The sequence below is a fragment of the Musca autumnalis genome, unplaced genomic scaffold (assembly GCF_047663935.1).
Source record: "Musca autumnalis isolate F117 unplaced genomic scaffold, ASM4766393v1 scaffold_2, whole genome shotgun sequence".
NCBI classification, from domain to species: domain Eukaryota; kingdom Metazoa; phylum Arthropoda; class Insecta; order Diptera; family Muscidae; genus Musca; species Musca autumnalis.
In genome coordinates, this window is record NW_027411755.1 from 65,602,290 (window position 1) to 65,746,468 (window position 144,179).

General features: G+C 36.8%; 6 protein-coding genes across 16 annotated transcripts in view; 3 read left to right on the forward strand and 3 right to left on the reverse strand.

Annotated features, from left to right (window-relative positions):
• Positions 1 to 1,789, reverse strand: part of LOC141394029 (cytosolic 10-formyltetrahydrofolate dehydrogenase) — a 13,854-nt gene extending 12,065 nt beyond the window's left edge. The window contains exon 1 of the mRNA XM_073967780.1: positions 1,597 to 1,789. Within this exon, the coding sequence (XP_073823881.1) occupies positions 1,597 to 1,602 (6 nt within the window). The 5' untranslated portion in view covers positions 1,603 to 1,789. The remainder of the gene's footprint in view (positions 1 to 1,596) is intronic.
• Positions 1,790 to 10,546: 8,757 nt separating this feature from the next.
• On the forward strand, positions 10,547 to 19,476 carry Gr39b (Gustatory receptor 39b). The gene is made up of 3 exons (XM_073967781.1): positions 10,547 to 11,966; positions 18,800 to 18,976; positions 19,034 to 19,476. The coding sequence occupies exons 1-3, from the start codon at positions 10,932 to 10,934 to the stop codon at positions 19,187 to 19,189; spliced, it is 1,368 nt and encodes a 455-aa protein (XP_073823882.1). The 5' UTR covers positions 10,547 to 10,931; the 3' UTR covers positions 19,190 to 19,476.
• A 12,058-nt stretch (positions 19,477 to 31,534) lies between these two features.
• On the reverse strand, positions 31,535 to 48,685 carry dtr (defective transmitter release). Of its 3 annotated transcripts, none has more exons than XM_073967783.1 (7): positions 48,348 to 48,685; positions 47,691 to 48,061; positions 47,528 to 47,626; positions 47,402 to 47,466; positions 40,028 to 40,113; positions 32,069 to 39,954; positions 31,780 to 31,995 (listed from the first exon to the last, which is right to left on the reverse strand). In XM_073967783.1, the coding sequence occupies exons 1-7, from the start codon at positions 48,487 to 48,489 to the stop codon at positions 31,924 to 31,926; spliced, it is 8,721 nt and encodes a 2,906-aa protein (XP_073823884.1). In that variant the 5' UTR covers positions 48,490 to 48,685; the 3' UTR covers positions 31,780 to 31,923. The 3 variants fall into 3 exon arrangements, with proteins under 3 accessions (XP_073823883.1, XP_073823884.1, XP_073823885.1); XM_073967784.1 differs by lacking the exon at positions 31,780 to 31,995 and having other exon boundaries at positions 33,219 to 33,566; positions 33,736 to 39,954; XM_073967782.1 differs by having other exon boundaries at positions 31,535 to 39,954.
• A 5,930-nt stretch (positions 48,686 to 54,615) lies between these two features.
• Positions 54,616 to 86,004, forward strand: LOC141394032 (uncharacterized). Of its 8 annotated transcripts, XM_073967786.1 has the most exons (12): positions 54,616 to 54,691; positions 54,801 to 54,975; positions 55,086 to 55,524; positions 61,851 to 63,677; positions 75,670 to 75,790; positions 75,860 to 75,995; positions 76,057 to 76,186; positions 76,260 to 76,454; positions 76,631 to 76,696; positions 77,060 to 77,737; positions 84,473 to 85,021; positions 85,097 to 86,004. In XM_073967786.1, exons 3-12 carry the CDS (start codon positions 55,434 to 55,436, stop codon positions 85,561 to 85,563), a joined length of 4,260 nt encoding a protein of 1,419 aa, XP_073823887.1. In that variant the 5' UTR covers positions 54,616 to 54,691; positions 54,801 to 54,975; positions 55,086 to 55,433; the 3' UTR covers positions 85,564 to 86,004. The 8 variants fall into 8 exon arrangements, with proteins under 8 accessions (XP_073823887.1, XP_073823891.1, XP_073823890.1 ...); XM_073967790.1 differs by lacking the exon at positions 76,631 to 76,696 and having other exon boundaries at positions 54,648 to 54,691; XM_073967785.1 differs by having other exon boundaries at positions 54,663 to 54,975.
• Positions 86,005 to 86,010: 6 nt separating this feature from the next.
• LOC141394034 (transmembrane protein 138) lies at positions 86,011 to 106,095 on the reverse strand. Its single transcript, XM_073967794.1, has 4 exons — positions 105,848 to 106,095; positions 105,709 to 105,781; positions 105,469 to 105,640; positions 86,011 to 86,289 (listed from the first exon to the last, which is right to left on the reverse strand). The coding sequence occupies exons 1-4, from the start codon at positions 105,979 to 105,981 to the stop codon at positions 86,180 to 86,182; spliced, it is 489 nt and encodes a 162-aa protein (XP_073823895.1). The 5' UTR covers positions 105,982 to 106,095; the 3' UTR covers positions 86,011 to 86,179.
• Positions 106,096 to 119,489: 13,394 nt separating this feature from the next.
• LOC141394035 (transmembrane protein 53) lies at positions 119,490 to 136,487 on the forward strand. Of its 2 annotated transcripts, none has more exons than XM_073967795.1 (5): positions 119,490 to 119,789; positions 128,699 to 129,172; positions 129,819 to 130,182; positions 135,877 to 136,017; positions 136,158 to 136,487. In XM_073967795.1, the coding sequence occupies exons 2-5, from the start codon at positions 128,715 to 128,717 to the stop codon at positions 136,383 to 136,385; spliced, it is 1,191 nt and encodes a 396-aa protein (XP_073823896.1). In that variant the 5' UTR covers positions 119,490 to 119,789; positions 128,699 to 128,714; the 3' UTR covers positions 136,386 to 136,487. The 2 variants fall into 2 exon arrangements, with proteins under 2 accessions (XP_073823896.1, XP_073823897.1); XM_073967796.1 differs by lacking the exon at positions 119,490 to 119,789 and adding an exon at positions 119,855 to 120,400.
• The last annotated feature ends 7,692 nt before the right edge of the window (positions 136,488 to 144,179 follow it).

The following is a 144,179-nucleotide window of genomic DNA, read 5'->3' on the forward strand; positions in this document are numbered from 1 at the left end:
ATAAACCCATCCTTATCTCACCCCTACCAACCAACAGCAACCCACAGTCAAAATTTCAACTTTCTAGCTCCAGCGGTTTTGTTTGGGCGATGATATGCCAGTCAGTCACTCACTCACTTATCACTAGGCTCTTTTGTATATTAACACTAGCTGACCCGGTCCGCGTTGCTGGCCCGTTGTTTGGGTTCTCCGTGTAAACTTTAGTTATCTATCCAGTATTGATACAGCCATAATTATAATATAAATCAATGTTTTGACATAAATTCCATGTAATGGTATCCCCCAAATTTGCAGAGAATTTTCAGTATAGGTCCACGTTTTGATATAGCTCCCATAGAACGGTACCGGCTGATTTTCGCTATTTTTGAGGATTTAACATCATTATCACACCGAAATGGCTGAAATCTGGTTTTAATATATTTTAAAGAGGAGAGCATAGATATTCGGATCGACCAAAAGACACGCCTTTTTATTTGCGCTCGGTATGTAACAGTTATAGGTTCACGTTTGATATAGCTCCCATAAAACAGTACCTCCCGATTTTCGATAGTTCAGAGATATAGCCACTGTTGGGGGTCGTAAACAGTCTTGCAGAGAATTTTCAGTATACGTCCTCGTTTTGATATAGCTCCCATAGAACGGTGGCGCCTGATTTTCGCTATTTTTGGTGGATTTAACCTCATTCAGCCTGATCGAACGTAACGCCTTTTTTCTTCGCGCTCTATATGCAATAGTGGTAAAATACCCCTCAGCGAAATGTATGTTCCTTCGGGATGTATGTCAACATTTATATAATTACAAAAAATTACTTCTATAAATTGTAGTTGTTATTATCGAGATTTTGCTGTATTTAAAAAATGTATCTTTATCAGCGTTCAAAAATATCAAAGATTTCAGATTTTCTTAAAACATTGTGGGGGAGGACCACCGGTCACTACTCTTAGTCGTATAAAAACAGCTTACGACAGTTCTAATTAATTAAAATAATACATTTTTGAAAATTTTGGGATGACCGCGATATTTCACTTCCGCGACGATCATTCAGGTTCAAGACTGTAATTACCATAGCATTGCAAACAATTTGTAAACAATATATTAAAAAGTATCTTGAATTTCGCGGTTTTCTTAAAAAAATTGTGGGGAGGACCACCGGTCACTGCATTTAGCGGGATAAAAAAATAGATTACTACCTATTCTCAGACCTAAAAACTCCACATACAAAATTTCATAGTGACATCTCATGTTATCGGGATTTTACTGTATTCCAAACTATGGCGTTGACCGCGTTATCCAACACATTGCCATAGCGGTTTTGTAGTCACGCTTACTAAAATTAGGTATATTATCTGAAATAATACATTTTTGAATAATTTGGGATGACCGCGATATTTCACTTCCGCGACGACCATTCAAAAAAATATATAGCCTATTTTCACCACCGGTGTTCCCAGTACATTATCTGAAATTTTCAAGAAAATCTATTCAGCCGTTTTTGAGTCTATTCGGAACATACAAACATACTAACATACACACATTGCCTTTTATATATTAGATATGTATTTAAAGTTGAAAATGTATTGCTTTGCATCAACTCACTTTCATTTTAAATTATTTGTTAAAATGCACTTAATAAAAGATTCACTTCACGTAAACTTGAGTCTGTCTTATTCTAATTTCATTAATATTATTTCTTTATTAAATTTTTCACTTTATAAAATTTTTTTTTCCTCTTTGTTCTGTAATCCTAGATTTCATTTGATGTTCACTTAATAAAATTCAAAACGAAATTGAAATAAATCCTAACTATTCTTTAGTATTTATAGATTACGATTCCGGCGTTCAGCTGTGTCCACCTTTCGTTTTTGCATCTTATGCCGTTTCGACAGACAGAACATCAGTCATATTACTATATATGCATCTTGTATAATTATATGTATGTTCATATGTACGTGTTTCTAAAGATTATCAATTTTTTAATCACTTAAGGGAAATCTAATAAAATTAAAACAGAAAGAATATAATGTCAATAGAGAGACATAATGTTGATCAAGGTTGGAAATTGTTTGCAAATTGTTTTAATGATCTTCAGCAAAATTATGGAGAATATGTTAGAGGGGTAAACCGTAATGACATAATAAAACTAATTTGTAGTACTTATGTGATTTGTTCCAAAAACAGAACTAACTAATAACACTGAAACCAGACACAGCCACTCACTTGGTTGAGTAACTACCCGTTAAAATCGGTGCACATTTAGGAATTTTTAATACTAACTTCGTTACCCAGCCATAGTAATATTATTTTGAGCCTTAAATTTGGTTCATGACAATACAGATTAAAAACACCCGATATAGAAACACTGCCAAGAAATACCCCCGAATTATTATTACATTTAGCACCAAAACGTTCGTCCTGGGCATCATGTGTTTCTTGGTTTTTTAATCGAAAGTGAGATTCCTAATAAAACAATGTATAAAAATCCACACGTGATTACCAACTTAGAAGGTACTTATGTAAGAAAGGAGGATCATTGTGTGTTCTAGACTTTGGTTTTTCTGGATTTTTTTATGTGTCAAGGGTATCTAAAGTTTTCTTTAGTTTTTAAAACTTGTTTGCCATTCACGGTGCTCTTGAAGCAACTTTAAATGGATATGACTTGAGGTTTCCAAGCAAAATTGTGAAAACCACTTTTTTCCCTGTAATAAATTAAAGTTGTTTTAATAAAATATTAAAGCAACGACTATGGGATAAAGCCTGACTATTTTGAAAAACAAAACAGAAGAACCTAAAAAACCCCCTAAAAATGTCAACATGAATCGCGATTTATTTAAAAAGCGCTCAAGCAATTTTTATACCCTCAGTATTTATGCTAACGAGGGTATATACACTTTCATACAGGCAAAATGTTTTAGACCCCAAGTATGTTTGGGCAAAATGTGTTTGAGACAATTTGGAGTCGATTTAGCTATGTCCGTCCGTCTGTCTTTCTGGCTATCGGTCCATTCCTTAAAGTACATCCTCCGCAACACTTTTGAGCTTCAAAGCAAATATATTTTTTGTCGCAAATTTCAAAAAATGCTATAAAATCCGTAATCCCTATATTCGATATTGTTTCAATTCACACAGGCTAAGGGTATATATCTGTCGGCAAAGCCGACTGATACTTTTTTACTCGTTTTGGTTTTTTTAATTTTTCTCATCTATGAAAATTTTAGTTTCAGAATCCGCAAAAACTTCCCAGGTGTAAGCACCTTCCATTTAAAGATGCTTTAAGAGCACCGTTCATGGTTTGTTTGGGACTCTTATTTTGTAGTTCCCCAAACGTTGGGGAGCAGATTTCCTATTTTGTCCTCATCTGGGATTTTCCTCTAATATCACTGTGCAACATTTTTAAGGTGATCTTGTGCAAACAATTCGAACTGAGGATTTTTTGAAAGTACAGACCCAAACAACAAGAAACCCTAGTTGGGTTTTGTTGTGTCAGGTCCAGCTCGGATTTTATGGCCCCTTCTAAACATGGTTAAATATTGAGTTTTTAAAGAAATTCGGGGTTGTATCTCTGAAACCAATGCGAATCTTCTTCTGACCTCTGAAGCAAATTTATAGGTAAGGGCAAGAATAAAATATTTGGAGAAATAGTGAACTCGAAAAACTACATTTATTGCCTCAAATTTCAAAATATATGCAAAAATGCCACAATTTTTATACATTTCACACCGTATCTCAAAAACCTTTAATTTTTTCTGAATATTTTCTTTTGGAATGTAATACCCCAGCAAACCAATAGTACCGACATCGTAACGAAATCGGAACAAAATTCGGACGATACGTCCGACATCGGATCCGAAATCGTAACGATATCTTAACGAAAGTTGTATGAAGTGGTTGACATAATTTCGGAACGAAATGCCGGAGCGACATCGTATCGATTTCGATCCGATTTCGTAACGAAATCTGAAGAAAATCCTCGGCAAATTCGGAAAGGAAATTTCTTTCCGACATTCGTTCCGAAATCGGAACGAATTCGGTACAAAATCTGAACTAATTCCGCTCCGAAAAATCGTTTAGAAATCGGATCGAAATCTGAACGACGTTGCTTCCGAAATTGTTCAGACATGTCGGATATCCGACATTTGGTTTGCTGGGACACTACTCTTCAGAACATGTCATTGTTGTAAAATGCCTCTATCCTGTTGTTTTCAGTACATTTTTCTACGACGATTTAATAAAAATATCAATAATGTAGTGAAATCCGAAATGCGAGAATAAACCGTTGGTGTGAACTGTGTTTGAAATACGTGTTGTAAAAGATTTGATGCAAAATACCGCTGAAACAACATGAAGTAAGCATTCTACAGTTTCAGAATGTTCTAAAGAATTGTTGAGAACTTTATTTGGAAGACTTTTGCAAAAGGTTACTTGGTTCAACTCCCAATAGTTTAGCCGATACTGACCAGAATTTCGGCAATTATGTAAAATTTTCTATATCTTATAGATTTTGATGCCCTAGATCGAGTTTTTGTTATGTGGTTTTTCAAAAGATAAGTTCTACTAGTTTAGGGCTGCAATATTGCTAAAGACAGCAAGGCCAAATTCCTATTCGTTTCTGAGATAAAGGCGTGATAAATTCAAAAATGTGTAGATTTAGCCCGGTTTAGATGAAAAGATCTCCAATTCTCTCTGTTTAGTGCTTCGCTTTCTGGAATACCGCGTCTTGTCCACTCTTCATCCCCTTGTTGGCGCCATCTATTCTTGGTAAGTTCCAATTCTACGTGCACCGCCATGTGGAACGTATTTATACTTTTTTTAGCGGGTTCATCATCGCTCACTTTTATGATAGGGCCTAGCCAACGCAATCGTTGCATCTCGATACGTTTATCTATACTGATGTCGTTGTACAGCAGATACAGCTCATGGTTTATTCGCAAATTGGTCCATAGATCTTTCGAAGAATTTTTCTCTCAAACACACAGCACTATCTTGTCTGCTTGCCCAAGTACCCAGGCTTCGGAACCATACATCAGCACGGGTAGTATCAGTGTTTTGTAAAGCGTTATTTTTGTTTGACGAGATGTGGTTTTGTTCTTAAACTGCTCACTTAAGCCAAAGTAGCATCTTTTGGCCTATATAATTCTTCTTCTTATTTCACAACTGATGTTGTTTGTTGTGTTTACGGCGGTGCCGAGGTAAACGAAGCCTTTTACTACCTCAAAATTATAGGAACCAACGTCAACAGTTGGTGCGATCTCTATGGACGCATTGCGCGTCGACACCATCAACTTGGTCCTCTCGCAGTTTACCGCCAGACCCACTTTAGCAGATTCCCTTTCGATTTTGGTATCAGTTACTTCCTTTACCGATCGATCCATGATTGTCAATGTCATTGGCATAAGCAAGTAACATATGGCTGTTTGTATATATTGTTCCACTCCTTTGACCTTCGCATCTCGTATAATCTTTTCCAGCAGAATGTTGAATAAGTCACACGAGAGGCCGACTCCTTGTCTGAAACCTCTTTTGGTACTAAACTCTTCGGAGAGGTTATTTTTCTTATTTTAACTTAGGACCGAGTATGAGTTAATGTCATTCTACAAAGCCGAATGAGCTTTGCAGGGATGCCAAATTCAGATATGGCTTGGAATACCTTTGAACGTAGGGGGCTGTCGAAGGCTACCTTATAATCGACAAAAAGTGGTAGGTATCGATCTGCACCTCTTGGGTCTCCTCTATGATTTGAGGCAGAGTAAATATCCGGTCAATGGTGGATTTGCCAATTATTTCATTGACAATTAGCTTTAGTCGTGTCAAGGATTGACACTATCTTGTAGGCAATAGAGCTAGGGCATACAGTCCTATCTCCTTTCTAGTGGACGGGGCACAGGATGCTCAGGTTTCAATCGTCGGGTACTCGTTCTTCCTGCCAGATGTTGCTAACTAGCTGATGAAAACACCTTATCAGCGTGGCGCCTCCGGGTTTGTACAGCTCCGCTGGCAAGCCATCGGCTCCTGCTGCCTTATTATTTATTTTTGCAGCCGGTTTATTGCTGTCTTTACCTTATCTTGGCTGGGCGGTATAAATTCAATACCATCTTCTGGGATTGGATCTGTGGCATATTCGCCGTCTTCGCTACTATGGGATACCAACAGTTTGGAAAAATGTTCTTTCCATATCCTGAGTACACTATCTGTATCAGTTACCAAATTACCTTGCTGGTCTCTACAGGAGGAAGTGCCTGTACCAAAGCCATCAGTTTGATGTTTCACTCTTTGGTAGAACTTTCGGACTTCATTCATTCTCACACTCCCGCTTTTCCATTTCCCTCTTCTTCCTGTGGAAAAGACGTTTCTCTTCTCTCCTTTTCTCCCGATAACTCTTTCGTGCGCTACGCGTTGCTACACATTTTGCCCGTATAAAAGAAATAGCATAAATGCTGAGGGTATACAAATGGGGAATTCAAGCCCCACCAACACTGTTTTTTCGCGCGGCTTGTTTAGGTAGATTGCGTGCAGCTCTGTTCTAATGCCGTGCCGCTTACACAACCCATACTGATGATCGGCAACTCGTTAGCTATTTCTGACTATGGGGAGGAGTAAAGCTTCAAAAATCGTTGCTACGAGCGACAAAAGTAAAATCGGTTTGGAAAACGTAGATCTGTCAATCTGTCTATCTGATCAAATTCCACAACTCATAATGGCCATTAAAGTCACCTAAGACCAGTGACCTTCTAAAAGCGGACTAATGTTGGGCCCACAACCTGAAGTACAGCTATTTATCGTCGGAATATATATGTACGTTAGGCAACTCTACTTCGGCAGTTCCACACCTGACTGCTACCCCAATACATTCCATGTTCGGGTCATAAGAGCCAGGCTCGAGCGTGATAGGTCTATATTAAACAGACTGGTGCAACAGGAAGCCTAGGCCCCCACCTCTACTTCTGGTACGTTGTAACCATCACAAATCTGTAAGCTGCAGTTGTTGTTGAGCTTGGTTTCCTGCACCGCCACGACCATGACATTATTTCGACTTATAAAGTGCACAATTTCTTCGATCTTAACATTTCCAGGAATTGGAACAGTTTCAAGCTATAGGTGATGTATAACCCCTGTATAACGGCCCCTCCCAATTTTCGCTATCTTGAAGGTTTCTTTCGATTGAGTTCAACATTTTCAAGAAGAGAATTATCAATGTATGTCCACGCCTTCATATAACACCAGAGGAACTTTACCTCCCGATTGTCGTTATTTCGAAGGTTGTGGCCTCAATATCACACCGAAATGCCTGAAATTTCGTATTTAGTCATCGATGGGGGTATAAAACATTCCGAAATAGAATTGTTGGTATAGGTCAAAGTCTTCATATAGCCCTAATAGAAGGGTACCTTCCGATTTTCGGTAGTTTTAATGTTATGGCCTCAATATCCCAAGAAAATCGCTGAAATTTGGCATTTAGTCTTCGTCGGGAGTATAAAACTTTCCCCAAGAAAGTTGTCGGTAAATGTCCACGTCTTTAAATAGACTCCATTGAACGGCCCCTTACAATTTTCGGTATTTTGAAGGTCGTGGCCTCAATACTCCGGAGGTTAAAACATCTGGTCTCCAGCTTCACCCCAGTGAATGAAAGATTCGCTACAATTCGATTACAAGACAAGGACGAAGAGAACGAAGATATATTTTACGAGCGCTTAGAAGAAACTTATGACCGTTGCCCTGCCCATGACATTAAAATTTTTCTAGGCGAATTTAATGCCAAAGTTGGAAAGGAGAATATCTTTGGCCCAACAGTCGGGAAATTCAGTCTCCAAAGTGAAACATCGAACAATGGAATGAGGCTGATAGACTCCGCAGCGGCAAAAAATTCATAAGGGCATCTGGTTGTCTCCAGATCAAAGAACAAGAAATCAAATTGATCATGTTGTAATAGATGGAAGACATTCATCGAGCGTGTTGGATGTGCGATCGTTCCGAGGAGCCAACATACGCCATCATGTTGCAGCAAAGGCACGTACCCGTCTAAACGTTGCAAATAAAGCACGAACAGACACAACACGGAAGTTGGACATCGGTAGGCTGCAATTACAACAGATAGCCGCAGCATATTCCACTCAACTAGCCCAATTGCTTAATGAAAGCACTCCTCGTCCCGATAACATATCAGCACAAAATATTGCCCACTCCATGCAAACAGCCGCAAAATCCATACTTGGATACTAGAGAACTCCACCAAGGAACTCATGGCATCGTGCTGCAGGGGTGCCAAGTTGGTGGTTTTCCCGCTACTTGTGGTGATTTTTGACGTACAAAAACCACTGTTTAAGCAGGAATGTCAGCTGTTTTTACGTAAAAATCGCTACCGACCTATGGTGCGTATGTGGCTGCAGCGATTTTTACCTCGGAACAGTTGGCATCCCTGTCGTGCTGCTACCGAAGAGAAAAATGCGCCATATAAGGCTACTATACAATCAATAGCAACGCGAAGCGCACGAGAGAGGTATCGGGAGAAAAGGAGAGAGGAGAAACGTCTTTTCCGCAGGAAAAAGAGAGAAATGGAAAAGCGGGAGTGTAAAAAAATCGATCGAAAGATGTACAGGAGCCAGAATGAAGTCCGAAAATTCTACCAAAGAGTGAAGCATTAAACTGATAGCTTTGATACAGGCACATCCTCCTGTAGAGACAAGCAAGGAAATTTGGTAACTGATACAGATAGTGTGTTCCGGATATGGAAAGAACATTTTTTCCAAACTGCTGGTATCCAATACTAACAAAGACAACGAAGATACCACAGATCCAATCCCAGAAGATGGTATTGAATGTATACCGCCCTGCCAAGATGAGGTAAAGACATCAATAAACCGGCTGAAGAATAATAAGGCAGCAGCAGCCGATGGCCTACCAGCCGAGCTGTTCAAATCCGGAGGCGACACGCTGATAAGGTGTATTCATCAGCTAGTTAGCACCATCTGGCAGGATGAACGAGTACCCGACGATTGGAACCTGAGCATCCTGTGCCCTGTCCACAAGAAGGGGGATAAGACTTTATGCTCCAACTATAGGGGCATAGGTCTTCTGACTATCGCCTACAGGATAGTGTCAGGGATATTGTGCGAACGACTAAAGCCCATGGTCAACGAAATAATTGAACCTTACCAATGCTGCTTTAGACCTGGCGAGTCCACCATCGACTAGATATTTACCCTGCGGCAAATCCTGGAAAAGACCCGAGAAATGCATATCGACACCTTCCATCTTTTTGTCGATTATAAAGCAGCCTTCGACAGCCCTATACGTTCAAAGGTGTTCCAAGCCGTGTCTGATTTTGGTATTCCTGCAAAGTTTATTCGGCTTTGTAAGATGACATTAACTGATACTCGATCCTCAGTTCAAATAGGAAAGAACCTCTCCGAAGAGTTTAGTATCAAAAGAGGTTTCAGGCAAGGAGTCGGCCTGTCGTGTGATCTCTTCCATATCCTGCTGGAAACGGTCATACAAGACACGAAGGTCAAAAGAAGTGGAACAATATACACAAACAGCCATATGTTACTTGCTTATGCCGATGACATTGATCGATGGGCAAAGGCAGTAACTGACACCTTTGCAAAAGAAGAAAGGGAATCTGCTAAAGTCGGTCTGGCTAAAGTGGGCGATAAAACCAAGGTGATGGTAACGACGCGTAATACGTTCACAGATCTCCCACCATCTGTGAATGTCGGTACCTACAATTTTGAGGTAGTTGTAGTCTACCTCGGCAGCGCCATAAATACAACACACAACATCCGTTGTGAAATAAGAAGAAGAATTATATAGGCCTACAGATGCTACTTTGGCTTAAGTAAGCAGTTTAAGAACAAAGCCACATTTCGTCAAACAAAAACAACTCTTTACAAAACACGGATACTACCCGTGCTGACGTATGGTTCCGAAGTCTGGGTACTTGGGCAAGAAGACAAGGCAGCGCTTGGTGTGTTCGAGAGAAAAATTCTTCGAAAGATCTATGGGCCAATCTGCGTTGACGTTGATTATCGACGTCGCATGAACCACGAGCTCTATCTGCTATACAACAACATCAGTGTAGATAAACGTATCGAGATGCAATGATTGCGTTGGCTAGCCCACATCATAAGAATGAGCGATGATGAACCCGCTAAAAAGGCGTATACATACGTGCCACATGGCGGTGAACGCAGAATTGGAAGGCCTAAGCTTAGATGGAGCAAACAAGTGGATGAAGAGAAGAAAGGCGCATTCCAGAAAGCGAAGCAGCAAACAGAGAGAATCTTTCTTTCGGCTTTTGGAACAAATGTTCTGTAATGGGCTGGCTAAGTAAGTAAGTAATGGCCTCAATTCCCCACCGAAATGGCTGAAAATTGGTATTTAGTCTTCGCGGGAGTATAACACTCTCCACCTGAAATATAGCCCCCATAGAACGGTGCCTTCCGATTTTCGGTAATATGAAGTTTGTGGCCTCAATATTCCACCGAAATGGCTATAATTTTTGGAACTTAGTCTTCGTCGGGAGTATAAAACTTTCCACCAGAAAGTTGTCGGTATAGGTCCACGTCTTCATATCGACCCCATAGAACGGTTACTCCCGATTTTCGGTATTTTGAAGGATTTAACGTAATTATTGATCCGAAATGGCTAAAATTTGGTATTTAGCCTGAGAATCGAAACGGGACATACAATGTGTAAGACGGGTGTAATTACCAATGCACCACACCACGGTGGCACTCGCCTAGCACCCTTACAAATATCTCTGAGTGTATTCGCAAAATATATTACAACAATAAATCAAGGTTGACATGTAAATAATTCACATAAATTACTCATCCAATATCGCAAAGTAAATCAACAAAGTATATTGCAACAAAAAATAAAACCAATCTATTTTTCCTCCAGTATCTAACCTCCAAACGCTTATAAAGGACGTAAACATGGTTAACGAATTACATTTGAAATTTTTAAAATTCTTTGCAATTTTTGGCCTAGCGCCATATACTAGAAAAGCGGACCTACATCATCAACAACGACGACGAGTACGTCAACGTCCACACCAACAACCACCTTACACCTATCATCCGCATCCATATGAGAATGCCAATTATCATAACCATTATGAACATTATGAAGATGTACGTGGCCCCAATCAACTTTTACATTGGCAACAAATTTACACAGCCGCGTTAATTATTCTCAATTTGCTGCTAACCTTGTACGGTGTGGTCTTTATGCCCTTTGAAGATACGACAGTAATATCGGATTTAGTTAGCATTATTGTTTTTGTAATACAAATGGCAGTAATATTCGTTGTCCTTGCCGAAACAGCTTTGTCGTATCCACAGCATTATAAATTCATTGAAGGCATTCAAAGGGTTCAATGGTTAATGCAACAACACCTACAAACACAACTCTGCTTGCATACGCTGCGACAACGTCAAAGACGTAAATATGGCCTCTTCATAGGCATTGTCTATGGCAGTCTGGTTGTTGTAATGTTGGTAATATCGCTCATTCACTATTATGGATATTTTTGGCATGCCATCCTTCCGGTTCTAATTATACGAACCCGTTGCCTACAAATGTTAATTGGTTTGGATTATATTTGTTATTATTTGGAACTGCTAAATCGCAAGTTGAATGCCCTGATTTCATGTAAAATTGCGAAAAATTATTATTGTCTTGATATAGACTATGGCCATTTGGAATCTTATGAATATTTGTCGAATTTCAAATTGGTCTATGATCAGATTTATTTGTTACATTCAATCTACAATCGAATATTTGGTATATCTTTGGTGGCGATATTAACCGTTGTGGTTTTGGATATAATCATACATGTCTATTGGTCCCTCTTGAGCATTATGCATTATTATGGGAGGCAGTATTTAATGATAACCGGAGGTACTCTTCTGCCACTGTGTACAATGTTTGTTGGACTCTGTTATATGGGAGATCAGTGTGAGAAGCAGGTAAATATTTTTTTACAATAATTACTAAGGTTTCCGTTTTAAATTGAATTTTAACTTCTCAGTCGAACTACAGCCAAACCTCCTTCTAACGTAGCTGTTGGGGGCAACAAATTAATACGTTACACAGAAACTTCGTTATAATGAGACTAATTTGAATGAAAATGCATATTTTGGTCTATAAGACAATTAGGTTAGTTTACGTTGAAAAGAGGGGTGATGCAGGATCACCACATGTCCGTGTGGACATACACTTAAGCCATAAAGTAGGCCTGTTGTGCGCTCTAATTTGCGATCAGGATGAGGTTGTAAACTTTGTGTATGAATTAGTTAAAATTCCTGATTATTCTATTGACGTTAGTCTAAGATTTCTGTCATGTTGACATAGTCTCCTTATGTTTTGAGCTCGATTGTCCTGATGTGATCGAGTCCTTGTATTATGTCGCTCCCTAGTAGCTGTTTTCTCGGGTTTGTGAAGACCTGGTAGTGACAGAGGTAGAGTTCCAACGTTTCGTCGTCCTCTCTGCATGCTCTGCCTTCACTGCTTCCTGCACAACCTATTTTGTGCAGGTGCGCTTGTAGACCCAGGTGTCCTGTAAGGATACCCGTCAGTCTACTAATGTCTTTTTTGCTTAGCAAAAGTAGTCCCTTTGTTTTGTCCTCGTCTGGGTTCCCCCATAAGATTTTTGTGTTTTTTTTTTCCTTGTCTTCTCTATTCCAGAGGGATATATGTGCATCTTTTGCCCATGCCTTTAGCTCTATGCGCGTCGCCTTTAAGGGCTTGGCGTTATCTATGCTGACTGTAGGTTGCACCCTTGCCTGTTTTGCTAAGGAGTTTGCTATTTCGTTACCCCTAATCCCAATGTGCCCTGGTACCCATATAATGTTTATCGTACCATGTTGGGAGTAGTTGTTAATAGACTGTAAGCATTCCAAGACAGTTCTAGATTTTACTGTCTTGGCCGTTATAGCCGTGATGGCTGCTTTGCTGTCCGTAAGGATGTTCGCAGTGGTAGGCTTTGTGTGAGTGTCAAACCAGTTCAGACACTCTGTTATCGCTCGGACTTCCGCTTGAAGAATCGTATTATGATCCGACAGTCGGAGGGAGATTTTCGTTTCCGGTTCCATTATATATAGACCCAGTCCGGTTCTTCCCTCTAGCACAGCCCCATCCGTAAACCCGCAGCTTCCAGCGGGAATCTGTGCTAGAGTTCCATCGATCCACATGTCTCTGTCTGGTATTGAAACTTCACACAGAGCTACTTCACTAGTTTCAGGTATGCGGTCTGATACTATTTGGTTTATAGATTCACCCGTTGTGACCTTTAGTACGTTTTGGTGGTATGTGTGGTGGTCTCTACTGATCCACTCGCTCATCGACTTTAGCCTTGTAGCTGCGATGGCTGCCTCATACCTTACCTGAATTTCTATTGGGTGTATTAACAAAATTGTTTCTAGAGCCCTCGTCGGTGTAGTCCTCATTGCCCCGCTAATGCTTAGGCAACATGTTCTTTGGCCTTTTTGCAGTATCTTCACGTTGCATTTTTTGGTCCATAGCTGTCCACCATACAATAGGCGCGTATGTTAAGATTGGTCTAATTACGCCGCTGTATAGCCAGTGTGTCATCCTAGGATTGAAATCCCATTTTGAGCCTATTGCCCTTCTACATGTTGACCAACATCTTTGTGCCTTGTCGACCCTTTTTTGAATATGGTCTTTCCAATTAAGTTTCCTATCCACAATTACTCCTAGGTATTTAACTGTGCGGGAAATTTTATTGTCCTATTTAGGAAAACTGGTTCCTCAGGTTACCCACTTTCGGTGAAAAGCTCGTGATGGCTTGTTTGACCATCGAGCTGTCGATTTTTGGTGTATCTCCTGATGAGTAAACCGACTCAATCGATGCCTCGGTGCTGGCCGTGGTATTCGATGGAAAGTGAGTTTTCATCAGAAGGCCTAGAGTTTCTTCTGTTGTTTCCGTCCTTTTCCCATTTCCATCGACCATTTGCTCGGTCTGTGTATGGGTTTTGGACATAAACTTCTTAATTTTCGAAACGTCGTTAACGCTATCCACCTGTTCGCAGAATAGCTTCCAGGTGTTACGTTTGGCGATCCTTGTAGTTTTGTTGTATTCCTTAAATTTTGCGTGGTAGTTGTTCCAGACAAGACAATTAGTTATAGATAATTATTACCAAGGTGTCGGGTTTCTCGGCACTGAATTGACCCAAAACAACACAACATCCGTGTTCCGGCCAGTTGCTGACGTTTCTCTCTATTGGGAGCAGTATATCCCAAAATATGGAACGGAGGAAAGCCCAGGATCAATATGTACTCAAACTTCGCTTGGATGCATTAGATGTCAGGAGTAGTACATCTCAGGGATTGCTTTGGACTCGTCTATGTGAGGCACTACGATAGGAACTATGTATGTTGCTACATGCTGCGTGAACACAGCACCCAGTGAGTAGAGCTTGCAAACTATCGATAGTCCGAATATCGTTTTGATACTTTATGAGTTGGAAGAATATAATATTCGCAACGGTGCAGAAAACCAAGTACCACAACAATAGCGGATTACAGTGTTGTGATGATTATAACTACTGAGGCAGGATCGCACCAGATGTGGAAGTGGGGACCATCTTTCCCACTGTACCAGTCTGTTTAATACAGACCTATCTCGCTCGAGCTGTCTCCAATGACCCGTACATTAAAAGTACGGCGTTAGCAATCAGGTGTAAACTGCCGAGGTATAGGTTCTTAACGTATACATCCCACCGATAACTAGCTGTATTCCAAGTTATAGGCACAACATTAGCCCTCTTTTGGAAGCTCATAACCGACTGGTCTTGGGAGACATTAATGTTTATCCTGAGTTGAGGTATTCGGTCCTAGGTAATGACCAGAAGAGTTTGTCACTGGCTAAGCTATACGTTCCCCCGGAGAGTGTCGCAGTTCACCAGACATAATTATTGTGTCACCTTTCTTGAGTCAGACTTGATCAGCTCTAAACGGCGCACTTTAATCAATTATGACCGAAACTAATTCGTCTAATTTCATAGAGTCAGTCAACAACCGCTTCAAAGAACTACCCCACCACGGGGTAGCCATTCGCTCCCTATATCCCTTCTGGTTGAATACCCGAAGTGAGATCAAATTTCCCAGCAGAGGCGTAACCCCAAAAAGCTGATACTAGAATTAAACAGGTTGGTCGGTGAGCATAAGCAGCAGTTCACCTGAAAAAATAATAAAAAAATAATAATAAAATGGATGCGTAATAAGTGAATTGTCGGTTAACGAATGCTGGGAAGAAGGAAAATATAACGGCAGTCACATTTGGTGACGTTACGCCGATTGATTCGAACATATGCGCAAGTTATTTTAATCGACAATTTATGGAGCACCCCAGTAGTAACGGGGCAAAGAAAAAAGTACTACGTCACATTAGATATCTTCCTGACAAGGAGGAACCATCACAATTTACAATGGACGCCATTTAGAACGCTAAATGAACGCGGATTCTCCATGGTTATATTAAAACAACCTGGATTTCAGTACCTTATCAAAGTTCTCAACCTGACGCTAGTCACCAACATCGTGCCCGAAGTCTGGAAACTGATCAGTGTAGTCCTCCTACTAAATCCAGTCAACTGACTAGTTTCAGAGAGTTTATCTATCACCACTACAAAAAATTGGCCAACCCTTCTGATGTTCGGGTAGCAGATAAAATCGCTGCTACAGCCGCCCTTTTTATATCTGATGGTCAAATTTCCAAAGTGAGACTCAATTTCCCAACAGAGGCAGCGGGACTAGCGAGTTAGAGTGATGAGTTTCGTGGGTCCAACCCCAGTGACCCCAGAATCAGGGGACTAACACTAGATATGCCACAAAGGACTGAGAATCGACATCGGACCGGGCGATAAAAAAGTCTCACTCACCAAGCAAAACGCCATTGTCAGGTTAATGAAGGAAAGAAATAGGAACTCTCTTCTCCTCCCCCAATTGAGTAAATCCCTCTCTCTATGCCGGCAACCAACTTATCGGAAAGCAAAGTTGACATGAGTCACTGGTTTGAATGACTCAAGCAATCAGCAACAGCAACAGGAAGCTGTTAGGATGGTGGGGCTGCAAAACCAAAAATGGTGAATACATCGATCAAGCCGAAACATCTCGTAGTAGCGGCCCGCACGAGGCAAGATATCCGCAACATCAACAATAAACTGTTAGGATGCTGGGGTCTACAAAGCCAAATATAGTGAATACGTCGACGAAATTACCCTAAAGCTGTCGGGGGAGAAATGGTGTCGTCATGTCCCATGGTAACGACAGCATAGAGGCCTGCAAATAAGACATCACCGATGTTAAGACCTAGGGTCCAAGCAGACATCATTGCGTGTAATACCATCTTTAAAAACCAAAAATTATGTCATAATGCAAAGAACCGGCTATTGACACATCTTCATCTGTGGGAAAGGGATCAACCCAAGAATCTAAACTTCGCAGCAAGTGTGAAGCGGAACAGGTGACTATATCATTGGAAAAGTTTCAACAATGGAGCCGGAATAAATGAATTCTGGGCAACGTTTAAGTCATTTTCTAGCTCTGCGAAGTGTTGCGCAAGTTTTTTTTCGACATTTTGTAAAGAAGATAGGGCGATGAGAAACTTTCTTCGTCGTATCAGATCTCTATTTACCTAGAGGCTATCACCGTAATTTACAATGGTCACCATTTGGAACGCTAAATAATCCCAAGCGTTTGGTCCTGACAAAATCACCATGGATACACTCAACCCGTCGCCAGACACCCACATCGTGCCCGAAGTCTAGAAAATTATAAGTGTGATCCCGCTACTGAATCCAGGCAAGGTTGCCAATAATGCTGACGTATCTTGGCAACCCGTTATTTCACTTGGATCAGACCATCTCCCTATAATTGACTGAATCAGCAGACCGCCAAACTTCATCAGCTATGAACGGCATACTTTCCCCAGTAATGAGTTAGCTAATTGGCCCAGTTTCAGAAAATTCAGAATGGACATTCCAAGACATCATAACAGCTGCAGTCGCTCGTTATATACTTGCTGGTGGAAATTTGAAAGTCAGACCAAAATTTAGGTTTTCACGATTTTGCTTAGAAACCGCAAGTCCTATCAAAATAAGACTGAAGAAAATGTTGTAGCTATGAAAATTCTCTACAAGACCGACCTTTACGGTATTTTAGTAGGTTTTACCATTTTTAGATATTGAAGTTCACATTGGGACAATGCACTGACTGTATCGCCCAAAAACAATGTCATGAAGGGTGCGCCTTAACTAACTTTTAATGAAAACCGCTTACACAGGGGAAGTTTTTGTGAATTCTGAAACAGCAATGTTCATAGCTGAGAAAAATCCAAAAACAAGAAAAAATCGCTGTAGGTATTTTTAAATAAATCGCGGTCAATTCAATTCACATTTTTAGGTGTTTTTTAGGTTTTCACGATTTTGCTTGGAAACCGCAAGTCCAATCGAAATGGAGCTAAAGAAAATGTTGTAGCTGTGAAAATTCTCTGCAGGATTGACGTTTATGATTTGTTCTCAGGCTGTAAAAGTTTTGAGATAAAGAAGTTCAGTTTACATTTTTATTTTTATTTTTTTTCTTTTTTTTTGTTAGGTTTTCGCGATTTTGCTTGAATACGACAAGTCATATCGGCATGGGACCTGAGAAAATCTTATAGCTGTGAAAATTCTCTACAAGACTGGCTTATGTAATTTTTCATAGGTTGCACCATTTTTTAGATATATAAGTTTAAGTTGGGAAATTGCAGTCATGACATTGTTTTATAACGAGACGATACAGAATTGAATTGTATTTCAATTGTCCCAATTTCAACTTCTATATCTCAAAAGTTGCAAAACCTACGAAAATATCATTAAGGTCAATCTTGTAGAGGATTTTGATAGCCACAACATTTTCTTTATTCCCATTTTGATAGGGCTTGCGGTTTCCAAGCAAAATCGCAAAAACCTAAACCACCCCTAAAAATGTCAACTTGAATCGCGTTTTATTTAAAAAGCGTTCTGGCGATTTTTTTGATTTTTTTCATCTGTGAACATTGTAGTTTCAGAATCCGCAAAAACTTCCCAGGTGTAAGCACCTTCCATTTAAATTTGATTCAAGAGCACCGTGTTATGGCACTCTCGAACCCTGGGACAGACAGGTGTTCATGCAATATCGAATATATGCTGGTGGAAGGAATGTCCAAGGATGCCTCTATCTCGCAGTATGTCACATTACGATCTTACATTATCAGTTGTTTTCTGGAACAACGGCCGTTTTTGGACGACCTTCACGACCTGCGTCTCTAGGCGAGCATCGGCCACGATTAAATTCATTAAACCAGTTTTTCACAGTGCTATAAGATGGTCCTTCATCGACATACAATTATTTATTTTTATCGATGCACTCTTGCCGTGAAAGTTGTGAAAAACGATCGGACAAAAATGTTCAGAAGAAAATTCCATTTTTTGCAAAATGTTGTTTTTTTTTTCAAGTCGTTTAAACAACAAACCAGTACTGAATATTTTTAAGCTAAAACATGTCATGTAATGAGGCCTGGTAATAAGTGGTTTTGCCTAGACCAGAGACTTATCTACTAGCCCTCGTCTAACTCAAGGCTACCCCGGCCACATATGTAATATCGTTTCGATTTTTATTTGAATTTGGTTTAGGTTTCCTAAAAAAAAGTCTCCTCTTAAATGACCAACCTAGATTTGTTCGTTTGTTCTTTCATTTGAACCATTTCGCTTTTACTGAACGGCCTTTTATCCTGTAAATATTTTGCTCTTTTTTATTTCAGTGCAATTTAATTTTGATTTCACTAAAAAGTCTCCTAAGGACATCTTCGAACCGCTTCAATTCCCACACGATGGACTACAATTCCCTATTGCAATCATTTATTATGCAAATCTTACACAACCCCATACGGATAAGTGCTAATGCATATTTCACACTCAATTTGAAATTTGTTATGGCGGTAAGTTGTCAGTTTTAATAGAAAAAAAACTAATTAGTTGTTCTTCTTCCCTTACAGATAGCGGCGAACGTTGTTACATACATTGTCATTTTGCTACAATTTCGTCAAAATTCACCTAATCTATTGCGAGAAGATTTAAATATGACCTCAAACTGTACCAATGAGCTATTATCATCAAATTCAAGCACACGCAACAAATCATATATTTATTAAATAATTAGCTTAGAAAATTTGTACAGCATTATCTCTCTGCTGGTGGTCCCCCGAGCTCATTGTTTTTGCTGCAAATCGTATGTTGTGATCATGTGAGAAGTGTGAGCATTTATTTTAAGCGATAGCAATGGTTATTCGAACTAAGATGTTTCTAATTGTGTAGCGATTTTGGCACTTGGATACAATGAAAATTAAATATAACAGGCATGTTTTTATTTAAGAAAAAAAAAAAAAATACCAAATAAAGAAATATTTGAGTTGCATATACAGTAGGTGTCATATGTAAATCTAGTGTTTATAAGACTACATTCAGAGGCAATATTCTAGTTTTCATTACACAATATTTTATTTATTTAAAAATGTTGACTATTAGGGCGAAGATCATTTTTAATTAACATTAATTAATTTCTCGTTGGAATCGAGAAAAAGGAATGCCGAAGATTCGAACCCACACAACCACCACTGTGACATACACGCAGAGAAAAAATATTTTTCGCTTTTTTTGGAACAAAAATATTTGTTTTGGTTCCAAAAATGTATTTGTTTTGTTCAAACATTGTAATCCAAATCCAAAAATACCATCTTTTGTTCCAAACATAGAAAACAAAAACAACTTTCGAATTTCCGCAATATTGTAAAAATCGTTAACAATACCGATTGTATGAACTATCATAATCTAATTTTGTTTACAAAAAGTATTGTTAACCCAGAAAACCAGCCCAGAAATTTTTGATTTGAGTGTATATACTTCTCATATACACTTTTCACATAACTTGGATATAAATGTCGTGTATAATATTGCAATCATTGATGAACACAATACATGGTTTGCTGCATTGGCTGACAACAAAGACAAACAAAAAGCCACAAGCACCCACCACAACATAAGGAATAATTAAACACCATAACAAACTCCGGTATAACACCAAACCTCAAAGCACAATGAAGATAGAAGAATGAAACAAAACAGAAACAAATAAAAACAAGAGTCTCTTTGACAAAACTCACCATAATTGTTTTTTTAACACGGCATCGAATAGGAGAGAAGAGAAAAAATTTTCGAAGAAAAGAGAGAACTATTGTCCATTTGACAAAAACTATTTTTGGATTTAACAAAACCCAATTGTTGGAATCACAATACTACATTTGGAATTTAACAATATCTTTACAATACATATTTTGCTCTTCGAATATTGTTGGATCAATCATATTTTTTCTCTGCGTGTACATGTTTCGTCGTTGGTAGAGCGGCTCATCAGACATAACGGCTTTGGAGTGGTTTCTCTGTCATCGGACTTTTCTTCTTTCAAATGCAATTTCTGCTTTTTTCTTTTTTTTTCACTTGCAAAAATAATTGGCCATTAAGCTCGATTCCTACGATAAATTAATTAAAAAATTAATATTAAAAATTATCTTCGTCCTAATAGGCAACATTTTCAAATAAATTATAATTATATAATTAAAAAAATTAAGTAACAGTGTTTTATTTATAAATGCACTTAAAAGTAGAAAATAATTTTTCATGATGGAATCTCTCAAATAAAACGCTTGCATTTGAATTAAAAATTGTGACAATAATGAACGGCAAGGGTTTTATTTGAGAGATTCCATCATGAAAAATTATTTTCTACTTTTAAGTGCATTTATAAATAAAACACTATTACTTATTATTTTTTTTTTTTAATTATATACTTATTTTCTAGTTTTTAGTGCATTTAAAAATAGAACACTGAAACTTATTAATTTTATAATTATTTTTAATTTTTTTGTAAATACATTTTTAAGATTTTAAATTTTATTTGTATAAACTTGAGATTATAAATGATACATATATAATGATGAGCTTACATTTATTAATTAAATGTATAATGTTAGTAAAAATTTATTTAGATTGGTAGTTTCTCATCCTATTGATTTCAGTTAACGCTTCGTTATTGCATGGATTCTTTTCTGTTAGTTTCGAGCAATCCAGTTCTTCTATTCTTAATCCATCCAGCGATCTTACACGACTCAATGCCACATATGCTTGCCCTTCTTCGAAAAGGTTGGATCCTAGATGCACCACTGCGTAGTCCACAGTTGACCCTTGTAATTTATGAACAGTTGAGGCCCATGATATTATCAGTGAAAGCATTCTTCTCCCAGCAGTTCCGTAACTGAACTTAGCAGAAAATTGTATTGTTTTTGGCTGAATCACATGTATACCAATTCCATCAAAGTGAACCCTTACTGACGGTATATCTGTTTCGTACATTTGTTCTCTGCGGTAGTGAGGCCAAATTATGTTCCATAAACTAATCCCTTTGTTTGATCAATGTTAGATCATAACATCACTTTAGCTCCAAAGTTTTTGGTAATCCGGTGGTCTTATTGATGTCACTAGAGATGACTTCATTCAAATCTCTGTTTCCCAATTGGCGTGTTGCGTCCACTAACTGATCTTGTGCTTTGATAGAATATATTTTAACATTTCGATTTTTGAACCATTGCAGCACAGCTGTGTTGTGATCTTCTACTTGCTTGTTCGTTGGATATACTCTTAACGTCTTTTCAATCGAAAATTCTTCCGTTGCTTCTTTTAAAATTTTTTCTGACAGTATTTCAAAATGTTCCGCTTTCATTTCTATAATGCATAGTGCATTTAGCAGCTCTGCAAAGGTATTATCACCTAGTTGCCTCATGTTTTCTGTGAGTTCACAGAGCGTAAAGAAGTGCCACAAATTTGTTGCTGGCTCTAGATGTTGAGGTTGTTTATACACCAGATTTCCTGATCTCTTGATAGGCGGTAACTACATCAAATCTCCACAAAAAACTCATCATCCTTATTTTTCAGCTGTCTTAATCGAAAATCTATCATACAAAGCATTTGATAAGATACCATTGATATTTCGTCTATTATGATAAACTCAATATCTCTCCATTGCTGTCGCATGATTCTTAGATAGTTTCCAGTTAGCGGTGACATTGCTGTAATTCTACCATTTTTTGACTGGCAGCTTTAGCGTGGAGAGGATCGTTGAGCCATTAATTAAGCGAACTGCAACTCCTGTTAGTGCGCATACTTTCACTACATGTTTTAGCATCTATTAATTTGATTACGCAACAAGTTTAATAGAAATGTTTTGCCTACACTATTTTTTGACCGTTTGTGTGCTTGTGTGTGTGGATGTGTGTAGTAGTGAACAGGTTAGACTGAATGTGGAAAAGGCAAGTTGAGAAGGGGAAGTTCGGAGAAGGTTGTTTGGAAGTTCGGAGGGGGGTGGAAGTTCCTAACATCCACTTTTATAACACCATACCTTCGAACAACCTCCACCGATCTTCCGAACAGCCTCATCCAAACTTCCGAAAAATCTCCTCCGGACAACCTCATCCGAACTTTCGAACAACATTCACTTTAACTCCGAACAACTTCCACCCAACCTCCGAAAAACCACCGCCGAACATCCTCCTCCGAACTTTCCCTTCTCAACATGCTCTTTCCATTTTCAACTGAACCCCATAATCAATTTAGGCCGAAAATGTAGATACAAACTTTAAAATGCCTGAAATTGGGTGCTACCATTTATAGGGGCTATATCAAAACCTGGACCTTTGTCCACAATTTTTGGTGGAGAAGTTGGGAACTCGAAATCAAAGTTACAGTCATTTCGGCCCAAACATTAAGACAAAAAACCCTTGAAATCGGGTGGAGCCGTAATATGGGGGCTATACCAACACCTGGACCTATGTCACAATTTTTGGGGGAGAAATTTCTGTACCACTGGGATCTCCAAATGCCAAGTTACACGCAATTCGGCATAAAAATAAAGATAAAATCCTTAAAACACTTGAAATCGGGCGGTACCGCTATATGGGGGCTATACCAAAACCAGGTCCTATGTCCATAATTTTTAATGGGTACGTTTCTGTACCATTGGAAATCCTAGCTGTCAAAAAACAGCCAATACGGGCTTAAAATGACGATAAAATACTTTAAATCGAGTGGTACCGCTGGATGGGAGCTACAGGAAAAATGGACCCATATTGGTTTTGGTTTCATATTCATGTATTGTCATCCAAATCTGAAAAGTGTACAAAGTTTTAGTTAGCATGTAAAATTGAACACTGTACAACACTGTAAAAATGGACCAATATTGGTTTTGATTTCATATTCATGTATTGTCATCCAAATCTGAAAAGTCAACTGCAACCGTGTTAAAAATGAGTTACCAGATTTGAACTAAACACACACCAAAGCAAGTTAAACCAGTAAGGAAAGGATCAAAGTCGGGCGGGGCCGACTATATGATACCCTACACCACTGTGAATATGTATATCCAGATCTTAACCGATTTTGATATAATTTGGCACATTTATTTCCAGACCGAATTCAGTCACACATTCCAAATATCATTGAAATCGGACTTATATAGCTTGTTTGGAGCAGCAAATACGCGAAATCGGCCGTAAATATATATGGGTGCTATATCCAAATCTGAACCGGTTTCGATATAATTTTTCACATTTATTTCTAGACTGAATTCAGTCACACATTTCAAATTTCATCGAAATCGGAAATATATAGCGTGTTTGGCCGAAAATATATATGGGAGCTATATCCAAATCAGAACCAATTTCTATATAATTTGGTACACTTATTTCTAGAGCGAATTCAGTCAAACAATCCAAATTTCATCAAAATCTGACGTATATAGCGTGTTTGTTGCACCAAATTCGTGAAATCGGGCGAACATATATATGGGAGCTATATCCAAATCTGAACCGATTTCGATATAATTTGGCACATTTATTTCTAGACCGAAGTCAGTCACACATTCCAATTTTCATTGAAATCGGACATATATAGCGTGTGTGGTACAGAAAATACGTGAAATCAGCCGACAAAATATATGGGAGCTATATCCAAATCTGAACCAATTTCTAAATAATTTGGCACACTTATTTCTGGACCGAATTCAGTCAAATATTCCAAATTTCATCAAAATCGGACGTATATAGCGTGTTTGGTGCAGCAAATTCGTGAAATCGGGCGAACATATATATTGGAGCTATATCCAAATCTGAACCGATTTCGATATAATTTGGCACATTTATTTCTAGACTGAATTCAGTCACACATTCCAAATTTCATCGAAATCGGAAATATATAGCGTGTTTGGTACAGAAAATACGTGAAATCGGCCGAAAATATATATGGGATCTATATCCAAATCTGAACCGATTTCTATATAAATTGGCACACTTATTTCTAGACGGAATTCAGTCACACATTCCAAATTTCATCGAAATCGGAAATATATAGCGTGTTTGGTGCAGCAAATACGTGAAATCGGGCGAAAATATATATGGGAGCTATATCCAAATCTGAACCGATTTTCACCAAAAGCAATAGCGTTCTTCCTATGGCTAAAAAAGTTGTAGTCCCCAATTTTCAGCTGAATCGGACAAAAAATGCGACCTGTACGTTGCGAACAAAAATACATGGACAGACGGACAGACAGACAGACAGACAGACGGACGGACATGCATAAATCGACTCAGAAAGTGATTATATGTATATCCCCAAAAGGAACTATGGGTCTATTTCGTTTCCTTTTGTATGTTACATACAAATGCACAAAGACATAATACCCCTTACCACATAGTGGTGTAGGGTATAAGAAAACACTGTAAAAATCAGCTGAGCCAGGCTGGGGTTTGAACCCACGTTCTTGAAAAGCACAGGAAAAATGTGTTGTCACGGCGTGTTAGCGTTCAGAGCCAAACTCATTACTTTCGAAGGCAGCGCTAAGCGTCTGTCATGAAAGCACAATTGAATGGGCAAATGCCCATGGTTGTTGTAAAAAAAAGAAATTGCATTTGAAGGATGAAAAGTCCGATGACAAAGAAGCCACAGCCGGTATGTCTGATGAGCCGCTCTACCAACAGCGAAACATGCATGTCACATAGTGGTGGTTCTGTGGGTTCGAATCTTCGGCTTTCCTTCCAACGAGAAATAAATTAAAAAAAAAAAACAATATTTTATTTGTTCACATTATTTATGTTATAATTATTATCATATAAATATAATTATTATGTTATAAAAAAATAACAATTTACATCTGTTAAACTTTCTAAAAACAAAAACTCGGTCATAATTTCTTCAAAAACCCCCTTATCGCTCATTTCATGTACAAAAGTTCAATTATAACAAAATTCCACTTTATTTATTGTTTTAAATCCGGTTCGAAGTAGTTACACGGGGGCATAGAAAACAACACTATATAAATATGTACATATATTCCACCGACATATGTGTGTCTGGGATCCAGAGAATCATCATCATGACATGACAACGCCTTTGTCTTCAAATAAACAAAGTAAAATCGTAATATTGACTGAAATTGAAAAAAATTACAAGCTTATCAGTAGTCGGTTTCTTAGATAATTGTTTTGTTATAACAATCCACAAATAATTGCGTTGAGAACCTTTCGGGTCAAAATAAAGTGGTACAACCAACATCCAGTTGTTACTGGTTACATATTTAAAAAAAAAGTGTTTTGTTTTCAACCTCCCTGCTTAGAAAGATCACTCAGTACAGTCGTGTGTCTATGTTTTGTTGAAAAACCACAGTGGGTACATAGAAACGGTCACAACAAATATTGAAAAAAGTATTGCACGGAGAGAATACAATTTTTGTGAAATCAAACAGAATGAAACAACAGTTTGACCAAATAAAATGGACGTATAAGTACGTACATAACTAATACGTTATAGTGTCCATCCATTTGTTGGAGCAGATAAAGTTAGATATTGCGTATAAGTAATATATGATGCATACGTACAAATTATTATGTGGAAGACTGAAAAAACTGGGTGGTGCAGACCCTCCTCGCACACTGACAATGTTTCACATTTTTCAACCGAGGCTAAAATAAAGTGTTATATTTATTTTAATGATATCTAGTAGAACATTAATAATATATTAATAATATATATAATATAATATGGAACAATTTACCTTACTTTTTAAATCAACCTCGTATATCATTTTACAGTACATCCGTTTAAAGTACAAAAACGCATCTGCTGTTTTATTTTGTAATTATAGCGATACTGTTCGCATTGGTTTCGCATCCTTATCACCATGTCAAGCATGAAAGTTCAATTTTACCAGTTTTCCATGGATTCAGTTAACCGGTTTCAAGTGGATTCACTAGATCTACAATCTACACATGTATGTCTGGCATGTAAATTCATCTTCATCATTCATTTTGACGTTACGTTATATACAATTAGATTATATTTTCATAAGTAATTCATAATGGCTTAATAAAAAAATTTGTTGCAGGCTAACAAAAAATATGCAGAGAAATATTTTAAAGAGGAACAAGTAAGAACGGCGTTAAGTTCCTTTAGTGTATGAAGAAGACTTAATACTAAATTTCAGCAACTTCGGTAAAACAATGTGAGGCACCGTTCTATGGGGGTTATTTCAAAACTTCGATCTATACCGAGAAATATCTGAAGTAATGTTTTTAGACTCAAAGAACACTAAATACCAAATGTGGCTATAACTTAAAAAATACCGAAAATCAAGAAGTACGGTTCTATAGGGATATAGGAAGACGTATACCTATACTGATAATAATCTTCTGGAATATTTTATAGCTCTTGGAAGACTAAATAACGAATTTCAACCATTTTGGTGGGATATTGACGTCACAATCTTCAGTATTACGAAAATCGGGAGGTACCATTCTAAGGGGGCTATATCGAGACGTGGAATTTTAGTCGGAAATGGGGCAATATGAAAGCTTGGACCTGTACAGACAAATTTCTGGCGAACTGTTTTATATCACATTGAAGACTATATACCAAATTTAACCATTTTGGTGGAATATTGAAGCTACAACCTTCAAAATACGAAAAATCTGGAGGTACCTTTCCATGGGGGCCATATAAAGGCATGGACCTATACCGAAAAATTTAAAGGGGAAATTTGAGTACCCCAAACGAAGTCTAAATACCAAATTTCAGCCATTTCCGTGGAATATTGAGGCCACAAGGTTCAAAATACCGAAAATCAGGAGGTACCGTTCTATGGGGGCTATATGGAGGCGTGGACCGATACCGAAAAAATTCTGGGGGAAAGTTTTATACCCCTAAATTTCAGGCACTTTGGTAGGATAATGAAGCTAAAACCTTAAAAATACCGAAAATCGGGAGTTACCGTTCTATGGGGGCTATATCAAAACGTTGACCGATATATCCCATTTTCAATACCAACCATCCTTCAAGTAATAAAAACTTCTGTACCAAGTTTTGACTCTCTATCTTTAAAATTGCGAGCTGTGTCTTGATTTCAACAGACAGACGTACGGACGAACAGACGGACATGGTTAAATCGACATAGAATTTTATGCTTATCAATAATATATATACTTTATAGGGTCTCCGACGAATATTTCGATGTGTTACAAACGGAATGACAAATTTAATTATACCCTCCATATGGTGGAGGGTATAAAAAGCGCTAATATTCTGCAGTCATGGGGAACCACCATAACATTCGCTGTTATGATCGAGCTTTGAATTGAGGAATGCTCTGAATAGTGGAAAGTCCAGTGGATATAAACCTGATCTAGAGGGAGAGTGCTTAGTAAGGTCCGAATTTCAATGATGTCTGCATAGACAAAGCGAGTCAAGGATTTTGGTTTCGGATTAGTAACCCACCTCAAGAAACTTACTTACTTACTTAGCTGGCCCATTACAGAACATTTGTTCCATAGACCGAACTAAGAAAAGATCTACAATTCTCTCAGTTTAGTGCTTCGCTTTCTGGAATACCGTACCTTGTCATCCCTTCATCCACTTGTTTGCGCCATCTATTCTTTGGCCTGTCAATTCTGCGTGCACCGCCATGTGGCTCGTATTTATACGCTTTTTTAGCGGGTTCATCATAGCTCATTCTTTATATATGGCCTAGCCAACGCAATCGCTGCATCTCGATACGTTTAACTATATTGATGTCGTTGTATAGCAGATATGTTCATACGACGTCGATATTCACCGTCAACGTAGATTGGTCCGTAGATCTTTCGAAGAATTTTTCTCTCAAACACGCCAAGCATTGGCTTATCTGCTTGCGGAACCATACATCAGCACGGATAGTACATATCAGTGTTTTGTAAAGCGTTATTTTTGCTTGACGAGTTGTGGCTTTGTTTTTGAAGTGCTTATTTAAGCCAAAGTAGCATCTGTTGGCCAATACAATTCTGTTTTTTTTTTCACAACTGATGTCGTTTGTTGTGTTTACGAGGTATACGAAGTCTTTAACTTCCTCAAAAGTATAGGAACCAACTTCAACAGTTGGTCCGATCTCAATGGACGCATTGCGCGTCGACACCATTATCTTGGTTTTCTCGCGGTTTACCGCCAGACCCACTTTAGCAGATTCTCCTTCGACCTTTATAAAGGTATCGGTTACTTCCTACTGATCGTCCGATTATGTCTATATCATCAGCATAAGCAAGTAACATGTGGCTATTGGTGTAGATTGTGCCACTTCTTTCGACGTTTGCCTCTCGTATAACCTTTTCTAGCAGGATGTTGAAAAGATCACACGAAAGGCTGTATCCTTGCCTAAAACCTCTTTTGGTACAAAACTCTTTGGAGAGTTTCTTTCATATTTTAACTGAAGATCTTGTGTCAGTTAGAGTCAAATGAGCTTTGCGGAGATACCAAATTCAGACATGGCTTGGAATACCTTTGAACGTAGCGGGCTGTCGAAGGCTGCTTTATAATCGACAAAAAGGTGGTAGGTGTCGATCTGCATCTCTTGGGTCTTCTCCAGGATTTGCCACAGGGTCAATCTGATCAATGATGGACTTGCCAGGTCTAAAGCTGCATTGGTATGGTCCAATTATTTCGTTGACCGTGGGCTTTAGTCGTTCGCATAATATCCCTTACACTATCTTGTAGGCGATAGGGAGAAGACTTATGCCCCTATAGTTGGAGCATAAAGTCTTATCTCCTTTCTTATGGACGGGACACAGGATGCTCAGGTTCCAATCGTCGGGTACGCGTTCTTCCTGCCAGATGGTGCTAACTAGCTGATGCATACAACTTATCAGCGTGTCGCCTCCGGTTTTAAACAGCTCGGCTGGTAGGCCATCACATCCTGCTGCCTTATTATTCTTCAGCCGTGTCGCCTCCGGTTTTAAACAGCTCGGCTGGTAGGCCATCAGCTCCTGCTGTCTTATTATTCTTCAGCCGGTTTATTGCTGTCTTTACCTCATCTTGGCCGGATGGTATACATTCAATACCATCTTCTGGTATTGGATCTGTGGTATCTTCGTCGAATTCGCTACTATTGGATACCAGCAGATTGGAGAAATGTTCCTTCCATATCCTGAGCACGCTATCTGTATCAGTTACCAGTTTACCTTGCTGGTCTCTACAGGAGGATGTGCCAGTTCCAAAGCCATCAGTTTGATGTTTCACTCTTTGGTAGAATTTTCGGACTTCATTCTGTCTCCTGTACATCTCGATTTGTTCACACTCCCGCTTATCCATCTCCCTCTTTTTCCTGCAGAAAAGACGTTTCTCCTCTCTCCCTTTCTCCCGATACCTCTCTCGAGCGCTACGCGTTGCTACTGATTGTAAAGTAGCCCTATATGCCGCATTTTTCTCTTCGGTAGCAGCACGACACTCCTGGTCATACCATGCATTCCTTGGTGGAGGTCTCTGGTATCCAAGTACTGATTTTGCGGCTGTTTTCATGGAGTGAGCAATGTTTTGCCATTGTCCTGATATGTTATCGGGACGAGGAGTGCTTTGATTAAGCAGTTGGGCCAGTTGAGTGGAATATGCTGTGGCTATCTGTTGTGATTGCAGCTTACCGATGTCCATCTTCCGTGTTTTGTCTGTTCGCACTTTGTTTGCTACGTTTAATCTGGTACGTACCTATGCTGCAACAAGGTAGTGGTCCGAGTCTATGTTTGCACTTTGGAACTATCCAACACGCTTGAATCATGTCTTCCATCTATCACAACGTGATCAATTTGATTTCTTGTTCTTTGATCTGGCGACAGCCAGGTGCAAAAACTTTATTTGGAGAAAAAGTCAACATTTTATTCCAAAGCAAATATCTCAGCGTCTGTAAGGGGTCTACAAAAAGCTAAACCTGGCAATGAAAGTATAAAATATCACCTTTACAACAATGTAACGTAGGTTGTCGTAGGTGGTCTAACAACGAAGATATCGCAATAGTCGCTAATAAAACCCAACTCCTCATTTTTGCGATTTTAATAATAATGACGGATATCGGATCATCACGAAATTTTCTCACAGAGATAGAGATGTTGGTGATGTCGACAGTAGTCAAATATAACATTAAATATTAGTTATTTTGGTTCAGTTCGCCTTAAGTCATTTGGTATAAAAGCCAGATAGGTGAAAACTTTCGTATCTCCATAAAAGAAATGTTTTCGAGTGAAAAGATTATTCACAAAGGTAGTGGTGTAGGGTATAACATAGTCAGCCCCGTACCGACTATAGCCTTTTCTCACTTGTTTTTTTTTTTTTTTTTGATAAAACTTGTCAGATTTTGAGGACAAACCATAGGAAATATAATGGAAACAATGGCTGGCAAGTCCTACAGAAAATGAGGACATCATATTAGCTGTGTCTTTTTACGTGATAATTATTACTATGCTGCAGATTTTGACAGTTGTATAAAGGAAAAGTTTCCGATCTAAGGAGGCTTTAAATATTTTTAGAAATTAACGTGTACGGCCAGCCAAGGAGGCTTAAAAAATTCTTTAAAAATACACCCCTAATTTCTCTCACTAATTCATTATCTCCATCGGAAGCACTATTTTCACTTTCTTTCTTTAATTTATCTTCCATTATCTCTTCCTTATTCCAGAGAGTTGCATGACCCATCTTTTCAAATTCGTTGACATTTTCTTCACTTTCATCTTCCAATATTTAATCTTCAAATTTAATCTCTCCGCAAATAGCACTACCTTCTTCTTCCTTCTCTCCTCCAAATTTGAATTTTGTTCTTCAGTTTGCCTCTTCTGAGCAGATAAAACATTAGCACATTCTTTTTTCGTTTGTTTCCCGATCTCTTTTTCTCCAGCATCACTCTCAATTACAGTACAGTTCCCATTTAATTCGACATTTATTCTCTCTTGTTTGTTACCACATACATTTTCATGGTCCTTCTTCTCAAATTCATGTGCAAAATTCTTCCGTTCACTTTCATTTTCTAAATTTAGAATTTCCACGCCTACGCCTACGGCCAACCAAGGAGGCTTAAAACTTTTTACTGAAATTTCCATTAAATAAAAATTACCTTTTTGATTTTGAATTAAAAATGTATTTTTATTAAACATGAAAAACTATAACTAAAAGCTATGATATAATATTATGTAACAGCGCAGAAAGTGCAATTTATATTTCTAATATTCATAATGAATTTCAGCATTAACCGTTATATTGTCAATAACATCATCATTACAATCTAATATTTCCAAATTACATTCCAATATTTCTAAATCCGAATTATCTAAATTTTCATGAGACGTAGGAGTAGTTGAAGATGATATATTTAAGTCATTATAGATAATTGTTGGAGCCGCTATATTTTCATTTTCTTGTGCTTCTAAAAATTCATTTTCTTCTTCCAAGTATGCATATGTCTTAGTACCGATATCTGTATCCCCTTGCTGAGCAATATTTTCACTTACAACTTCGCAAAGAATTTCTTGATTTTTTGTTTGATTTTGCAAATTATCACTTTCATTGTTCTCTTGCGCTGAGAAATTATCGTTATCATCAATTGGGACAAATTCATATGTTTTCTCATTCAAATTATCAGAATCTTTTACCTCTTTTCGTTTATTAAAACTTTGCTTCTCTTGATTGTCAGTATCACCGCATGCTCCTTCATTCGGAACATTCATTTCAAGACCCTCAATTTCATCTAATTCATCAGTCCTATCTTGCTCTCTTTCATCATCACAGGACGACATATGTTTTACTTCCGTTCTCTTAGTATTATCTCTCCCACTTTGATCAGGCTCATCCCATTTATATTCATATAATTTTACCCCTTCTTTAGACGTTTTCATTTCTATTACAAAATCCATTTGTTTATTGAGTGTATTTTCGGGTTTAGCGATTTCTTGTTTCTTGGTTCTCTGTACCATTTTATTTAACAGATACTCTTCTTGGATCTTCTCATCACTTTCAATAGCAGTTGCACCACTTTCTTGTAAATGTTCTTCTTCTTCTTGAGATTCATGCTCATTTTCAATTTTTATATTCTTCAATATATCAAGCTCTTCTTTAGTTAATGCCCGCTCTATAGTTTCGTTAGCACGATTAAAGAGAGTTTTTAGTTCAGTATAACTGCGTGAGCACTGTACAATATGATCTTCATCTTGCCGAGAAAGCTTCAAATGATCAAATGAAAGCTTATCAAAAAACTCACTATGGATATTTTTTAAAATATTCGATTGAGATGGGGGGTCCAGAGAATAAAAATTATCATTATCATCATTCTCCGAATCACTTTCCACAGAGTTCCAAGATTGTTTGTGACTTAAAACGCCATGTAGGGAGGAAGAGTTTTTACTTCTAAAATTCAACATTCTGGTATCTCCGTGGCTAGATTCATCATCTTCCGAATCACTTTCAATGGATTTCCATGAAGTTTCTTGGCCCACACTGGCTTTAGGAGTGTGTGTCTTCTCTTTTAAATTAGTTCTCTTTCTCGGCTTACTACAACATGCTCCCTCATTACCCGACTCGGCGGTGTCATAATCATTATTATCACTATCTGAATAATGGATACCCTTGGGCTTTGTTAACTCCTTCAATTCGCCAGTATCCTTGTGGACAATCATCAACTTTCCATCAACCAATTCGATGGTGTCTTCATAACGTTCCCGTTGAGCATAAACTCTGTTGATCATTTCTTGAATATCCCGATTTTCCTGTTCCTTATATTCAGCTAGTAGCTTATCTAAACTTTCGTGGGTGTCTTGATTGAAAAGTTTCAGATTGGGTTCTTGAGCCAACTTCTTTAAACTTGCTATCTTTTCAGATTCGGTGGAAACAAATTTTCGTGTCTTGGAAGATTCTTTGAAAACATCTGTCAGAGATTCTAAACCATTGTGAATGGTTCGGGTGAGGGGTATATTTGTAAAATCGGAATTTGTTGGATTTGAATTTTTAAGATCTCCATTATCACCATTGTCACTGAAGTTTGATAAACTATCACCGGGAGAACAGGTTTTAACATCATTGGTAGGAATTTGGGAACAACTCTCTGGCATTGTCTCATCAATATTCTCACATTCATTTTCCAATTGTTTCTTGGTCCTAGTAAGGGGTAAGTTTATAAAATCCGAATTTGAGGGATTAGAGTTTTTAAGATCTTCATTATAATTGACACTGTAGTTCGATAAACTATCATCGGGAGAGTAGGATTTAACTTCATTGGTGAAGTTTTGAGAACAACTCTCTGGCATTGTCTCATCATTATACTTACGATCACTTTCCAAGTGTTCCTTAGCCAAACTCATTTGAAGCGGAACTTCACTCTCATTTGAATATATCATCTCAATACCAACGTTTCCAGCAATAATTTCTTGTCCATTCACAGAAATACTGTCTTCTTCATCAATAGAAGATTCTAATTCACAATTGCTCACGAAAATGCTGCTCTCAGCTAAAGTTTCAGCCGTTCTTTCTCCAACTTCAAAATGGCTTTCCGAAATACACTCATTAGTAATTTGAGGATTAGTATGTTCTCGTATTTTACAATCATTCTCCAAAAGGTTCTCAGAAACTACTTTGATTTTAGACAATTTATGCTCATCTTCTTCAAGGTGACTTCCTGTACCAATATGTTTCTCATCTGAGTTCTTGTCTTCCTCTTTTTCATTGGGATTTATCTCACTATTTTCTCCCTTTACACTCTTTGTAGCATTATCTCTCTTTGTATCATTCAGCGATGTAATATTTTTTTCAACTGTGTTATCTCCACTTTTTTCCAGTTCTCTTCCCTCCGAAGTATTCTTTTCCTTATGACAAGATTCAATTTTTGAAAATTTATTGTCATCTTCATCAATAAGACTTCTTGTTTCATTAGGATTCTCAGTTGAGTTATTAGGATTCTCTTTTTCTTCTTTCTTCTCAGAACTCTCTTCCTTAACTCTCTTTGCAGCATTATCGCTCTTTGGATCATTTAGCGATGTGATAGATTTCTCAATTGTATTATCTCCACTTGTTTCCCTTTCTCTTTTCTTCTTACATTTTTCTCTCCCTATAACATATGGTTTATTATAATCGATACTTATTTCTTCTTCATTCGCAAGTTCTTTATACGGTTCAAATTCGTTATATGATACTGGCTCTTGGTATTTTTCACTGTCATTAGGTGTTGCTCCGCTTGTGTCACAATTTCTCTCTTCATTGTCTATCACTGTTCCCGTTTGCATTGTTGCTTTTAAATTGTCTTCAAATATCTCTTGCTCAATCTCCACTTCACTTTTATTTACATTTCCCAAAATTGTATTTATTATTTGTGTGATATTCTCTTCAGTCTGGCATTCTCTCAGATTCGTTGACTTCTCTCCTTCAAATCTCTCTTGCTCACGTTCCAGTTCATTTTGATTAACATTTTTCAAAAATGTATGTATTTTTTCTGTGCTATTCTCTTCTGGCTGAGATTCTTTAACGTTATTTGACTTCTCTTCTTCAAATCTCTCTTGCTCAACTTTAATTTCATTTTCATTCACATTTTTCAAAATTGTGTTAATTATTTGTTTGATATTATCATCTGTCTTCCATTCTCTTACATTAGTTGACTTCTCTTCCATCCTCTCTTCCAATTTTGTTACAACGAATTCTTTATCAGCTTGTTCTTCAACTATAGCACAGTGTATTTCTTCTATGAATGCATTACCAGCATAACTCCCTTCCTTACTTTCTCCAGCGATTTTTGTGCCCTCAGAATATATAAAATCTTCACATTTTTCTCGCACATATTCACTTATCGTTTCATGTCCACTGTCTCTCAAAATTTTCTGATTCTTTTCCTCCGACTGATGTTTAGTATTCTTATTGAACTGTTCTTGCCCAACAATTACCAATATATTCTCTTCCAATTTAATATCTTCTTGTAAAATATCGCTGTTCGCTTTCCTTAAAGTTTCTCCAAAGTTTGCTTTGATTTTCTCTTCAAATTCAATATCTTCTGGTAGAACATCGTTTTTCTCTTTCCTCAAAGCATTCACCAAGTTTACATTCTCTTTTTTAATTTCTCTCACGAATTCATTGTCTCCATCGGAAACAGTATTTTCACTTTCTTCCTTTAATTTATCTTCCATTATCTCTTCTTCCTTATTCCAGAGAGTTGCCTGACCCATCTTTTCAAATTCTTTGACATTTTCGTCACTTTCATCCTCCAATATTTTATATTCAAATTTAATCTCTCCGCACATAGCATTACATTCTTCTTCCTTCTCTCCTCTCTCCTCCAAATTTGAATTTACTTCTTCATTTTGCCTCTTCTGAGCAGATAAAACATTAGCACATTCTTTTTTCGTTTGTTTCTCAATCTCTTTTTCTCCAGCATCACTTTCAATTACAGTACAGTTCCCATTTAATTCGACATTTATTCTCTCTTGTTTGTTACCACATACATTTCCATGGTCCTTCTTCTCAATTTCATGTGCAACATTCTTCCGTTCACTTTCATTTTCTAAATTTAGATTTTCTTCTTGATTTCGCCTCTTCCGAGAAGATGAAACATCATTACATTCTTCATTCATTTGTTTATCTATCTCTTGTTCTCCAGCATCACCCTCAACTACATTAGTTTTCTCTTCTAATGTTTCCTTTAACTTCTCTTCTACAATTTCAATATCCTTCCTTTGTTTAACACTCTTATTGAACTGTTCTCTGCATTCACTCTCTGTTATTTGCTTAAGTTTATCCTCTCTGGAAATAATATTATCAATCTCTTCATCCAGTGCTTCTTTGAAATTAACTTCATTATTATCTCTCCCAGCAGTACCTCCATCGGGAGTGACATCAACAAATTCATGCTTCCTGTTTTCGTTTTCTTCTCCACTATCTCTCACAATATCGATGATCTTCTCTCTAAATGATGTCTCCATTTGTTCTTCTCCATTTCTCTTCTTTTCTAATAGTTGGGCAGTGTTTACATTGAAAAGTTCCTCTTTTTCATTTGTGAATGTTTCAAATTTAATCTCAACTGATGATATTACATCGCCTTTCTCATTCTTCAGTGTATCATCCTTTTCTGGATATTCACTCATGATTTCATTATTCTCAGCAAACTGCTCTTCTTCATTGTCTCTGACAATATCACTTCTGTTCTCTTCTAAAGTGGTTTCACTCTTTTCTTGTCCTTCTGTTTCATTCCTCAATGATGTAATCGCTCCGGATATTGCATTACCGTTCCCACTCCACCGAGCACCATCCTCTGAATATGGATAATCTTCTAGATATTCACTCATAATTCCATCAATATCAGCAAACTCCTCTTTTCTATTATCTTTGACAATATCCCTGCTTTTCTCTTTTAATTTGTTTTCTCTCCTTTTTTCAGCGTTTTCTCTCATAATCAATTCAAAACTCTTCTCTTCCGATTGAGAAATAAAATCTTCTTCCATTTCCAATGTTTTCTCTTCACATTTAATTTTTCGCGGTGTAAAATCTCCGTCCTCCTCTTTTAAGGATTCAACTATTGTTTCCAAATAGTTTTCTCTAAATTTGTCATCATGTCCTTCCATGATTTCAAAATTTTCACTGGACAGATACGATTCGTCTACAGCTTCGTCTTCTTCGTCAAATGTATTTTCTTTGGCATGTCCTTCGCATTCATTCTCCATAATTTCTTCTTCAAGTTTTTTCTCTCCATTTACAACTCGGCCAATATCTTCTCTCAAACATAAGTACTCTGCATAATGTTCTTCCTTGTTTTCTCTCTCAATCATTTTATTCTCATTGGACTCTAAATTCTCAGTTTTTTCTTTCACGATGTCTCCCATCTCCCCTGCCGCTTTATTATCTTTGTCGCCACAGCATTCTTTCTTCAACAGATTCTCGTTTTGCTCTTCTTGGTTTTCACGTTCATTGCCATCAGTCTCCGAATTTGCTGCTTCAAATGCATTATTTTCGTCTATAACTTGACCAATATCTGCTCTTAATGTCTTTTCTACCTCTTTGAAAGATGAGTACTCTCCATAAAATTTTTCCTTATTTTCTCTCTTAATCTTATTATCAGTGAACTCGAAATTATCAATTTCTTTCTTCATGGTGTCTCCTATCTCTTTCGCTTTACAGTCTTCGGCATCACAACTTTCCTTCCCCACTAGATTCTTGTTTTCTCCCTCTTGTATTACATTTTCATCACCTTCAGTCTCCATTATTGCTTCTTCAAATTTATTCTCTCCACTTTCAACTCTGTCAATGCCTTTTCTCAGTGTTTCTCCTACCTCTTCGAAAGTTAAGTACTCTCCATAAAATTCTCCCTTGTTTTCTCTCTTCATCGTATTATTCTCACTGGACTCCAAATTCTCATCTACTTTCTTCATAGTATCTTCTATCTCCTCCGCTGCTTTATTATCTTTGCCATAACAGCTTTCTTTCTCCAATAGATTCTCCGTTTGCTCTACTTTGTTCTCATAGTCGTCGGCTGCATTATCCATAATTGCTTCTTCACATTTATTTTCTCCACTTACAACTCCCCCAATATCTTCTCTCACTGTTTCATCTACCTCTTCAATGCCTAAGTGCTCGCTACAATGTTCTCCCTCATTTTCTATCACCATTTTTTTATTCTCAGTGGACTCCAAATTCCCAATTTCTTTCTTCGTGATGTCTCCTATCTTTGTAGCTTCATTTTCTTTGGCATCAGAACTTTCTTTTTCCAATAGATTCTCTTTTAGCTCTCCATTAGCCTTCTCTTCAGTTTGACGTTCACTCTCTTTGTATAACTCCTCATTTTCATCCTCCAATTTTTGTAAGAGAGCATTAAGCTTTTCAATTTCTCTCTCCAACGAGTCCATAGCTTTGTTTGAATGCCTCGTTAGCAATGCAACATCCAACGGCTGATACTGGAACTCATTTCGAGAAGACATTTGATTTACAGCTTCTTCCATTTTTAAGATATTTTCGGTAGTTTTCATATCGCTAGGATTCAAAGTTTGTTTGTCGGTATTCTCCATAATATCACCACTCTCTTGTATAATGGTATTACTAGAAGTTGTCATTACAATACTACTCTTATCTTTATTTATCTCTTCCATGTGGCTATCTTGAGCATAATCTCTCAAAGCATTTTCATCCTGCTCATGATCTCTCACGGAATTTCCTTGTTCTCCCACTGAATTTTCATTTGTGTAATCACACAATATTGACTCCCCCAATTCATTTTCATAATCTTGCTCTCCTCTCTCATTGCTAATTGAATTACATAATCTCTCTTGGTTTATCTCTTCCATGTGATATTTCGGCTCACAAACTCTCACGGAGATTTCTTGCTTAGACATACCATTATCTCTTCTATCTCTCGCTGAAATCAAATATTCAGTGCACTTCCATCTGCAGCTTCCCTCTCTTAAGCTTCTCTCATTATTATCGTCATTGTTTATTTCATTCTCTCTCAATTTAGTGTCTTTATCCCATTGATCTAGCATTTTATGAAGAGTAAGGTTCTCTTCTTTACCCGGCAGCTCATTCTCACTGCTACTACCACCACTACTTGTTTCGTGTGCAGCCTGGTCTTGGGTAAATAAAGCTTCTAAAATATCACGCCTCTCTTCTTGCTCTCTTTGCAATTGAGCCATTTGCATATCCATGTTGGTGGAGATTTTTTCAAAATCCTGTTTTAATTGAGTGTTGAGAGGAGAAAATTCATCATCCTCTTGTACACTCTTCGGAGAATTATTTGGTTGTAAAAGCTGCAATTTTTTCTCGTAACCTTCCCTAGGGGTTTTACCTCCCTGTTCCATTGTCTGCATGGCCTTGTCCATTTCATCTAAGACATCATATTTATTATTTGTATCCATAGTTTCAATTTGCAAATGAACTCTTCGTGGGCCACATTGTGGCGGATATTTTTCGCTCAAATCGTTCAAAGTAACGTTCAGTATGTCATCAAGGGTTTCATTGCAAATTTCCCTTGGAGAACCACTGTCTTCTGGATCCGATTGTAAATCCTTTTGTGGACTTTCCTTATTAGAAATACCATCTGAGACAACTGTCGTCTCTGGATTGTTTTCACAATCCTCCTTCAATTGTGTATCCTTTTCAATGCTCAGCACATCCCCTTCCTCCATTTCTTTGACCTCTTCAATCTCTCCCTGCTTCCGCTTCTCCACATACCTTAAAATCTCACCCATATTTTGTCGCTCTGCCAGGCAAATAACATTTTCGTTCGATTCATTTGAAGATTTATCTTCACTTGCATTCGAGTCTGTACTACTTATAACCGATGTTGAAGAACTAGTGGCAGACGAAGAAGAAGTGGAAGACACTTCCTGTTTTTGTTTAACACCATCATCATCCCCGGCCACCTCATCCCATATACCCAATTCCATATCAACACCAGCATCTAAAACATCTTGTTGACGTCGACGTTTCTGCTGTGTTGCTTCATCTTCCGAATCGGAGGATACTAGAAGTGTCATGTGATCTTCAGGTTTGCGATATTTATTACGCAAACGTATAGTGGCTACAAACAAACATGAAATAACACAAAAGCATGTAATTAAGAATTGGTTTTCCAATTAAGTTGATTGGCTTACCATTGACGCTATCTCTCATCTTCCGACGTTCCGCGCGATTCCAACGTTCATTTTCTTTACGTTCCTCCTCATAGCCACCACGTTTCCTGAGAAAAAGAGAAAATTGTTCTTAGTAGCATACCAATGGAACTTTCCAAAGAAGTCTCGTAAAAAATCTGATTTTTTGCCGTCTTTTGATCCGAATTCTCTCCTAATTTTAAACGATATTCATTTAGGGGAGTACAAAGCCCTCTGTGCGATTTTGTTTTTGGCTTTTTACTAATATTTTTTTGTAATTTATAACGTCGGATCTTGGGTGGCGTATAATTTATATGTAATAAAAATCATACGCCACCCATGATCCGTTGAGAAAATAAGTAAAAACGAGGTTTCGAGAGAGTTCGGCAGTGTACCCACAGTGTACACCGGCTTGAATTTGTATCGTGTTTCTGTTTTGGGAGCAGCATATCTCCGGGACGAAGGAAACCTCTGGACCAATTTGGATGTGCTCAGTTTGTCACATCCGCATCCATCACACTCAAGCTTCGGTGGGATGCAATAGATGCCGGGATTAGGTGCATCTCAGGCGTTGTCCTGGGCTCGTCCATGCGAGGGACTACGACAGGGACAATGTTACTGCGTGAACACAGCCCCCAGTGAGTCGTTATCGCCATCTAAATACGCGACTCCCACGCAGTCCCCCAAACCGCAGCATTTAACACCAGCCGTTGCTGTTCCAATCCCCAAAAATTGCCATGAACTACGAGATAAGATCGAGGAAATAGGGAATTTCATATGTGGGAAGAATACCAGGTCGCGGCGGTGCAGGAAACAAAGCTCAATAACAACTGAGCTTACAACTTTGAGATGGTTACAAGGCACTGGGGAAGGATTACACCAGTCTGTTCAATACAGCCCTATCTCCATGCCCTAAGCTGACTGGAAGTTAACAGTGGTCGGTGAGCATAAGCGGAACACGTACTTAAATCATCTGAAGAGTTGCAACATTGGATCGGGAATAAGTGAGTTGTGGGCAACGGTTAAGTCACTCTCGAAGAAGGGAGATAGGACCTCAGTCATGTTTGGCGATGTTACGTTGACTGATTCGAAGAGGTGCACAAGTTATTTCAGTCGACAGTTTGTCGGGGCGAAGAGAAGAATACTACTTCACATTATATCTCTTCCTGCCGAGGACGAATGCCATCAGAAACTCTATATTGTCCAACGCCTTAGGCCCTGATGGAATCTCCATGGTAATGCTGAAACAGCTGAATACGCCGGGAGTCGAGTACCTCTCTAAAGTTCTCAACCTGTCGCTAGCCACCCACATCGTTCCCGAAGTCTGGAAAATGGACATGGTGTTCCCGTTTCTGAAGCCAACCAAGGATGCCAGCAAAGGTGAAAGGTATAGAACGATTTCACTTTTGTCGCTGTAGCAAAGACCCTTGAGGCCTTAGTCTTCCCCAGCGCCAGAAACGGCTACGCAGTTACCGATTATCAGCATGGATTCCGTAACCTACACAGCATGACAACAGCGCTGCACACCATCTCTACAAATATTAGTCGAGGACTCAACCAAAGCAAGCCCTGTGATAGAACAATGATGGTGGCGCTTTGAGGACATTGAGCAGATAACCCTCCTCTTGGCGTCAGGTACCTTTCCTGATGCCATTTCTGAAAGGCTGAACTCCTATTTGACTGGTCTTAGCACTTTTTTATACCTTCAGTCTTTAGACTAAGGAAATAATGGGTTTAGACCCCAAGTATTTTTGGACGAAATCCATTTCAGACAATTTGGAGTCGATTTAGCAATGTCAACACGATAACTCTCGAATGGATGAACCGATTTGGTCCAAAATTTGGCCTTTGTAATAACTTGTTCAAACTTAGGTTAAGTTCGAAGATGAACCATATCGGTCCATTCCCTCAGGTACCGTCCCCCCAAAAGTTCGAAAATGTTGGGAAAACTTGGTCAATACTTGGTCATCGTGAAATTTCTACCAGACATAGATGAGGTTCTAATATGGACTCTATCGGTCCACTCCTTCGGGTATCTCCCACACAAAACATCGGAAAAGTTCAGCTTAAGATCTGCTATCGAATCGTTTTGATGTTTGTAATAACTTGTATTTGCGGCCCCCATTACGACCATACAAGCTTTATCAAGGGCAAATCTATACTTCCTGAGTAAATAGTCCGAAAGGTGTTAAAACCCCTTTGTCACCATTTGTAGTGGTTGGAGCGCACGATAACTATCGAAACGGATCAACCGACTGGTCCAAAATTTAGCCTTCGTTATTGTTTTTTTAAACATAGTTTAAGTTTGATCCATCGCAGCAGAAGAACGCAAGCTGCCGAGGCAAACACGTGTGGTTTTAGACCGCCTCAATTCGAATTGGGCCTGAATTGATGCCATGATGAATGGATACAGAGGAACCAGAACCTGATAACTGACATAATACACGATCGAACATATTTGCCTTGCTACAACAACAGCGACAACCAATGCTAGTTGGAGTGACCCTATAGTAGCTCGACATAATTCTGAACCACCAATTAAAGAAATGTCGAGGAACGTGCCAGGAGTGGTCTAATAGCTCTGTATTCCTACAAGAACTTCATTGGTAAAAGCTGGGAACTGAGATTACAGGTAATCCATTGGATTTTCACGACCATCCTATGCCCAATTCTTGTCTATCGATCTTTAGCGTGGTGAAATGCTTTGAACATCGCATCTTTGTAAATTAAACAACGCCCAAAGTACGGCATCAAACCTCATCACCGATGCCACGAAGAACACTGCACATGCGTCCCTCAATGATCTCCATCCACTGCAGGAACTGACAGTCACGACCCGTAAATCACTCAGGTTGCACTCAATTAAGTTTGGGGCAATATTGGACTACAAAAATGTCTTGGAGACCCTAAAATCCATCGTAACATAGGATTGGGTGTTGTTTTGGGAAAGGTCAAAGGAAATCAAATAGCGGATGAACTGGCGACAACTCAATCAAGCCTCTCATGCGGCAGTAAGAACAAAGATTTCGGTATAAGGCTAGTCAAGGCAATCTGGCCAAGCCTGTCCAAACAAAGAACCTCACATCCCTACTTTCCCGGCAGAAGTCCGACCTGAAACTGACAGTGGGTCACTGCAGAATAAGATCAATGTGTTGCAAAAAGGGAAAGAGATGAAAGATGAAGAAGAAAACAAGTAAGAACGGCGTTAAGTTCGGCCGGGCTGAACTTTTTATACCCTCCACCACGAGTTGCATTGAAGTAAAATGGACCAATTAGTTTCATTTTTTTATGAAGAAGACTAAATACCAAATTTCAGCAATTTCGGTAAAACAATTTGGCTAACCTTCAAAATACCGAAATTCGGGAGGCTATATCAAAACATCGATCTATACCGACAAATTTCTGACGGAAACTGTGTAGACTCGAAGAAGACTTAATACCAAATTTTCGATAATTCGGTAAGATAATGTGGCTAAAGCCTTCAAAATGCCGAAAATCAAGAGGTACGCTTCTATGGCGGATATAGGAAGATGTAGACCTATACTGATAATTCCCTTATGTAATATTTTATAACCCCATGGAAGACTAAATAACAAATTTCAGTCATTTCGGTGGGATATTGACGTCACAACCTTCAGAATTACGAAAATCGTAAGGTACCGTTCTATGGGAGCTATATGAAGACGGGGGCCTGTACCGACAAATTGCTGGAGGAGAGTTGTATACCACCAACGAAGACTAAATACCAAATTTCAGTAATTTCGGTGGAATATTGAAGCCACAACCTTGGAGGCTTTAGTATTAAAAACGAATTGAATAAATAAATTTAGGGGGGAAAGTTGAATATCGCCACTTCGCTGGGTTATTGTGACCGCAACCTCCAAAATACCGAAAATCTGGAGGTACCGTTCTATGGGGGCTATATAAAGGTGTGGACCTATACCAACAAATTAAAAGGGGAAAGTTGAATACCCCCAACGAAGACTAAATACCAAATTTCAGCCATTTCGGTGAATTATTGTGGCCACAACCTTCAAAATACCGAAAATCGGGAGGTACCGCTCTATGGGGGCTATATGAAGGCGTGGACCTATAACGAAAAATTTCATATGTAAAGTTTTATACCCCAAATGAAGACCAAATACCAAATTTCGCCACTTCGGTGGGTTATTGTGACCGCAACCCTCAAAATACCGAAAATCGGGAGGTACCGTTCCATGGGGGCTATATGAAGGCGTGGACCTATACCGACAAATTTCGAATGGAAAGTTTTCTACCCCCAACGAAGACTAAGTACCAAATTCCAGCCATTTCGGTGTGGTAATGAGGCTACAACCTTCAAAATAACGAAAATCGGGCGGTACCCTTATATAGGGGCTATATCAAAACGTGGACCGATATAGCCAATTTGCAATACCAAACATCCTAGAAGTAATAGAAACTTTTATACCAAATTACAAAGCTCTATCATAAAAATAGCGAGCTGTATCTTGACTTCAACAGACGGACATGGTTATTATACCATCAGCATTTATGCTTACGAGGGTATATACACTTTCATACGGATAAAATGTGCCCCATCGAAATAATGGTTTTAGATCCCAAGTATGTTTGGACGAAATGTGTTTCAGACAATTTGGAGTCGATTGAGCAATGTCCGTCCGTCCGTCTGTCTGTCTGGCTGGAGCGCACGATAACTCTCGAACGGATCAACGGATTCGGTCCAAAATTTGGCTTTCGTAATATTTTGTCCAAACTTAGTTTAAGTTCGAAAATGGGTTATATCGGTCCACCCCTTCCGGTACCTCCCCCACAAAAGTTCGAAAATGTTCGAAAAATTTGTACGCACGATAACTCTTGAAGGGAGTAACCGATTTGGTTCATACTTTGAACATCGTTAAATTTCTACCAGACTTAGATAAGGTTCCAATATGGACTCCACTCCTTCGGGTACCTCCCACAAAAATTTCGGAAAAGTTCAGTTTAGTAGCTGCTCTCGAATCGCTTTGATTTTTGTTGTAACAACTTGTATTCACTCCCCTCCATACGACGTTATAAGCTTCATCAGGGGCAAGTCCATACTTCCTGAGAAAATAGCCTGAAAGATGCAGAAAACCCCTATGACAGCGTGTGTAGTTGTTGTAGCGCTAGATAATTCTCGAACGGATCTGCCTATTTGCTCCCAAATTTGGCCTTCGGAATATTTTGTTTAAACTTAGTTTAAGTTCCCATAAAAGCCATATCGGTCCACTCCTTCTGGTACCTCCCCCACAAAAGTTCAAAAATGTTCGGAAAATTGTGCGCACGATAACTCTTGAAGGGAAGGACCGATTTGGTCCATACTTTACGCATCCTAATGTATCTACCAGACATAGTTCAGGTTTGAATATAGACTATATTTGCCCATTCCTTCGGGTACCTCCCACACAAAGTTTCGGATATGTTCACTTTAAGACCTGCTCTTGACTAACTTTGATTCTGTTGAAGCAACTTGCAATCGCTGTCTCAATTACAACGGTAAAAGTTTCTTCAGTGGCAAGTCCATACTTCTTGGGAAAACAGGCCAAAAGTTGTAAAAAACCCCTATGGCACCATATGTAGTAGCTGGAGAGCACAATAACTCTCGAACTGATAAACAGATTTTGTCCAAAACTTGGACTTCGTCATATTTTGTCCAAACTTAGTTTAAATTCTAAAATGACTCATATCGGTCCTCTCCTTCGAATACCTTCCCCAAAAAAGTTCAACATTTGTGTCCAAGTGCAATTTAGGGTCTGTTCGGAGATCCTTTGGAAATGTATACCGATGATGTCCTTTGTGGTCCTGTTTACAGCCATATTATGTTTGCCGTGGACAAGTCCATGCTTCCTGGCATACTGGTCCAACAGTTGTACGATATCCCACTGAAATGACTAGTGGGCGCGATATCTATCGAAAAAAATATGACTCTCAAAATAAGATCCTCTTCAGTAATGCACTATGTCGGTCTTTTGAACATTAATCCTAATCCACATTTTTGTCTGCATATTCAAATGTGCAAAAAGTACCACAAAATTCTGAAAAGATCCTAAAGATCTAAAGTCTTCTGGCAAACCAAGCCAACAAGTCTGCTTCCCCCTGCCAAGGGTCTGATATGAATACAACGAGAAGAAATTACAGCTCCGCTATATACTTCCTCTTCCATCTAAAATTCTTGTGGATGGTATAAGAGGTTCGGCCAGGATTTTTACTTCTTCAGTACTTTAGAGGATATACATAAGGGATCTCCGAGTAAAGATGATGTTCAATTACGACCAGTCCGTAGGATTTTTTAGAGTTTTTGGGTCATTATGTCAGGGAGCACGAAAAAAACTATATCGTTGTAATCAGAATCGATTCTATGACAATTTCAAAACAATCCTCGAGTAACCCTTAAACTTGAAAAGAGCGATAATATTGGACAAGATTTACGTTCGAGAAAAATACGTACCATGATATGCAAAGATGGACCAATGGCAGTAACTCCTTTTGATAGTTATCGTACCCTAAAATGTCTGGTGGTACGATAACTGTCACCGTAGGATTTTATAGAATTTTTGAACACGAAATTTTCAAAACGATTCTCGATCAGCCTCTTATACTGAACGTAAGTTAAACTCTTGAACTTTTGTGAGGAAGGTACCCGAAGATGTTGTCCCGTATATACCTTCCTGGAACTTGGACGTTCGGAAGAAAAGTTACGAATTTTTTGTGGCCATCAGTCATTTTAGTTGGTGCCGGCGGTGTTCTTATAACATTTGGGACATTACCTCAAACAATCGAATATATGTCCCTAAACTGAAATTTTGAAAAGTATCCTTAGCAATGGACCAATATAGTACATATTCGAACGCAAAGTTTGGACCAAATCGGTTACAACCTTCGAGAGTAATTTGTGGGTAAGGTACCCGAAGGATTAGGCATATATAGCCCATATTCGAACTTGGTCTACGTTTGGACAAAGTATTACGAGCTGCAAACCGAACCTGTCTGACAGATAGATGGGCAAGGCTAGATCGACTCCAAATTGTCTGAAACGCATTTCGCTGAAACATATTTGGGACCTACTCTGGTTTAAGTGTATGTCGCTGGCAAATACTGAGCAACAAACTACGGCTGTTTACCCATACAACGACAAGTATTTACCTCTTTTAGTGAAATGTCTAAAAATAATACAATGAATATTTCCCGACGTTATAAAAAAGGGTCAAGTCTATTTCAGCATTTAGAAGATGGCTTGATTAAAATAATACCTCCTGTCAATATTAATACCTGAAGATCACAAAATATTCCTTTAGCTATTATTTATAGATTATGTTTTCCATAAATATACAATTCAAAAAGTGTATTAGCACTTACCATGCTTCGGCACAGGCTCGATCCTTGGGAAACACCGGTCTTTGATCCAAATATGTTAATTTTTTCTAAACGAAGAAAAAGTTGGCATGTTAAAAAATTGTTGTAAAATCAATTATAACAACCTACACATTCCAATATTAGAGTTTTACGATATTGAGGAATTTTCGAAACCACTGGATTTCCTGTTAACACCAAAACCTTTAGCTCTGGCATTTTGGCAAAAACCTTAAAATATAAAAAATGTTAATATGTAATCTTCACTAACCATTCCTCCAATAACTCGACCCACCTTTACCACCAATATATCATCAATACGATTATTTGACAAGTCTAAAACACTGAGGTTTTTACAATTCTCCAAATCCCGTAAACCCTCAGCATCCTTAATGTAGTTTGATGCAATATTAAGAGTATTAAGTACCGGCAGAACATCAATGCCAAGATTTTCAATTTTTCTAATTTGATTTTGTGACAAATTAATCGTATCCAATTCTTTGCAAAATTCCAGATTCTCGATTTTCCTAATTAAATTACTTTGCAAATAAAGGCATTTCAATTTGGTTTGATTTTCCAAACCCTGTATCTCTGATATGGCATTACATTCCAACCACAGACATTTTAATTCGGTGTAATCTTCTAGGCATTCGATACATTGGAAGCCTGCAATGGAAATAAAACAATTATTTCAATACTTATCTAACTAAGGAGGATATTATGACATCGGCTTAAAATGTAAAACAATAAAGGGCGACATAATTCAAAGATGAATAAAGGGCATGTGGTTAGGACTATCCTTTATCCTCTTACAGTTTAAATCCTCACAAACAAGTAAAGAGTGAACCTAACCAATCAATTCGTTGATGTGGTTTAGACGCACTACTTTACCTTCCCATTACCGTCTTCATCATAATCTGAATAACATACTTATAATTCCACGACTACATACCTTGATAATGTAAATATAACACATCATTTAGTTGGGGAGTCTGATACAACTTATCCCGTTTACATAATTCCAATATCCGCTTCTTCGTTATACGATTCAGTCCTAAAATCTCTTTCGGCTCAGATTGCTTTTTCGCAGACATTATAATTATTTTTTATTATTTTTTTGGATTATCAGTATAGCTTGCCAATGTTATTGAAGATATATTCTTTTGAAATATGAAAAAATATAGATATTTTTTTAAAAACAAAACTAAAAGCAAACTCGATCTTTGAAAATATTTTTAAACTTGTTTATGAATAAAAAACAAAGTTTTTATTTCTAATCTCTATAACAACGGTTTTTTCCATACATTGCCATTTCCGTTGAAGGGTGGATCACATGCAACAGTTCACCTTACAATTGACAATAGTAGGTCTGTTCGATAACCCAAAAGTTTGTATAAATCTTGCAAAATGCTGTTCGATAACAAACTTGTTCAATAAAAGAGAAATGAGAAGTAGTTGCAAGTACATGCAAGAACTTGCAAATGCGTTTTACTTGCGAAGTAATAGCCCGTTTCCACGGTACGTCGTTCGTTCTCTATTCGTTGTTCGACCCATAACTACGAATAAATTACTTATTTCCCCAAACAAAATTTTGTGAACGAACGACGATTTTTCTACGTTGTTCGAGTAGAAATACTCTTTGAACGACGATAAAATATGTCCCATCCCTAACAAATGAGAGAATTTATCGAAAAAAATATTTATGACATGTCTAAATCAGTGTTCGAAAATAAACACTATGGAATCGTACCGTACCGTTCTGTACCGTACCAAGGTGGATAGGTACACTACGATAATGTACCGTACCGGTACACAAACACTAAAAAATATTTTAGTGATACTGTACCGGAGCACAACGAAAATCTTACTGTACCGACTGCGGTACACAACGATTTTTAGTGTACCGACTGCGGTACGCTACGATTTTTTAGTGAACCGACTGCGGTACAGTACGATTATCGTAGTGTACCACTAGTCGGTTCACTAAAACATAACGTACCGGTAATGTACCGCATGTGTGTTTTTTGTAAATTGTGAAGAAAAATTATATGTTTGATGTTTTTGAAAATAAGGGCAAGAATAGTAACTAAAATTCAAGATTATATAAATTAAATGCACGAATGTGGTAAATTCGGTCGGTATACGAATTTTGAGAAAATTAGTGTAAAATATGAAATTAGCTAAAATTTCCAACCAATACATATTTTAATAAATTCTATAAGAAGTTTTAGTGAACCACCCTCTATTATAGTATTAGGTTTAAAACCCATATTATTAATGTATGTATTTCTATTTACTCGCTTTGAGAAAATTTTATTATGGGCTCATTAGGGTCCTTGTAGTCAATGTACATATTAAAACACTGCTTTTTAAATATTATTTGTTCCCTAGTTAAATAATTAGACAGTTTTTACAAGTAAAAAGGGGTGATAATGCATGTATGTATCATAAAACCATTTCTATGAATGGAAAAGAATAACGTTAATATGTTGGTGTCATAGGGATGTTTATTTGCGGCAAAAGTCAATTCATAGAAAGGTTATATTTGTTGTCCAATCCACATGAACAAACAAAACAGCCACAGTCGGATCACTAAAGATTGAGTCTCCATATTTTAAAATTTTAATATGTTTATTCTGTTGAAGTTTTAATCTTGATATGTTTGAATTAATTAAAATAAAATTGCATAAAACATAAAATCCGTTTGTAATAGGTAACAAAAAAATGATAAGAATCATGGCACAATTACACAGGTAGTGGCATCGTAACAATTTGAATATGTTATGTCAAAACTTTCTTTATGTTGTTGGGGAAATTACAACAAAAATATTTTTTTATAAAGTGATTTTACTTTTCATATTCGATCAGCTGGTGTGATACCACTACCTAGTAGTTCTGCCATGGTAAGAATATGAGAATAATGCCTCAAAAACTCAAACTTTCTGCTGGTAGAATACGTTTACGTTTGTCCATAATTTAGATAAGAACAGCTATAGATTGACAAGTGTACTTCATTTATTAATATATTTAGTAAATTTCTACTTTTACCCATATAACGGTACCTGCCGATTTTCGGTATTTTAAAGATTTCTACCACATTATCCCACCGAAATGGCTCAGATTTGGTATCTAGTGTCCGTTGGGGTTATACATGCATTCCTATAAGAATTTTCGGTACAGGTCCACGTTTTTATATAGCCCCCATAGAACGGTTCCGCCGATATTGATTATTTTGAAGGTTGTAGCCACGTTATCCAACCGAATTAGTTGAATCTTGGCATTTAGTATAAAATATTCCGACGGAGAATTGTCTGCACAGGTTCATGTTTTGATATGACCCCCATAGAAATGTACCGCCCGAATTTTGCTAATTTTAGATAGAAAATAATAGTAAAAACAATTATAAAATATTTTGTTGCACTTTGTTGCAGCGAAAACTTTACAAATTTGGTAAGAACTATATGTATTAAAAATAAAATAAAAAATGTACGCGCCATCCCGCGACACTCCCTACTAAATAGCTTTAACAAAGTACAGAATTTGAAAGAAAAGCGGATGTCACGTGATTTACATATGTGTAAAATCCGAGTTACAATAAATAACATATTATATAAAATATTTTTTACTCACCTGTCTTCACGAAACGCTTTAAAATTACTTTGTAGGAAGACTGCATACGACGATCGCAAATTTACTACTAAAATATATTATAAAAACCAGTCCATAAATTGTAAACAAAAAATTAAACGTTATTCCGCTTTGGCTGATGTAAAACAAATTATTTTAACTGTCGTTAGATTCTGTGGACACCTTAGATCAATACTGCACCAATAATTTTTACATAGGCGTATGTGATTTTTTTCAGTTTTGGCGCGCTATATCTGTATTTTTTCCACTGTTCGTTTGGCCCAAAAACATCAATGTGACACCACCACGTGCCTTATTACTTTATACAAATATTTTGGATATACATATGTATATAACACAATTATGGGGTCAATTTATATAGTCTTCCATAATAAAACAAAAAACCATTAAAAATTTTACATTTTCTCATCATTCATAAAAACACATGTATGTTACATTACAGATATGTATATTATTTTCATTGTTCCAACAGTACGAACTACGAATTTTTACTGCTTCGTCCTTTTCAGTAGTACCACAAAGTAACAGGCAAAATTCTCGCTGATCGTCCACATTACCTTGCTATGAATAGATTTTCTGTTATTGTTGCCGCCAATAATAATGATTTTGCACGAGGGGATTTTTAAACATCCTTATGACGTCAATTAGTAACCTCATACTGGTGTTATGATAAATACATTCCATATTGAAAAAATCATATTAAAATTTGTAATTTGGCTACAAATACTTTTAAATGTTTAAATAAACATAGCTTGAAAAAAAAACCTTAGTGATGAACAGTACTGTTCGCTACAAACAAAATCGATGGGTATTTTTTGTTGGTACTGGTAATATTAATGTGGATTGTATAGCAAATATTAAATTTTTCTGAATAATCTTTTTCCAAAAAATGCTAATGACATCAAAATAGTAAAATTATTCTTTACTCATTCATGTAAATGATTTTATAATTCACGATTTTTTTAAACAACATTAAATTTTCTAGTAATTTTCTCAATATTTGTAAACGATTAAAATGTAATTAATTTATACAATATTGAATTTTATTTATTATACTTGCCTTCTTTCCCAAGAAAGCATATAACAATTCATATTTCCTCATAATTAAAAAAACACATGTGTGGTACATTACCGGTACGTTATTTTTTTAGTGAACCGACCAGTGGTACACTACGATATTTTAGTGTACCGACTGCGGTACGCTACGATTTTTTAGTGTACCGACTGCGGTTCACTACGATTTTTGTTGTGCTCCGGTACGGTACGCTAAAATATTTTTTAGTGGTTGCGTACCGGTACGGTACACTAAAATATTTTTTAGTGATACCGTACCTGGTTCGGTACGTTATTTTAGTGTACTGTTTCTTTTCGAACACTGGTTTCTGTTAATTACGAATGGTGTCGAGGAAACGGGTCAATTCGTGTACGTCGTTCGACAGGCGAACAACGTAATTGAAACGCTCGTGTGAACATGACATTACAAAAAATATGGTGTACGTGTATAGAAATTGTCAAAAAAAGCTTTGTATGTGTGGTTCTTTTTTTCTTTCTTTTTTCTATCAAAAAGAAGGCACATGGAATAAATAGGTAATGGATAATATAGTCATATTTTGTTTCTAAGGAATACTATGGCCATGTTTATATTATAGCCTTTTGCATGGTAAACCTTCTTTATGAGGATTTATTTGAAATATAAGCAATGGAATTGACATTTGAAACCCAGTCGGTTTGTTAAATCCGGTTATATATAAACGTACTATATGTTTACATTTACGAAATCCACTCGATTTCAACTGTCAATTCCATTGCTCAAACGACAAATGAAATCCAATCGATTTCAGATGAGTTTTCATTTGACGTATACACAAAGGAATTGACAGATGAAATCGAGTGGATTTCGCAAATGTAAACCAAGCAGAAATCTTCATTTTCGAACAGCTATTCCATATACCTAGATCCAAAAACATAAACAAACTCTGCACATTACGAAGGCATCACTTAACACAGACGACGGCGTCACTTTTGGTATGTTCCTTTACTTTTGAAAATGGTAAAACCGGCAAAAGTTGTAAACAGCCACCATAAGAATTGTATAGTGCCTGACGTAAAGGAACGCTTTTCGAGTAAAATTGGTAAAACTTGAAGATTCCTTCACGTAAAGGATTTTTTTTTATGAATTTGGGGCGACATGTTGATCTAGACTGTGAATCGTTCGTTCGTTGACCGTACGGTCACCGACTGATTCTAGATCAGTTAACTATTGAACTATACCCAGCAAAAAAGTGTGGAAGCAGTGCAAAGCAGAGTTGTGATTTCAATACATCTTTCGATGCAGTCCACACGGAGTTATGAAAAATGCACTCAGCTCGATACATTTTTGAAGCACTCGCTTAAAGATCCCTAGTCAAGCAAGCGAATTTTTTGATCCCTAAAAATGTCGCAGTCTTCTTTTTTGAACACAAGAAAGAGTGTCTAAAATTATAGGAATTTGTTTAAAAAAATAAAGAAATACAAACTAAATTTACGAACATTGCTGTAATTCATGAGACGAAAAATTTTTTTGAAGTGGAGTTGGATTTTTTTTTTGCAAATCTGAACTGGAGCGGGAGGAAAAATGAAAAACCATTTGGATGATGAAGCAAAATCAGATGCGGTGTCATAAAATGCAGAACAGAGGAGTAAACTTAATTACAATTAAATTTAATACAGCATTTTTATAATTTGTGTTAATGTAATAAAGTTAATATGTGTTAATGTAATAAAGTTAATATTCTTGTTTTACACAAATAAGAAATGTATTTTATTTATTTTTGATATTTGCAATGGCTTGCATTTTAGAGCATCTTTAGACTGCATTTAAATTCAATCCAAAACTCTACATCAAAGGCTGTGATTTGGATCGAAAATGGAGTGCATCCTAGCTGTGTGCCGTGGAAACAAAATGATGGACTAGCTGCGCGCTCTCTTGTAAAATTCATAGGGGAATTCATAGGAAAAGATGTACTCCAGCGGCAATTGTTCTAGTGATTTAACTGCATCCGCGGATGCAAACTTTTTGCTGGGATATGGACTGGTCAAATTCATACGCGTTTTTCAAAGAATTGTTCAATTGAACTAGCTCGTTCATGAACTATACAACTCTACCCATGGTACAATTACTTAGGTAGATGCCTCAGTCCAGCTGATCGAATCTAAAATGTCAAAAAACTAGGAATTCGCCATGAAATATCAAAACAAAAACCATATGATTTGGTAGGTAAGGGAGATAGTGTTCGCTTTATTGACAAACTCATGCGATAAAAAGAGACAGCAAGATACCATTTGGCGAAAATTTTGACATTTTACATTACAAAAAAAGTTGCTTTGTTGTAGCAATTCGCCTATGTTTCTACCTAATGGGTGTTTTACACGATATGTAATATCACATATGTGTTGTCACTTTGCGTATACATTTTGTATATAAAAAAAGACAATTCATATGTAAAAAACATATCGTGTAAAGTACCCATAAGCAATTGTACGACTCTACCTATCGGTCATGTTTCGATCTGTAAATCTACCTGAAACCATTCATGTTTCAATCTATAAATCCATCTGGACACCCGTTCGTGTTTCGATCTATTGATCCATACATCTCAACAGCTGAGTGTGAGTAGGAGAAAAAAAAACAATAACACACAAACGCAATAACAACAAACTAATAAAATTAAATGCAACGTATTAAAAACTAAATAGTTTATTCTACGCACAATTTCAGTAGAAATTCTCAACAAATTAAACACGAAAACATGTGAAAACCCCAAAAGTGAGATTGTTTGAATGTTATTGGAATTGCAAAGAGCAAAATATAAGCAGATAATACAATGAGATAAACAAAATTGTGTGGAAATTGAAATATTGAAATGGTCAGCAAACAAACAAGCAGAAAATTGGTATGACAATTCATTTCAATATGTATTTCTTGTATTTCTATACTAGATATAAATTATGTATAATTGTTCATAACTTTTTAATGATTGTGTTTTTTTCCTTTCTTTTGCAGAAAATTTTTTGTGGCTTATACTAAATGATTGGTGGTCATATTTTAAGGAATATTTCCCGCACTCCACCCCTCACCTAATATCTTCTTTTGTTTTCCATTGATTATTGTTACGCGCGTCATGATTCGATGATCACACATTCATGTTGTTCACAGACTAATAATAATTCTATAGAACACCAGTGCTCAGTGCACTTAATGAACGTCAAAGACTGCAATCAAGTTTTCTTGCTGCTTAACATTTTGCATAATTTTTCGCCTTTATGTTTTCTTAGCAGATATAACAAAATATTTCTCTCGACGACGACACCAATCAATATCTTATGAGGAGCAAGAATTACATGCAAAATTATGGATCCACAGAAAATTTCTGAACTAGCCAAACTGTTAAGAAATAATGGAGACAAAATATTAAGTTGTGAATCTACCTTAACCTTATCAGGTAAGTTCTTTACAAGTGGTATAAAATTCCAAAGTAGTCAGAGTCCATAACATGATCTTCTTTTTTACATTGTGTGTGCCACCAATTTAATGATGATCGAATGAAATTTCTTATCATTTAGTTTACACTGCAGACAGAATTTGTCGTGGACACACAGAAAATCGTTTTGAAAAATGGAACCACTATGTATTTCGTTTGTTTGTGTAAATGTCTTTGTATGCATTGGGATGTTATTTGTTTATATTGATTCTAAACGAAAACAAAACAACAATCAAATGAGTAACAGGTGTACAGTATATACACCAGAATAAACAAAAACTTTACAACTAAGAATCTAGATTACTAGTGAATAGGAATAACGGTGGAAAGTACGTTCGAAATCAAGTCGTTCGCTTAATATATGAATGATATTTTACTGAATCTGTAATGTGTTCGTCAGTATGTCAGTCAGTATTTAATATTTGTGGGAGCCATAATGTAGCTCCAAACGAGGTTTCCCACATGACTACGCTTCACGTTATATTTTTAACATCCTGTTGAATAAGGTAGTACGATATGCGGACATTGAATGCAGTAATCGATATGTTGGAAGTCGTGACACTCAGGGTGCCAACATCCTTGCCGTCCGGAAAATAGGTCCCTGCTAGTAGGAAAATTCGGTGCCGTTGCTACCCCATTAAAAATAGTGGTCATTTGCATCGTATCCCAAAACCACGCTACATACGCCTATCATCCCTTTCCTGTATCTTGTGGCCACACAGGTTTGGTGGGTCCAGGTCTTCGAAAGGCATGTAGACTAATGACAGGAGTGTGGCCTACCCCTTACCATCCTGCAGTCTAGCCATTCACATGTCTACTTTACTTGTCACCCTCTGACGAAGCGAAGACTTAAAAGTTGGCATTGCTTAGTCCAGAAACCATCATATCCAGATATATGGTTCCTGAACTATGGCAATTTTTACTTCTGAATTCGTGAGGGGCAAGAGAAGTTCGGCGGCAGCAGTTTACAACGATGCAGATTAATCTGCAAGATGCGTAGCGCTTGCCGCTTCCCTACTTCTACTGAGTTTCGAGAAGTGGATTCAGACGGAACCGAATTCATACTAATCCGAAGTTCAGTTTTTCCTAACGGGCTATAAGACTAATTAATTGAGCTAATATGACATAACTTATCCAAATAAGGTGGATAATATCTCTAGCTTATCCAAACAACGTTGATAGTGTTTATCCAAATAACGTGGATAATATTTTTAGTTTATCCAAACAATGCGGATAATGTTTTTTGCTTATCCAAATAACGTGGATAGTATTTTAGCTAATCAAAACAACGTGAATAATGTTTTTAGCTTATTCAAATAACGTGGTTATTTTTTTAGTTATCCAAATAACGTGGATAATATTTCTAGCTTATTCAATCAAAGTGGGCAATGTTTTTAGCTTATCAAAGTTACGTGGATAATATTTTAGCTTATGCAAACAAGGTGGATAATGTTTTTAGGTTATCCAAATAACGTGATAATCTTTTTAGCTTTCCAAACAACGTGAATAATTCTTTAGCTTTTCCAAATAACGTGTCTAATAATTCTAACTTATCCAAACAACGTGGATAAAGTTTTTAGCTTATCAAAATAACGTGGATAATATTTTTTAGCTTATTCAAACAACGTGGATAAAGTTTTTAGCTTATCAAAATAACGTGGATAATATTATTAGTTTATCAAAATATCGTGGATAATTTTTTACTTACTTACTTAGTTGGCCCATTACAGAACATTTGTTCCATAGACCGAACTAAGAAAAGATCTCCATTCCTCTCTGTTTTTCGCTTGACTTTTTGGAATACCGCGCCTTTCCATTTCTTCATCCACTTGTGTGCTCCATCGAAGCTTAGGCCTGCCGATTCTGCGTGCACCGCCATGTGGCATGTATTCATACGCCTTTTTAGCGGGTTCATCATCGCTCATTCTCATGATATGGCCTAGCCAACGCAATCGTTGCATCTCGATACGTTTAACTATATGCATGTCTTTGTATAGCTTATATAGCTCGTGGTTCATACGACGTCGATATTCACCGTCAACGCAAATCGGCCCGTAGATCTTTCGAAGAATTTTCCTCTCAAACACACCAAGCACTGCCTTATCTGCTTGCGCAAGTACCCATGCTTCGGAGCCATACATTAGCACGGGTAGTATCAGCGTTTTGTATAGTGTTATTTTTGTTTGACGGGATGTGGCTTTGTTTTTAAATTGCTTACTTAATCCATAGTAGCATCTGTTGGCCAATACAATTCTTCTTCTTATTTCACAACTGATGTTGTTTGTTGTGTTTATGGCAGTGCCGAGGTAGACGAAGTCTTTAACTACCTCAAAATTATAGGTACCAACTTCTACGGTTGGTCCGAGCTCTATGGACGCCTTGCTCGTCGACACCATCAATTTGGTCTTTTCGCCGTTTACCGCCAGACCCACTTTCGCAGATTCTGCTTCGACCTTCCTAAAGGTATCAGTTACTTCCTTTACTGATCGTCCCATGATGTCTATGTCATCAGCATAGGCAAGTAACATGTGGCTATTGGTGTAAATTGTGCCATTTCTTTTGACATTTGCATCTCGTATTACCTTTTCCAGCAAAATGTTGAATAGGTCACACGAAAGGCTGTCTCCTTGTCTGAAACCTCTTTTGGTACAAAATTCTTCGGAGAGGTTCTTTCCAATTTTAACTGAGGACCTAGTATCAGTTAGAGTCATCTTACAAAGCCGGATGAGCTTTGCGGGAATACCAAAATCAGACATTGCATGGAATACCTTTGATCGGAGGGGACTGTCGAATGCTGCTTTATAATCGACAAAAAGGTGAAATGTGTCGATCTGCATCTCTTGGGTCTTCTCTAGGATTTGCCGCAGGGTAAATATCTGGTCAATGGTGGACTTGCCAGGTCTAAAGCCACATTGGTATGGTCCAATTATCTTGTTGACCATAGGCTTTATTCGTTCGCACAGTATCCCTGACACTATCTTATAGGCAATAGGGGGTAGACTTATGCCCCTATAGTTGGAGCATACAGTCTTATCTCCTTTCTTGTGGACGGGACATAGGATGCTCAGGTTCCAATCGTCGGGTACGCGTTCTTCCTTCCAGATGGTGCTAACTAGCTGATGCATACACCTTATCAGCGCGTCGCCTCCGGTTTTAAACAGCTCGGCTGGTAAGCCATCGGCTCCTGCTGCTTTATTATTCTTCAGCCGGTTGATTGCTGTTTTTACCTCATCTTGGCCGGGTGGTATACATTCTATACCATCTTCTGGGATTGGATCTGCGGTATCATCGTCTTCGCCACTATTGGATACCAGCAGATTGGAGAAATGTTCCTTCCATATCCTGAGCACGCTATCTGTATCTGTTACCAGATTACCTTGCTGGTCTCTACAGGAGGATGTGCCTGTACCAAAGCCATCTGTTTGATGCTTCACTCTTTGGTAGAATTTTCGGACTTCATTCTGGCTCCTGTACATCTCGATTTTTTCACACTCCCGCTTTTCCATTTCTCTCTTTTTCTTGCGGAAAAGACGTTTCTCTTCTCTCCTTTTCTCCCGATATCTCTCTCGTGCGCTACGCGTTGCTACTGATTGTAAAGTAGCTCTATATGCCGCATTTTTATCTTCGGTAGCAGCACGACACTCCTGGTCATACCATGAATTCCTTTGTGGAGGTCTCTGGAATCCAAGTATGGATTTTGCGGCTGTTTGCATGGAGTGGGCAATATTTTGCCATTGTGTTGTTATGTTATCGGGACAAGGAGTGCTCGCGTTAAGCAATTGGGCTAGTTGAGTGGAATATGCTGTGGCTATCTGTTGTGTTTGCAGCCTATCGATGTCCAACTTCCGCGTTGTGTCTGTTCGTGCTTTATTTGCAACGTTTAGACGGGTACGTACCTTTGCTGCAACAAGATAGTGGTCCGAATCAATGTTTGCGCCTCGGAACGATCGTACATCCAACACGCTGGATGAATGTCTTCCATCTATCACAACATGATCAATTTGATTACTTGTTCTTTGATCTGGGGACAGCCAGGTGCCCTTATGAATATCGAGATGCTTAAATCTGGTACTGCTAACTACCATGTTTTTTGCAGCTGCAATGTCTATCAGCCTCATACCATTGTCAGATGTTTCACTGTGGAGACTGAATTTCCCGACTGTTGGGCCAAAGATATTCTCCTTTCCAATTTTGGCATTAAAATCGCCTAGAATGATTTTAATGTCATGGGCAGGGCAACGGTCATATGTTTCTTCTAGGCGCTCGTAAAATATATCTTTGGTCTGTTCGTCCTTTTCTTCAGTGGGAGCATGAGCGCAAATAAAGCTGATGTTGAAGAATTTAGCTTTTATTCGAATTGCAGCAAGTCTTTCATTCACTGGGGTGAAGCTGGATACCAGATGTTTTAGTCTCCGACTAACTACGAATCCGCAACCAAACTCATGCTTTACGTCATGGCAGCTATAATACAGTGCGTCACCTTTAGGTGTTGTTGTGACGCCTTTCCCAATCCATCGTATTTCCTGTATGGCAGTAATATCGGCATTGTACTTTTCAAGTACGTCTGCCAATGCGAAGACTGCACCTTCTCTATAAAGAGTGCGAACATTCCAGGTGCAGATTCGCAGATCATGGTCCTTAAAACGTTTGCGGGGTTCGTCAACTTTAGAGGGGTTTGTTTTTCTTTTCTTTCGTTTTTTCATAGTAGGCTGTTTTTTCTAGGGGAGGGTTACTAACCCGACGCCCAAACCCAAGTTTTTAACGTTCTTATGGGTGAACGCGCGGCACATGTTAGCTCACTACCTTTAACGGGTGTTAAAGGCAGTTCCCCAGGTGACACCACGGGGAGGTCAGTGTCCACTTGAGATGAAAGAGGGACCAAGATAAATCCTGGGCTTTGCCATGTTAAAACCGGTCAGGACCGTTCCTTGGTATCTTCCATCCCCTACGTCACCCGGATAATAATTTTTTAGCTTATCCAAATAACGTGGATAATATTTTTAGCTTATACAAAAAACGTGAATAATTTTGTACCTTATCCAAATAAAGTGGATAATATTTTTAGCTTCTCCATATAACGCGGATAATACTTCTAGCTTATTCAAACAACGTGGATAACGTTTTTAGCTTATCAAAATAACGTGGATAATACTTCTAGCTTATTCAAACAACGTGGATAACGTTTTTAGCTTATAAAAATAACGTGGATAATATCTTTAGCTTATCCAAATAACGCGAACAATGTTTTTATCTTATCCAAATAATGTATATATTACTAGTTTATCCAATATTTCTAGCTTATGCAAACAACATGGATAATGTTTATAGCTTATCCAAATAATGTAGATAATATTTCTTGCCTATCCAAACCACGTGGATAATGTTGTTGGCTTATCAAAATTACGTTGATAATATTTCTAGCTTATCCAAACAACGTGGATAATTTTTTAGCTTATCCAAATAGCGTGGATAATATTTGTAGCTCATCCAAACAACGTGGATAATGTTTTAGCATATCCAAACAAAGTGGATTATATTTTTAGCTTATCCAAACAACGTGGATAATGTTTTAGCCTATCCAAACAGAGTGGATAATTTTTTAGCTTTTCCAAATAGCGTCGATAACATTTTTAGATTATCCAAATAACGTGGATAATATTTTTAGATTATTAGAAAAACATGGATGATGTTTATAGCTTATCCAAATAATGTAGATAATATTTCTTGCTTATCCAAACCACGTGGATAATGTTGTTGGCTTATCCAAATTACGTTGATAATATTTCTAGCTTATCCAAACAACGTGGATAATTTTTTAGCTTATCCAAATAGCGTGGATAATATTTGTAGCTCATCCAAACAACGTGGATAATGTTTTAGCATATCCAAACAAAGTGGATAATATTTTTAGCTTATCCAAACAACGTGGATAATGTTTTAGCCTATCCAAACAGGGTGGATAATTTTTTAGCTTGTCCAAATAGCGTCGATAACATTTTTAGCTTATCCAAATAACGTGGATAATATTTTTAGACTATTAGAATAACATGGATAATGTTTATAGTCTATCCAAATAATGTGGATGATATTTCTTGTTTATCCATACAATGTTGATAATGTTGTTGGCTTATCCAAATAACGTTCATAATATTTCTAGCTTATCCAACCACGTGGATAATTTTTTAGCTTATCCAAATAGCGTGGATAATATTTTTAGCTTGTCCAAAAAATATTGATATGCATAAAATATATTGGTTATTTTTAATTATTTTTTTTTCTATTTAAAGGTACCTTGTTACGAGCCCTCAACGATGCTTTCACCCTTATTGCCGACTCGCTGGAAGCGGGTGAAGTACAAAATTTCCAAGTTCTCAAACCGATGAATTCAAAACCTCCAGTATTTCGTGACCTTCAGTTGATACATGATTTTGTACAGAAAACTGCACTTCTTTGCCTGGTGCATTATCCCGGTGATGAATACTACGGCAAAATAGATATATCGAAATTTTGTACACTCAAACGATTAGAGGTGCAAAAAATCGACATCAAACAATTGGCTGGTATACAACGTTTACGTGGCCAGCTAGAACATTTGATATGTATCAAAAGTATTAAGACGGTGGATGATATAATTACCCACTGTGGTGGTGACAATTCCAATGGTTTTGTATGGAATGAATTGAAAAATGCCGACTTTAGTTACAATAATTTGCAATGTGTTGACACTTCGCTGGAATTTGCCCAATATTTGCAACACTTAAATTTAAGGCATAACAAGTTGCAATCTGTAAAGGCCATTAAATGGTTACCGCACCTGAAGACATTGGATTTAAGTTTTAATCGTTTAACACAAATACCCCAGTTTCACATGGATGCCTGTAAGCGACTGCAGTCGCTGAATATGAGCAACAACTTATTGGAAGATTTGATGGGTATTGTAAAATTAGATGCCCTTACAGATTTGGATTTGTCTGATAACTTTTTACTCGATCACACCTACCTATTGCCACTGAGTGCTTTAATTACATTGAAATTTCTCAATCTATTTGGTAATCCCCTGCACTGTCATCCAAAACATCGTTTGGCCACTTGTCAGTATTTGCACAAAAATTGTTCGACGGTAAAATTTGTTTTAGATTTCGAAACATTATCCAAAAATGAAAAATCCATAACGGGGACCCATCAACTAAGGCAAGTAGGAGCCTTAAATCGTTACACCATGCGTTCATCATCCAGCTCCATAGCAAGTTCCCATGTAACTCCAATACGCAGCTCAAACACACCAGCATCTAGTGTGGGATCATTAGTTTCGTTTAAATTAACCGCGGACAATTCTTCTGAATCAGAAGCCAATTGTAATGAAGTTGAGGTTAAACAAAAGAAAAAGTCTTCCAAAGTGCGTTGTGTTGATATCGAAGATTTCACACAGGCAAATGACCTGGGAAATAATGGTGATGTAGCCGAAGATGTTATGCAAAGCTCCATAATTAGTTTGGGTAAAAATAAAACCAGTATACCCGAAGAAACCTGCAAGGAACATTTGGAAACCAAAAGACAAATTGTTGAGCTAAGAGAAAAATACGGCAATGAATGGTTGCATTCTGGTAATGCAGAAATAATGAATAATTCCTCAGCCACCCAAAAAATAGATATTGATTTGGAACGGCAAAAATCACGTGAAATGTTTAAGGAATACATTAAAGATGTTGCAGGAGATTTTGTGAAATCACCGGATAATCTACAGGTACCAACGGCAACCGCCATGACCTCAACACCAACCAATAATAGCTTAGACAATACAATGGCCCAGCTGATGTTATCACCCATTAAAACTCAATCTGAAACTAGTGATTCTTCGTTATATAAAAGTTTGGATCAAACCGAGACTTTGATTAACAATAATGTTGGTGGTGGTGATGAACATACCTTATATAAATCATTGGATGAAAGTAAACCAGGCAACCCCTTTGAAGATTCTACAAATGAAAATACCGTTGCGGAAAAGAAAACTAATGATGAAAAGGTCGAAGAAAAAGATAAAGCCAACGAGGAAGAGGAGGACGATCATTTGAAATATGTATATTCGAGTACGGATAATGACGATTTGGAACAATGTAAGTATTTAAGTTGTTTAGCTTATTCATAAATATTCTTATGATATAAGTGGCTTCAGAGGTCAGAAGAAGATTCACATAGGTTTCGAAGATATAGCTCAGAATTGCTTTAAAAAGTCAATATTTAACCATGTTTAGATGGGGCCATAAAATCCAAGCTGGATCTGACACAACAAACCCCAACTAGGGTTTTTGTCGTTTGGGTCTCTTCTTTCAAAAAATCCTAAGCTTAAATTGTTTGCACAAGATTACCTTAAAAATGTTGCACAGTGTAATTGAAACGACAAGTATCCAGTGAAAGATGTCTGCGATATGTTAAATTGGGCTAAACTTATGCTGTTGGGAGTCAAACGCCTTTCTCGATTAAGCTTGAGTCAAGTGACCCATACGTGGAATATATGGAAGTAGGAGTAGAGTGTGGGACTGGCGAGGTAGAGACGCTTAATGTGTACATACCGCCGATGAATAACTATGCCTTGCGTTATATACCTACTCTGAGAGAATTATCCGGGACATCATCACAACTAGCTGATGATTATGATGTGATTAGCTTCGTCGTACGAACCCTGAAGACCTAAGAGCTAGGGAACGTGCTCTTCTTTAAATAAGCAGACTAGTAAACAAAACCAGAGAGGAAAAAGGGGAAAGAAGCTTTGAATTTTAGGTTAAGTTGGGGGATGTGCAGCCACTGAGTGTGACTGCGTCACTCGGAGACTTTCCGGTCCATTGTGAACACCAAAAGAAGGATGTAGAGATTCGATGAAAGAAACCTGTAAGATAACAAAGGAGAAAAGGAGAGCGAAAGTAAAAAAATAAAATAAAGAAAATGTGTATAAAAAATTAAGTAAAATTAAAAAGGAGATTTATAAGGAAAAAATAAGATTGGGTAGTGATGGCTGGACAAATTTTGGATATACGGTTTACGTGTTCAGGTTGCGCTGTCCCAGCCACTCCAGATTTGTGATGATGTTGTTGATTGTAGCAGGTTCTATAGTTGAATAGAATATCAAACATGGTGAAAAGTGAACACCCAATAATCTATGTCGTCTATGGGCTAGAACTGGACAACGATACCGGAGATGCTCTATTGTCTCCGTCTCCTCCTCGTCCTCACAGAGTCTGCAGTAGTCAGCAACGTCATCGTCCCATTTGATGGTAAAGGCTCTAATATAGCAGTGTCCAGTAATACTCCCGTCATTACTCTTATTTCGGCTTTTCTCAGGTTCAAAAGTGAGACATTGGTCAGATGGATCTTGACACATTGCACCTGAGTTCGTTATGCCATAATTCTCTGGCTCTTGCGTCAAAGAACATCTTAATATTCCGGAAAATATGACATATGGGTGGTTTGATTGAGTCAGCGGTTGCTAGATCTTTTGATTGCGAACCTCGTCTAGCTAATAAGTCTGCTTTTTTCGTTTTTCATAAAATCGCTGTGTCCCGGTATAGTCGGTACTTACTTACTTACTTAGCTGGCCTTTTACAGAACATTTGTTCCATAAGCCGAACTAAGAAAAAATCTCCAATCCTCTCTGTTTGCTGCTGTATTTTCCCAATCTGGGATATGTAGCTTTGTGATATCTCGTTTCACTTGTTCGCTCCAACGAAGCTTTGGCCTTCCAGATCTGCGAGAACCTCCATGCGGCCCGTATTTATACGCCTTTTTAGCGGGTTCATCATCACTCATTCTTATAACATGGCCTAGCCATCGCAATCGTTGTATCTCGATTCGTTCAACTATATTGATGTCATTGTATAGTTGATACAGCGCGATGTTCATACGACGACGATATTCGCCGTCAACACAGATTGGCCCGTAGATCTTTCGAAGTCGGTACAGGATTGGGTAAATTGTGAGTAAGTGTTAAATCAGTTTATAATCTGGGAAGGAATGACGATAGAATTACGGTTATTTTCAATGGCGTGATAGTGACAGATCCTGAAAGATGTGGGTATAATTATAACCAGCACCAAGAGAGTGATAGGACGAAGAGGAGTGTGCTATGCTGTATACGAGTCCTCTCAGCCGGGAAGGTACCACCACAATTTACAATTAGCAAAGATGCAAATGTCATCCGAAATCACCCAAAGCATTGGGCCACACACGGAATCTAAATGGTAATGCTTATCCTAACATCCTAAGCAGCTGGATGTATCCTAGTTGAGTATTTGATAAGTGTACTTAATTTATTGTTAGCTACCCATATTTTATAAGAAGCCAGGCAAAGATTCCAGGAGAGGAGAATCATACAGCGCGATTACCTTCTGCCGTCAGTAGCAAAGAGTCTAGAGACAATATGCCCCATAATGAGCTTTTTACGCAGTTGCCCAATAACAAGATTTAATTTTGGAAACTGCGCATCATATCCACAAATATGAGTCGTGGTGTGAACCAGAACAGGTCCTGCGGTCATGGTGGCTCTTGATCTATCAAACATGTTGGTCAATAATCTCTTGATTCCGACGACTAACAACCCCAAAATATTGGGTGTACTGTTCGATAGCATATTTGAGAAGTAGAATTAGAAAGAAGTCGTTGGCAGGCAGAACTTACATCCCAGAAGGAAAAAGGGAGACTTTTCTCATATCAATGAGTTCGGTGTGCACTTCGTATTGGTTGAATGTTATGGGACCTTTTTATTGCCGAATTTGAACGGCGTGTCTTAGGACACCACTTGTAGAGAAGCTTTTCATGGTTGAAATACTCAGGAAATGTAAGGCAACATTACTGAAAATTTTGATGTTGTTGTCTGGGATTGAACTGCAGACCTTCTGAGTGCAAGGCAGACGTTGGTAAGCAACGGCAATACTTAGGGTTCTGCAATGCAAATGTTGACGCTACACAGTGAATATTCAAAGCTGCCAGAATGCAGTCCTGAGGACTGCAATAGAGTGGCTATTCTTGACACCAATATACCATTTTCATGTGAGTGTTATCGCCATGAGCCACAAGGCTTCCCCAAACACGCAAACAGCTGGAGTGATCTTCATGATCTAGAGAGTGATCCAAAGCACCATTGCTGTGTGCATTAAAAGCAACAAAATAGTCACTTGCAAAGTCAGGCCATTACTGCTCTAGATCAAAGAGCCAGGCTTGGATAGTATCCACACTGATGCAGTTCAGAGATACAGAAATCGCTGAAATCGCTTCTGATAAAGCGAACGTCACCAACACTGTCCTATCGCACGACTTTTTCTAGTAGAGTCTGCAATGAGCAGCTGATTATTTTGTTTAGCTCCGCAAAAAAGTTTTAATTTAAAGAAATGTTGTAGTTTTTTTTATCTCAAATTATAATTTTTTGGGATAATTTATATTTTTTGGTTGCTGCTGTTTTCAATTGTTGGATGTCGTTGGCTGAGCTGGTATTTTTGGTGAATTTTTTTGCTGTCTTGCTGCTGTTGCTGTTCAACTTGGCGTAGTGCTGCATTGTTTTTGTTTGCTGCCATCATTGTTGCTGTCTTGTCATGGCACCGGCTAAGGTTTATCAATGTCCTATTTGCATGAAGGCTCTTACTAAGGGAGTATATCGTGTGGGATGCATTGTTTGTCCCGATTTTTTTCATGCAAAATGCGTTAACGTCGATGGTGAGAAGGTAAAAGCGGATAAAAACTTCAAATTTACATGCATGCAGTGCAAGCGACGATCTTCTAGTTCTGCTTCTACGTCGGCTGTTGGTGCTGCAAGTAAGCGTATGAATGTGGTTACACCGCAGCATGGTACTAAATCGTCTAGTGGTGTTTCTGGCGTGCAGGATTTGTTTGACCGACTTGCTGTGTCAATGAAGGAAGTTATTGATACTCAGATGAAGCAATGTATGGATGAACTGACTGAGTTGGCGAGGCAGCAGCTTAATGAGAGGCTTAGTCAATTTATGGTTGAACATGACGCATCGGTTAGTAGAGTGTTTGCAGAGGTTCGCTCTGAGATCGCTGAATCTGCTCGAAGGCTAAGTAACGACCTACTTATCTGCCAGGCGAATGTGGAAAAGATGCAGAATGACCTAAACGAGTTGAAAAGGCAGTGCTTGGACATTGAGCGTAATAACTAGACATCGGATTTTAGCATGTTTTTTATTTCTTATCCGATTGGACTCAAATTTTGGATCTAGACGTTTTGAGGGTCAATTATTCGATATTTGGGGTCATATCAAAAATATGCAAAAAATATGCAAAAAATATGCAAAATATATGCAAAAAATATGCAAAATATATGCAAAAAATATGCAAAATATGCAAAAAATATGCTAAATATGCAAGCGTTTTTTTGACAAAAATCGTCAATTAAATTTGGAAAATCATCAAAAAAGCATTCTAAATTAAGTTTTTTGCCGTTTAACATTGTTTTTTGCAGATTATTATGTTATTGAGAGTCTCCAGATATTTCGCCACAGTAATAAATCTAGACTAACAAGACTTAAATCAGTTTTCACAAGGTGAGAAAATGTCAAATAACCCAGCATTCCTATTACAACATAATTTCCTATACAAATGTAGATAGATAACACTGTGCAACATTTTTAAGGTGATCTTGTGCAAACAATTCGAACTGAGGATTTTTTGAAAGTACAGACCCAAACGACAAGAAACCCTAGTTGCGTTTTGCTGTGTCAGATCCAGCTCGGATTTTATGGCCCCATCTAAACATGGTTAAATATTGAAATTCGGAGCTATATCTCTGAAACCAATGCGAATCTTCTTCTGACCTGTGAAGCAAGTTTGTAGATAAGGACAAGAATAGAATATTTGGAGAAATAATGAACTCGAAAAACTACATTTATTGCCTCAAATTTCAAAATATATGCAAAAATACCTCAATTTTTATACATTTCGCACCGTATCTCCAAAACGGTTGATTTTTTCTGAATATTTTCTTTTGGAAAAATATTCCTTGGAATGTAAAACAAAACTCTTCAGAACATGTCATTGTTGTAAAATGCCTCTATCCCGTTGTTTTCAGTACATTTTTCAACGACGATTTAATAAAACTGTCAATAATGTAGTGAAATCCGAAATGCGAGAATAAACTGTTGGTGTGAACTGTGTTTGAAATACGTGTTGTAAAAGATATCATGCAAAATACCGCTGAAACAACATGAAGTAAGCATTTTAGAGTTTCAGAATGTTCTAAAGAATTGTTGAGAACTTTATTTGGAAGATTTTTGCAAAAGGTTACTTGGTTCAACTCCCAATAGTTTAGCCGATACTGACCAGAATTTCATCAATTATGTAAAATTTTCTATATTTTATTGATTTTGGTGCCCTAGATGTAGTTTTTCTTATGTGGTTTCTTTAAAAGATAAGTTCTACTAGTTTAGGTCTACAATATCGCTAAAGACAGCAAGGCCAAATTCCTATTCGTTTCTGAGATAAAGGTCTGATAAATGCAAACAAGTGTAGATTTAGCCCGGTTTAGATGAGGCCATAAAATCCGAATTGGATCTGACAGGACAAAACCCAACTAGGGTTTTTGTAGTCTAAATATGTACTTTCAAAAAATCCATACTAGAGGTTGTTTGCATTTTCAGTGTTGCATAGTGTAATGGAAAAATTTCAAAAACTCAATCAGAAATGTTAAATCAACGTGTCCAAATATGGTGATAGTTTCTAAACGGCCAAAATTGTCTAGCAGAAAAACAAAGGAGCTAGAGTTAGTCATCGCTATTTTTGTTTAGATAAAAATGAAATTTTTTGTAGTTTTTGGAAAAAGGGTTCGTTTTTTAGCGCAAAATGGGAAAAAGTACTAGAGCACAATTTACGATTCCAGGTTCTGGAATATAACTATAATTAGAAGTATACGTTTTGAATATCCACATATTGGATTTGAATATATTAAATATAGAAAAGTATTTGGAATGCTAAAAAAATATAGTTCATTCATTCCTGCTACAGGAAAACAATTTTGATAGCACAGTCGAAAAGTCATAACCCTTTTGTATACACAATTAATTAATTTATACCTGTCCGTGTACTCGATAATTTGTGCTAAATATTACCAATGCTTCGAATTTTGACAGTAATGGAGAAGTTGGTGAAAAATTGTTTCACCTACATTTAGTAAAAATTATCGAGTACAAGGACAAACTTTTCATGACACATTAGTCCTGTTGTATAGGATATAAATAAATATATTAAGAAAAATATTCGCCGCAATATTGTCATTAAAGTTGCCAAATGCACTACACACCTCAAAAGCAAATATTTCAAAGAATATTAATTTACAAAACGATGAAATTCCACATCTGTCTCTAGGTTTGCTTACATCCTGATGTAAACTTTAAAAACGCCATATTTCTAGCACTACTTTCACAATCTGATTGGCTTTTTTCTGGAACCAATACGGGCAATGCTAATAAAAATGTCCACGAGTGATTTAATCATATAAAATAATTTATTTTCCTTACAATTCGTTAATCCGAACAATTTGATAATTCGCACACCACCGAAACCTGTGGTGTAGGGATTGTCGCGAATGTACTGTATTTATGGGAGTAATATCCAAATCTGAATCGATTCTTACAAAAATAGGGATCGCCCTAGGCCCAAAAAATCCCCAATTTTTATGCGAATTGGTCTATAAATGTGACCTGTGCTTTGTTTTCAAGAAGACATGGCGAGATGGATAAGTGCGAATCTATGCAGATCATCAAAAGGAACTGTGGGTCTATTTCGTTTCATTTTGCATGTTGCAAATTCATTAACTAAGACATAATACCCTTAGGGTATTAAAATATAGTTATCAGTGCAATCGTGAATAAAAATTCCGTGCGGAATTTGTTTCCTTTCCCCAATTTCACAATTTTTTGTTTCCATATTTATGCCCAAAAAGGGAATATTTTTGTCGATTCGAATAGAATACGCCATAATGAAGCGAATCTAGTAGTTTTCAACTTTTAACAAATATTAATTTTAAAAGAATTTCACTTTTTAAAATTATTTTCCGTGTGGAAAATTCAGAGGGAAATATTCATGATGGCACCGTATATATTTTTTATATGTTTTTAATAAAATATGAAAGATTTTATGTAATATTCAATATTTTCTTAGTCTTAATTTCTAGCTCATTTGTTATTCTGTCAGACAATTTTGGCCGAGCAGAAACTATCAACATATTTGGATACGTACATTTTGACATTTCTGATTGAGTTTTTGAATAAATTTGTATTAGAAAGCAACTTATGTTGTTATAAGAAGGCTGCGTTATAGGAAATTTTCTAAGTCTTTTAGTCCAGATTTATTGCTGTGGCGCAATAATAATTAATAACATGATAATCTGCTAAGAAATCGACGTTTAACGGCAATAAACATAATTTATAACACTTTTTGATGAGTTTCCAAATTTAATTTGATGATTTTTGTCAAAAAAATTACTTGCATATTTTGCATATTTTTTGCATATTTTGCATATTTTTTGCATATTTTGCATATTTTTTGCATATTTTGCATATTTTTTGCATATTTTGCATATTTTTTGCATATTTTGTGCATATGCAAAATATGCAAATATGCAAAAAAAATTAAAAAAAATATGAGCCTGTCATTGCATTCAGTTTTCTTCAAAACGAATTTTGGTCCAATCAGAATTTTCGTATCTTTATTAATAAAAAATATGCAAATATGCAAAATCCGATGTCTAGTAATAACCTTGTTAGTCAACGGCGCCTTAACCGTGCAGATATTTTAATCAACGGGTTGCCGAGGTCGATCCGCAATCTCCGAGAGCCAATTATAAAAATCGCTGGTCTATGTAGTATAGTTCTTAATAATAGTGATATTCAGCACGCTTGCTATATTTATGGTGGAAAAACAGTGCTTGTGAAGTTTGCCTCGGTACACATGAGAGATGCTGTTATGGCTAATTATCATCGTCGGGGAAGTATTACTTTGAATAATGTCATTGATAGTCATGTTACCTCTCGTGTATATCTAAATGACCACCTTACTCCTCCCGCTGCCAAGCTAGGTTTCCGTTGCCGTAGGCTCCGAGAGATGAACAAAATATTGAAGTTTGTTTTGGTGAATAATGATGAGCCAAGAGTAAATGTGACTTTGTTAAGTGGGGTGGTGAAAACATTTGATGCCAATCAATTCGTTTGTTTTTTTGGATCTGAGGAGAGACGAAGTACTGGCGATGATGCATATGTAGGTGGTGCTGTGGCGGAGGATAGGCGAAAAAACTTTATTGGTGGTGTTTCAGTGCGTCTGGATACTATTTTATGATTGCGGTCTTGTTGGTTTTTACTTGGTCTCCATTTGGGTAGTTCCCATTTGGATTGTGAGATGCTTTATGGAATATGTATATATTGTATTTCTTTATTTTTTAACATTTTTTCGGTTTTTAATGTCATATATATATTTTTAAATGATTACTAGTGATTTAGGCGTCACTGCTAGTGATAATGTGTTTTTGCGTTCATCTTTAAGTGCGATGAAGGATAATTTGAATGTTGGGCATTTTAACTGCCGTAGTTTCTGCCTTTCTGGCAATTCTTCTAAGCTTTCTGAAATAAGAAATGTGGTGGATGGTAGTTTTTTGCATGTGGTTGGGGTGAGTGAAACGTGGCTAAAGCCGTCAATTCCCTCTAATAGGATTACGATCCCGGGTTATAAATGTTGCCGTAATGATCGACCTGTGCAGAGGGGTGGTGGAGTGGCCTTATACATTTCCCAGTCGATTAAATTTAATGTTGTTTTTAAAAGTAGTAAGTTTGGTATTGCTGAGAGCTTGTTTGTTGAGTTGGTGCTTGGTAGGCGAAGGATTCTTGTAGGTGTTGTATATCTCCCAAATGGGGATTTCGGGGTTTTTGAGGATGATGTGGGTGACTTGCTTGTGCGGTATTCAGAGGTTGTACTAATGGGCGACTTTAATAATGACCTGTTTTGCCTCAATTCATCAGTTAGAGTAAGGGATTATTGTAGTAGGCTTGGCGTTTCCATTAGGCATAACTTGATTCCCACTAATTTTTGTGTGGCTCGTAATTCTACGTCACTTCTAGACTTTTTTGCTCTTAGTAATGCGGGGTCTGTTGTTTTTTCTAGTCAGTTTTTCTGTCCGGGAATTTCGGACCATGCTTTCATTTTTTTTTTTGTCTCTTGACATCTCTGTTTCAGGTATGGATCAGTTTATCGAGTTTGTTGATTATAATGCGGTCAGCAGGGACGTTTTAAATTCTGTTGCTTCTTCCTTTGATTTTTCACCGATGTACTTATCGAACAATGTTGATGACCAATTGTTTTAACGAGTGTCTCAGTTTGTTGCTTTCAGAGTTCCCAGTCAAAAGGAGGAAATTATTCCGGAGCTCTGATAATGATTGGTATGGAGCTCCTGAGATATCGTATTACAACTCAATTAGGGATTTGGCATTTAGACAATATTTTCATTTCATTTCATTTCATTTCATGGATTCTCCTCGGATAAATCTTACGAGTTTGCCGGAAGTGTTGATGACTTGAATGCTAATTTTGCTTTGAACCAGCTTGTTGGTCCGAGCGTCTTAAGTGACTTGAGTGGTGTTGTTTTCAGCGAAAGTGGTTTCTCTTTTCGGCGCGTGGATTATTCGGAGCAGGAGAGCGCGTTTGCTGCGATTAAATCCAATGCGGCTGGGTTGGATGGGTATTGTCTTAAGTTTTTAAAGATTGTGATGCCTTTACTTTGTTCACATTTCCTTCATTTGGTGAACACTATATTAACCACATCTGTCTTTCCTGTTGGCTGGAAATTGGCTAAGATTGTTCCTGTGAAGAAGAAGAATGTTCCTGGTTCGTTGCAGGAATTTCGCCCTATTTCTATTTTGCCAATCTGCTCCAAGGTTGTTGAGCATATTTTGAAGGCGCAGATAACGTCGCGTTTGCAGGAGAATAGATTGCTGAATGATGTCCAGTGTGGGTTCAGGAGGAATAGGAGTACCGCGTCTTTGTTGTTGGGGCTCACCGACTCAATTCGTTCCAGTTTCGGTGGTACCAAGTGCTGTGTACTGTTATCGCTTGACTTGGAGAAGGCGTTCGATAGGGTTGACCATATTAAGGTGGTGTATAAATTACATTCCTTGTATGGGTTTTCGCGTAGTGCGTGCGACCTGATGCTGTCCTACCTTTTAGGTAGGAGCCAAATGGTCTGTGCTGACAACAGATATAGTTCGGTCTTGTCGGTCAGAAGTGGCGTGCCGCAGGGTTCGGTTTTGGGGCCGCTTCTCTTCATCCTTTTTTTGAATGACCTTTTTCCAGTATTGCAGTTTTGGTGCGAACCTTATGCATTTGCTGATGATGTCCAACTGCTTTTTAAAGGTGATTGTCGCTACGCGTCTGTGCTTCAGTCTAGGATTGATTGTGCGATGCGGGCGTTGTATGGTTGGATGATCCATAGTTCTCTCTCCGTTAATACGTCCAAGACAAAGGCGTTGTTTTTCGCGTCGTTTCCTGATTGCTGTGTGACTGTCGTTTACAATAATGCGAGAATTGATTTTGTTTCGGAGTTGTTGTGCCTGGGTGTTCTGCTTGATGACAAACTTTGCTTCTCCAGTCATGTTAAGATGGTTATATCCCGGGTTAATATTTCTCTGCGTTCGCTTTATGCCACGGATTTGGCCCTGCCGTTTTTTGTTAGGAAGCGTTTGGCTCATGCCTTGGTTTTGCCAGTGTTCCTATACTGTATTGAGGTGTATACTGGTACTTCTTCGGGTAACCTGCATCTGATTCTTATAGCAATCAACAGAGTTTTGCGGTTTGTATTCAGGCTGAATCCCCGTGCTCATATGGAACCTTATGTGGTTAGGTTTTTTGGCTGTTCTTTTCAGTCCTACATTGATTCGCGTTTGCTTCTGAGTTTTGTTAAAGTTCTGAAGTTTCAATGTCCCTTATTTTTAGTAAACGGATTTGTGTTTGGCTCGTTATATAGGCGCAACCAAATTCAAATCCCAGTTGTACACCATCTGATGGATGTTTCGTTCCTGGTTCGTGTGGCACGGTTGTACAACATGCTTCCCACTGAACTCAAGATTTTTAGCATTTCCCCTAGCACATTCTATAAACGACTTATTCACCATTTCACAAGCCCTGCTTAAATGCATATTTTGTGTTCTACAGTATGCTTCAGTTTGCATTTATTGATGAACGTAGGAATGTTTTTTTATAGCGAGTTTTTTGATCTCAGAATGTTTGTAGTATTTCCCTTATTTACTTACTTACCTCGGACATGCTGAATGTGTCCTTTTGTTAGAGTAGTACCTCACTGTGTGATGCATTGTGTTTTTCATTTATTATATGCGCGTTTAATTTTAATTTTTTAGTAATTAATAGTACTTTAAGTTTTTTTTCTCTTCATTATGTTACTATTGTATTTATTTTGGACGTTTGTCCTTTTGTTGGAGTAGTGAGTCACTGGTTTAAGCATTTTGTATTTCATTAATTGGCCTGTTGGCTTTGTTATACATGTTAAATTGAATAAATAAATAAATATGTGTGGAGGTGGCGTGGTACGAATCCAAAGAAACTACTGAGATGCACCCCTCCCGACATCTATTGCATCTCACGAAGTTTGAATGTGGTGCGTGCGGATGTGACAAACCGAGCACATCCATATTGGTCCTGGGTTTTCCTCCTTACCGGTGCGGACCAAAAGAATTTGGAGAAGGCATTCTTCTGCTGCTCCCAACACAGAATAACGATACAATTACAGGCATGTGTACGCCACAGGAACATGGATGTTTTGTAGTTCATGGTCAATCCGGTATCGAATAACCGCAACGGTGGGATTTATGTCTGGCGAACTGTGGTCCTTAAGTAGTTATCGGGTACGTCAGCATAAGTGGAGTTGTTTCTGCCTTAATTTTTGTTTTTTTTTTTTGGGATTGTTTAATAGAACGGGACCCTAACCCATTCTTTTCGTTCTTATAAGTGAACGTGATATTTAACAGGGGGAGATCCCCACCAATAACACAATCTAAATAAGTTTTATTTATTTATCATTTGTTGTTTTATTTATTTTTTGGTTTTTAGTATCCGAGCGTGAAGATGATGAAGAAACTTACATTGTTTATGATACAACAAATCGCAATGAAGCCATATTTTTAACAAGATCATCAAACTTTTTAAGAGAACGCGACCCACTAACAGAAAAGTAAGTACTATTAAGATTTTTATTGTTTATAATATTCAATATTTATATGTTTTATTACATTATTTGCAGAACTAAAACTAAATGGAGTTTAAAAATTTTAGAATCTTGTGATCGCATTAAATCAAATACAATACGTTTAAATTTTGATACAGTTAAAGTGGATAAACAAGAACGTATTTACACGGTGGAGGAAGATTTGTGTCAGGTATGTCATATTTGTAATATGTAGTTGTAATATAGTAATGTCATTTTCCATATATTCACAGGAACTGGAGAAAAAGTTGCGAGACATTTTATCACAACGAGATTTAAGAGAAATGAATCAAACCATATATCGTTGTGTAAATTGTAGTTGTCAATTTTCACAGGAGATCAAAAACAAAATAACAAATATGGGTAAGGCAATTTCAATATTTCGTGTATTGGTATTTAAAAAAAAAAATATTTATTCTCTTCAATTTCAATACAGAAATTCGTTGCCCTGATTGTAAATCGTGTTTTGTGGCCGAAATCCATGTTATACCCAAATCACTGGAAAAGACAAACATATTAATGGACAAACTTTCTCCTGCCTCAATTGTTGAGGAATTGCCCACAAGCATTGTACCTTTAAAAGTTGAGGATGTTGCTGGCATAGAAGTGGCCGATGATACAAACAGTATTGGTATGTTTGGTATTTGAGAATATTACTTTGCACTGGGCATGTTTTTATAATTTAATTTTAAAGACTAACTGATATTTCTTTATCTCTTGTATGCTCTTTGTTTTTATGTTGGATTTTCTTTCTTTTTATTTTGTTTATTTTCTTAACCAAAAAACTACTCAAAATGGTGATCTAAGGTAAAGGCAAAACAAGGCTTTCAACTAATTCACTGCAAGCAACAACACTGAAACAACTTCTAAAAAGTTAATATCACTTTACTTTTGATTTCTATAATGCAAAAAACAACAACTAGAAAAGAAGCATTGGCTTGGCTTAAATTTATAAAAACCAAAATTATTTTAATTGGAACTAATTGGAATTAATCCCAGAATATTATTATTTTGCTTTTGTATGGACATTTCATTTGGTTTTTACTAACAAACCAATGTTTCTTTATGGAAAAATGATGAGTCAAAACCTTAAGCAAAAATCTAAAATTAAAAAAATAATGGAGCAATCATTTTAGCCCAAAATTATCGAGAAGAGAGTTTTGACTTGTCCTTTGGGCAAATTTGTTATGTACTCTTAACACATTTCCATTTTCTTTGTTACTTCTCTCTGTTTAGGTTCAGCGACATCCCTCAATGAATCTTCATGTTCGAAAATTACCACAACAAATTCTGAAAGCTCCTTCAACTCAAATCAATCATTGGTGGGCAGCAGCAATACCGATCGTGATTTAGATTTTAAAACCAATGGTGAAAGTGATATTGATATAATATCAAATCCCAGTCAATCGAGTATAGAAGTTTTAGATCAATTTTCATCACGTAAAACTTCGGAAGAACGACGCATCTGCCACATACCAAATCTGGAAACAATTGATGATCAAAGTTATACTCAAACTTTTTTGGAACGTGAATTTGATAATATGATAAATTATGCAAGGAAAGATAAACCCGAAGAATATCCCGAAGCAATAACAGTTCCCGCCAAAGAATCACCACAACAGCCAACGGCATTAACTGACGTTGCACAACAGCAACAACAACATCAGGATGAACAACAGGATGTAAAAACGAAAAAATCTTCAACTACAACGTTACTGCAACAAAATCTGACTGAAAGTAGTTCATCCGGTTCTGTCACAGATAGTATATGTACAGCTTACGAGCAGCAAGGAAAAACAGCTGATGTAACTAATCAATTTTTACAACAAGAAGCGAAACAAGAGAGCAACTCGAATATCGTGGGGGAAACGAAAAAGGATGAAAGCAACAATGGTGGATTATCAATGTTTGGGGGTAAGTAATATATTAGGTTATGTACTCCATACAAAAAAAGGAATGACTAATGTGGTCATTATAATAATAATAATAATTGTTCCACAAACATCCCAGACGGGACAAGGGAGACTTCTCTGATATCAATAAGTACACTCCGATTCATATTAGCTCAATGACATGGGACCTACTGCTTATTGCCGAGTCCGAACGGTGTGTCTTAAGACACCACTTGTAGAGAAGTTTTACATGTCTGAAATACTCAGAGAATGTCGCCAACATTACTGAGGGGTATTTTGTCACCATTGAAATTTTTTGTTGCCTGGTCGGGGAATCGAACCCACGACCTTCAGCGTGCAATGCGGGTGTGCATACCATTGCACCACAAGACAGATAAAAGATAAAGATAAGATAAAAGTTGAAAAAAAGTAAAAACGAGTCAGCCGACAGCTAAATACCCTCAGCCTACAACTGAAGAAACAAACCATAACAGGAGTGGTGCACCTAATTGTTATGATCCCAGAAGTGTCCTTAAACCGGACTAAAACGGAAAAGTATTGTTTTTTTGCGGAGGTGGTACCTAAAGGAATGACCCGAAATAGTCTACCATGGAACTCGATCTAATTTTGGGAGTCATTTCTTTGGATATTTACCGTGCCGACCAGATATTTTAGTTGGTCACCATAGTACTTTTTAGAGCTTTTGGGACACTACGTCAGGAAGCATGGACTTGCTCACAAAATTATTTGTAATAATTTGCTGTAAACAATACCACAAGGAGTACCATAGGTAAAAATTTCCAATCAATCCTTAACTGCATTTAGCGAACATTTTTAACTTTTGTGAGGATATAAGTCGTGGCCATCAGCCATTTTAGTTGAAAAGTTATATCGCTGAAAACAGGACCACAAATACTACCTTTGATGTAAATTTCAAAACAATCCTCGAAAAGCCCTCAAGTTGCAGCTAAGCCAAAATTTTGAGCCTTTTGAAAACATGTGACATATTTAGACTATGTTGCTGCATGCTACGAGAACACAGTCCCCAATGAGTAGTCATCATCGCCATTAGAATATAAATACCTGGTCCGGCAATTGACCTCACCTGACAACCCGTCGTTTCTCTTGGGTCATGCCATCTCCTTTTAATTGTCTCAATCAACAGAACGCCGCACTTTCATCAGTCATACATTGACCTTGTTTCAGAGAGTTCACCAATCACCGCCCCAGAGAACTGCCCGACCCTTCTAATGTTCTAATGTTAGCCCCAGCGTTAGGGAAATTACACTGGAAGTTAATAGCTTGGTCGGTGAGCACAAGCGAAACAAGTGGCTAAATCATCTGAAGAGTTGCAACATTAGAGTCGGAATTAGTGAATTGTGGACAACGGTTAAGGCACTCTCGAACTCTGGAAAGTAGGAAGATAGATCCTCGCAGCGTTGGGCGAAGTTACGCTGACTGATCTGAAGGGGTGAGCAAGTTATTTTTAACGACAGTTTGTCGAGAAAACCTCTGCGAAGAGAAGAAAACTACGCCGCATCAGTTCTCTTCCTGCCGAGGAGGAATCACCACATTTTACAATGGATGATATTGCAAATGCCATTAGGAACCCTAAGTCATCCAAAGCGTTAGGCCCGATGGTATGTCCATGATACTGCTGAAACACCTCGATGTGCCGGGAGGTTAGTATCTCACCAAAGTTCTCAACCTGTCGCTAATCACCCACATTGTTCCCGAAGTCTGGAAAATGTGCAAAGTGATTTCTTTACCGAAGTCAGGTAAGGGTGCCAGCAAAGGTGAATCATACAGACCGATTTCGCGTTTGTTGCCCGTAGCAAAGACTCATCAGAAACAGCTATCCAGTTGCCCATCATCCGCATGTGCTCCGTAAGCAGCACAGAACGACAACAGCGCTGTACGCCATCTCCACACATATTAGTCGACGGCTAACCAAAGCAAGCCCTGTGATAGAACAATGATTTTGGTGCTTGACTTGTCGGAATTATTTGACACTGTCAAACACTCCACGCTGTTTTGAGAACATCAAACAGACTGCCCTTCGGCCAAGTTTAAAACGTTGAAAACTCAATTATATGTGTGGACACCAGTCGTACGTAGAATTCAGGAACAAGAAGTCCAAACCCCGCCATACTGTTCACCACATGGACGGCACACGCGAGAAAAGAGTTGAATGTCGTGGTCGATGGTAGCAGAATTTCGACCATCAACTATCCCAAAATTCTAGGGGTCGTATTGGACAGAATATCCATGTTGTCCGCGCATGCCACAGCTACCTGCGATAAGCTGAGATGTGGGAACTAAGTCCTCAAGTCCTCTAGACGGCAGCACTTGGGATGCAGATAAAAAAACCTTGTTGACCACATATAACGCTATATATCGGTCTGTGGTAAGCTATGTGGTCCGGCGCTAGTGTGGTCCGCGAACATAAGTGCAATACGGACCTCGGTGTACATTCCCCATCTATCGCAGCTGAAGAACTGCCACGACAAACCAGAGTAGTTTTGGCTCAACTACGTTCAGGTGGAGCCGTCTAAATTCCTGTAGGTCAAGTATTGATGCAGGCCCATTTACAGACTGCATATTTTTAACTGCCCTGTCAAACCTACTACGAGTATACTAACTCTAGAAACTTTGTGATTACAACCTATCGAAGCTGGCACATTCCTATAACTGAAGATAGACCCAGAGCCAGATTAAGCAGAAAAATAAACATACCATATGATGTTACCAAAACAACAACGATGACGAAGTTGGAGACACACTGGCGCAGCAAGAAGCAACAATACTCCTATTGCAGTAGACCGGAAGACCAGACCCGACCAGAACGACCTCGGAAATGCACCCATCACTTACATTCAATACATCTGACCGATGTTGACATATGGTGGATGCGTATCTGGCAAACGGAACATAACTGTTATGTTCTTACGGAGGTGGTCGATTGAATGAAAGACGATGTTTAAACATAACAATCAATTCATTTATTGAATAAAACTTTAAGTTGTTTTATGAGTTGAAATAAAGTATTAATTATGAAGAACAATGAACTATAACGAAATATGTACTGATGAGATGTCTATTAATTGGTGGTTGCGAAGTAACTGACTGACTGTGTACTGACAATGAGTAGAGAGAGATAATAACTTAAAACTACTGATGCATGCAACACTGCTATGATGCTGCCAGATTGTTGCATTTTATGTGGTAGTACTAGGGTTACCCTAATATCTCCCCTTTTAAGTTTGAACCTGGGTTCTGGATATTACTTCAACTGGTTGTCTTCTGCGGATGATTCAGGTTGATATGCTGTAGGATCTGTATACGGCAATTTAATGTTGAATTCTCGAAGTAATATGTCCAAAGGTGATAATTTGTTTGATGAAGCAGAAGTATCGCCTGTTTTTGTTTGAAGTTGATCTGCATGTACCTTGATGCGACTTCCGTGTTTGAAATTATACTGACTTTCCTTTTTCTGATTTCTGTCCATGACTGAAGAACATAGATTTTTATGAACGTTGAATACGTTGTGAGTTTTTCTTCTTGAAGATGCTTTTGCGGTGGCTCCTTCCTCTTCCCTTTTTTTGAATGCTTTTTTGACCTGCCTATTTGGGCTGGGATGAAAGTGAGCATTGAGTACTTGATAAACATTGTTCAAAGACTTAGTTCCTGTGAACTTGATCTGATGACACCATTTTGCTATTGGAATATCCCATAGATTAAATTTCTCAATCCAATCTATGCCTAGGACATTTAATGATTCCAAATTTGAAATGTAACAATCCACAATTTTTGATTTTCCTGCAACCGACACTTCTATTGGAAAAAGTTTTGCAAAAAATGTGAGTTTATTGCCACCTGCATCTTCGGCGGTGTCTGTGGTTTCAAATGCATCCGGCTTTCCGATTCTGTTCCACGTTGATTTGGAAATTATGGTAATGTCTGATGCCGTGTCCAACTGTAGTTTCACTTGTTTTGAATTAATACTCACTGTGACATATTTTCTTAATTCCTTGAAGTGTACTTGCTTTGTTGACAATATAGTTTTTGTATTGAATTTTGATTTATTCTTGTTGAAATTCTGATGAGTCACACTGTTCTTCTTAGAATTTTGGTCGTGATTGGTTTTGCTCTGTTGAGGTTTGTTGTTGTTGTGTTTTGATTTTCTCTGCCTGTGCATGCTGTTGCAAAAACCATCTTTGTGACCAATCTGTTGACACTTGGTACACTTGTGCTTGGAGTAGGGGCAATGTTTTGCATAATGCATATCTCCACAATACCAACATGCTGTTTTTGGTATCTTTTGTTTTTGTTGAGGCTTACCAATTTTGTTGCACTGTTTTTGGCTTCCCTCAATTAGTGCTGTGTCACTTTTCAAATCCAAAATGCTTTGTGTTTCATCAACTAGCTTTTCTAGGTTGACTACTTCCTTACTTTCATTAAGATGCCTTAATAAACGGATTCTGATGTCACTGTCTTGTGATGATTTAAGACCAAGTATGAAAATTAAACACTTGAACTGGTCTGTAGTTAAGTCATCCAGTTTAAAAAGTTCACACTGAAGATTGACACGACTGGCGTATTCTTTAAAATCTTCATTTTCCATCTTTGTGATTTGGAGACACTTGTATCGTAGACTTACTTGTGTTTCTGTTCTGCCAAATAGTCTTGTAAGATGTTTGATTGTGTCTGCCAATGAAAGTTCTTGAGGTTGTTTTGGTAACACGAAATTCTTGAATCGTTCATGAATGTGATTGGACATTTTTCTCCACAAAAGTCCTACTTTGTCTGCATCGTCCAGTGCACTTGCTTCCCTTTCGAAGATGTGTTTAAAACGATTGTACCACGATTCAAATAATAAACCACTGTCAGGCTCATAGTGAAAATCCGTCATGGAATTAGCTAAAGATTCCATGAGGTGGGCCTTTGCCACTGATGATTCTCCACCTGGAACTGATGATGAAACTGCGTTTGCACCTTGTTGTCCAGCGATGATTTGTGTGAGTTTGTTGAGCAAATCCTGTTGATTCGCAAGTATTTGTAAAATATTCGCTTGTTCCGACATGTCTAGATTGTTCTAGTGTCTGTGTGTTTTCAGCCGTTACAATTTTGTTAGAGACGCTGCCGTTGTATGTCTTTATGTGTATACAGCAAAAATGATGAAATTCCCAACGTTGTAGTGGTGTGTGTGTTGAGCTGAAAAAAATTTATGTATGTATATGTGAGACTGCAAACTGTTGTTTGTGTGAGTGTTGATCGCTGAAGATTTCTTGAAAATTCTTGTTAGAATATTCCTGATGAACTTGCGCCTGTGCGTTTTGATGTTTTCCTTGAAAATCTTCCTGCCACAACTGTTATTGTGTGCGATGTCTTGATGTTATTACGCAGCCTTGTTGAAAGTTCTGATGAAATTGTGAAATTCCTTTTGTTACTGTGTGAGCGGTTTTTGATTCACAATCCTCGTCGCCAAATTGTTAGCGAGAATGATACATCTTTGTTCCAAAATCCTCGTCGCCAAATTGTTATGTTCTTACGGAGGTGGTCGATTGAATGAAAGACGATGTTTAAACATAACAATCAATTCATTTATTGAATAAAACTTTAAGTTGTTTTATGAGTTGAAATAAAGTATTAATTATGAAGAACAATGAACTATAACGAAATATGTACTGATGAGATGTCTATTAATTGGTGGTTGCGAAGTAACTGACTGACTGTGTACTGACAATGAGTAGAGAGAGATAATAACTTAAAACTACTGATGCATGCAACACTGCTATGATGCTGCCAGATTGTTGCATTTTATGTGGTAGTACTAGGGTTACCCTAATAATAACAATAGTTCGAGGTTCTTCTCTATCACGACAGGAGCTCGAAGCAGTCATTCCGAAGGATATATTACCGCTACCATGGTGAAAAATACACGAAGATTCCTCCGAGACAATCCGGAGCATAGAACCGACCAGCGCTCTTCAGTAATTTGTAGTTAATGACGACAGGGTTTGTTGGAGGTACCGTCATAGTAGAAGCCACGAATACAACCTGCTGCAAAATATTTCAAAACTATCCGAGACATGAGCTTAAGCTGCACCTTTGCGAAAATTTTTGAAATTTTCTTTGGGAAGTTTCGAAGGGTTGGATCGATGTAATCCATATTACGTTGTTCAAAGTTTGGATCATATCGCGGTTACACCCTTCTAGAGTTATAAACTTTATTCGGAGTGTACCAATGTATCCCAGATTCGCCTATGTCATATGCCTGAAAAAAAAAATATTTCAATGTGCAAAGTTTTGATCATACGGTTATAACACACTTCTAGAGGTATAGTGTCCACCATTTTAGTAACAAATTTAAAATTTTATTTGAGCTGGTACCCGAAGGGGAGGACCAATATTGACTATCTTCTACCTTGATCTAAGTTTGGACCAAATATTACGAAGTAGAAAGTGTAGACAACATCGGTTGATTCTTTAAGAGTTATCGTGTGCATCAACCAGACAAATGAACGGACAGGGCTAAATCGACTTCAAATTGTTTGAAAAGTATATCGTCCTAACATACTTGGGGTTCAAAACCAATTTTTTGGAGGAGGGATATTTTTGATCGTATCAAAGATCGTATCGTTAACCTAAATGCTGAGGGTATAAAAAATTATTATCGTTCCATGACACGCATACCCACCATATCATAATTATGATAATTCCCACATTCTAATATCTGGTTCTTCTTTTATTTCAGCCTTAATGCAATCGACCAGCATACTTATGAGCAGCTCTAAAAAACTCATTGATACCGAAAAGTTATCAAATATTCAATCGGGAACTGTATTACCACCACCCACAACCAACAACACAAAAACGACATCTACGACAACAAATCTCAATTCATCCCTCAATTCTAGAGCTTTCAAATTTAATTATACCGATTTCAATGATATTGATCATCGTTTAAAATTATATTTCTATCAAACAAAATTCGAAGAGAAAGATGAACATTTCAAATGGATTGTAAAGGGCAGAATTTACAATGAAAATACGAAACAGTTGTGCGATGGTTGTGTTGTAATGTCCACCTGTAAATTGTATTTAATGCAATTCTTCAGCGAAGAAAATGATGATGTTTCCAAATGGCTGAAACCAATTGTAGCCTGTACAGTAGATCGTTTGGAAAGTATACAATTGCTACCATGGAAAATTGGTTTAGTCTTTCAGCTACGTAATTGGGGTGGATTTTTATTACTGCTGCAGGATATCTTACGCACGGATTCGTTGATGTTGTTTTTTGCAAGTAAGTGGATAATGTTGTATAGAAGTTTTTTATGGAAAATAAATATTAATTTTGTTTGTTTTGTTATTATTCCAGATAATTCATTACCCTCAAATTGTGATTTACAATACCAACCAAATGAGCTAATAGTCAAGCGTCTAAATACAGCCGTAATGGATGAACAATTGAATATGTGCTCGGTGCTAAATGGCTGTGAAATTACATGTGAAAATGCTAAACGTCACTTTAGTATATGTTGTCTGTTGACCACAGATTCTCGTTTATATTTAAGTTCACCCAAAGTTGGTTGGCTTTCAACGGCCACCAACAGCGATTATGACAGTGATGATCTGGAATTATGTGTCACCCAATTCATGTCGAATTTAGTTGAGGTGGAACACTGCAGCGATAATGTATTTATCATTAATTTTCTCGATGAAACCCAAGACAAATGTGAACTCTGGAAGTGTACATTTGAAACATCAGAAAATGCCAGTACCTGTCTGAATGCCATAAATCAATCTTGGGAAAAACTATTTGGTGTACCTTTAATAAGTGCATGAAAAGTAAATCAAATCAAAAAACAATGAACTAAATTATTGTCATATATAAATCATATACAAAATTTGACTTTATATTATATTGAATTAAAATTTATGTTGTATTTATTATTAAGAAAATCTTCCCCCTAACAAATTCATTTATTCTTTTTTATTAAAACTATATATAAAAAAATTATTTAGAATATAAAATCATGTTCAACATATTTCATAAAAAATTAATTATTAAAAATTGCTCATTTATGAACATATCTATTCAAGTCCCTTTAACCTCTATTAGGAAAAATCTACGTTTGGACAACGGCTCGAAACTATAATAGAAAATGAAGTGTTGAAAACAACCACACATATGTATGTACATGTATATCTGCAATATTAGTATATATTATTGCCAATTTTTATGTAAATAAATTGAAAAAAAAATAATGAAAATAATTCATAGGACATCAATTTGTTTTTTTTTTTAACAACAAAAAACATAATTTTATTATTTATTTTTATATTTTTTCTCTTTACTACAACACATTCTCTTAATTTACAAATTGTTCTTTATTTTATTTTGAATATTATTTCTATTTTTAGATTTTGAATCTTCACTTATAAAGCATTTCTTTCCTTTTTATTTATCACTCAACTGTTCAGCAATCCAATCAATATTCTCCTCATAATACCGTGGATCGGATATGGTCAATGCTGTACGTTTGTATGTGTAATAATAGAAAAATGAAACTGGAAGAGAGAAAAATGTTATTGTTAATATACACATAAATCTATATATTTAAAAAAAGATATGCATTAAATTTTATTCATCAGTAGTGCGATTCTCTAAGTCAATTTTTGAGTTACCGACAAAAATCGGTAACATTAAAACGCAAAATTATGAATGAAAAGTTCAAATAAAAGTTGACAACACTTTCGCTATCGGTAGACTTTGCGACCACTTTTTATAGGCCGCTAACTTATCGAATAATATCGATAATTATCCAAATTATAAGTGTTTTAAATTTACCGATTTTTGTCGGTAACTCAAAAAAGGAATTAGAGAATTGCACTACAGATCCCGAGATTCTCAATATTTTTTTTTTCTTTTACATTGCTAAAGTCCAGCTAATCTTGATTTCTCTATCTAACCAAAAAAATTTGCAATTGAGTGCCGGACTTGATCTTCTAGTCCTTGGGAACAGACGCTGCAAATGGTTGAAAATTCTTGGCAGCTACAAAATCGATTTCAAGATGATGTGGTTTACAATCAAAAGTCTATCTTGTTCCAAGAATAACAAAAATCTCATCCAGTATATTGATACCAAGAAGCTTGTAAAAGAGTCCTGCATTGGAGCAGAATCAAGCTAAGCGAGTAGTTCTTCAGAGATGCAAAAATTTCAAACAATACTTGTTTTCCATCTCCTTTACCTCCACAAAAGTTCAGTGAATTATCTCTAAAGCTCTTGGTTTAGACGACGAAGTTTCCTTTATATACCAGAACTCGGTGTAATAGTAAACCAAGCTTTGACAACATTCTATGTGCTAAATCAAGATCAGATGCAGTAATTAAATGTACAAATTCAATAAGCAACTATGTCGAACTTCTGTATACAACAACAACTTCTCTATAACGCAGCACTTGGGGACCGAAGAATTACTACGTTATAGAGAAAATTCCTTATAGAGAAACCAAGGCAAAATGGTTAATTTGACTTACATACATGAATAAAAAAGGAACAAACATGTGTTTATGAATAAACATAATTTGAATTTTTATTTAGGAGTGAAATAAGTATTGATTTTAATTTGATTTTGCCACTTTGCTTTATCAAATTTTTCGGAATGAGCAATGTAAGAAAATATAATTAGAAACATTGTTTCGAGTCTCCAAATAATGGATAATTCATAGTTAAAGTGTCGCAATAGACTTTATTTAACATGGTCTTCAATCGTGATATCTTCTAATTATTTCTTTACATATTGAGACCCTATTTTTTGCCATTGAAATATTGTGTTCTTCAATATCAGCCGCTTCTTTAGTTTAGTTTAAAACAATGGAAACAAATCGCTTTAGATGTCTATGGCCTGTTCCCGTACTTTATAAAGTGGTAAAAGTCGTAAACGATTTTTATATAAACGGGAACGCAAAATGTGTAAAAGTGGTAAAAATTGTAAAAAATTTCTTGTTCTGGAACAGAGCTCTAATTTACGAGCAACAAGGTACGCTAGTCATAAAACATTTATTTTTTTTTAACCTATTTTCATTCTTAAAGAGCTGATAAATGAGTTTTGCTTCTCTTTTTAGTGTGAACTTCAGTAAAAGGAACATTATGAATGTGTTTTGTTTCTCATTTACTGTGTATGACTAAAATTCGTTATAGAGAGTTTATTTTGTGTGGGAATTCCCACTTATGCAATAAAAACACTTCGTTATAGAGAAGTTTGCTATAGAGAGGTTAATATAGATGAAAATGTGTTGAAAAAAGCAGTGTTTTCAGTTTTTCTTCTTTATAGGGAAATTCGTTATAGAGAAGTTCGACAGTATCTGTTTTGGATGGAAATTATGCTTCCAAAATATAAATAGGCTTTTTTAATATAAATATTTTTAATTAACCAATATTTGTAATTTTTGGAACTGAGAGACAAAAATTCAGGCTTACATATATGCGATGACGATGAAAACCGATAGCGTTGGCTGGGCGAATGAATAAGTGATGACGAACCACCTAATAAGGCGTAAAAATACTAACCCTATGTCGGTACACGCAGTATGGGAAGACCAAGGTCTCGATGGAGTAAACAAGTGGAAGACGAGATCGATAAACACGATATTCGAAATGGGAAAACTAAACCAACAAATAGAGGAATGGAAATCGTTTCTTAATTCAGATTACAAGGCAGATGTTCTTTAGATAATTAAGAAATAGATATAACCATGGCAAATATAGGCATTTTTATCAATTTCGAAAATGGAAGAGATCAAAGGCCAGATTGCTTTGGATGTCCTGCATTAAGGATAATTAAATAAAAATATTTATTTATACATTGCGATAGAAGCCTATTGGCCAATTGGCATCGCAACCCAGTAAGAACCCAGCAAAATAATTTGGAAGTAGTGCAATGTGGACTAGCTCTGTCACGGCATGTTTTGATGCAGTTCAAACGGAGTCGTGAAAAAGGCACTCCAGTCCTCACATTTTAACTGCATTTGGATGCAATCCAAAGAATCACATCCACTTGTCACATTTTAACAACATCCGGATGCAGTTCAGCGGAGTCGTGAAAAAGGCACTCCGTTCGCTACATTTTATTAGCAGTTGTTAGAGATCCCTACATGTATATAAATCAGTTTGTACATCTCTATAGGCAGCGGTATACATTTTACAAAAAGAGATAAGCGTGTTAACATTTCCAAACATTTGTTAATACAAACTAAATAATATTTAATTTGTGAACATTTTTCCGATAACTCACGAGAAGAAAATTTCCGAATGGAGTGCTGTTGGAGTACATTTCGAAAACTTAACTGGTGATGGGAAGACAACCCATTTAGCACATGAAACAGAAACAGTTCAGCTTGGATTAAATGGAGAGCGGAGGAAACACGCATGTTTGCGATTGAATTCAATGGAGAATTTTCATAATTTGTGTTAATGTAATAAAGTTCTTAATATTTTTGTTTTACACAAATAATAAATGCATTTTTTTGTTCTGGGATATTTTGTAATGGCTTGCACAATTTCCGCAGAATGCCTGTATCAAACACGTGCTTTGGACTGCCTCCTATTCTACCCCAAAGGGTTAGTTAAAACGCTATGCCAAAGGGTCAGTTAAAATGCAGTGCAATGGAGTGCCTCTTTCAGTAGTCACGCTCTTGTAAAAATCATGAGTGAAAATGCATAATTTGATGCACTTCCAGATCACTTGTACAATGTACATATCATTTAACTGCCTCTTTGGAGGCAAACTTTTTGCTGGGAAACTACAACATTATTTCATATTACAAAATGACTTACAGATAAGAGATAAGACAAAATAGATATATATTACACAATGTAAGTTAAAATTATTAAAACAAAAATTGCAAAAAAGGGCTCCCCAGCCTTATAAAAGAATCAAACTGGAACTGAGAGAAAAAAATATATTGCTGGTAATTCAAGATGATCGAAAAAGCATGTATTCAGAACAATGTACTACTCAGTAAAATACCATATATGTATTAAGTAGTAGTATTACTATTAATAGTAAAGGCTTCAAACTTACGCCGAAATTCAAAACATGGGAAAGAGAAGTTACGTAGCTCATTGGGTAGGTGATTCCACAGCCGAGCAGCACGAACAACAAAAGAATTGTCTAACCAAGATGTGGAAAAAATGGGCAGAATTATCTGTATGTTACGAGTATATCTTGAAAACGAAAATCGTTCCCGAAGTAATACTGGCAGATCCAAGTATGTCGAGTTATAAAGAAAAGACACAACACGTTGTTGGATAAAAACTTTAAAAGGTACTCCTAAGAAATTGTGCGCATGAGCAGAAATGTGGTCCCTCCTGCGCAAACTGTAAACAAATCTGACAACCATATTAAAAAGCTTTTCTACTCTCTTCGCCTGTTCATCAGTTGTACCTGATATAACCTAAATGCCATAAAAATAACTGACATTAGCAGTGCGTGAGCCAGATCTCTTTTAACAAAGAGGAGCAGGTAGAACTCAGTGCTATATAATTTGCGAAGAACATTTATGATCTTAGGAAACAAAGCATCAATATGTGCGGAAAAATCAAGTTTAGAATCGATAATGACACCTAGACACTTCATCTTGTCCACCAAATGTATAGGGGAACCAAAGTAGTTCTCACTTATTAATCAAGTGATATATCGATAGACTTAAGGCCTCGGTATATAAGCGGCTCACTTTCTTGCTTTACTTCTTTCTGATTGACCCGAGCCAAATTCGAACTAGGTTGCCCTTTGCCTAGTCTCTTGCCAGAAATGACTCAAGCAACAATGGCTCGGCCGTTCTTTATTCCTTTGTCAGAAATGACTTATACCGTAAATTTGCATTAAGATCTGCATTTAATTTTAGCCTGACAGACAATAGTTTCTGCATTTACGAAACAGCTGATTGTTGTTTTGTTGTTGTTTGTTATCCTTGTGTCTCATATTCATGCTCTCTCCCCCATATGAATATGGGCTCTCTTTTACGGTATTCCCATATTGAAATACCTAAATGCATTTTAGATTCAGTTTGATTTTGTGCATTAATATTGAGAAAAATGCACCAATTAATTTGAATTAAGCCAGTTATGGCAAAAATGACATTCTTCTTGTATATGTCCTGGAATATTTGCTCCAAGTGAATAGATTAATACCTTCGATTGGACACAAAAAGCAGACTTTGGGAGTGTACAGATGGGAGATCTTCCACAGGGAGAGAAAGAAGAATGGCAGCCACCTTGTGGTGGGATTTGTGAACCTCTCCTCGGCCTGCCTGATAAAAAAAATAAGGACATTGTGTCTATTAGTGACTGGAGGCTATTGGAGGAGTGCTCATTCTCCGACCACAAGTCTCTTTTAGCGGTGAACGGCAAAAACCTCATAGTAATCCCAGAAGAACCGATTGGATGTACTTCATCTCAACTTCCGGAACATGTTCATTCCATTGAAGCAGTGGATAAAGTCACCAATGTTCTTATGGGTTGTTATGAGAAGTCCTGTCCTTTTTAGATTCACTTTGGCAGCTTTGTTGAGATGTATGTTTTACTTACTATTTGTTGTAGTCAAGCTTAATCTCATATTTGTTGTTTTCAAATTTAAAAAATAACAAGTTTAAAGTGGGGTGTAGTTAAAATTGATTACTTTTGGGGATGGCAGAGAATAATAGTTTCGTCCAACGCCACTTGGACTCATCAGTTCTCTTAGTTCTTTGTATTGAAACAAAGAACCCTTCCCCAATTTTATGACGACTCGAGCTCAAGAATAAGTGTGACTGATGAATTCGTTTCAATGCGAATTCAACCGAAAACACCTAAAAACTCTCGTAGCCGCATATGTAAACCAAATTAACTACTCCCACTGTCATGTGTCTCCACATTGCAGAGAATGCACATAACTATTTTGATAGTTGTCGAAAAATAACAACCAATTGTCCACGGTGCTCTGTGTCTATTTTTAGATTCACTTTGGCAGCTTTGTTGAGATGTATGTTTTACTTACTATTTGTTGTAGTCAAGCTTAATCTCATATTTGTTGTTTTCAAATTTAAAAAACAACAAGTTTAAAGTGGGATGTAGTTAAAATTGATTGCTTTTGGGGATGGCAGAGAATACTAGTATCGTCCAACGCCACTTGCACTCATCAGTTCTCTCAGTTCTTTGTATTGAAACAAAGAACCCTTCCCCAATTTTATGACGACTCGAGCTCAAGAATAAGTGTGACTGAGGAGTAGTTAATTTGGTTTACATATGCGGCTACGAGAGTTTTTAGGTGTTTTCGGTTGAATTCGCATTGAAGCGAATTCATCAGTCACACTTATTCTTGAGCTCGAGTCGTCATAAAATTGGGGAAGAGAGTTTTTAGGTGTTTTCGGTTGAATTCGCATTGAAACGAATTCATCAGTCACACTTATTCTTGAGCTCGAGTCGTCATAAAATTGGGGAAGGGTTCTTTGTTTCAATACAAAGAACTAAGAGAACTGATGAGTCCAAGTGGCGTTGGACGAAACTAGTATTCTCTGCCATCCCCAAAAGTAATCAATGGGTCTATCTTGTATTGCCACTAAACTTGAGTTGCGTTGTCAGTTGTCTGCGCGACTGAGACGAAATGTTGTACCATTAATGTCAACTCAACTGGGTGGTCGATAAACATGTTATCGATCAGTGTTTTTTCAAACTTGTGACCTCTATTCGCCAAAAAAAAAAAACATTTTAAAAATAATTGCGCTTTGGATAACTCTTTTTGTATTCTGGACAATATTTTGGCTGAGTTTTCGAGCAAATTTGGAAAACAACCCAAGATTGGAATATAACCTGCCCATTGAATCTTCGGATCGTCAAGTTTTATTTGCTGTCCCAAAAATGATAAGTTCGGTGGAATTATTTTTTGATGATGAAGAAAATGTACAGGACATTGCATCTATTAGAAGAAATTTGAGGGACAAGTCGAATACATTGGAATTGCCATCTGCATTGTAAGCTGATGATCATGTGGAAAGATCTGTATAATCAGTAAATTATTTCAGGCTTAAGGCGTATTTTCGATTGCCAAAGGATGCCGTAGTTTACGTTGTGGAAACGTTAAAGGATGACTTCAAAGTAAGTTACAGATCAACAGCAATACCCCCACTTTTAAAAGTGTGCGCAGCGTTGCAATTCTTGGAGGACGGAAGTTTCCAAAAGTCCCATGGCAATGATTTCAACAATTGCATGGCTCAATCTACATTGTCGAGAGTATTGAAGGAAGTTGTCCACTTAATAGAGGACAAATTTTGCCAAAATTGGATCGTTTCGAAGTTGACAGAGGAGGAAAAAAGGCAAAATAAAAACCATTTTTATTCAAAAACGAAATTCCCTGGTGTAGTTGGCTATATAGATGGAGGATGTTCGTCATTTGTACTTAAACTGAACCTACTGTATTTGTCACCAAATTCATTTGCAAAAGATTTGCTGCTGTCCTCTCCAAAGGCGATAAATTCACTTATTGTGATGGACCACCACCAGTGTCGTTGAAGTTTATTTTATTTTGAGGCATTTTCTTTTTCAACTTTGCTTTAAAGTGAATCCAGACTCTGCCACTTTTCAGGTGTTCGTGTTGGAGGTTCATGGCTGTTTAAACTGTCCGAAATGGACCTCCACGCTTTATCCGCTGTGGCTTTGGTTTCACCAAAACTCCCGAACTCCTCGGGCTAAGTTAGGATTTTCACTCAGTTTATCAATTAATATTTTGAACTGCTGCTTTGTCGTTATTTTCACCATATTGATACACAAAATTAATTAATGATGCAAAGGATCAATAATTGTTAACAAAATGTTTATTTTTCCTTCTATTTTACTTCTTGTTTCTTCGAAAATGTTCACTACAACTGAAAATTGGTGGTTGCTGAAAAACAGCCGCTTCATCAACTGAGATTCGCAACTTCAGTTGAGAGTTGCCATACGTGGATCAATTTTGACAACTGGCAACGCCACTCAACGATAATTGTTATCAATGATCGACCCCCAATTTTAACTACACCACACTTTAAACTTGTTGTTTTTTAAATTTGAAAACAACAAATATGAGATTAAGCTTGACTACAACAAATAGTAAGAAGTCCTGTCCGCTTACATACCCACGCAGAAAAAATCAACCAGTATGGTGAAATAAAGAAGTTGCTAATCTTAGGAGAACTAGCAAGAGTGTATATAATAGCGCTAATAGGACTGAGCTTAGTGCGGACTGGGACTAATATAAGGTGAGCTTCAACAAGTACATAAGCGAGGTGAAGAAAGCTAAAAGGAACTCATGGACACACTTCAGCGAATCGGTAGAGTAAATTCTGCATCCAGATTCCGCTAGATATTCTCGAAGGACCCTACGGCCATAGACAACTCCGGTCTTGAGACCATGGACCTATAGGCAAGTACTCACTTCCCCGGCTGTAAGGATTTTGATAATACCACTAAATCGTGGTGTGTACGCCCAACCCGTACAGACGGGGAGGTGATTTGGTTGATGAGTTAATTAGTTAACCCGGGATTTTATGGGTTATTGACACATTCCTGCCTTATAAATCTTCCGGCCCTGATGAGATCAATACGGCGATGCTGCAGTATGCGTCTCCAACTTTGATCTCGCACCAAACAGATGTATATAAGGCTTGTTTGCTGCTATCGCACATACCGAGCCTGTGGAATGAAGTAAGTTTGACATATATTCCCAAGGCTGGGAAACCAAGCCGCTCTCTGTCTAAAGACTACAGATAAATTAGTCTTTCTTCCTTTCTGTTGAAGGTTCTGGAAAGGCTAAAAGACCTAGAATTGAGATCCAATCTTAATCCGAATGTAATAAGTAAAGCGCAACACGCATATGTATATTAAGAGCAAATCGATCGAGACCGCACTGCATGATGTGGTAGGACATATCGAAAATAACATGTTTGACTCGAACTTCAATTCACACGAATTTGTCCTCTTCACTAGGAAAAAACAATATCGTCAACTTCCCTCTACCTGTTTTGGAAGGAGTGCAGTTAAGTCTCTCTCAGGAGACCAAGTACCTCGGAGTAATCCTTGACCAGCGGCTACGAAAGGGCTAAGAAAGGTCTACTTGCTCTCTATTCCTGCAAGAAATCGAAAAAGCTGGGGACATATCTAGTCATGGTGGGAAATGTACAGCAGGTGGCTTCCCTGCATGTGGCCTCAACACATCCTGTGACCCTTGTCCGTTTTTCCAAGTCATGCAAATGACTTTGGGAATTCAGCGCAATACACACGTAAAATTGAGTGTACCAATTTTTAATGTGAGATCATGTAACAAGCACTAATAGGTACAAGCACTAATAGAACAATGTCTCTGAACTAAACCATATGAATGATCAACTAAATGCCAAATATAGCACTGGGAGGTTAAATCTCCGAACGAGATACAAGCGGGAGCCGAAACCATCAGCGACTCCCAAGAATGGATAAGCTATGATTGAGGTCATCCAGAGGATAAACAAAACGAGAGGGGCTTTCAAGAATCCCGTTAATTGGAGAATTGAGGTCATCCAATCGCAGTGAAACGCAAACTGAAGCCCTGATGAAGAAAATCGATAAATGTAATATACATATTAGCCTGATCCAGGAATAAATTATGAACTATTCTACCCTTACCGGAACTCTACAGAAAAACTGTATAATATGCTACAAAAACATATGTTTTCTTTCCAGAGTTGACAACGTCGGGCGCCACTGAATAGCAACATGTACCTGGCGTCAGTATATCTACCGTTCGACTCGTAGTCACTATCACCAACGTCGAAATTGCAGACCCTGGGAAGGAAGGCAAAGAACAGGTAACGATGTATAAAAATATAACGAATAAACGAAGTAAAAAGGGGGGGTTTTTGAAGAACACTCATTTTCTGGTATATTAGGTTCAAAATTTCGAGGCCACCTCCGCATTCTATAAGCTTCCGAAACAAATCCAATACCAAGTGGATTAAGTTCCGAAATCAAGTAGAAGAAAGACTAGTGCAAGAAAACGATGAATGTCTAACCACGGAAGACAGGAAAATACCAAACTAGTGAAGTGAAATTCGAAAAAAGTTGTTCTCTTCGAGAGAGAAAATTTGCCTTCGAAAACCCTTGATGACTGGGGAAATTCGTAACAATGAAAAAGAAGTCCGAAAGCTTTACTATAAAGTAGAACGCAAAACAGCAGCAGTGGAAAGTGGAACAACATGATATAGTACACAACATCGAGAGCACCTTCGTCAAGAAGATCTATACACTCACTATCTACATCCAAGGTGCTTTCAAACCCTTGATGTAAGGGGAAATTCGTAACAATGGAAAAGAAGTCCGAAAGCTTTACATAAAGTAGGACGCAAAAAAGCAGTAGTGGAAAATGGAACTACATGAGATAGTACACAACATCGAGAGCACAGTCGTCAAGAAGATCTATACACTCACTATCTACATCGAAGGTGCTTTCAACAACGTCAGCACTGAAACACTGATCCTGTTTTTGGGCATGTTTTAGGTTAAAAACGCCCTGATGAACTGAATAAGCCACATGCTAAGGAATATGTGGATAACATACAATAAGGGACCATGTTAGCCAAGGAATGAACGTAGGAAGGATTTGAGTAAGTCTATGCAGACGTCGATAAAATACTTCTCAGGGGAAACAATCCAAATTTGCTTTGCCGAGGTGACTCTAAAAATTGCTCATAACTGGTCTAGAATATGCGGTCTAAATCCTGGGTCAGCAGAAGGGCCGAAATGGCTCAAAAATCGCTTACAACTGGGCAAACCATGAGGTCCAAACGTCAACCAGGAAAACGGAAATATGTCTATTCACTAGGAAAACGAAAATGGGACCTTTCCAACAACAAGTTTCCCTGAATAATACAAACAGTATTTCTAATGAAGACAAATATCTGGGAGTAATTCTGGATTCAAAACTCAAATGTAAATGCCATATCCAAGAAAGGACTGACAAAAATTACAGATGTTGGTCAACCTGTAGAAGAGCTATAGTTTCAAAATCCTAGAAAAAAATCAATCGTGTTTCTAATCTCGTAGAGTGCACTTCGTTTGCGATCATTGAAAGCCGTAGCATAACAAATTATATATTGCAAACTCTGCTCCATACAGAATAATTAATCAAAAACATAAGTTGATTCTTTGTGTGCTTTTCTATAAATTACAATTGTTCCCCTTTAAAAGTGGTGTTTTTGGATTAAATTTCTCTAACTCAGCTGCTGGTTTATTTGTGTTTTTTTTTGTTTTGTGCTCCGTTCGAGAAACTTCGAACGTTGAGCGGTGTGTGCATTGGTTTCTGTGAAGTTCTAATTGTCGTGTTCTAGATTCTTCTAGATCTTGTCAGAAAAAGAAAAACCGTTGTTTTTAACAAAATAACAATTCCAAACTAAACAATGGAGGAGGGAGTTGATATCTCTCCTCCCCGAGGTAGGAGGGAAAACAAACAACCCTCCAGGGAGAGAGAACGAAGTCGCAGTATTATCCGCGGGAAAAAATATCGCTCGGAAAACGAAGAACTTTCTACAAACAATAACGTGCAAAATATGCAAAAGAATATGCATAATGAAAATGTCGAGAATATGCAAGATCAAGAACTTTCTCAAAGTGTAATTTCTGCTGAGGGTGTTTCTTCTCAAAAAACAAGTGCTAAAAAAATCAGTTCCAAATATGATTATAAATATGATACTGATCATCGGGGTCCATACATTGTCTATGTGGACAAATCTGATTCACAGGGTAACATTTCTCCGATTAATAGCATTACTTTATCTAAGCTTATAAAAGATGGGGGCATTCCTGGCGTTTTGGACGTAAAGAAAATCGGCTTCGGCAGAGCAAAGGTGACTTGCAGAAGTGGACCAGCGGCAAACAATTTTGCTTGCAATTCAAAACTACTGGAAGCGGGATTCATAGGTAAGATTTTTGGTCATTTTGTATCCAAGGTCGGAGTAATCTTCGGAGTCCCTACAAACATCTCTGAAGAAGAGCTATCTAATGTTATTCAATCAGATGTTCCCATACTCAAGGTAACCAGAGTAACCAGAATGGACAAGGGTGAACGAGTCAACACACCTAGAGTCAAAATCCTTTTTAAAGGACTTAATTTACCAAATACCGTCAGACTGTTTGAATATACCAAACGTGATGTTAAGCATTATGTGTCCTTTGGACAATGCTTCAAATGCTTTAGATTCAACCATTATGCACTCCATTGCAAACAAAGAGTGGGTCTATGCCGAAATTGCTTTACTCGGCATGAAAGTGATTCGCAATGTGCTAGCAAGATAGTATGTTCCAACTGTGAAGGTGACCATTCACCGCTAGAAAAAAGCTGCCCAGCAAGAGAAAAAGCTTACCAGATAAAGAAAATAATGACGTTGGAAAATCTAACGCAAGGAGAGGCACGTTCCAAGTACTCATCGTATTTCTCAAATCGCTTTGAAATTTTGGGAGAGGAAAATATAGACACCGCCTTCCCAATGCTGGAAAATAACACGAAAAAACGCAAAAGAGAGAACGTGGATACTTTAAACAATTACACAGAGTCAGCGAAATTCCTACATGCCAATCAACCCTTCGTCAAGGTAGCAAAGACAAATATTAATCGCCAGCGAGAGCAAGAGAATGTGGCTAAAACAATGGCTGAGTATAAAAAAGCCTTGGAAACAAACAACGTTTACAAATCTGGAAACGGAACTATGTTGAAAGCAATGTCCGAGTACAAAAAGACTCAAACAAACAATTTTATCAAACCTGGAAGCGGATCTATTCTTAACAAGCCGAATAAAGTAGAAGAATTAGGAAACTTCTTGACTACGATCTCTTCAGACCTTGGAACTATAAATCAAAGTAACACAGACAAGATATCAAATGAACACATGCGCTTTTTTATTCAACTCAAGCAAAAAATAGATAGTCAACTAGCAGATATTGACACTTTCGTAATGAAATCAAAAATACAGGAGTACGAGAACAATCATCAATGGGAAAGTAAGTAATCTAAGTTAATTAAAAAAAAAAACTCTATTTCTCTCTTAATCTTTAATAATTATATTTTTTTTTAATTATGCGGATTCTCCAATATAACATTCAAAGCATAAATAAACAAGAAAATAAAGATCTCCTGGAGTTATTCCTTCATAATGAAAACATCGATATAGCCACACTTTCTGAAACCTGGGTTAAGAACAACACCAATGTCAGTCTATGTGATTACAATTTTATAAGCAAGGGTAGATCTGACGGATATGGTGGTGTGGGCATTGCAATAAGACGCAATATAGCCTACAGCATCATAGGCTTTGATCCAAAGTATGAAATAATCGGCATCTCAACTCTAAACCTTCGAAAAAATATCAATATTATAACAGCGTATGTCCCGCCTAACTTACAAAGAGACGTCTTTAAAAATATCGTCAAATCTATTTTTGAAACTGCATCCAAGTTAAAAGGAGTCACACTTATAACAGGGGACTTCAATGCAAAGGCTTTTACCTGGGGTAATCCAGTCACGGACGCTAGGGGTCACATTCTACTAAGCCACGTTAATGAATTCAATTTCTTTTGCCTCAACGACGGAAATCCCACATTTACTCTAAATAATATATCATCTGCTATTGATACTTCCTTTATTAACTCTCCAAATTATCAGATCACGTGGAGGGTATATAATGACAAGATCACCAGCAGTAACCATCACCCTATCCTGAAGGAAACTCCTACAAAGACAGACCTGCCAAAAAAACGTAAAAGGATTCAACATTCTAAAGTCATAGCACAAATAAACAACATGTCCGTAGGCAACACTCTCCAGGAATTTAATTCTAGGGTACAGCAAATTATAAACAACAACACAATAGAACTGGGTCCCAACAACAAATATATCCCAAAACCCTGGTGGGATGAGGAAATTCAAAATCTTTATCAGATCCGCTTGGCGGCGAGAAGGAGGTACGCCAGAACCAAGGCATGGCTGGACGCTCTGGCCCTGGGTGAGGCAGAGCGTAAGCTGTATCAAAGAATAGCCAAGAAGAAAAGAAGACTATTCAAAATTTTTCAACATCAACTAAACAATGCCAATTCCAGCAAGGACATGTGGGACATGTTAAAGAACACAAAAAAGTATAACAGAGAAAAACCTATAAATAATGTCTGGAACGAAGACCAAAAAGAAGCTTACCTAAATCTAATTACTGAGCAATCCAGCTTAAATCAGGAACAAGGCGAAGTGGTTTTCGGCAACATCATTAGTGAACGTCCTAGTCTTGACCGTGAAACATTTGATCATTTTCTAAATAGCAGAAGCTCTAATTCAGCTGCGGGCCCAGATGGTGTCACGTACGGTATGATAGCCAATCTTAAGGAAGAAGAGAAGCAATCCTTCTACAACATCTTGTCGGAAATCTGGAATAAGGGCGAATTTCCTGAGGAATGGCGTAGAATTAGAATATGTCCAATACCCAAGAAGGGAAAAGACCTCAGTGACATACGAAACTATAGACCGATAGCCCTAATGTGCACAGCCCAAAAAATACTGGAAAGTGGTGTCAAATGGAATTTGCGGAACGAAAACAAATATTGCCAGCAAAATCGTACGCCTTCAGACCCGGTAGGTCCACGTCATGTTGCATTAATGATGTTATCAATACTGTAGAATTGCTTAGAAAATCCGGAAGTCATGTAGTGGGAGCCTGTGTCGACGTTGAAAAGGCCTTCGACAACACAAACATCAACAAATTGGCGAGAATCCTATTTGAAAAGGGCTTCAACACACACGTGATAAAATGGATCTTGGACGGAATGAAAACCAGGCAACTTGAGATTGGGAAATGTACAAAAGTTATAAACAACGGATTGCCACAAGGAAGCGGGCTTAGCCCGATTTTATTCAACATATACACGGCTCAATTGCACCAAACAACTTCAGATAAAACCGTCATTTTCCAATTTGCGGATGACTTCTTCATCCTATGCCATGATAAGTCGTTCAGTTGTGCTAAAGATACTTTAACTCAAGAACTCTGCAGGATGAACAAAAAATGCGCGGACCTACATCTTAGCTTCAATATGAGTAAAGTCAACACAATGCACTTTTGTAGAAAACCACGACAATTGGACATAAGCATTAATGGCGAACAGATAAACCAAACAAACTCTATAAAGTATCTTGGGGTATACATCACTGCCAGTGGTTCAGCAAAAGTACATGTAGACGAAACAATTGCAAAAGTGGATAAAACCTGTAGCTTCCTTAAAATACTCAGCGGATGTAAATTTGGCGTCTCTCCATACAGGGCTCTTCACTTTTATAAAGCCTTCACCCGTCCCAAACTAGAATATGGTGCAGCAGCTCTCTCTAACCTCACTAAGACCTCCGAAACAAGAATCAGAACATGCATAAACGGTTGGCTTCGTAAAGCCCTTGGCTTAATCAGAACCACGCCGATACCTATAATATACCATCTGGCTGCGGAAGTGCCTCCCAGCTACAGATTTCAGATAAGCACTGCCAAGGAATTAATCAAAAGCAAAGCATATGGTCTGCCGGCAATCGAACACGCCCAGAAGATATCAGAATTCAATACAAGCTATGCACAATCGCTCAAAAATTCAATGATATAATCCTCAATGTCGCACCCACAAAAACTGTATCTTTGCCCGCAAAAAATATCAGTATCTACATCGATTTCTTCCAAGGAATAGTATCCAAAAAATCTGAAGCGAATGCAGAAACAATAAGCCAACTTGTCAATGAAAAAATTGCAAAATTACAAGATTTGAAGTTTGACATTTTCTTTACCGATGGCTCGGTGGTAGACAATACCAGTGGAGCTGCTTTTTTGCACATGAATAGTAATACCATACAGTCCTTCTACACAAACAAAAAGCTAGCATCAATGACCGCAGAGATTGTTGCCTTCCACCAGGTCCTGATTTTCGCCCAAAATAATTCGCTTACCAAAATTGCGATCTTGACTGACAGCAAAAGTGGCATACAAGCAATAAAAGCTAAAAATCATAAAAATTACATGATTGATAATATAATCCAAATTGCGGACAGCAACAACATGACAATCGAAATGCATTATATCCCCGGTCACGCCAATATCCCCCAAAATGAAATAGTTGACATCGCAGCGAAAAACGCAACCACTGATGGTATCCCCCTAGACATCAAATGGCCTATCAAAGATGCTATAAACACCGTAGAGGATCGAATTTGGGATGAATGGTCAAGGGAATATGCAAGTATAGCAGAACAAGGTAATTCTCATTTTTTTTAAATTTTTCCTAAACCTATAAGAAACCCATGGTTCAAAAAGTCAAAATTACACCCCGATGATCAAAAATCACTGAACCGTATTCTAACAAACCACACTTTTGGGAAAAGCACACTAGCTAAAATTAATGTTGTACCCTCAGCAGATTGTGAAGAATGTAACACTGAAGAAACAATAGCGCACATACTATTTATTTGCCCCAAATACCGCAGCGTGAGAAATACTTTTAAAACATTTGATGGAATCTTCACTGTCGAAGATTTCATAACCAAACACCATTGGGAACATGTATACGATATTATTAAGTTTTTAAGAACAATTAAAATACAAATATAATTTGAAGGCACACAGATCAAGTCTGTATTTCTGTTTTTTCGTGGCGTTGTACCCCCTACACCTCTCATAAAAGAGAGTTCGCCAAATTCCCCTCTCTTTTCTGCCCCTCTCTACCCTATCTTCCCCCTTTCCTTTTATTGTCCCAGTTTCCAGGGATTTTAAAATAAAAAAAAAATAAAAAAAATCCTAGAATAATACTCTGCAAGTAAAAGAAGCGAAATCCTAACATACACCCCTATAGTATGGTGGATAGCTATGGATAAAAATTCAATGTAAAAAAGACTACAATGTTCTTAAGTCTTATGCCAGACTATGAAAATTTTCATGTAGGTGAAAATGAGTTTATAGGCAAGATGTGTGAAGGGGGTGAAACTCTGTACACAAGTCTTATGACAATTTTCATGTACGTGAAAATGAGTTTATAGGCAAGAGGCGTGAAGGGGGTGAAACTCTGTACACAAGGTTCTGTAATCTGAAATTATTCTTTGTGTTTAAATTCTCTCAAACCCATGGTACAATAATACAGGTAGCATTATCATGCCAGCTGATGGTAACATAATGTGTCAATTGCATTGAATTAATGTCAAATTTTGACATCTTATGTTGCCAACAATTGCCGATGCGGCTACCTGTGTATTTGTACCATGCTCAAACCAATGCAAAGCAATGAAAATATCAAAATTTTCATATGATTTCATAAATTGGTCTGTTCCAGTACTGCAAGAATCTACAAATTTTTACTATTTTTTTCGATAACATAAAGGAAAAATTGCTATCGTAGTAAAAATTTTTAGATTCTTGCAGGTTCTGGAACAGCGCAAATGTGTGTGGACGTCAATGAAAATTTGGAAGAAAATGACAAAAAGTTTTCAATGAAAATTTTCATAGTCTGGCATAAGACTAAGCTGGGTACACATTTGCTCTGTTCCAGAACCTGCAAGAAGCTACTATTTTTTACTACGATATCATTTTTTCCTTTATGTTATCGGCAAAAATAGTAAAAATTAGTAGATTCTTGCAGTTCTGGAACAGACCAATTGTCAGTTTTGAATGTCGATATTTCGCAATTATCGATAACTGTCAAACCGTCCAGCAACCACAAAACAAACTGAAAATCATTCAAAACTGACAATGTGTGCCCAGCTTTAAAGTTCTTACGGGAAATTTTGGGGTCAAAAGCAAAGAAACACTCATAGTTACGTATAAATCTATTAGTCGCTCCGTGCTATGCTATGCAGTGACACCTAATGGCGTAATCTACAAATGACTAAACCAGGGATGCTCTTTTTTTGCAAAGACAGTATACTCAGCGATCCCACTGAGTTGTTTTTGCATTTGCTTTTCTCCCTGACGTACACTGTGCGTGGACAAAAATAAACAACAAACATCATTTGGTTGTAGCATTTTTTCACTCATTCATTCACACATGCATTCGTTTTGGTTGCATTTCTATGGTCGCCTCTGCTCTAAACAGTGCCTCCGGTTTGCTATATGTCGAATGTGGAGATTATTTGCTTGTCAATTCCTATTTTCATGCCATCTGCCTAGTCATCACTACCATCACATAGTGATGTAGGATCCGCCTGCACAGCACATCCGAACGGACGTCAGCAGATGGTCAATAGCTGCAGGTATGAAACAGCTGAACACTAGGACGGTGCATGAAACCGTTAACGGATACTGCCCTAAAAGAGTTCGTAGTCAAAATCCTCCAGTAATTCACGACAACGAGAAGAAACTTCCAAAACTCATCAGACCACATCGACACAATGAGGACTACACCAAGTAACAATTTTACTTTGTTCATCCCATAGAAATTCATATATTTCGATGAGTGAGTGGATCGATAGTGCAAAGCCCCAAAGTATGGCGCGTCTAGAGCAATGTCGTTCTTTGGTATTGTTAAAGTTACGAAGTATTTCGGCAATTCACACCCACACAACCTGAACGAAAGAGCACATAAAAGAGAGTAAATGTTTTGATTTGTTTTTGTTTGCAGCATGCGCGCATACAACCTTACTAACACACTGTCAAAAGATGCAAACATTGAGAATTTTGTGTGTCTCTTCTTGGTCGGCAGTGGTCTAGAGCAGGGGTGCTCATAATAGTTCGTGTATTAGTAGTGGTAAGACTCTCTCCCCATTACTAAGCAATGGCAAATCAGAAATAAAGAGAGAATACGTGTGGTTTGTTTTTACGCTACCGTAAGGAAGTGATCACCGATGGTCTAGAGTTGAAAGCATGGATAAATAGAGGAAAACACCAAAATCCTAGGGGAAACCCAGATGAGGACAAAACATAGAACCTACAATAACAAAACAAGGTGTATATAAGTAAAGTGACAGATATCTCTTCAGGACATCTTGGATAAAAAAGCTTCACCCGCAGAGGCATTCCTTAAAAGGGCTTACCCCCTGTTTTTGTAAAAAGTTTTATTGTTCTCACACGAATTGTCAAATTTTGTAGATCGATTTACTCGCCTTAGCGCAAATGTGGAACGCTGATTTTTGAATGAGGAATTCTTACCTGTATATAGAACGTGTCTACGAAGAATTAGGTCTTTATGTCATCTAGGGGCTGAGCTATGGATGGCCAAATTATTACGAATATAGACGAACGAACAGAAAATAGTTACAAAAACAGGGGGTTAGAGTTGCCATGGATCCATGTTATATAATATAATTGCCACAGGACCAACACTTTTTTAAGTATTTCGTTTTTTTGTTTTTTGTTATTGGGTATGGACCATGGCACAATTCCCCAGGTAGTGGCATCGTAAAATATTGAATATGTTATGTCAAAACTTTCTTTATGTTGTTGGGGAAATTACAACAAAAATAATTTTTTTATAAAGGGATTTGACTTTTCATATTCTATCAGCTGGTGTGATACCACTACCTGGTAGTTCTGCCATGGTATGGACTTCTAAAATACTGAGGTGCTATTATTGGTAAAATTGAAACCCGAATATTTTTGACACTCACTGTATATATATATATGTTTATATGTAGAGTATAATTATTACAAAGCAAATAAAATATACTTCATATGTGTCGGTAAATTAAAGTAAGATACCTTACCTGTTCTTTGAACGAATGACAAAGCCTTCATGGTTGATGACCAATCTGACATGGGATACCACAAGGCATGATAGACGAACCAGAAATGTTGCGAAACCGACAATAAAAAGTATAACAGGATTGTAAATAAGAAAAATTTACAATTCCTGAGGATGACATGTGTGGCTCCAACCTAAGCAAAATATACAATTTAATAAATTTATCAGAATATTGCATACTCAAAGTATCTTCAACTCATACCTCATAGACACAGGTGGCATGGACAGCAAATGTAAAGAATAAATATTCGCATATTATAAATAAATCTTTTGTCCTAAAAAAATAATCGATATTAGTTAGTATTTGTACGTAATATACACGGAAAAAATACTTCACTTACACAAACAAAAGTATAGTTAATTGTAATTTTTGCGGCAACAACAAATGGGCAAACGTATTAAAAAATAAATCCGCAATTAACAGAGAAAATTGTAAACCCAAAAGGATACGATAACGCGTCAATGTTAATTTCATATTATGTTTAATTTTTGTAAGGGGTTTTCAGAAAAGAAATTGTAGTATAAATTTGTATTATTGTCTCGTTTATGACGTCAATGTTATGAACAAATATTACCACACACTTGACATTTATTTTGGAAACAACAACAGCACGAGAGGGATGTTTTGCCAGAAAAGGATATTTTTCGCGCATGCTCCTTGTAAAACGAAATCAAAATGCAACCATGGTTTAAAACCAAAATTTTTTTGTTGGTCATATACATTGTAATTTATTCAATTCAATTAACAAAATACCTTTGAATAATAATCAGCAGGTTCGGGATTCAGTGTATTCCATACAGACCACCCCATGATGCAATAACAATGTGACCCTGATAATGTCATCTTTTGCTGTCAAAATACATTTTGTTATTAAAAGTAAAATATTTCAGTATTACCAATACCCCGGTTACACTTAACCGAATTAACCCAGTGGGTTTGGGTTTCAAATGTCAATTCCATAGCGCAAACGTCAAATAAATCCTCATGAAGTGGGTTAACCTGGGGAAGAGTCATAAAATTGGGGAAGAGTTCTTTGCTTCAATGCAAAGAACTAAGAGAACTGATGAGTCCAAGTGGCGTTGGACGAAACTAGTATTCTCTGCCCTTCGCTAAAGTAAATCAATTTTAACTACACCCACTTTAAAAACTTGTTGTTTTTGAAATTTGAAAACAACAAATATGTGATTAAGCGGGCTTACTTTAAAAATAAAAAGTAAACACACATCACAACAAAACTGCCAAAGTGAATCTAAAAAAGACACACAGCACGGTGAACGATTTGTTTGTTGTTATTTTTCGACAAACTATCAACATATTTATGATGATTCTCTGCATCGTGGAGACGCATAACAGTGGGAAGTAGTTACTTGGTTTACATATGCGGCTACGAGATTTTTTAAATGTTTCTGATGAATTCGCATTTAAACGAATTCCTCGATTACGTTTATTCTTGAGCTCTGGTCGTCATAAAATTGGGGAAGAGTTCTTTTCTTCAATGCAAAGAACTAAGAGAACTGATGAGTCCAAGTGGCGTTGGACGAAACTAGTTTTAGCTGTTTCTGGTTACCCTAAAATTTGTAACAATTTGTACCAATTGTTGCTGGAAGTCGTCTGATAACACAAAAAACCAGCAAAAGAGAGCGATTCGAGAGAGACATTTTGACAGTTCTTTCACTGAGAGCTTGCAAATTCTTGCTGGACAAATTTCTTCTAGCAAGCACTTGCAAGCTCTTCTTCTTCCTGAAAACAATTAATCAGCCGTTTTTATTTTTATACCCTCCACCATATGGAGGGTATAATTAAATTTGTCATTCCGTTTGTAACACATCGAAATACACTAAGACCTCGCTTTGCGTCGTTTCAGTTTGCGTTGTTTTCGAAGTTGCGTCGTTGCTTAGTTAATACCAATTTTCACTCTGCGTCGTTCGATTTTCGATGTTGCGTTGTTTTAAATTTGAGTGACTAATTTTTTATACCCTCCACCAAAATTTGGAGGGTATATAAGATTTGTTTATTCGATTGTAACGCATTGAAATAACCATTTGTGACCCTATAAAATAGGTATATACATATATTATTGGTCAGCGTAAAATTCTAAGTTTATTTAGCCATGTCCGTCCGTCTGTTGTAATCCGCTATCTTCGAATGATTTGAGATAGAGGACTGTAATTTTGCCCACATATGAATTTGGTCTGAACTTACATCAAATTCAAAGATGGGCTACATCAGTCCACGTTTTACTAAAACCCCGATATAACGGTCCCGCCAATTTCAGTTGTTTTTACCTTTTTAGCAACATTTTCAGAGCGAATTAGATTAATTTGCCATTTAGTTCTCCCAGTGATGTAGAAACTTGGTCCATGTTTTGTTATAGCCCTCACGAAGCTTTATCTAAATTTTCTAGCCGAATTAGACCAACATAGCTATCATTTGGCGTTTAAGGTTCCTAGTGTTTAAGTAATTTCTCCACCTAAAATTGTAAGCATAAGAAAAAATAGTGTTGTTCTAGCCTGGAACCTATCTCCGAACTTAACATGGTTTTCCATAGAAAATCTTAATTCGCTTTGCGTCGTTTCACTTTGAGTCGTGTTTTTTTGGAACGTATCTACGACGCAAAGTGAGGTCTTGGTGTATTCGTCGGAGACCCTATAAAGTATATATATTATTGATCAGCATAAAATTCTATGTCGATTTGACCATGTCCGTCTGTCCGTCCGTCCGTCCGTCTGTCTGTTGAAATCAAGATACAGCTCGCAATTTTAAAGATAGAGAGTCAAAATTTGGTACAGAAGTTTTTATTACTTGCAGGATGGTTGGTATTGAAAATGGGATATATCGGTCCACGTTTTGATATAGCCCCCATAGAACGGTACCTCCCGATTTTCGGTATTTTTAAGGTTTTAGCTTCATTATCCTACCAAAATGGCTGAAATTTGGTACGTAGTCTTCTTTAGGGGTATAAAACTTTCCCTTAGAATTTTGTTGGTATCGGTCCACACCTTCATATAGCCCCCACAGAACGGTACCTCCCGATTTTCGGTATTTTTAAGGTTTTAGCCTCATTATCCTACCAAAATGGCTGAAATTTGGTACGTAGTCTTCTTTAGGGGTACACAACTTTCCCCCAGAATTTTGTTGGTATCGGTCCACACCTTCATATAGCCCCCATAGAACGGTAACTCCCTATTTTCGGTAGTTTGAAGGTTTTAGCTTCATTATCCTACCAAAATGGCTGAAATTTGGTACATAGTCTTCTTTAGGGGTATAAAACTTTCCCTTAGCTTTCCTAAAAATGGCTGAAATTTGGTATGTAGTCTTCTTTAGGGGTATAAAACTTCCCCCCAGAATTTTGTCGGTATCGGTCTACACCTTCATATAGTCCCCATAGAACGGTACCTCCCGATTTTCGGTATTTTGAAAGTTTTAGCTTCATTATCACACCGAAATGGCTCCACGCCTTCATATAGCCCCCGTGGAAAGGTACCTCCCGATTTTTCATATTTTGAAAGTTGTGTCTTCAATATTCCACCAAAATGGCTGAAATTTGGTATTTAGTCTTCAATGTGATATAAAACTGTTCGTCAGAAATATGTCTGTACAGGTCCACGCATTCATATTGCCCCATTTCTGACTAACATTCGTCGGTATAGGTCCACGTTTCGATATAGCCCCCATAGAACGGTACCTCCCGATTTTCGTAATACTGAAGATTGTGACGTCAATATCCAACCGAAATGGCTGAAATTCGTTATTTCGTCTTCCAAGAGTTAAAAAATATTCCAGAAGAGTACTAGAAGCGTACTTCCTGATTTTCGGTATTTTTTAAGTTTTAGTCACATTCTCTTACCGAAATATAGGAAATTTGGTATTAAGTCTTCTTTGAGCCTAAAAACTTTCCGTCAGAAATTTGTCGGTATAGATCGACGTTTTGAAATAGCCCATATAGAATGGTGCCTAACATTGTTTCACCAAAATTGCTGAAATTTAGTATTAAGTCTTCTTCATACACGAAAGGAAACTAATTATTCCATTTTACTTCAGTACAACTTGTGGTGGAGGGTATAACAAGTTCGGCCCGGCCGAACTTAACACCGTTTTTACTTGTTTTTGTTGATTTATGTTTGTGAACATTAAAAACAATTTTTTTGTGGAAATAACATGGTCTAACCCCCATTATTATAAGTCTTCTTTTGTTATAGTTTCGATTTACCGAACAGATTTATAGCGTCCCGGTTAACCTAAAGTTAAAAGTGATGATTGAATTTCAAGGAGGAGCTTCTTGTCATTAACATTCATTAACATGTGAAAATTATATTTTTAATGCCTCCAAATTAGTTTATTTTGCGTTTTCAAATCCATCAGATAGTAAAAGAACACATGTAATAATTTGTATTGTTTTATGGAGAACAAATTTGTAAAGTGGAAAAATACTTTTTTGTTTCATTTTCTTTTTTTATTTTTAATAAAATACAACGTGTTTGCTTCCTTTGTTGGCGGACAAATTGTTCTGTTTTGGCAAGTCAGCAGATTGCTTGCTGGTTTTTGCTGGGAAGGTGTCTGTTTACTTTTTACAATTTTCTAGCAAAAGAGAATAAAAACCCCTTACTCTCTGAGAAAGTTCTTGCTGGACAATTCTTGCTGGGAAAGTAACCAGACAGACTTATTCTCTGCCCTTCCCTAAAGTAAATCAATTTTAACTACACCCACTTTAAAAACTTGTTGTTTTTAAAATTTGAAAACAACAAATACATATGTGATTAAGCGGGCTTACTTTAAAAATAAAAAGTAAACACACATCACAACAAAACTGCCAAAGTGAATCTGGCAAAAAAAACTCTAATGTAACCGTACTATAAGGCACATATATAGAAGGTAGAAGTGACAATCAGCTGTATTTTTTTACTTTTTTTTGTAAATTTGGTTTTCAAAATGTAGTAGGCATGGTGCAAGAAAGAAGGTGATACACTAATACCAACTGATATCTTCATTTACTGTCAAAACAAAATTTTAATTAAAAATTAATAACAAATATTACACGGCGTTTATATTATAGATTTTTGCAGGGTTAACCTTCTCTATGAGGATTTAGTTGAAGTATAAGCAATGGAAATGACAGCTGAAACCCAAACCCACTGGGTTAATCCGATTATATGTAAACGGGGTATTACACTTCCATAAAGAATATTTTCTCCAGCATCTTTAATTAAGCTTCGCGAAGAATATTTTACCGTTTTCTTCCTCGTTTTGTGGATATTTTGCGCAAAAAATTTTGACAGGAAATGAAGACTTCGGTCTGAATTCGCCTCTATTCGCCTTTTGCATCACCTTGTTAAATTCGCCTTGGGTATATACCTTTTAAATAGCTTTTTTGGGTGTTTATTTGGGTACATGGTACAATTACTTAGGTAGATGCCTCAGCCCAGCTGATCGAATCTAAAACGTCAAAAAACTAGGAATTCGCTATGAAAAATCAAAACAAAAAACCATATGATTCGGTAAGTAAGAGATAGCATGTGTTCACTTCACCGTACAAACACAAGCGACAAAAAGAGACAACAAGAAACCATTTGGCGAAAATTTTGACAGTTTACATTACAAAAAAAGTTGCTTTGTTGTAGCAATTCGCCGATGTTTCTACCTAAGTAATTGTACCATGTTTGGGTATTAGGCCTTTACCTAATTAACTGCGTGTTGCGTGTGCGTTCAAAAATACAAAAACAAAATACATGTATTTCAAATTGACAACAAAAACAAATACATGTATTTTGTTTTTGTTTTTTTGAACGCACACGCAACACGCAGTTAATTAGGTAAAGGCTTTAAATAATGTATTTTAAAATGAACATTTTGTTTTTCTGTCATATAGGAAATTGAAAATATAGCAAAAAAGGGTAGAAACTCGGTTTAAATTCGCGGTTTCAATATTTTATATGTTTCGTATCGGCTGTTAACGTTACATGTGGGCTGCATGCTGCAAAAAGTATAGTTTTCCCGGATAGGACCAAAATCTCAAGGTAACCAACAGAAATCGTGGATAAATCCATTTGATAAAAGGGATACGAAGAAACGTAGTCCAACATTAGTGTTTGTCTGCAAGGAGGACTTCAACCAACAGCTTTAAATGCCCTCATATGTCAGAAATGATGCTGTTATTATTTTGGGAGGTTTACCAAAATAGGTAATATTTACACTTGCTTCATATGCAAATAAGATAATCTTATTTATATTGAAGCTAAAATTTGCTTACACACCATGTGCTCGATCCAAACTGTTTTTGGAATATCTATAGTGAATATACATAGGGAAAATATTGACAACCCAGATCGGACTTTGTAAAATTCCTGATATTGTGTGTGAAAATGCGGGGATAGCATACGGATATTGTCCAGTGATTAGGACCATGCCAAAATCATGGATGTTTGGACCCGTATATCAAATATATATTTAATGGAAAATATCCGTAGACTATCCCCGCATTTTCACATACATACAATATAAGGAAACTTTGACTTATTCCTACACGATAAAATAATTTTTTATTTGCTCATTAATCAGCATTAGTTGCATAATGTGCTAACATTTTCAATATTAAACATTAAATTCGTAGTTTTTCGTAAGTTTTTTGAGAAGAATTCAATTAACAACAACTTCTTATGACGTTTCAAATCTGGACGAATTTTTGGGCAGTTGCTCGCATGAGGGTTAATTTTTTCCATAAAAAGATACCCCCCCTTGTTGTCAGTAATATTGACAGACACTTTCTTGTAATTTGAAAAAAAGGTTAAATTTTGTTGTACAGTGTAACTTGACGAATTTTTGGGTTATCGTACAGACCTAAAATAATCTGACATCCGGTGGATTTCATTTAATATACAATGACTGTCACTAAAATGATGCAAACTGAAATAAAAAATAAAAAATGTAAATGTTGATAACTTCGTAACGATTTGAGATTTTTTAACAATTCAAAAAACAAATTTGTAGACTGAAAAGTTGTCTTTAAGAAGACGTACAAAAATATTCCGTTTACAGTCCCGTTATACTAAAATTTTACCGTAAAATAAAAAAATGGTCCTCTTTAATGTGAGCATTAAAAATTATGCACCACAATAATCGATTAATAATTTCCAAATTTTTCGCTTTGTATGCCATTTTAGTAATCAGAATGGTGGTATAATTGGTTCACTATCGTTATCAGAAGTTTTGACATTGATTCCGATAGAAAAAAATGATGTTCCTGACGTAAGTTTGGCATGATTGTAATCAATGTCCCTTTGTACAAAGACATAAATACAACAAGATAAGACATTTCTTTTGCTATCATTCTTCAGTGAATGGCTTTTGAATTTAACATAATGTTATGTTACGATATGGTGATATAACATTTTTTTCTTTTATACATTTTTACGTATTTAACCGAATTTACCGATCCAATTGACATGGAATTATTCTTGAACATATCCTTGAATTCATAAATTTCGTTTCTGATACCATTACATGAAATGTTCCTCCTTGGTTGCGATTTTGAATTAACTGCAACCTGTTAAGGGTAATGTTTCTATACATAGTTTCGTAAACATTTTTTTGTTGCATGCATTTTGTCAGGTCTTTATTACTTTATGTCTTTGCTTTGTAGGCAATTTGACTAGAATTTCTAGTTTTTTAAGTTATTTTCCAAAAAATGGCTATGGGAAATCATTAATACTATGTTTACATTTACGAAATCCACTCGATTTCATCTGTCAATTCCTTTGTGTATACGTCAAATGAAAACTCATCTGAAATCGATTGGATTTCATTTGACGTTTGAACAATGGAATTGACAGTTGAAATCGAGTGGATTTCGTAAATGTAAACATAAGCTCTGTTCCTTTACGTGCAAGAATCTTCAAGTTTTACCACTTTTTACTCGAAAAGCGTTCCTTTACTTCAGACACCATACAATCCATATGGTAGCAGTTTACAAATTTTACCACTTTTGCCGGTTTTACTATTTTCAAAAGTAAAGGAACAGGCCAATAGTGTAAGAGTTATGTTTAGAGTACGTACAAACAATCTAATGATATATGGAAAGACCTGTATCAGTCAGGCTTTCCCTACGTCTGTGTTTAGATACACAAATTTCTCGGGAAAGTAAATTGAGTTTTTTTGGGAGAGAGCGGAGAGGAAAGAGCTCCTCAATACCCTCTCCTACCCCCTATTGCGTAAAAACTAAATTTACTTTCCCGAGAAATTTGTGTGTCTAAACACGGACTAAATTATACTAGTCTTTAACGGCGTTGGCCTTATAGAGGTAAAAATCAGGACATAGAACGACATTTTTGCACTTTTCTCTGAAAATAGTTTTTAGAAATATTAAAATGACATAATTTTAAATGCCCATTTTTAGTTTTACGGTAAAATTTTAGTATAACGGTACTGTAAACTGGATATTTTTGTTTGCCATCTTAAAGACAACTTTTCAGCCTAAAAAATTGTTTTTTGAATTGTTAAAAAATCTCAACTCGTTTCCAGGTTATCAACGTTTACATGTAATAAATATTCGGTTTTCAATTTTAGCAATAATAACACCTCAGTATTTTAGAAACCCCAGCCCAATAACCAAAAAAAAATATGTTGGTTCTGTGGCAGTTAAAAAATATGTATAACATGGATCAACGGCAACCCTATAACCTAGAATAACACTGTGCAACATGTTTAAGGTAATCTTGTGCAAACAATTTGAGCTGAGGATTTTTTGAAAATACAGGCCCAAACGACAAAACCCTAGTTGGTTTTTTTGTCAGATCCAGCATGGATTTTATGGCCCAATCTAAACATGGCTAAATATTGATTCTTTAAAGCAATTCTGGGCTATATCTCGGAAACTAATGCGAATCTTCATCTGACCTCTGAAGCAGTTTTGTAGATAAGGACAAGAATAAACTATTTGGAGAAATAATAAACTCGAAAATCTACATTTATTGGCTCAAATTTTATAAAATATAGAAAATTTCCATAATTTGTATACATTTCGCACCATATCTGCAAAACCGTTAATTTTTTCTTAATGTTTCCTTTTGGAAAAATATTCGCTGGAATGTAATACACAAATACAGAACATGCCATTGTTGTAAAATGGCTCTATCATGTTGTTGTTGAAAACATATTTTTCAACGACTATTTAAAAAATATGTCAATAATGTGGTGAAATCCCAAATGCGAGAATAAACTGACGATGTAAACTGTGTTTGAAATACGTGTTGTAAAAGATATGAAGCAAAATACAAATGAAACAACACGAAGTAAGCATTTTAGAATTTCAGAATGTTCTGAAGAATTGCTGAGAACATTATTTGGAAGATTTTTGCAAAAGATAACTTGGTTCAACTCCCAACCGCTTAGCTGATACTGACCAGAATTTCAGCAATTATGTAACATTTTCTATATTTGATCGATTTGATGTCCTAGATGGAGTTTTTCTTATATAGTCTGTACAAAAGATAAGTTCAACTAGCTTAGAGCTACAATATTGCCAAAGACAACAAGGCCATATTCCTATTCGTTTCTGTGATAAAGGCCCGATGAATTAAAAAAACTGTAGTTTTAGCCCGGTTTAGATGAGGCCAAAAAATCCGAATTGGACCTGACAGGACAAACCCCTATTAGGGTTTTTGTAGTCTCAATATGTACTTTCAAAGAATGCAAACTAGTAGTTGTTTGCATTTTCAGTGGTGCATAGTGTAATAAATAAAAGTTTGTTTGTTTTCGATGCGTAAAAAATATTCGGTTTTTACTTTTTTAAAATATTTTGTTAAATAATGCCATGTTCATACCAGCATTTGAATCACGTCGTTCGTTCTCATAATTACGTACACGAATTAATCCGTTCATACGACATGGTACACAATTTATAGCAACTGGTCTGTTCCGTTACTTTTGAAAGTGGTAAAACCGGCAAAAGTAGTAAAAGTTGTAATGTGGTTCCATATGAATTGTATGGTGTCTGAAGTAAAGGAACGCTTTTCGAGTAAAAAGTTGTAAAACTTGAAGATTCTTGCACGTAAAGGAACAGAGCTAACATGATTCATATTTTCATAAGCTGTGTTCCAGAACTAAAAAGTTTTTACAATTTTTACGACTTTTACACATTTTACTCGAAAAACCGTTCCCGTACACAAAAAAGTTGTAAAATGTTCACTTCTCTTTAAACAAAAATGGCGCTGAATGACGCTCTCTTTAAAAACTTTTTACTCGACAAATTTGAGCGTGTAAAAAATAGTAACATGGTTGCCGGCGTCTAATTGGCTGTTACGCTGACTTTGAGATTTGTTCCAGCTTTTTTTGACGTTTTTTCCATTTTTGCGTTCCCGAACTTTTTGATATAACTTTTGTGTGACAACAATTTTTCTCTATTTCTCTCTTTTACGAGTTTTACTATTAAAAAGTACGGGAACAAAGCTATAGTTTTTGTTTACCCTGCGTTTACACAGTACAGGGCAGTTGACTTCAGTATTGATTGTCAAAATTACAAAACTTGCCTGTGTGACGTAGGCGTCCAGACAACTGCAAAAACAGTTGTAAAATTATGAATGAAAATCGTCGATTTCGTTTTGTTTCCTTTCACAAATTTTGTTTTTGTTCATGTTCTTTTGTTTCCAACACATTTCAATTATTATCTCACTTATTTTTATTTTGTTAACCCGACTGTCTGTGAAAAAATGATGGACATCTGAGAGACAAACGACAAATGTTTGTATGTGTTAGTAAATCAGAGTTGTATTTGAAGACAAACTGTCTGGTGTAAACGCTTAGTTACTGATTTTAAAGAAGGTTTCAGCCAAACCTTGTAATAATTGATATGAACTGAAAAAATATTTGTCCTTCTTACAGATATCTATTCAATATTAAATTATATTATTTTCATTCATGTTTTCTATTTTTTCACAAAATTTTGGTGTTTTTAGTATATTTACAAATTTTCTATTTTAAAAATTAACAAGAGAGGGACCTGCCAAAATAACTTTTTGGTATACAGACTTTCTTTCTAAATTTGTACGCGAATTTGAAACGATGGATAAGAAATGTAACTGCAATGAAAGGGAAGACAACATTTACTATGATTTGAATGTATACTAGTCGTTAAGCTGTCTACTTTTCATTCATATGTTTTTCTAAAAAGTTTGGGTTTTTAATAAATTTTTAATTTTTTATTTTTCCTATCATTTATTTCGATAAATGCTCTCATTTGTTAGAGATGAGACACATTTTATCGTCGTTCTGAGAGTAATTTAAATTGAACAATGTTATTCGTTCTCAAAATTTTGTATGGGAAATGAAGTATTTACATATATCGTAATTTGGGTTCGAACAACGAATATAGAGCGAATTAGCCTTATGCTTGGTTTACATTTACGAAATCCACTTGATTTCAACTGTCAATTCCATTGATTAAACGTCAAACGAAATGCAATGGATTTCAGATGAGTTTTCATTTGACGTATACGCAAAGGAATTGATAGTTGAAATCGAGTGGATTTCGTAATGTAAACCAAGCATTAGTATGAACAAGGCATAACAGGTTATTATCGGTCCTTTCCGCAATATTAGTGTACAGTTTAACAAATGCGAATAGAACCTTTGTTTCTGTGTGCAAAAATAATACATTTAATAACAAATTATAATTAGGCGCCAAGGAAAAACGCTATCCTAGAAAAGGGAAAACCTTTTATATTTCATTATAAAATGAAATGAACAGAAATTTTGCTTATTTTTTAATATTTAGTCGAATATAGTTGAAAACCTGTGCAAAGGTCACAAAAATATATAGCTCTGTTCCATTACGTCCAAGAATCTTCAAGTTTTACCACTTTTTACTCGAAAAGCGTTCCTTTACTTCAGACACCATACAATTCATATGGGAGCAGTATACAACTTTTGCTACTTTTGCCGGTTTTACCACTTTCAAACGTAAAGGAACAGACCATATATGTAGGAATAACAGATTTCATGAAATTAATAATTCAGCCAAAACCAATGATAGGTTGGGAAGATTTTTCAGTATTTGCATGGTATAAGTAAAGAGGTAGATTTAAATGAAAAAATCTATAGAACCCTTGTTTTTCTTGAATTCCTAAAACTTCAAAATAAAAGCAACAATTGGGTTTGTTTACAATGCATTTTTTGAGCATTTTATAAAAAACGCGAAAAATGAATGAAGAGTTAAGTTTTCTCCACATAATCGAGTTGTGAATATGATAAACTGATTGTTTCAATGCAAATCTCACGAATTTCTTCCATACAAATGGTCTAAAAACAATTTTAAAAATCATTGAATTCGATTGTTTTTAAAATTGTTTGGCATTTTAGGCATACTCGAATGAAAAAAATTAAATTGACATAAAGCTTTGGCTAACCTTTCTTATTAAACCATGAGTATTTGATTTTTTGGTTATTGGACAGAGGTTTCTAAAATATGAGGTGTTATTATTGGTAAAATTGAAAACCGAATATTTTTGACACTCACTGTATAATAATAATAATTGTTCCACAAACATCCCACATAGGACAAGGGAGACTTCTCTCATATCAACGAGTGCACGCCGATTCATATTGGCTCAATTATATGGGACCTACTTTTTATTGCCGAGTTCGAACGGCGTGTCTTACGACACCACTTGTAGAGAAGTTTTTCATGGCTTAAATACTCAGGAAATGTCGCCAGCATTACTGAGGGGGAATTTTGCGACCGTTGAAAATTTGATGTTGCTTGGCCTAGGATTCGAACCGCAGACGCAGACACTCACTGCATATCAAATATATATCTAATAGTACGTTTATATATAACCGGATTTAACAAACCCACTGGGTTTCAAATGTCAATTCCTTTGCGTATACGTCAAATAAATCCTTATTAAGAAGGCTAATAGCTCAATTAGACTAGCCATAAATCCTCGACTGGATTTAATAAATCCAGTACAAATCTCATTGCATTTAGATATACCTTTTGGAGGTTTTAAATGGCAGTCAGCTGATTTTTGTTCATAGATTTGATCGACTTTGAAACGTTAAAAGAAGTTGTCGTAAATTGAATTCGTCTCAAAAAACATACGCCAAATTTCAAATTTATTGCTTAATATTGAAAATGTTAGCACATTATGCTACAAACGCTAACTAAAAATCAAATAAAGAATTATTTTATTGCTTAGACATCGTAAATATTAGTCTTGTTTGATTAAAATCAACTTTGTACATCAAAACAAATTTGATTCACCGATGCATCTACCTTGTTTCTTGTTCCAGCTTGCAACTTTTTGTATTTTCTAGCAACATGTTGCAAAAAACAGAGCTGTATACGAGGATTTATGCCAGATTTAAAATAAATCCACTCAATAGGAGGATTTATTTTTGTATGGGAAATCTGGTAGATTTTGGCTGGATTTAGCAAATAAAACCTGATAATGCGTTAAATCCGGCTAATGGTGTCATATCTAAATGGCATATTATTTTTGTATGGGAAATCTGGTAGGTTTTGGCTGGATTTTGCAAATAAAAACTGATAATGTGCTAAATCCGGCTAATGATGTCATATCTAAGTGGCCTATAATAACCCTGCAAAAGGCTATAATATAAACATGGCCTAATTGAACTAATACTTGAACCCACCGGATTAAACAGTAGTTTCCATTGAACATACATGTGTCAAAGGACATTTACCCACAAAAAACCTCTAATGTAAAATGATGTTAAAGCTGATTTACATTTAAGTGCATTTAGTAATTCCAATGGATTTAAATTGTCAATTCCACTGTATATACTTCAAATAAATCACCATCTTGTGTAACTTTCTGATTTTTATACAATTGACATTTACCGGCATTTTCACGGGAGGGAAATTGTAATACCTTCCACCACGCATGTCCCAGTTTCTCTCAAATCAAAATCACTTTCACTGTCTTTTTAAAAAGGCAAAGGATAAAGAGAGCCATAAAGGGAGAATAGCTAGTAGCTACCCTGACAACCAGTAATCAAACACATGTTTCCCCTTTACTTTTCCAACATTCTATCTGCCATAATAGAACCTTGGCCGGAGTGTGCCAAGCAACATTTTAGTCACCCGTAATAGAAAAAAATCTTTTTAATTTTGATCCTTGTTGTTGTTGCCATTGCTGTTTTTTCATTCATTCTAACGGTAACCATAAAGAGGAAGGTCAAGATTTTATTAGTTAACACATTTATTGGCGTTACAGCGAATAAATAGCAACCAACAAAGGATAAAACAATCGATTACGCGATTCGTTAAGGTAAGCTCGGAAACAATTCGGAATATAACGTTTATATTAGAAGTGAAAAATCGTTAATATATAGTATATATTCGTGCTTTAATCAGTAGTTAACGCAATCATATATTTGCAAAATTTTGGAAAACATGTCCTTGATGGAAAATTCCCATACTTGTCAATATATGTATCTTATACTATGTTTATTGAAGTGTCGCATAAACGCTATAAATAATTGTCAATAAAGTGAAGTGAAACTTATCATACATACATATAGAGGAAACATCTATAACTCTATATAGATTACTATATTTCATCAACTACTTGTACATATATAGTATATGAGAGTGTGTGTGTGTTGTGGTGACAGGATAATATTTTATACTATATACTGAGTATGTGTGATTGTATGTACATATGTATATGCACATGTATTACATAAAACGTCTATTTCGTTTACGGATTGCACTTTGCAACTTCTGAAAAATGTCGAGGTTTCCTAGGGGTAAATCGTATACTCTTTGTGAGGCAACTTCTTGCTTCAAGCTTAAAGAGCAGAAACCTCTATTATGCCACATCGCTTGCTGACTATTAGTTTTTGTGCATGCTGTGATTACTACCTGAGAATTGTTGTTGTAAGCAGATCTTCTTTTTAGAAAATAGATATAATTACAAAGTGAAAAGATTTTAAAATTAAACATTTTGACGTTTCTAATAAAACAGATTGTTCCCCTAGGCGAGTTCTGACCTCCTCTAACATCTTTAAAAAAAGTAATGTGAGTAAATTTGTTGCTAGATTTAACTAACTCTAAGGCCACACGCTGAAACTTTCATACGAAACTTTCCCATTATTTTGGTGTTCTTAGGTTGAGTTCCGTGGGGGATTGCTAGATCCTCTATTGGGACCCTCCCATTGGCGAATTGGGGAAGCTCAACTTGTCTTTATGACAAGTGGGGTACCGAGGAAATAAAATACTCGGGGGGTGACCAAAAACTAGCCTAAGGGGCGGCAGCTGGTCCCTTAGTACCTTTGGTGGGCGGAAGCTGAACCAGCTAGAATGGCCACCACTGGAAATCGGTAGGCGTAACCAAAGTTTAAAACGGCTTCCGAACAGCGAATGAATACTACCACAGCGTCTGTTCCCATATTGGGCGCCTGTGAACAGCGTCTGAACTCCCGTGGAGCGGCTGCAACCATAGATGGAAAACTACAAACCCTTCAGAAGGGAACGGGAAACCACTGAAGTACAATCCCTTGCAAATCATGTAATAATTAATATGGAAACAACAGAAGAAACACGGCCCTCAGTCTCCGGCAATAAGAGGGTGCTAAGAATCCCCGGAGGTAAAACAAAAAAGGTACTAAAAATAGGAACGTGGAATGTTAGAAGCTTATACGAAGCTGGAAAGCTCAATAACACTATAAGCGAAATTAACAGACTAAATATAGACATTCTCGGAATAAGTGAAACATGGTGGACGGAAAGCGGAGATTTTAGATCGGAAAATACTCGAGTATTTCACTCAGGAAACCAAGAAGGAAAGCACAGAAAGGGTGTGGCAATAATAGTGAAGAGTTATATTGCAGAATATGTAACAGGATTCATCCCACATTCTGACAGAACAATGATGATAAAAATTAATACAAAATCTATTAATATGAACATTATCCAAGTTTACGCTCCCACATCTGACTCAAGTAATGACGAAGTCGAGGAATTCTATGCAGAAATCGAAGAGTTACTCAAAAAACACCAAATCTCATGAAATTACTATTATACAAGGAGGGAAGATATGAAGTAAATGGAGTCACTGGAAAATATGGACTAGGACAACGCAATGATAGAGGGGATAGATTGGTACAATTGTTCCAAGAACATAAAATGAAAGTTACAAATACAATTTTTCAATTACATCCCAGAAGACTTTATACATGGAGATCACCTCATGATAACGCAGCAAACATCATAAGAAATCAAATTGATTACATAATTATCAACAAACGATACTCTTCATGTGTGATGAAGAGCTCAACTTGCCCCGGTGCGGACGTCCCATCTGACCATAACCTGCTACTTTCTAAAATCAGGATCAAATTAGCAATTACCCGAAAAAAGAAGAGGACACCCAGACTAAATCTGCACATGATGAAAGATCCAACTATTAAATGTGAAATTAAAACAGAGATTAACTCCAAACTTGAAGGAGTAAACAAGGAGGATGTGGAAAATATATGGCATAATCTCAAAACAAAGATAAACTCCACCACGAATATGTGCCTACAAAACTCTCCTGCATCGAGAGATGATGAATGGGTCACTGAGGAAATAAAACAATTACGAATCCTAAGAAGCCAACAGAAAAATAGAAATTTCGAAAGATACTGGGAGATAAATAAAGAAATCAGAACAAGAGCAGCAAAAAATAATTTACTTAATAAAAAATGTCAAGAAATTGAAACTCTACAGAACCTACACGATGACTTCAACCTTCATAAGAAGTTAAAGAAAGCAGCAGTATATAAGAAGTATATAAAAAAAAAACAGCGCCAGCCACTCCCTTAGATGAAAATAACAAAGCTATATTTGAATTAGCGGAGAAAAAAACGAATATGGAAAGAATATGTAGCAAAATTATTCACTGATGCCGAAAGAACCCCTTACGAAGAAACAGAAGACAATCTGACTGGAAACCCAATAACAAAGTGCGAAGTAGAGCAGGCAATAAAAACACTCAAAGATATGAAACCTGGACCTGACGATATTCCAGCTGAAGTATTAAAACTTATAGATGATGAAAATGTGGAACTACTCGTAATACTCTTTAACCACGTATATGACACGGGAAAATATCCACCAGAATGGCTCACTTCAAAATTCATTCCGATACCAAAGAAGAACAACGCAAAAAGATGTGAAGAATATAGACTGATTAGTATCATGAGTCATGCATTAAAACTTTTTCTAAGAGTAATCCATAACCGAATATATCCCCAATGTGAAAAGTATATGGGCACATCACAGTTCGGATTTAAACAAGGAATGGGGACTCGAGAAGCACTGCTTAGCTTACAGGAACTAGTTCAGAAATGCCGAGAAGTACAAAAGGATATATTTATATGTTTCGTTGACTACGAAAAAGCTTTCGACACAGTTCGTCATGATAAGCTAATAGACATTTTGAAAACGATTAACATAAGCGACAAGGAAATACGATGTATACGAAATTTATATTGGAAACAGGCGGCATACATCGATATAACGGAGAAATGACAAGTAAAAAACTATAAATATTTAGGAGTTACCATAAATGAACAATGGGATGTTTCGAATGAAAGTTTCAGCGTGTGGCTTTAGAGTAAGGAATATATGTATATGCTCTGTTCCAGAACCTGGAAGAATCTACTATTTTTTACTACGATAACATTTTTTCCTTTAAAAACAAGTAAAAAAGTATCAGTCGGCTTTGCCGATAGTGATATACCCTCAGGCTATGTGAATTGGAACTTTCATCTGCGGACAGATCGATTGTATTTAGGGTCTTTTCAGAATTTGGTGGCACTTTTTGGACATTTGAACTTGCCTACAAAAATGCGGATTGGGATTAAAGTGCCAAAATTTTGCGGAGGAGGGCCATAGTGCATTACGGAAGTGTATGGTATTTAGAGAGTCATATCTTTTCGATATCGCGGGTTATCGTACACCTGTTGGACCAGTATGCCAGGAAGAATGGAGCTGTCCATGGAAAAGATAATATGGCTGTAAACAGGACCACAAAGAACATCATCTGTATAAATTTCCAAAGGATCTCCGAACAGACCCGAAATTGCACTTGGACATAAATTTTAAACTTTTGTGGGGGAGGTATCCTAAGGAGAGGACCGATATGGTTCAACTAAGTTTGGACAAAATATGACGAAGGCCAAATTTTATACCAAATCGGTTTATCAGTTCGAGAGTTATTGTGCTCTCCACCTACTAAATATGGTGCCATAGGGGGTTTTTACAACTTTCAGGCTGTTTTCCCAAGAAGTATGGACTTGCCACTGAAAAAACTTTTACCGTCGTAATTCAGACAGCGATTGCAAGTTGAGCTGAGGAAATAAAACAATTACGAATCCTAAGAAGCCAACAGAAAAATAGAAATTTCGAAAGATACTGGGAGATAAATAAAGAAATCAGAACAAGAGCAGCAAAAAATAATTTACTTAATAAAAAATGTCAAGAAATTGAAACTCTACAGAACCTACACGATGACTTCAACCTTCATAAGAAGTTAAAGGAAGCAGCAGGAGTATATAAAAAAAAAAACAGCGCCAGCCACTCCCTTAGATGAAAATAACAAAGCTATATTTGAATTAGCGGAGAAAAAAACGAATATGGAAAGAATATGTAGCAAAATTATTCACTGATGCCGAAAGAACCCATTACGAAGAAACAGAAGACAATCTGACTGGAAACCCAATAACAAAGTGCGAAGTAGAGCAGGCAATAAAAACACTCAAAGATATGAAACCTGGACCTGACGATATTCCAGCTGAAGTATTAAAACTTATAGATGATGAAAATGTGGAACTACTCGTAATACTCTTTAACCACGTATATGACACGGGAAAATATCCACCAGAATGGCTCACTTCAAAATTCATTCCGATACCAAAGAAGAACAACGCAAAAAGATGTGAAGAATATAGACTGATTAGTATCATGAGTCATGCATTAAAACTTTTTCTAAGAGTAATCCATAACCGAATATATCCCCAATGTGAAAAGTATATGGGCACATCACAGTTCGGATTTAAACAAGGAATGGGGACTCGAGAAGCACTGCTTAGCTTACAGGAACTAGTTCAGAAATGCCGAGAAGTACAAAAGGATATATTTATATGTTTCGTTGACTACGAAAAAGCTTTCGACACAGTTCGTCATGATAAGCTAATAGACATTTTGAAAACGATTAACATAAGCGACAAGGAAATACGATGTATACGAAATTTATATTGGAAACAGGCGGCATACATCGATATAAACGGAGAAATGACAAGTAAAAAACTATAAATATTTAGGAGTTACCATAAATGAACAATGGGATGTTTCGAATGAAAGTTTCAGCGTGTGGCTTTAGAGTAAGGAATATATGTATATGCTCTGTTCCAGAACCTGGAAGAATCTACTATTTTTTACTACGATAACATTTTTTCCTTTAAAAACAAGTAAAAAAGTATCAGTCGGCTTTGCCGATAGAGATATACCCTCAGGCTATGTGAATTGGAACTTTCATCTGCGGACAGATCGATTGTATTTAGGGTCTTTTCAGAATTTGGTGGCACTTTTTGGACATTTGAACTTGCCTACAAAAATGCGGATTGGGATTAAAGTGCCAAAATTTTGCGGAGGAGGGCCATAGTGCATTACGGAAGTGTATGGTATTTAGAGAGTCATATCTTTTCGATATCGCGGGTTATCGTACACCTGTTGGACCAGTATGCCAGGAAGAATGGAGCTGTCCATGGAAAAGATAATATGGCTGTAAACAGGACCACAAAGAACATCATCTGTATAAATTTCCAAAGGATCTCCGAACAGACCCGAAATTGCACTTGGACATAAATTTTAAACTTTTGTGGGGGAGGTATCCTAAGGAGAGGACCGATGTGGTTCAACTAAGTTTGGACAAAATATGACGAAGGCCAAATTTTATACCAAATCGGTTTATCAGTTCGAGAGTTATTGTGCTCTCCACCTACTAAATATGGTGCCATAGGGGGTTTTTACAACTTTCAGGCTGTTTTCCCAAGAAGTATGGACTTGCCACTGAAAAAACTTTTACCGTCGTAATTCAGACAGCGATTGCAAGTTGCTTCAACAAAAATCAAATTTAGTCAAGAGCAGGTCTTAAAGTGAACTTATTCGAAATTTTGTGTGGGAGGTATCCGAAGGAATGGACAAATATAGTCCATATTCAAACCTGATCTATATCTGGTAGATATATTAGGATGCGTAAGGTATGGACCAAATTGGTCCTTCCCTGCAAGAGTTATCGTGCACACAATTTTTCCCAACATTTTTGAACTTTTGTGAGGGAGGTACCCGAAGATCCGTTACAGAGTTATCTTGCGCTCCAACCACTACACACGGTGGCATAGGGGTTTTTTGAAGCTTTCAGGCTATTTTCTTAAGTATAGTACACATTGACAAGCAAAACTGACAGTCATCGAGGTCTATTTCGTGAATATCAAAGCCTAACTGAAAAATTTCTTTTGTAATCTCTTAATAATACCGTAAATATTGTATTTCAAACGTTTTTAGCTAAATAAAAGATGTTATTTGCCGGAAACTTGTCCTAAAAGTACGTTGACTGTCAGTTTTGACTGTTAGTGTGTACTCCCCTTTAGGAAGTAACTTGTACCGCCGTATGGGAGCCGTGAATACAAGTTGTTACAACAAAAATCAAAACGATTCGAGAGCAGGTCCTAAACTGAACTTTTCCGAAATTTTGCGTTGGAGGTACTCGAAGCCGTGGACCGATTGAGTCCATATTGGAACCTTATCTATGTTTGGTAGAAATTTCACGATGTGCAAAGTATGGACCAAATCGGTTACTGCCTTCAAGAGTTATCGTGCTCGCAAATTTTCCGAACATTTTCGAACTTTTGTGGGGCAGGTACCGGAAGGAGTGGACCGATATAACCCATCTTCGAACTTAAACTAAGTTTGGACAAAATATTGCGAGAGCCAAATTTTGGACCAAATCGGTTCAACCGTTTGAGAGTTATCTTGCGCACCAGCCAGACAGACGGACGGACATTAACATAATTTGGGAATCAGATAGTTGAAAAATATCCGTGGACAGTCCGTTATGCGCTTTTCTATTACTCTTTTTGATCCCGTTATCATTTGGAAATCAAATATTTGTACAATATCTGTGAATGCTCTTCTGTAACTCTTTTCGACTACGAATTAACTGGAGCTGAGATGGTCGTCCCTTTCGATCGAATTATACATTCAGGATCTAAGCTACTGTTTCTTGTAATGGCAACTCCAAAATCTTATTTTCCCAAACATCTTATACATCCACCTAATTTCCATCTCCAACTTCCCAGTATAAATTGGCATTGGTTTCCTATAGTTTGGGCTATTCAGAGGCTTCGCAAACATATTCGAAGTCATCGAACTTCTTGCAATTATTTACCTCGAAATGAGAATGAGATGAGCGGCCGTTTTCCCAAACACTTATATTCCATCTCCAACTTTTTCCAATACGAATCGACATTGGTTTTCTCTAGATGGCAGTTTGGGCTATTCAGAGGCTTAAGGATGGATACATCGCATCACTTGTCAGTAGCATCTAACCAATTCCATCCGCCGTCACAAACATATGTATTTGAAGCCATCGAACTTCTGGCAATTAATTAGCTTGGAATGAGACAGTAGGCATCTATAGCTGTGTTCCTTTACTTACCTGAGGTTACCATTTATACTATTTGTTACCATTTTTAACCTGCAAAGCGTTCCTTAACCCCGAAAAGTGGCAAAACTGGAAGCAATTTTTAAGAGAGTGAGAGGGGGGAGAGCTCGAAAATTGCATTCTCTTCTACCACAGGCTACCAGCAAAATTTCTGCAGGTAAATAATGGCAGAACTGATTTTTCGACTTTTGTTGACGATTATTTCACAATGAAGAAAATGGACGAAAAACAGAAGAAAAAGTCGAACGCTGACAGAACTAAATTAAAAACTGTGAAATAAAAGACGAAAATTTATTTTTTAATGTTTCTTTTTGACGTTGCTGCCAGATCTACCATTTTTCCGTTCCTTTACTTTTCTGGTAAAAATGTTCATGAGAGAGCAATTTTGAACAATTTTGACACTTTTCTCCTTTACCATTAAAAAAGTAAAGGAACAAAGCTTATGTATGTAGAAATTTTATATGACGAACCACTTACGTAGCGCTACATATCATATTCGATTTTTCGATTTTATAATCAATGAACGGATAATCGCTTGAATTGTCTCGGTATCTTCCACAATGATCTGTAGATCCTTTGTCAACATGAGAGACTATGGATTCTCCGGAGACGTTTATCGATGTTACTTGTCGGTTCAAAGTATCAGGTTTATGATAACACTGATCCTGAAACGTCTGCAACTTCCCGCATGTTCCTCCAATCGCCTTTATAACACCTTCTGCCTTCTCGATCACCACAAGGAAAGGTGGCAACTTAAACAAACAATGAAATTCCATGTTTGCATTAGATTAAAGGTCTCCAAGTCAACTAATCCCACAGTATATAGATACGATCTTAAAACCGGCTAGATTTGCTTTTAAGCCATCATATTTTGCCAATTGGCCTTTTCACTGTACCAATACTGGTCGCATTTACGATCCGCACATTTTCTTCCACTTTGTATCTTCCTCAACGGTCACTATACTGGATATAAGTTCTCATTTTTCACAACCGCGATCTGTCCAATTTGAAGATTGTTCTCCGCACTTTTCCATTTGTATATCTGTTGCAATGTTGTTAAGTAATCATTTGTCCAGCATTTCCAAATTTTCCTGGATACAGACGATGTCAACTTGGGTTTTCGTAAGATCTAGGGGAATTCTGTCAAATCCGTTCACATTGACACATACGAAGTGGTTGTTGCAAGTGTCCTCCTTCTGCATTTTTGCGATGCGGAATCTGATCCATCCCGAACCAATGTGTAATTTGCTCTCACGTTTCCGTAAATAATCCTGGCCCTAGGCATATATTGACACTTTGATGACCAGATCCCCCTGATCCGGACTTGAGCCAATAAGCCTTCTTTTTTTAAGTGTGGACATTCAACATGTAATTTAACTTGATTTTGCATAAAACGAGAACTCCGGTACTAGGAGGTCTTTTCTAACTCTAATATTCATAATACACTCAAAACTTTCCTCTTCTAGATATAACCAGCAAAATATGGGCGACACTAAAATGTTTGGTTTGGCAACAACTGCTACAACTAACACCACCACAACATCCACATCATCAGTTCGATCGGAAAATATTAATCAATATGGTGGAGGAAATTCGATTGGGAGACGTTTCCTCGAATCAGCAGCACCAACCGGTAGAAAGCCAACAACAAAAGGTTCGACGACAACAACAACAACTGCGCCTTCGCAACACAATCAACAGCAATTATTACAAAATATCGTTAAACCGAATGATACCTTGGAATATATAATTAAGTTTCCAACACCACAATATCGCAATGAACAACAAAATAATGGGTTTGAACAGACGTCAGGAGGCGAGGCCGACGATTTCGTTTTTGTATATAATGATACACATGTGCCGATAGTAATGCTGTTGGGTTGGGCTGGTTGTCAGGATCGTTATCTAATGAAATATTCAAAGATATATGAAGATCGGGGGTATGTATGAAATGAGTTCATTGAATTCATCATTTCTGGTAAAAACTAAAAGAAAAACTGCTTGGAATTTTGCTATGCCGTTCTTTATTCTTTTACCTGAAATGTTTTAAGCGAGAATACCATGCCCCATATACCTAAAATGTACTTTGGGAAGTACTATTGTTAAATGTCAAATTATATAAGATCAGAGACAAACATGAATATTGTCGCCACAAATGCTTAAAGGTAGAATTAGACGTGACATAGCCATAACGCCATAACCATAGAAAACCAAAACACAAGTGGTTTCTTATGGTTATGGCAATGGCATTATTTTATGTCACTACTAATTGAATACATTGACTTCCATAGGTTTGTTTCAATCAGCTGATTGATATTGCCTTATGGCGTTATGGTTATGTCACGTCTAATTCTACCTTAAGGCCTAGGTACATATGCTGCCTCGCATGCTTGCTTCTGATAAAAGAATAAAAAAGATAAGGGCAACCCAGTTCGGCTTTCTTTATTCTTTTATTTTCGTTATGTCAGAAATGAAGCAAGAAAGCAAGGCATGCAGGCGAGGCAGCTTATGTATCCAGGCCTTTATACATACTTTGACATTTGACTTAGTGTTAACATTTTAATATTCAAATATTATTCTTTCTAGGTTAATTACTGTCCGTTATACCGCACCCGTTGACACCTTATTCTGGAAACGTCGTGAAATGTTACCCATTGGCGAGAAAATCCTAAAACTAATCTATGACATGAATTTCGATTCTCATCCTGTTATATTTCATATATTTTCAAATGGTGGTGCCTATTTGTATCAACACATATCATTGGCCATAAGAAAACATAAGACACCGCTACAAGTGCGCGGTATGATTTTAGATTCTGCCCCAGGCGAGAGACGTATTTTGGGTCTCTATCGTGCAGTCACTGCTATCTATGGTAAAGAGCGAAAGAAATGTCATTGCGTTACTGCAATTATTATAACCTTAACACTGGGCATAATGTGGTTTTTCGAGGTGAGTAAAAAAATATTGGTCGTCATTATCTCTCTTGAACAAGTTTATTTTTTTTGATACGATATGTAGAATCACTATACTCGAAATATGCTACGAGTTTTAGTTAAGCTACTGCAAAAAAAATGCGCAAATTTTTATTAAAAAATCTGAAAAAGAAAGTTTCTGCGCCTTACCTTTTAATAGGGGTGTCTTTTTACTTACTAAATGTTGCTGAAACATTTTTTTCAGCAACTTTTCCTTTATGCAACTGTCAAAATCTGCAACATTAGTAATAATTATTACTAATTATCACGTAAAAAGACACAGCTAATGTAATTCGTGTAAAAACTGAAATTCATATGGCGCATAGTCCAGGTCCACACTAAAGCGATTTCATTGCAAAAATTGCATGAAATTATGCGTCTCTGGATCGACTTCAATAGTAGAGTAAAATCATAAAATTTCATGAAATTGTTAAATGAAGTTCACGCTAGTGTGGACCGGGACATATGGATTTCTATTGAAGGGTATATTTTACAATTGGAACTTTTTTATTGGAACAGCCAGATTTGCCGACTTATCAGCATTTTGATGATTTTTAGTCCAAAAAACAGAAATTATGATTATTTTTACTCCTAAAATGCCGATTTTTAGTTATGACAATTTTTTATACAAATTTTGCGTTTTGTTGAATATGTGGTTGGTAGCACTGTAGTGGGATTCTCTAACTCATTTTTTGAGTTACCGACAATTGTCGGTAAAATTAAAATGTTTATAATTTCGGTAATTAACCCTGCGTTTACAAATGACAGGACAGTTGACTTCATGTATTGATTGTCAAAATCCCACAACTTGCCTGTGTGACGTAGGCAAACAAACAGTTGTAAAATTTTGAATGAAAATCATCGACATCTTTTTGTTTTCCATTCACATATTTTGTTTTTGTTTTTGTTCATGTTCTTTTGTTTTCAAAACATTTCAATTATTATCTCACTTATTTTCACAAAAAATGCCCAACATTTTTCTTCCTTACTGTCTGTGAAAAAATGATGGACAGCTGAGAGACAAACGACAAATGTATGTATGTGTTAGTGAATCGGAGTTGTATTTGAAGACAAACTGTCTGGTGTAAACGCCTAGTAAAGATGTTTTTCGGTAAGTTAGTGACAAATAAAAAGCAGTCGTAAAGTTCTACCGATAGCAAAAGTGTTGTCAACTTTTATTTGAACTTTTCATTCATAATTTTGCGTTTTAATTTTACCGATTTTTGTCGGTAACTCAAAAAATGTGTTAGAGAATCGCACTACCGATCTCTGCAAGACAACTGTACATAAATCTATCATAACCTCATAGTAGGTCTGTCTGGTTACCCTAAAATTTGTAACAATTTGTACCAATTGTTGCTGGAAGTCGTCTGTTAACACAAAAAGTCAGCAAAAGAGAGCGATTCGAGAGAGACATTTTGACAGTTCTTTTACTGAGAGTTTGCAAATTCTTGCTAGACAAATTTCTTCTAGCAAGAACTCTTCTTCTTCTTGAAAACAATCAATCATCTGTTTTTATTTTTTGTTGATTTATGTTTGTGAAAATTAAAAACAATTTTATTGCCGAAATAGCAAGTGTAATTGTATTATTTTTATACCCTCAGCCTTTAGGCTAAAGAGGGTATTTACACTTTGATACGACCAAAAATGTGCCTCATCGAAATAATGGTTTTAGACCCCAAGTATGTTTGTACGATATCCGTTTCAGACAATTTTGAGTCGATCTAGCAATGTCCGTCCGTCTGTCTGTCTGTCTGGCTGGTGCGCACGATAACTCTCGAACGGATCAATCGATTCGGTTCAAATTTTGGGTATCGAAATATTTTGTCCAGATTCGATTTAAGTTCGAAGATGGGCCATATAGGTCCACTCCTTCAGGTACCTCCCCCACAAATTTTCAAAAATTGCCGCAAAATTTGTGCGCATGATAACTCTTATGGGGAATAACCGATTTGGTCCATACTTTGCACATCGTGTAATTTCTACCAAACTTAGATGAGGTTCCAATATGGACGCAATCGGTCCACTCCTTCGGGTACCTCCCATACAAAATCTCGGAAAAGTTTAGTTTAGGACCTGGTCTCGAATCGCTTTGATTTTTGTTTACACAAGTTGTATCCGCTGTCCTCTATACGACGCTGTAATTTTCATTAGGGGCAAGTCCATACTTCCCGAGAAAATAGCCTGAAAGTTACAAAAAACCCTATGACACCGTGTGTAGTGGTTGCAGCGCAAGATAACTCTCGACCGGAGCTGCCGATTCGGTCCAAAATTTGGCTTTCATAATATTTTGTCCAAACTTAGTTGAAGTTCAAAGATGGACTATATCGGTCCACTCCTTCCGGTACCTCCCCCACAAAAGGTCGAAAATGTTCGGAAAATTTGTGCGTACGATAACTCTTGAAGGGAGTAACCGATTTGGTCCATACTTTGCACATTATGAAATTTCTACCAGACTTAGATAAGGTTCCAATATGGACTCAATCGGCAAACTCCTTCGAGTACCTCCCACACACAATTTCGGAAAAGTTCAGTTTAGGACCTGCTCTCGAATCGCCTCGGTTTTTGTTGTAACATCTTGTATTCACTGTCCCCTATACGAAGGTACAAGTTTCCTAAGGGGCAAGTCCATACTTCCTGAAAAAATAGCCTGAAAGTTGGAAAACAAACCCTATGACACCATGTTTATGGGTGGAAGCGCAAGATAATACTCGAACGGAAATGCCTTCGAATATTGTTTCCAAACTTAGTTTAAGTTCGTAGATAAGCCAAATCGGTCCACTCCTTCAGGCACCTACCCCACAAAAGTTCAAAAATGTTCGGAAAAATTGTGCGCACGAAAACTCTTGATGGGAGTGACCGATTTGGTCCATACTTTACACATTCTCATAATATCTACCAGATATAGATCAGGTTCGAATATGGACTATATTTTTCCACTCCATCCCGTACCTCCCACACAAAATTTTGGATAAGTTCACTTTAAGACCTGCTATTGAATCACTTTGATTTTTGTTGAAGCAACTTACATTCGCTGCCTCAATTACGACAGTAAAAGTTTTTTCAGGGGCAAGTCCATACTTCTTGAGAAAACGGCCCGAAGGGTGTAAAAACCCCCTATGGCACCCCCATGGTCTATGTCGGCCCATTCATTTAAGTACCTTTTCCGCAAAAATTTTGAACTTTAATCCTAATCAACCAGGGTTTAAAATGCTAACGCCATATTAGCAAAAGCACCGAATATTTGCAGCTTTGCCTGCTAAAATTTCTTCGAAATATGTTTAGCAACAATGAACAACGGCAACATGTAGCAACAAATTTCACAAAAATATTGCTAGCGATGCTGATGCTATTTGATATTGTTGCTTTAATAAAAAAGCATCGGGCACGCATACTCATATTTTGCAGCACACAAGATCAACACATATCAGAAAAGGGAATAAGCAACAAGGTTTCATTGGCTTAGCCATGTATTCAGCAAACAATTGTTTTTATATCAGGGTTACCAGTGTAATGCATTAAAAATCACGATATAATTAATTCCACTTTTTCGTTCAAAGGACATGTGAATTTTTGGCGAAGCCGTTCAACATATGTATATTTTTTTATTTTTAAACAATAATAATTAGTATTCTTTAGGTTCTACCATATGATGGGAGCATTTTGACATTAAATGACATCTTTTTTATTACGGCGTTGGCAACTCTAATGACAAAAAACACCCTCTCTGGCTAATTCGCTGCGACGAATGGTCAGCGGACTGCTAAATATGTAGCGTGGTTGTCGATTATGCCTAACGAAAAAAAAATTAGGCGTAAAAAACGAAATAAGCAAAAATGTACAAAAATAAATACGCGTTCGGTTGCTTATTTAGCCGTGTGTGTGAATATTGTGTAGCAGTTGAAGTGTACAGCTAATGCTAATGTTTTTAGATGCTGGCTTTTAAACCCTGTAATCAACATTTTTGTCGGTTCATACGACCAAAATTTTGAAACCCCCTAACTACATAAGTTTTTTGTGAAAAAAGTGTTTTAATTTGCCCATGCTCTGTCGGCAAAGCCGACTGATACTTTTTTACTTGTTTTGTAGAACAAAGTTGCAAATTGGAAAAAATCCATTTTTGGGTCATTTTCTTTTTTATTTTTAATAAAATACAACATTTTTTGCTTCCTTCATTGGCGTACAAATTATTCTGTTTTGGCAAGTCAGCTGATTGCTTGCTGGTTTTTGCTGGGAAGATGTCTGTTTACTTTTTACAATTTTCTTGCAAAAGAGAATAAAAACTCTTTACTCTCTGAGAAAGTTCTTGCTGGAAAAGTAACCAGACAGACTTATACATGTATACATATGTAACATGATTCAATTAACCCTGCGTTTACACATAACAGGACAGTTGAGTGCATTTATTGATTGTCAAAAACCCAAAACTTGCCCGTGTGACGTAGGCGTCCAGACAACTGCAAAAACATGGTCTGTTCCTTCACTTTTGAAAATGGTAAAACCGGAAAAAGTAGTAAAAGTTTTAAACTGCTCCCATATGAATTGTATGGTGTCTGAAGTAAAGGAACGCTTTTCGAGTAAAAAGTGGTAAAACTTGAAGATTCTTGCACGTAAAGGGCTACAGTTGTAAAATTATGCATGAAAATCTTCGATTTGTTTTTGTTTTCCGTTCACATTTTTTTTGGTTTGTTGCATCTCAGTCCTGTTGTCTTTGAAATAGATTTGTTTTCATTTGTTCAAAAATGTCCATGTTTACTTTCTACGAAAATTACCAGGCATTGCCGAGGCAACTAGCTAAATGTTTGTATTTATTAGTAAATCAGAGTTGTATTTGCAGACAGTCTGTCATGTGTAAAAGCCAAGTAAGTCACTGTGTTTTAAATGTCAATTCCTTTGTGTATACGTCAAATAAACCCTCCAAGCAAAATGTTCGATGCCAAAGATGCCATTCAATCTTGGGTGGCATGTCTCCTTTTTAGCATCTTCATCGATTAATTTTATATGAGCGTGGACCCCAAAAGATGCTATTCATTTTTGGATCCAAAGCATGTCATTTACACCAATGCTTTTACGTCATTTTCACCAATGCTTTGGCATGTCATTTTCACCAATGCTTTGGTATGTCATTTTCACCAACCCTTTGCAATGACATTATCATTACGACGAGAGGTTTAACAACGTTGGTTGTGATTTCGAGTCTCCGACAATATCAAGCCTATTGTAAATAATTAATCTTATATATTTAGAAAAATGTGTATAAATTGAAACACAAAATTCATCTCTATTGGATCGATGGAATGGGTTCAAGTGCTGATGAAAAGATCGGATCTTTCACGACTTCCTTTGCTTAGGTTCAAATGCTGATGAAAAGATCGGATCTTTCACGACTTCCTTTGCGTGGGTTCAAATGCTGATGAAAAGATCGGATCTTTCACGACTTCCTTTGCATTGGTTCAAATGCTAATGCAAAGATCGGATCTTTCACGACTTCGTTTGAACCAATGCAAAAGATGCCATGAAATCACGTCATCACATGGAACACCTTCCTTCAAATTTTGCTGGGCTCATAAAGAAGGTTAACCCGAAAAAATCTTGTAATATAATTAACCTCTTAAAACTATATTCGTATGAGTTTAGTTTAAAGGGTAACATCTAATTTCTTATTTTTTAGGAAACATTTTCTGCATTTAAAAGCCTATTTGTCAAAACCGAGCCAATCCAGACTAATCCTTTTAATGATCTGAAAAACGAACCAAATGAATATCCACAACTGTTTTTGTACTCCAAAGGAGATGTTGTTATACCCCATACGGTAAGTTTACATTAATATACGTTATCATGATAATGGCTTTATACGGATTTACTAACAGTTTTTTCAATAGATTTCTCATCCATTAAATCAATACAATTGAGTTTAACATTTAAATAATTGAATATCATATTCTATCATAGGATATCGAAAATTTCATCACTTATCGACGGCAGCAAGGTGTTGATGTGAGCTCTGTATGTTTCGAAGATGCTGAACATGTAAAAATCTATACAAAATATCCAACCCAGTATATACAATGCGTTTGTAATTTCATTAACAATTGCTTAGCGGTGCCCTATAAACCGCCAATGGACTCGTTTAATAGCGGCTCAACAACCCCCTCGTCAACATCAATGAAATATGAATAAGTTAAAAAGAATTAAAAATGTGATGATGTCTTAACATAGTATCCTATTTGAAAAGAAAATGTTTGATGATATTTTAAATTTTAATTATATTAAAATAAAACATAATATTATTTTATTTTTCCTTTGAGCTAATCAAACCAAAAATACTATTGCAGAAAAAGTGCAACAACAAATTGTAAATCATTTAAATTTAAAATAACAAATATTATTTTCATAAAATAGGATTGTTGAGAAATAAAGATGTATACTCAAAAAATTCTAATACTTTTCAATGCGGGATGGCCTGCAAAAAATTTTTGAAACGCGGAACGACAAAATTGGCTTGAAAGATCACAGCTATAATAACCATTAAAGCTAAAGTTTATTCAGCTCTTCACTTAATCAACCTTATTACGGTTGGCGTTGTCGTAGTCAAAACTGGAAGATGACGTGTCGTAACGTCCCAGCAAACCAATATCGGAAGAAACATCAGAATTCGGTTCAAAAATCGAATGAAACGTCCGAGTTCGGATCCGAATTCGGTCCGAACTCTGACCGAAAGTCATATGGCGTGGTTGACGTGTTCTCTGACCGAAATTCGGATGAAAATCGGATGTTTTAAATTTCTGATTTATTTACCGAATTTCGAACAGATATTTGTACGAATTCGGAAGTAAATTCTTATGAAATTCGAAAGTGTTTGCCGAATTTGTTCCGAAGTCAGATGAACTATGGTATGAACTTCTGATTTATTGAACAACATTAGACCAGAATTTGTTTTTATTATTAAAAGATGTTGAAAATACAGAGTTAATTCATGAAATATCCAAATCCTATAAAAGTGTATCTACTACAAACATATTAAAGGTTTTAATGTCATATTATGCTGTGTTAAATGCGCGGCTTGGTGGAAAAACAAACTGTGGAGAACAACAAATTCGGAAACAAGTGTCGTTTAGGGGCACCTCTCTGATCGATCCGACATTACCATAGGTATCCCTTGGGACTCGGATTCCAACGATATATAATTTTCCGGGGGGAAGTCCATACATCCCGAGATATGGGTCTTGACATTTCGGAAATTTTGTACTTTAACACCTATAGGTTGTTTATGGGCACCTCTCGGATCGGGCTGAAATTTTTATCATAGGTAGCCCTTGGGACCCTGACCACAACGATATATAATTTTCCGGGGGGAAGTCCATACTTCCCGAGATATGGGTCTTGACATTTCGGAGATTTCGTACTTGCAACACCTATAGGTTGTTTATGGGCATTACCGACGTAGCCAGGGGTGGGCCGGTTTTTTAATTTTTGGGGTTTTAATTTTTTGTATATAGCCTCTAACACGTTTTTGTGATGAACTATTTTGAACATCTTAACAATTACAAATTCTTTATTATGTTTGAAATTTGCAAAAAAAAAATATATATCAACCATTTTTTATGATATAATTCTGTTCCAACGTAGTGTCGCCCGTTGAGATTATTTGAAACTGGTCTCTTGCTACAAATTAGTAAATGCCTATTGTACAAAAAAAAGGATATTTCTGTCGTATTTGTATGTTTTGTTCGACCTTTCGAATGATAATAAAATCAAGATTATTGAGATTGAGGACAAAGCTTATATTTTTTTCATTGCTTATTATTTCCAATATTTCGAAATTACATTGAATTTCATCTTCGGGATTTTTTGTCGATTTTCTTTTTCCTTCATCGGAAAAGGACTTTGTGACGATAAAAGAAATTAAAAAAAAATGGTCGGAAACAGATTCTTCCTCTTCAAAATCTCAACAAATATCAGTCGGCTTTGCGGACAGGAATATACCCTGAGCCTGTGTGAACCGAAACTTTCATCTATGGACAGATCGAACAACGAATATCAGAAGGAGTAGACCGAAAATTACCATCTTCGAACTTTATATAAGGCTGGCAGAAATAACGCAGTATCCTGTTCGAAAATTGACGTGGAAGTATGGACTTACATCTGAAAAAACTTGTACTGTAGTAATAAGGGACCCGAGAACGCTTGTTGCAAAAGAGCAAAGCGTTTCCCGAGAGGTATTTTTGTTTATTAATTGATTTCGTATTTTTACTTATAACTAAATTAAGGCCAGAACAGAATAAATCGTCGCTTGCTTTGCTTGCTTCCCAAATATCAAATTATAAAGGAATTCCAGAGCCTCCTAGAGGGGAACACAGGCGGATTTGCAAAGAGGCATTCCTTTCCTCTGGCTTTCCTCTGGCATTCCTTTGTAATTTAACATTTGGGGAAGCAAGCAAAGCAAGCGACGATTGATTCTGTTCTGGCCTTTAGTAGCATAAAGGAAGTGAAGCTACTAAAGTCTTAAACATACACAGTAGGCCGGGGCGATTTGTATGGAAGGAAAAAAACCTTAATGGGCCCTTCGCGTTTCGGATTCCTGCGATTGAACTGAGCAAAAAAAGTCCACTAGAGGGTAGGTCTACGGTGAAAATCGAGCCTCCCGATTTTGTCTTTAAGTTTCTGAAACAGATTTCTGAAACAGATTTCTTCCAAACACTCTTTCGCCTTAAAACCATTATTTCGATAAGGCACATTTTGACTTAAGGCTGAGAGTATAAAAAATGTAAATTTGGTAAAATTGTGTTTATGGATTTTTGTTAAAAGAATGTATACATGTATAGACCTTGGATTGGGCGCCAGAATTTCATTTTAAAAGAATTCAGGGGCTGGATTCTTGTTCTATGAAAATTTTAAATGAAAAATATTTCCTTTACAATTTTTTTCATTTGACATTTATTTCCTTTATAAAATTTTTCATTTCATATTTTCATAGAAACAGAATTGAGCCCCAGAACTGGTTTGCCAGAGTTTTCCTAGTTCCTGATCAATTAATGAGAAGATCCACGATAGGAAACCAGAATTTCTATAAGAATTGTATTGTACGCCAAAATTAGTCTATTGACAGATGCACGAGCCCCAGGACTGGTTTGCCAGAGCTTTCCTAGTTCCTGATCAATTAATGAGAAGATCCACGATAGGAAACCAGAATTTCTATAAGAATTGTATTGTACGCCAAAATTAGTCTATTGACAGATGCTGAGAGTATAAAAAATGTAAATTGGGTAAAATTGTGTTTATGGATTTTCGTTAAAAGAATGTATACATGTATAGACCTTGGATTGGGCGCCAGACAGAATTTGTCATTTTCATAACCGCGATTTCATCATGGATAGACTCACTATTGCTCAGCATTAGTTCTCTATCAAAAAACCACTAACATCCTTCAGAAATTCTTTGTGATAAGTTCTAAGATTGAACACCAAAATATATTTAGGGAAATAACTGCAATTGGTTTCTTTATGACAATAACAACGATTGTATTTCCGAAATCGACCATATTCTGACACGGCAGCGTGATAAAAGACAAAAAAGAAGTCACGTGTCTCGGAGTTTTTTCCTTTATTTAAATAACTCTTAATTTCTACCAGTAAATATAAAAAGTGGATAACGCCATGATATCCAAACGTTCCCTCTGCTAAATCAATTCTCTACTAATCTCATTTTCCTTAAATAAATTACTCAACATTCTATGTAAACAAAAAATTAAATGTTAAGATATTTCTAACGGTTTCCGATTGTATAATCTTTCTTTTGGTCTTACCGAAGTGGCATCACTGAATTGCATAACAGTCACTGTAGTTGTGAGTTATTTGATAAATGATACACCCAAAAATATATGCGATTATTAATATATCCATTATTTTCAACATATGTAAACTCTGATATATTGTCAAAAAAGTTCTGAAAACAACTCTAAAGCCACACGCTGAAACTTTCATACGAAACTTTCCCATTATTTTGGCGTTCTTATGTCGAGTTCCCCAATACAGTAATTTCATAAAATTGCTTTAGTATGGAACTCGATCTATGAACGCCAAAATTCTCATTATTTTCGTATGAAAGTTTCAGCGTGTGGCTTTAGAGCAAGGGGAAATTGGGCTAGAAGTCTTACATCATTTTAATTAAAACATATGTGGTCTGTTCCAGTACTGCAAGAATCTTATAATTTGTACTATTTTTTCCGATAAAATAAATGAAAAAATGTTATCGTAGTAAAAAATAGTAGCTTCTTGCAGGTTCTGGAACAGAGCAATGGATTGTTTCAGTACTACAAGAATCTACTAATTTTTACTATTTTTCCGATAACATAAAGGAAAAAATGTTATCGTAGTAAAAAGTAGTAGCTTCTTGCTGGTTCTGGAACAGAGCAATAGTAATAACAATTATTTCATCAGTACTATAACCCTAAAATAAGGTTTACATCATTGCTAAATAAGAAATTTTCGCTAACATGAACATTCAACATTTTGGTCAGATAAGCTTTAAAACGATGTCCATATTGCCCACGTTAGAATTGTAAAATGTCAAGACCCATATCTCGGAATAATGGACTTCCCCCGGAAAATTATATATCATTGTATTCAGGATGCCAAGGGCTATCTACTGTAAAAATTTCAGCCCGATCCGAGAGGTGCCCATAAACAACCTAAAGTTGTGAAAGTACGAAATTTCCGAAATGTGAAGACCCATATCTCGGGAAGTATGGACTTCCCCCGGAAAATTATATATCGTTGTATTCAGGATGCCAAGGGCTATCTATGTAAAAACTTCAGCCCGATCCGAGAGGTGCCCTAAACGACATTTAAGCCCAAATTCGTCAACACGATCTGTGAAATATGTAAAACAATTGTTATTAATACATATATGAAAAAATACATGCATGTGAAGCAAACAATTGCTCTGTTCCAGAACCTGCAAGAAGCTACTATTTTTTACTACGATAACATTTTTCCCTTTATGTTATCGGAAAAAATAGTAAAAATTAGTAGATTCTTGCAGTTCGGGAACAGACCAAATGTTGATACTAGAGCTGGCAAACCATCGATATTCCCAACATTAGATATTTTCGATATAATGTTTTAAAATATGGATTGGGTTTATGGCTCTGAACATCTTTCAAACTCCTCTAGGTAGGAGTGGGCCAAGGAGAGCGCTACTCTTTCAAGCATTAATTGCCAAAAAAAAAAAAAATGGATTGCTATCGATATTATCGTTAAGTTGTCATCACCATTAATTTGGAAATGAAAATGGCGGAAATGTCAATGATTTTCTTGAAATTTTGCACAAGTAGTTCACAGAAATGTGAGGGAGAATAAACAATTGCTTTTATTTTATAAAAAATAAAAAAATACATTTTACTTTACCGAAAAATGTGTACGTGTGACTACGGGCTTACGTTCTCACACACACATAACCGAAAAATAGCGCAATTTCTATTTATTTCAATGAATTTCAGGTTAGGGGTTTTTATTCCGATAATATCGATAGGTAAAACTATCTATCGATATTGAATTTTTAAATAACAATCGATATTATCGATAGTGCCATCGATTTTTTGCCAGCTCTAGTTGATACCCATAAAAGTGTTAAGAAACTTAGTCCCAATTTACATTAGGCGAGTTTACTTGCGGCAATTGTCAGTTTGTAGGTGAGAGAGGGTGCTGAGAGGCAAAGGGTTACCATATGCCTCACCTCTCTCTCCTACAAAATGACAATTGCCGCAAGTAAACTCGCCCAATGTAAATTGGGACTTATACTATATTTACATTTACGAAATCCACTCGATTTCATCTGTCAATTCCATTGCTCAAACGTCAAATGAAATCCAATCGATTTCGGATGAGTTTTCATTTGACGTATACACAAAGGAATTGACAGATGAAATCGAATGGATTTCGTAAATGTAAACATAGTCATAACTTTGGCCATATACAAATATAAAACATATGACTTTCCAGGGAATTGTGTTAAAGTTTGACGAAGAAAATCTTTACTTAGTCCCGGGCGACACTAGAGTAATTTCAACGTAATTTTGACATGAAACTTTGTATTTTTTGGGAAAAATGCATAATTTCAAGAAACTAGTGTACACGGTTTCATGTATTCTGCAATTTTGCTTTGTTGCAATAATCGTATGAAACAAACATACCGTTTTATTTTATAGCCTAGACAGACGGCAGCGTTAATTTGCATTAATAACTGTATTTAATTTTAGCCTGACAGACGACAGTTTCTGCATTTACGAAACAGCTGATTGCTGTTTTGTTGTTGTTTGCAATGTATTTTTTGTTTTCCTTGTGTCTCAGAGCATGATTATGCTTTCTCCTCCATATGAATATGGGCTCTCTTCTACGGCATTGCCATATTGAAATACCTAAATGCCTTTTAAATGCAGCTCGATTTTGTGCATTAAGAATGTGGATAATGCACAAATTAATTTGAATTAAGGCAGTTAATGCAAATTAACGCTGCCGTCTGTCTAGGGTATTAGATTTTCTTTTACTTTCACGTCAACATTTCAGTGAAATTACTCTTAGTGTGGCCCGGGACTTTCATTAACTTCATAAAAAAAAGAAATATGTATGCAACCGATCACTATGAATAACATCGTTTATATTACTTATTTTTTAATCAAATCCTAACTACTAGCACCTTTCCATCAACATGGAGGCATGCTAAAGTGGTTCCAATTCCCAAAGCCAATAACGAATTCCGACCCATTGCAATTTTATGTTACCTTTCTAAGATATTTGAGAAAATTTTACACAAACAAATAACGGAGTACCTACAACGCGAATCGTTGTTAACTGGCTTGCAATCAGGTTTCCGTGCGGGTCACAGTTGCATTACAGCCTTGGCAGAAGTTTCGGAGTCAATAAGAAGTGATATTGACGACAATATGGTATCCTTCCTCGTCCTTCTCGACCATTCAAAGGCTTTTGATACCGTCGATCACCAAAATCTGCTTCTCAAACTTCGCAAATTTTTCCACTTTTCTTTGACGTCGACAAAGCTTATAAATTCTTACTTAATGAATCGCTCACAATCGGTATACATAGGAAACAAAAAATCTGAGTCTCTGCCAGTTCTCAAAGGAGTTCCACAGGGTTCCATAATTGGCCCGCTTCTTTTCTCTATGTACTCTAATGACCTTCCTCTACATTTATCCAACTGTCGAATTCATATGTACGCAGATGACGTACAACTTTTTTTGAGTTGCCACATAATTAACATGAATCAGTGCATTCAAAAAATAAACGACGACTTACTCCAGGTTCACGAATGGGCCAATGCTAATGGACTATTATTAAACCCGAAAAAATCAAAATGTTTAGTAATACACAAGAATAAGCGTATATCCTTCCAAGACATAGGCATCTTTGTAAATCATGAAAAGATTGAACTCGTTACAAGTGCTAAAAATTTAGGAGTAACATTCAACAGTTCTCTTTCATGGGAAAATCATGTTAATGTAGTCGTTGGCCAAACATTTGCTAAACTTCGTGCTTTATGGTTGTCTCATTCTTATACCCCCATTAGTATTCGTTGCCTCTTGGCCAAATCATACCTAGTGCCTGGGCTGTTGTACGGTTGCGAACTATTTGCATATTGTGATTCGCTAAGTCGAGACAAATTAAATGTGGCTTTCAACAGCATCATACGATACGTCTATGGTTTAACTAGAACACAACATATCTCACATCTTACAAAGTCTCTTTATGGATTCAGCCTTAATACCCTAATGAAAATTAGGTCCTTGCAGTTTTTGCACAAAATTATTACTACACATTCACCTAACTATCTTTACCAAAGGATTTCATTCAGTAGATCATATAGAGGGAGAACCATCAAACCCAAAAGAAGAAAAAGTCTAGTCTCAAAATGGCATTTTTTTATTGGCGCTACACGTCTTTGGAACACTCTTCCACA

Bases quoted from the DNA above. Each gene is read 5' to 3' on its own strand.
- Gr39b (XM_073967781.1), top strand. From the start codon at position 10,932: ATGGTTAACGAATTACATTTGAAATTTTTAAAATTCTTTGCAATTTTT. The intron at 11,967-18,799 runs GTAAATATTTTT...TTTTTATTTCAG, and splicing joins GAGATCAGTGTGAGAAGCAG to TGCAATTTAATTTTGATTTC. The intron at 18,977-19,033 runs GTAAGTTGTCAG...CTTCCCTTACAG, and splicing joins ATTTGAAATTTGTTATGGCG to ATAGCGGCGAACGTTGTTAC.
- dtr (XM_073967782.1), bottom strand. From the start codon at position 48,489: ATGTCTGCGAAAAAGCAATCTGAGCCGAAAGAGATTTTAGGACTGAAT. The intron at 47,627-47,690 runs GTGGGTCGAGTT...TTATATTTTAAG, and splicing joins ATGATATATTGGTGGTAAAG to GTTTTTGCCAAAATGCCAGA. The intron at 40,114-47,401 runs GTAAGTGCTAAT...TCTTTTTCTCAG, and splicing joins CGAGCCTGTGCCGAAGCATG to GAAACGTGGTGGCTATGAGG.
- LOC141394032 (XM_073967786.1), top strand. From the start codon at position 55,434: ATGGATCCACAGAAAATTTCTGAACTAGCCAAACTGTTAAGAAATAAT. The intron at 55,525-61,850 runs GTAAGTTCTTTA...TTCTATTTAAAG, and splicing joins ATCTACCTTAACCTTATCAG to GTACCTTGTTACGAGCCCTC. The intron at 63,678-75,669 runs GTAAGTATTTAA...TTTGGTTTTTAG, and splicing joins TAATGACGATTTGGAACAAT to TATCCGAGCGTGAAGATGAT.
- LOC141394034 (XM_073967794.1), bottom strand. From the start codon at position 105,981: ATGAAATTAACATTGACGCGTTATCGTATCCTTTTGGGTTTACAATTT. The intron at 105,782-105,847 runs GTAAGTGAAGTA...TTATTTTTTTAG, and splicing joins TTAACTATACTTTTGTTTGT to GACAAAAGATTTATTTATAA. The intron at 86,290-105,468 runs GTAAGGTATCTT...TCTCTCTTCCAG, and splicing joins GTCATTCGTTCAAAGAACAG to TTTCATTTTTCTATTATTAC.
- LOC141394035 (XM_073967795.1), top strand. From the start codon at position 128,715: ATGGGCGACACTAAAATGTTTGGTTTGGCAACAACTGCTACAACTAAC. The intron at 129,173-129,818 runs GTATGTATGAAA...TATTCTTTCTAG, and splicing joins AAGATATATGAAGATCGGGG to GTTAATTACTGTCCGTTATA. The intron at 130,183-135,876 runs GTGAGTAAAAAA...CTTATTTTTTAG, and splicing joins GCATAATGTGGTTTTTCGAG to GAAACATTTTCTGCATTTAA.